This window comes from Vigna angularis, chromosome 2 (genome assembly GCF_016808095.1).
Source record: "Vigna angularis cultivar LongXiaoDou No.4 chromosome 2, ASM1680809v1, whole genome shotgun sequence".
In the NCBI taxonomy this organism is placed as follows: domain Eukaryota; kingdom Viridiplantae; phylum Streptophyta; class Magnoliopsida; order Fabales; family Fabaceae; genus Vigna; species Vigna angularis.
In genome coordinates this window covers 47,729,660-47,836,790 of record NC_068971.1, presented here as the reverse complement: position 1 = coordinate 47,836,790, position 107,131 = coordinate 47,729,660, and the positions used below count along the sequence as shown (strand labels likewise).

Sequence of the window (107,131 nt, the reverse complement as noted above, 5' to 3'; positions counted from 1 at the left end):
TGTTTCAAGGTTTCATTCCTCTTTATTCGCCCATCTAAAAAATTTTAATCATTTGATTTGAGGTGATTCTACTCAAGTAAAAAAATCTAACTTTTCAAAAATCTCAAGCGCCTTTCATGCATTACTTTCTGCCGACAAAAATTCTGCAAGAGTTTGAATTTTGAAATCACAGAAGTTTGGGTCTCTGTTAATTTCATCAAAAGGGAGACCCTTTATTTCTAAGTTCTCAACCATTGTGATCTCCAAAGATCTAATTTCCACCATTTGTCAATTTAAACTTGGAAAACGCCAAAGTTGCTAGATTTGGATGCATCCTTCTCGACACACAACAAGTAGAAACCAGCTCGTGACACGTTTTAACACAATTTAAATTAGTTTTAACAGTTTAAATTAATCGAATTTCAAAATAAACAGACAGTAATGGATTCAGTTCGTGCTTGTTTTTATCATCCCAAGGATTCATCTCGAACCACATTGAAACATAGGTAGCTTGCGTATCTTGTAGCATCTAAAATCTTGAAAGGTTACATTTGAAAATGTGGAGAAACAAAATCAACATGAACTTTTAATCAATTTATGTTAAATGGAGCAATGGTGCATCAACTGAACATTGTTCGACTATGACATTTTACAGCATAATCTACTTCAAAGTGGCCACCTGCATAACTTGGTTTGATTAAAAGGAAGAGTGAAAGAAAAGACAAATGGCTGAAATGTCATCCACGGCAATGCCCCGTCTCTTGCGTTTCCATGCATGTTCCGCACACTCTACCAACTTTTTAGCTGCCTTAGCTTGATCTGCTGTTGAAGATACAATTTCCACTGCTTCTTTGTTAGATATTACATCCCAAACCTGCATCAAGAAACCAATACAACGTGTTAACACTGCTAACAATGCATGTAAACACAAAGACGGTTTCAAGGACAACATTGCCTACCCCATCAGTGGCTAGCACCACAAACTGGTCTCTAACACTTATATTTCTGTGGGTTACCTCAGGCACAGAAATTAGGCCATGCCCTTTAATGCAGTAGTCACCAAAGGCCCTAGACATGGCTAGTCCTGGAGACTCTGCATCAGGCAACCATACCCTATGCACCCCTGGCTCGTCCTCTAGGCAGAACACACGCCCCTGGCACTGAATTATTCTCTCTGCTTCTTCTGCAGTTAAAGGTTATGCATCACCACAATGAGAAGCCAAAACAAAACAGTATCATACACGAATAGATAATTACATAAACAAACTGAACAATACTAACGGGGTAAATTGGGCTTGAAATCAACTGTTAGTTGAACCGCTACCAAACTTCCTTCATCTGATGTTGTAGCCAACACAGCACGAGAGTCACCAACATTTGCTACGACAATGAGTTCACCCTGGTCATCATGGAATAGTTAAGGATTAGTTTCAAAACAACTCCACAAACATTGCTCGGTCTGTTATGTATGCAAATTACTACCATGAAACTCTTTTATTTTATATATGAAAAACAACATAGAGAACATTTAAGGAACCACTAAGTTTTGTCCTTGTTTTTACCTGTCTAACAATTGATAGGGCAGTTGTTCCGCTGTAAAACGAGTCTATCTTGCGCTGCTGCTTCAGTTCTTCGTCAATGGCCGCACATGTCTTCAAGTAAGAGTGCTTCCATACGTTGAATCGGTAAAGTTGCCTTTTTCCTTCCTCTACATCAACACCGGGATCAACTGAAGTTTGGGCTAGCGTCTCCTGCCAGTTGCATAGCAAAGATGGTGGCATTGACTCTCTTACTCTTTTGGCCACAAAGTGACCCCATGGTCCATGCCCATCAAAAATCCCACAGAAGATCGTGTCCTCTTGGCATCCAAATTCCTATAAACAACATCAAAACATCCACTTTCATAAAAAACAAAGGGACCACAATGACGTGAACACATACCATACCACTCACTGAAACATGAGTAAGCGTGAATTGAATTCCGTTAAAGTGGGTTATTTGTATAGTTAGAGAACTAAAATTAATTCCTCCCATAACTATATGACAAAGAAGATAAAGATATTTCAGCACAAATATCTGTATACCTCCCACACTATGCAACAATCTTGGTTCACTCCTTTCTGACCTCTTTTGGAGAATACGGAGGCAAAGTTGTTTGAACCATAGACATGAACTATGCCAGAGCTACACAGCATCATGTCATTCTTCTTAGCCTCCTTTGCCATTGCTTCGGCGGCTTCCCTCCCTTCGCATTTCTCATTCTTTCTTCCTTTCTTCATTGAAAACGACCGTGCCAACCCATTGAACATCGAGGAAAAATGCCCCATCAACTCTACCACTTGATTCCCCACACGACACCTTTTGTGATTTTCCTGTGTATGCCGTGGAATCTGCATTGAAATCAGACAGTGTTAACTAAACGTATATATACAAATACACGTATGTATAGAGAACAAAGAAAATGAGGAGCAGGTGAGAAATTCTACAACAGCCCATTGGAAGGAACCGTTTTGAGTTTTTTTATTAGTATCTTTGCCTTTTCCTACATACTTCGTTCTCAAAATAAAAATGAAACGTGCAACAAGTTGGGGGATGCCGTGACTGAACATAAGGACAATTTCTGACTCAGAAAGCTTAGAATCTAAGAATTTAATATTTATCACAGATTTAAAACCTTAAACTACAGATTATGCAGAAGAAAAAATATTCATTCTCACGTTGAATTCCAGGGCTGAATCTGGAATTATTTCACCGCCTTGCAGAGGCATGAAAATTAAAATCCACTCACACATCAAAGTAAATATTAACAGAGAAAGAGAAAAGAAATGATTTAAGTTAAGGTTCCTTGATACAGCTCCTATTATATTCCCATACATTGGTTTATTAATGATGTAGAAAAGCATAATAGATCAAAATCGAATCGTGTATTGATAAGTGAACTGGGACATAAAGTAAAAGTAAAAATTGGTTTCTTTCTGGCTTGCTTTCTCGCTGTTGGATTCAGCGTCATGTAAAAAGCATACTGCTCTGTTGACATCAGAAGCATATTTAAAAAGAGATTCTGAAGATTAATCAAAGTTAGAGCAATAAAATCTGAACACCTGAAAAAAACAAATTTCCAAAGACGCATGATAAGTCACAGGTCACAACCCATATATACCGGAACATGTTCAAACACCATTTAAGAGAGACCCAAAATCGACTTTAATTCAGCAAAACAAAAATGAAAGAAGGGAAAACACGTTGAGGACTGACTGACTCTGTCGCCACCTCCATTAATTCATCAAAGCAAGGACAGAGACAAAACATGTTAAAGAAACAGAGTAATTTGTTAAGGTTGTGTTGTGGCTGAACTTAAAAACTCCCATTTGGTTGTTTTTAGTTTTGAAAGAAAGAAAAATGAGAAGATGAGGAGGACCTTGAAGTTTGTTGTTGAGGGAACTACAGAGGGTGAATCTGAGGGAGTAACCGGAGAAGGAGATGTTGTGGCCGGAACAGGAAGGAATTCCGACAGGGCAAGGTGGGTGTTGAAGAAAGCAAAGGTGAAGAGTGATCAGAATCCATAATGGACCTTTCTTTTGTTTGGTTCTAGTTCCTTCTTCTCTTCCTTTTTTATCTATGCCACAAGGACACACCAAAACAAACACATTTTTACAAACAAACCATACAATCCAACTGCACATAAATTTAAATTTATGGCTATTATTCCCTTTCTACATCATTCAACATATAATTAAGTTGTAGTATATAAGTTAAATATTCACAAGAAAATATTAAAAGTGAGATAATTATTAACGACATTAGGGGAAAAAAAATATATATTACCTCTGATGTAGCTCTTGTTAATTCAGAGAAGAAATCTTCGACAGTAATCCGTCACCTCTGGCTGCCCCAGCTAGTCATTGTCAAGTTTCTTGGCTCAAAAGCGTTATGCAATGCAGCCTCTTTTATTTTTATTTTTTACCGTAAGTGGTATGTTCTACACTTCTACTCTTCCTCAGTTATACATTAGAAGTTATGAATTTCTATTATTTACCCTAAATATACATTATATGACTATTTCAATAGATTTTTTTTTATATATTATAAAAGTGATTTTTTTTATCCCCCGACATATACTTTTTTTTTATTATATATAGATAGATATATGTATAACATGAATAAAGTCCTGATGTAGTACACATGTGATGATTTTTACTGTATAAGGTACATGTATGTAGGAGATATTGAGTTGTCATTTGTTTTTCCCCACATGTAGGAAGATAAGCATTATGCAATGTTTGAAAGAATATGATTTGGACACCCAAACAGTGGGAATCTTTTTTATTATTTAGAAGAAACTGGACAATTTTTATAACGTTCGTATTATTGAAATATTCTTATACTGTTCTGCAGATTCGGGAATTATTGTGTCTAATGTTTCAAAATCTTTAAAAAAATAAGATTGCGACCCTGATTAAATATATATTCAATCATATAGGATAGTTATTATATTTTGTTTTAATTAGAAAAATAGCTGTTTCTGAAGATATACAAAAGAAGTTGGACTAAGAATAAAACCTTTTATATTTCATTGCAATATTGAGGGATGACAAATGATTCGGTATGTATTATATGATTCGTTTTAACTTCTACAAAAAGTTTTCATATTGTATAAGTTTTGGTATTTAAATTCACAGAAAAAATAATTTATTAGGTATTTTTTAAAAGTTATAATAACTTTTTTAATTTATTTATAAGACGCCTATTTAATATTTTTAATTTTTTATAATTATTAGACATTATTCAATTGATATTTGATACTAATATAATTATAATTTTTTTTTATATTTGATATTAGAAAAAAAATATCTTTTTTACTTTATTCGTTTCCGATAAGATGAGAATGTGAACATAGTTTCATACTCGTTGAATAAAAAATGAGAGTGAAATTTTGTTTATATCTATTAAGGATATAGATAAATTTTTACTTGGAAAGCAAGATTGTCATCTTTAATAATAATTAAGTTTTCTTGCTCCTTTAGTTTAGATATAAAACCTTGAAGAAAAAGGAAACATTAAAGAGTTTTGTAGACTGACTCAGCATCCATGGTTTGCAATGATATTAAAAAGAAATATAACTTTTTAGGTAAACCATGGAAGCTGTATTATAAAGGAAAAAGAGTATGTCAGCCATGGATTAGTGTTTGTTAAAATTTTGTCTCTAAGCACACGTCTCGGTAGGCTTGAATGACTCCTTAAGACCGCCCAAAATCTTAATTTACCATTATCATCTCATTATTTTAATAAATCAGCATTTAAAATCTATAAAATATATAAAAAGTGGTTCTTATTCCCAGTGGAAAAAAATTAAATGGGTTCTGGGGATGACTATTGGAACGCCAATCATAGGATAACATATCATTAGTAGAAAATGAAATAAATTATTTTAAATTACTGATAAAATAATTATTTTATTGAGTTTGAATCATGTTGATGAATGCAAAGACAATAGAAAAATGTTGTGCAATTGGTTTGGGAGGCTATCTAAATTTGGTCAAAAAATGAAAAGATGCATGGAAATACTGGGTAATCGTTACCAGTATATAATTCATTTCCATTCTAATTAGACTATCAATTAAATTAGACTCTTTGAATAGATAATGATTGCTAAAATATTTTTCTATTAAACAGATACAACCAGTAATCATTTTTATAAATATATTTAACGTTTCAAATTTTGTTTTCAAACATGTATTAAATTACCTTGTTTGTGAATTTTGGAACAATGCTCTTCCTTGCGAACAACCGTAGTTGAAAATGAATAAAGAAGCATGTTTCTAGGTTTTCCTCTATCCATAAATTTCTTTATGTACCCACTATATAATATTTGAGTATCTATATAATATTGTGACTAATTATGATTTTGTATATACCTAAAGTGGTATTATAACTTTTAGTGAGTGATGAAAAATGTATAAAATAATATTATATATAATGCAAAATGTGCTAATATTATGTATAGAACTCTATAGAAATCAGATATATATTTATTGTATTATATCATAATATATGATGGTTTAATAATCAACTAACACTTCGTATATAATACAATTTTTATGATTATTATCGTCAAGGATGCCAATAATATTGTAAATAATGGTAATAATGTCAAACTGAATTAATTTTTTTTTATGTAAGTTTAGTTAATAGAATATAATTATTGCATGTATATATTTTTCAACCAATAGTTTAATAAAAATACTAGTTTTATATATATCGTATATATATGTATATAACAACTATAAATTTTTTATCAATACTAAAGAGATTTGACAAAAAAAAAAAGCACAATTCCCAGCCTAGTTGTAGAAAGAATTTATAAACCCTTTATTAAAGAACAAATAGAAAGATGATTGAATTTTGCATCCCTTGCGTTCCAGAGGTAGCTGGCTAGGGATCAAATTGATATTCTTATAGTTTGATTTGATATGTATAATTCACACGTTGATCAAGGAAAGACATCTTCATTTATGTTGGCGTCAGTCTTAGAATCAATAAAGTTTATTATAATAAATTATTTTTATTCAACTTCAATACCACCAAAACTTTAGTTCATATCAGACTAAATATTTTGTATATTACAGATAATCAATATTTATTGCATTGGTATTTTATATTAATTCTATTTGCTTTCATGTTTATGACATGCTATTAATTTCATCCCAGGATTGTACAATCTGATTTGACGGAATGCATATAAAGAAAGATTTCCAAGTCAATAAAATGGAAGGTTATAATATTAGATAGTCGGTCAAAACTATAGACACAGCCTTATTTAAATGAGAAGAAAAAATAAATAAAAGAATACCTGCAAGAATTTTCTCTTTATATTTTTAGTTGACATCTATATATATAAAGTCAAACATCTATTATTTGAACTACCCACCAGCACACCATTGTTAAGAATGAGAAATTTACACAATTACATAAGGTAGATGGGTATGCATTAGGAATATAAAAGACTTTTGCATTGGTAATAATTTTTTATTCATTATTAAAATTGAGTAAATCTTTACTAAGCATTAATTTAAATTCTACTAGAGAAGTTATTGTTATTTATCCGAACTTTTCTTTTCTTTATTTGATAATAATAAAAGCTTCACGTTAACGTTAACCAAAAATAACATTAACTTATAATATATATAATTAAATAATTCTTATTTCATAAATTAGTTTTCAAATTAAAAAGAGTTTAAACGATAAAAAGTATATATTTTCGTAGAATTAAATTAAATTTTTAATAAAATAAAAAACTTAGACTAATAATAAATATAAAGATTAAATATGTTTTTTATCTACAAATTATTATAAAAAAGTATATTTCGTTTCTGAATTAAATTATAAAATATTTAACCTTTGAATCCATGGAAAACATCTTCTACAACAAAAGAAATATAATATTTTTCATCTAAAACATTGAATTTCAGATATTATATAAGATAACTAAAAGATATTTTCTATAACTTTCATCTAATGAAAGTAAACTTTTTATATATATAATAGTTTAAAAATAAAAATTATATTTAATTCCAAATATATTTTGTTAGTGTAAAAAGTTATTCATCTTCATTAAGTCATGTATTTGAAATAAGAGCATGAGAGTCTACTATTTTTGGGTGTTGGCGTGAAACAATGAATTAGATTATGAACTAAAGAAAAAGGAACTGGTGAAAGTGTGTGTGTGAGAGCTCTTTTGAAAAGGCACAGTAAGACAGCAAAAGTTAGTAGTCTTTCCTTAAATATACTAAAAGCTACCCATTGCTTCAGTTGGAAATCCAACTCCATCTTAGCAGTTATATATTAAAGAAAAAAAAAACAATGATAGGTTAAGAGATATTTTTTTAAGATATTTTGATACAATAGATGTGTAATTTTTTATTAGATTCAAAATTAAAGATGACAAAATATTATAGTGTAGATAGATGTCTGCAAATAAAATATGTGATGGATAGTATTTATTATATGTGAATAGTAAATATTTTAATATTTGGTTATAAATAGATTGAGTAATAGGATTATATTACTTGTATCTATAAATATTTTTTATCCATTAAAAATAAAAATTTAATTTATATTTTATTAAATTAAATTAAATTAAAATTAAAATTAATTTATATTTTATTAAATTAAATTAATATTTATATTTAATTTAATTTATATTATATTTGTGACACCCGGGTACTGAGAGGGCAGTGCAAGAGGCACGAAGTGCAAGGAGTACTGACAAGGAACGGCTTCTGGCAGGCTTCCAGTGGAAGGGGCACATGACAAATCGATCATACACCAGAATGAGACAGATCTAGAGACTGTATAGGTATGAGACTATACAGTTGAAGGATAGCTTAAAGGGATTGATTTGGCTATTCATATTACCTAAATGCATTTGCTTAACCCATAAGAACTTAAGGATGGGTGACCTTCTGGAAAACTTTTTCAAAAAGTGTGCGACATAAGTATCTAAGTATGCTTGTACTTGTAGATTTTAAAATATCTACGAATATCTTTTTAAACAATTATTCACACGTAAAGAGATAACAAGTAAATGTCTTTTATAGTAGATGTTATTGTAGATATTATTCATGTCCCACCTACCTATTCAAAATATGTCAATAAATAATAAATAAATAGAAAATTAACATATGTATTGTATCAAAAGTAAAAAAAAATGTTAAAATACCTTTTAAAAAATGGGCAGGAGCAGTGCATCTGCTTGTATATTTGTGGTTTGACAGTCAAAAATGGTTTTGATAGTGTGATTCCCTAGCCTGGATGACTACATCTACTACCACTTTGTCTCTTGAATTCACTTTAACTTTAATGCTGGACAGCACATAACAGTACAACCTTTTTATTTTTCCTAACCTAGTTACTGCTTACTACACATGGCTATTGTGATTCCTGGTGCAGTACAAATCAATGGATGATGCTTCTCACCTTCATTCCATTAGGCTGGTATGGTGTGCTGTAGGTAACAAAAAGACAAACCTAAACTTCCAAACACTATCAGATTAAACCAAAACAATAGGAGCAGGTTGAATTTCTGAAGAACACGACAAGTTCTTTGAGGATTTGGCATGTCAGAATTTTGCAGTAATGTTATGCAATTTGCAGTTAAAAATAAAAATGACCTAACTCAACTATGACTAAAAATTCCACCCAATTCCAATGAACCAAGTCACTTCTTAAAAGGGAAATTGCCATCTTTTAACTCTCAGCTTAATTTTTACAATTCAGTTTAAAAGCATATCTAGATTCTTGACTTAATTATTATGATTTTGTTTTGCTTAATAGGTATATTACTTATCCTAGTTTAATTTAATCCGATGGGTTAGTGTAATAATTGGAATATGCACTTAAACCAGATACCAAGAAAGACGTGTTCAATTAGGTAAAACTAGTATATAAACTGAAAAAAGGAAACTGATGTCATAATTAACTATGTTAAATATTCACTTTTTTATGAAATATTATAATTATTGTAGACATTATTTTAATTTAATTAGTAGTCTTAAATTTAAATTCTAATTAAATATTTTAATATTGATTTTTTTTATGAAATATAAGAACCTTAATATCCATTCAAAAATATCATCATTATGTGTTTTCAGTGAAAATAAAAATATTTTAACCAAGAAAATATGATTACAAGTATTTTTTATCCACCATCTTATCTTCTCTTCCCTTCATTCCTTTTTTACTATTAGGTGAATCTTGATATATAACTAGTTTTCTCCTATTTTATCAATAAATTATTTGTTTATTTTACTCTTGGTTTTAAGTTACAATACACAATTAGCAAAGATACTAATTAAAAAATAAGTAACTATCACTAATTAGACAAAAAAAAACACTTATAATCAGATACTACTCAGGGTTTGAAAAACTTAAAACAAACTTAAATATGATATGTTTAAAATATATCATAAATTTAGAATGCCTAAATCAAACAAAAACTTTTTACTAATAAAATAATTTATTATAAAAATTAAAAGTCACTCATAAATAATTTAATTAATTTTTATTCTCAACCATAATTTTATAATTAATTTAATAAAGAGATATTAGTATTAAAAAAATTTAGAATTTTTTTATAAGACTAGGACTTTATCTTCTTAGACTATTCAAAACATAGACATCATTAAATTATAAATGTTTAAAATATTCCATTTTATATAATTTAACTTTTATTACGATAAATAATATATTGAATTATTTTATTTTTTATATGACAGTAAAGTCACAAAAGATTAAAGATATATAAATATATATATATATATATATATATATATATATATATATATATATATACAAAATTGCAGAAACATCTATATTTATGTTAGGATATAATAAAATGTTTATGATCTGCTCACAGTTTCCTACACTAATTAACTTTTTAACTACTTTGTGACTTCCTTTACGATAAAAAAAAACTATTTTTTTTTATTGAGCATGATTTTTATTTGCAGAATTTTATCCATGATACCTCTTTAGTTTTCTTTCATAATTTATTACTTTGAGAAATGGATCATATTTCTTTAGAAATATATTTTCTTCATCTTTCATCCCAATCTATTTTTGATTTCGTTGTGTAAGAAAATCTTAATATAAAAATAAAACAGAGAAATTTGTCTGCAGGTAGTAAGTTCCACGAAGCATAGCTATGGCCACAACTTTTTTAGTCATAAATTTTGCTTAGGTGTTGAGAACTTCTAACTATAATGTATAGAAACTTAAATTATAGCTTTAAATTGAAAGATAATATAAAAAAAGACTAACACTAATTAACAATAATAGAAATTAAGTTTGGATTAAACTTTCTACTCTTTCTTTTTAGAATAAAACGTTAAATTTCTTAATTGAAAATAGAAGCGAAGAAAAAGGATTTAAATTTAAAAAAATTTCTTTTAACACAAGATGCACAATTTGGGAATACACTTTTAGAAGGATTTTAATCATTAAAAAAATAATTTTTGTATTTATAAAAAAATTGTAATTATTGTTAGATATCGAAATAATAGTACTCTTTAAATTTGAATGGCCAAGTTTGGGCAAGGCACGTGAATTTGAGAGGCCAGGAATCACGTGAGTAATCACTGTACCGATTTTCTTAATGGGTAGGTGTGTGCCCACCTGTGGTATGTGCTTCATACATTAAGGTTGTAATAAAATATTATATATATTTCATATTTCATTATATTTATTTTTTAAGTGTCACTTATATTAGTTACATACTGACTTAACAAATGTGTCATACATGTGTAAAATACAAACCAATTTTAACGTTTACTCTCTTTTTTTTTGTTTAAAAGAGTATCACTCTTAATTTTAATACATGTGTTAGTTATGTATATACTTTGTTTCTACCTTTTGATTTCTTCTTACAGCTATTGAATTATGTCTGTATGAATGAAGTTTCACCAAAATCATCTCTTCTTTTTTTAACTCAATATGAAACCTCAAAAACAAGATAAAGAGGAAATTGTACAAAAAGAAAAAGAAAAGTTAAATAAAAACTTTAAATATGAGATAAGAGTACGATTTTAGCATAAATTTAATAAGAGAAAACTCATTCGCGTGCGCCCATGGACTTTACCTTACGGTGTCTACACGTTTATTCACCATCATATGCCAATTAAGTAACATCACTGTGTAAAAGATGAAACTAAAGTTACTGTTTAATTTCCTTTGTGGCTGCTTTTCCCTAACAAATAATATCCAATTTGTCATAATTTTTTCGGCTCAGTGGATGTGGATGCACAGACCCCACTTTTGCATAATGCCAAAGCCATAATAATAATCCTCCTTTCACATACAATAATTTTCCCCCTATATTAAAAATCATGAGCTTCTCTATAACATTTTTTATAAAACAAGAAAAAAGAAAAATAGCTTTTCTATAAACTAAAAAAAAATAACTCATGCATAAAATGACTAATTAAAAAAAAACTTATAGTAGATTTTTAATTTGTGCATAAATTAATTTTTACTTGAAAAAAAATAATTTACTTTTTACATTACTTAAAAATATTTATAACAAATCATCAAAAGATTAACGCCAAATAATGGATAGACAGGCTCCGCATAGTTTGACAACCATTAACGTTAGTGTTACGCTTAAAGGACAAGTGGAGTATCTATATAAACAAGATTGATCTGCTTTTGAGGACGTACAATTTATGCAGGCGCGTGCTCAACAAAGTTCAAAATCAAATGAACATGGAGTGATATGTGGGCCATAAAAACTCTATCCCATCATTACATGGTAGATATGCATCTTCATCTTCAAATCATTGCGTAATTTGCAAATTCAACACCCACACTACAGATGAATGGTGGATATTAATACGTAAACACTCAATATGTTTAAGTTGTGCCTTTTCATCACATTTTGTAGCACATGGAACATAACCTTCCAACGTCAAACGCAACGACTAAATTTATGTAACGGGGACTACCAACTAGATAATTGGCACTACTATTTTTCCCACACAAATGGAGAATATACGACCATAACATTCAAATGCCAGAGATTTTGGAATAGTGATGCAGCATAAAAAAGAGACATGGGATGCACTAAATATCTCATGTTTCCTTGAATATTCCGCCACCCTTCCCTCTCCCTTGCCTCAATTTCCGATGGCAAAATCAGGGGTGACCAAAAGTTTGTTGCATAGCGTCACATGAAGAACTAATTGTCCCCGTGAAGAAAGCACAGCTAAGCCCAATTAATACTTAACAACTCTCTCATGTCATGCCCCATTTGCAGCCAAAAGAAAGAGAGAATAAAAATAAAACGAAATGTCATCATGAACTTGCTAAGATTCTGTTTACACATGAAGAACATTGTAGAGTGCAGACACTACATCTTTATCTGAAAACACAGAAAAGCATATGCATTCAGTGTCCCTAAGTGAGAACAAACATTGCTATACAACAGTTTCAGAGCAAATTTCCATCTTCTTTTATAGTATGAGAAGAGTGCGTTTTCATATTAGCATGGCATCTTCTGCTCGCAAATAATCCTACATAGTTTCTGGATTGCTTAAATGATTGGCTTGAAACTGTCTTAAGAGCAGCAGGGACTGATGGTAAAGATTGAGATCGATCCCATCAACGTTTCTACCAACACGAGCTTGCAAAACTACCTAACAAAGAAAAAAGTAGCATGCTCAAATCGTCTTAAAGACCCTTGTCCATGTTGTGGGTGAATGTGTATTACAAAGCACATTATGCATGTAAGTGTGTTTGCAAAGTAACGGAGAGGTGAGCCTTTTTTTACCAAATCTTGACTAAGCATACCTCATTATCAGGTTGGATAAGGAGTTCACCAATGAATTGGTAGACAGAGCCAGCTTGAAAGCTAAGGTCCCTCAGATGTTCGGTACTAACTTTTAGAATGTCATCGCCATCAATAATCGTTGCTAGGCACGCCTCTATAGAATATTCACGTAACCTATGGAAGGCTACACATAAGTTATTGACTGACACTCCACTGTCATCACTGTCAAGTGGCAACAACAACCCCCAAAAGATATATAATGGAGCAATTTATTCTGTCAGAATGAAATCATACACCATGTTGTACCAGTAGTGCAATTATAGACATTAAATATCTCTACATGTATGAACTGTTTTCAATTATTAGGAAGTATATTACTAAATTCAGTTTTGAACCCACTTGCTCTCAAAGTGATGAAATTCAAGTCAGTCTTGTGCTGATTGTCACGTCACCGAAAAATCATATCATGCGACCCTTATTGCAAAGCCACAGCTATCTAAGAAGTGAAAATAATTGCATCAACTTAAAATCTACAGGTGCTTTTATTGCAACAGGAACTAGCGGGACCAAAACTGAACTTTGGTGAAACAAGAAAAACCAGAAATGCAATTAAACCTATTTTGTATGTTAGTAGTACTCTCCAATTATGCAGCCACATGAAGATAAAAGAGATTTATAAATGCCACTCACAGACTGATCCATGAATGCAGAGGTGATGCATTCTCACAAAATAGTTATTAGTAACATACAATACTACTATGAATTACAACAATGGTAGAATTTAAAGAAGTGAATCACAACCAGAAAGTGTGTTTACCAATTAATATTCAAAATGTATTTTATTGTAGATTGTAGGAATGTTGAGAATGAGAACAGATGAAAATGAAATCCAGACGAACTACATTCAATTAAAAGTAACTTGCAGGGCAATTTTGTTATCTTCTAATGGATACTGACATATGTTTCTTATATAGAAACTTGTCACACCAATCCAAGTCTACAGTGCATGATTTGGGGAGATGAGTCAAACTATGTCATATGTTTACAGCAGCTTTGAAATCGTTAATATTTGAAATGTATAGATCTAAGACATGAGGTATGGCAATTACTACGGAGCTGGTTAAAATCTTCAGGCAGTTTAGCATTCTCACGTAACTTCCATCCATATGATGGACAGTAAATTTACCATACCCAACCTGCCATCATTCCAGAAATCTCAATATTGCTGTTCCCACTCTAAACCATGGCACCAATTGCTGCTATGCTCACCCTGCTAGTATGCCATTACATTTCTTACAAAAACAGTTTCACTAGTGTCCACATGACATTCACTACTAGAAGTCGTCTAAATGTGCATAACCAGATCTATGGTTTTAAAAAAACAAACATAATGCTGGTTGAATCCCTGAAGTGTTTCCACTCACCATGATTGGCAACAAAATACTAAGACACGAAATTTTAACATTAACTTAAATTATTTGACACTGTCAATTTGTCACCATTACAACAGTGAATCATCTTATTAAAAAAAAGTCACACATACATTGTAATTTGAAAAGTGGAACTCACTTTCCAGTTATTCTGAGAGAGGCTCCTTGCTTAAAAAATGGAGATGACGGGTGCAGGTCTTGTAAGGAAATCAATGTACCAGATTTTATTTCCAAAGACGCCATCAGGCTACCTGATGACCAGTAAAACTTCCACTTTTAAATGCAGTTAGGCAAAAATAACATATGCAGTGATGACATTTTCCAGGCACAAATTCGTGTTAATGTAAGTTCCATATTACAAAAGCTTCTGTAGCACATCATCTACCTTGCGACAAGCTTCTAACTCTAACAGTTCCATTATTCCATATAATATCATCACTACATAATAATCATAAAATATTTTAACGAATTGTTTCTTTAACAAATCATTATTTCAATAAATTCCTATTCAATCCAAGTTCAGCTGTTCATATTACAGTTATTCACAAGCAATTTCTACATGAGCAGGGATAGAAAGCGTTAATTACTAAACAGATTTTATTAGGGATTCTCTTTTATCAAAACCGTAGAACAAATAAAGAAAACATAGATGACTCCAGTCGTTTTATAACATTTCATATTTAAGAAATAATTTAATTAAAATTAACCCAAAAATTTCGATCAAGATTTATCGATACATTGTAAATCAAAATCATTCCTGCAACAGTTAACCATGAAAAAACCACATTCTTACTGCATTGATTATACAGAACTAGCAACTAAAACTAAAGCTCACTCATATTTAATGTTCAGGTTAATCCAAGTATACTAGGTTTTAATATGTATTTCTACCCAAAAATATCATGGTTTTTATATTTTGGTCCCTGTAAAAAATGTATTCAAGTTTGGCCTGAGACAATCACCCTTCCACCTAACACATTTTCCTTATATCTGCCATGCTTCTCGCTCCTATGCAAAACTCTATTTCTCAAGTCTTGAATATTTCCACTTTTCTAATCAAAGAAATCTTCCTTGTACTCTCCATAGTATAATGACCACTTGACCAGCATCAAGAATAAATATAAAATTTCCAACCAGTCAAATCCATCATCTTCTCCTCCCACCATATGACAGCTTACAGAACCAAAAGTGACATCTCTGGCTTGGTAGAACAATCCGTTTTTCCAGTCTCATACAATGCACACTCCAAACGGAAAATTTACACCGATAGAAAAACTGAACTAAATAGATTTTCAACAAGCGCCGTCAATGAAAGTTCAGATCACTACCAATATCAACTAAAACCAAATTTAGCGGCTAAATTCCCAAACTGCTACCAAATTAATTTAGGGAAAATCATTCAACTCCATTCCACTAGACCGAATCTCTTCAAACAAAAATGCTTAAAAGATTGTATAACAGAACAAATTTTCTTAAGTAACATTGCAGTTCAAGGTTAAGCTTCCTTCCTATTCCCTTTAATTTCCTAAACAAAATTAGTCATACCACAGCGTAGTGAAAATTTGTATGTGACAAACAAACATTAACAATAAATAACACTCACAACGATTCGTCAATGGCTAACAGTCTTCAATCGTTTAGCCCAAATAACTTGCGCTTTGAAGAAACCGAACTTCTGAGGAAACAAGAAGAAGAACGAGGTTACGTTAAAACAAAATCAAATCAAAAGCATTAGAGTTTTTGAGAAAGAGAAACGTACAATGGGTTGGGCCATTGCCCCATGACCCAGAAGCGAGAGGGAAATTCATATTCGCACTCCCTATTTAGTATTTGAAGCCCTACCTTTCCTTTTATTGTATTTCTTTTGGTGAAAAATATTACTCACGTAAACAAGTTTCTATTACTACTACCACAGTTTTAAAAAGTTTTAGCTGTTTTTAAAAGTTCGAAAACAATTAAAGTTTTCTTTCTAATATATTTATCAAATCCACTATTGTCTTTTTCTTCTAAAATAATGTATTTGTGGAAAAATAGATTATTTTAAAATTTTAGATATTTTATTATTGTTGTGAAAACAAAACAGAAACAGTATGTTAAAAAGGAATGTAAAAAAATGGATATCGTGTTAAGTTTATAGAGAAAAATAGTAAAAATTGGGATTCAAAGTATAAAATAAAAATAACTCTTTTGTTGTATTATTTTCTAAAATTGATACAATAAAATTAAGTTTTGGTTGAAATAATTTTTCAGAAAAAATATGTGCAATAAAAAATATTTATACTTCTATCGCATTTATTTCACTCTGTTTTATCTCGTTAAAACTTATTTATATTAATAATGTTTAATTTTATTTAATTTTTAAGTAAGTGATAAATTAAGGTATTTTAATTAAGTTTTTGTTATTTTTTTAGTTAGTATTCAAAAGTTTTATATTTTTAATTGATTTTTTGTTGTTTAATTTTTCATTATCTTAGTGACGTGAGTGTTTTGTTTGTCCTCACACTTTACTTATAATTATAATTATAATAAAACGTGACATGAATAATATAAAAAATGATATTGTGATTAATATAAAAAATAAATAATTTTTATTGTTTTATTAAAAACTTATCGGACTGCAGAGACTACTTTTATAATCCAACCATGTTTCGGTGGAAATAATAAAAATCATTAATATTTTTACATTAATCATAATAACATTTTCATATAATCACTAAAACTTATTCAATTAAGTGTTACACCATTAGTCAAAGAAAAAATTCACTTAACAAAAAGAATTAAATAGTACAAACTTACTTAAAAGATACTAAAATTTTGAATTACATTAATTTAAAATAAAATATCAAGTACTTTAGAAAAAAAAATCAACAAAACTATTTTCTATCATTTTCAACTATTGATTAAGTCGTTTTTTTTATAATTCAATTTAATTTGAATTTAGGTATGTCATGATCGAATAAAAAAATGTTATCACGGTAGTTTATCATTATTATTTTTCTTTCTATTAATGTGATTAAGTAAAAAGAGTATATAAAAATATAAAAGAAAACAAGAAAATGATAAAAATGAAACTAAATTAAGATACAAACTAAGTTGAATAAGAATGAAAAAAAAACACTTTGTCAAAAAGATAAATATTACAAATGAATATTAATGTATAATGGAAAAGATTGGAAAGAAAAACCAGATTTGAAAAAAAAAATTGCAAATAAATATAAGCAAAAATAAATTTTGTTTGTTATTAGCTTAACCGATAAACATAAAATGATACCACATCAAAATAAAACTAAAATCAAATAGATGAGATTATATGATATTTAACAAATAATCTCATTTATTAATAAGTGAATTTTAAATTTAACTAACTCTACAAAATCGATAAAATTTATATTAGTTTATATACTCTAAATTAGTATAAATCAATCAACCTCACCAAATATTTTCGCATAAATTCATTATGTTTCATTGCAAATTTCCATACTTATTATGTCTTCAAACAACAGATTCAAACTTGTTATTGTTCGTGTCTTTCTGGTTAAGATTATTTCTAAAATTCATTCCTCCATATCCGTATTGTTGAACAACTAGCACAGACGAACGTGAACCAAAATTGTTTGACACTAAAATGTCTCCTATAACTCCAAGTTCTAAGCACTCACACCACTCCAGCAAATTTGAGAAGACCTTAGAGTTCCTACAATTTCCTTGTCCAACTATGTAAAGATCACAACCAAATTTTTCTATCTCATTTAGGATTGCAGGAATATCTTCACCACTACGAACATCAATCTCTGAGTAGGATATTAAATCGTTATTGTGAACCCCGGTAAGTCTGAATGTGCTTATATACTCATCATCTAACTCTTTTTGCTTCTCTGTATCTATTACTGCAGATAATATCCCTTGTGCTTCATCATGAACCGATGCATCTGCTTCTGCCGCTTCACCCAATAGAAGAATTCGAACCACTGAGAGTTGTGTTCCTGAACATCCTGCCATCCTCCATGCAATGGCCAAAGCTTCACGATCATCAGGGCCCCCAACAAAGACCACACGAACATGAAGATTCCTTTTAGGAACTAACCCAAAATCACGATCAACAAATATTCCCACAGAGCATGGAGCACCTTGCATTACATTTTGGTTTATATCTTTGTATACAACACTTGTTACTTCTAGAGTACCTTCTAAAGTTAATTGTTTATGAAATGGAAGAAGAATTAAGCTTGTGTGTTTCTCATCTGCTGAGTGGTATATGTCCTCATGAATAGTTGTATATGTTGACACCACATTTAAGGTCTCAACTCTAATAGCGTCATATGCCTCTCCAAGGGCATCAAATGCATTGTGAATGCTTTCTAACTCTTCCTGTGACCTAGTTAGGTTTTGTTCTCCAGGTTGGCTGCTAGGCTTCCCTATATGTGCAGCAACTAGGGCAGCAGTTCGTCCAGTAAGTTCAACAAGGTACAAGGCAAAAACATGGATAGGGGAAACTCTCATGGCATTAAAACACTCAACTATGCTAATCATGCTTGTAGCTTGGCGAGTATTGTGAACACATGATATAATTCGAAGTTCTGCATCAACTCTTAGTTTTTGTATGGTCTTTAGCTTGTTTTGTTCAAATCTTTGTCTTGGTTTGTAGACAACATTGATGACGGGAGACACAACTATGGTCATCAGAAGAACAGCAGAAGTTATAACGGCATAAGTAGGTACTGAAAATATCTGCAATAACTCATCACAAGAACTTACATATTAGAATGCAATTGTATATCTAAGAAACTAAAGTAATTTATTACAACATTTTAAATAGATCAATACCATTCTATCCCAAGCAATGTTCAACATTATTAATGCCATGGCACCTTTATTATTCAAAATTAAGCCCAAGGTTAAACCATCTCGAATACGCATACCGAAGAACAAGGTGACAATTAAAGTGCTTAAAATCTTTAGAGCACACAATAAGAGTATAATCACAACTACAAAGGGCCAACTTTGTTGGGAAAAAATTGAGGCCAACATAAGTCTCATTCCAGTTCCAGTAAAGAAGAGGGGAACTAAAAATCCTCCAACAAAATCATCTGAAATTGACATGACCAATTCAGCAAATCTTCCATGAGGTAAAATTAATCCAAAAACAAAAGCTCCAACAATGGCATGTGCACCAAGAAAATCTGAAATACATGAGCAAGCTAAAACCCCCATGATTATAAAAAGCAATTGATTATCATTCCATTCATCTTTGTCTGCCTTACGATCAATAAACCATTGAATGATTGGACGTACCACAAAGATGCACACAACAATGAAGATTATCGTGCATGGCACAGTGTAGATAGCTCCTTTACCATTAGTTGAAAATGGAACAAATAAAGTGAAAAGAATCCAACCATAGGTGTCACCAATCATGGCTGCTGTTAAAGCCGCTTTACCAAGACCAGTATAAAGGAGCTTAAGCTCAGAAAGTGTGTGTGCTACCACAGGAAAACTTGTAACAGTGAGAATTAAAGTCCAAAGTATATAAGTATTATCTGTACTTTCCTCAAGGGGAAACATCATAATATGCCCATAAACTTTTCGAAACAAAGCATATAAGCATGGTGCAATAAGCATGGGAAAGATGATCCCAACAATAGTGATGCTTGCAGGTTTCTTTTTCATGTGTAAAATGGTATTTAAGTTCATCTCCAATCCACTAAGGAATGCATAATAAATGAGACCAATATGGGAAAGAACCTCAACATTGACAATCCCGTTTACTGGAAAAATGAACTCAAAAATGGGCGTGAATCTTCCAAGTAATGGCGGTGTTAGTAGGAAACCAACCTACATAATTATAATTTAGAATGTTCACACATTAGATTATTAGAAAGTCACTTATAAGAAATTTTGAGATAATTTTAATAAACAAAATAACTTTTTATTTACTTACAGATATTTGTGAAATGAGACGAGTTTGATGTAGAGGTTTGTAAATTATGGAAAAAAGACGAGATAACACAGCAACAAAAGCAATTTGAATGGCCAGAATAGGAAGCTCTGTTTGCAAGACTTTATCAGTTTTCCAAAATTGATTACGATTAACTATAAATACGTTGTAACATGCAGGTAGTGTGTCTGTCATTGTTTCTTCGATTTTGTATTTGATACACTTACTCTCAATATTTCTTCTACTATGATATTTTCAATCTTTATATCTTTTTTTCTTTTACTAACAGAACTTAAGGTTAAAACACATTACCGGTATTAACAACAAATTACCGGTATTAACAACAAAATACACATCAACAACATAAATTTCACTTAGACATATCTATTTATGGTGTCACTTATCTTATAATTAGTGTCATCTTTTTGTTAAACACAACAAATAATCAAAGTCTTTTATGATTTTTTGTTGAACATAACAAATAGTCTAAGTCTTTTATAGTTACATAACTGATTATAATTTTATACAACTATTTTATTAATATTTTATAAAATATTTAAATTTTAAATATCTTAATTTAATATTTTTTTTGTTAAAAATTAGTTATCATTGTTTAGAAAAACAGTGTTGTAAATACACACTAATTTTCTATTGATAGCTTATTTGGTTATAAAAGAACATACAAAGAGTTAGTATTTTGTAAGTTGGAAAAAAAAATCGAGTAAATCATTTTTAAAACAAGCATGCAACATCTCGTCCATACAAAGATAATAACATGCAATTTTTATGTTGAAAAATAAAACTAAAATTTACAACTTTGACTTTAATGAATTATTTCAAATAAAATATTACATCAGCCTACTTTCCTGTTTAAAAAATTAGGAAGTACATGTTTGAACCCACTGAATTGAAATAGTCAAAATTAATTCTTTTATCCAAACTTCATTATAATTAAAATTTATAGATTTTTACAAGGTAATCACTTTCTATATTTTACACTGTCAATTTACAACAGCTTCTAAGTTTCAGTTGAATTCTCTTAAAAAAATAAAAAATCTTACAATTCAGTCAATCAAACTTTTAGAAAAGAACTATATATTTTATCTTGTAATTATAATCAATTAAGTGCAGCTTAAAGTTTCTAAATATTGCGTCTTGCACTCACCGCATTTAGATAGATTATAGAATTAATTATAAGTCTGTGTCTTATACACAGGTTCAAATAATACCTACAGAAGTGTAGGTCATCTTCACTCATTTAACTAGTGTTATATTTCTAAAACAACCATAAAAATAAACTAGTGTAAGTTAGCAACAATAAAATATTTCACAATAAATTTAAAACTAGATGTAAATAACCAACTATTTTTGCAAAACTAAACGTATATAATAAATGTTTAGAGTTATTACTGTTAAATAATTTGTAAGATACTTATAATTTTATGATTTTATAATTTAATATTTTTATATTTTTATCACTTTATGATTTTATAATTTTATAATTTTATATTTTTATTATTTTATAATTTTTAATTTTACAATTTTATAGTTTTATAATTTTAAGATCTGGGAATTGAATATTTTGGAACATAATTCTAACATTTTCATGGTAATATGTTCTTTTAAATAAATAAAAAATTGATGAACGAAAAATTTTTATGAAACAGGTTGGGAAAAAAAATTTCAAGGAGAATTGAGTTGGAAAAGATGGAAATCACCATTTTTGAAGTGATAATTGATACTTGCAATGTATATCAGGGGATGGTTTGGACATTGGCTCCTTGTGGGAACTAATTTTTCCATTTTTTATTAAAAAAAATACTTTAATATTAATAAAAAAATGTTTACATAAAGTATGATTTGAGACAGTAACATTTAAGTATTACATTGTCTTCTTTCAAATATACTGATATTTTCCTTTCTCTTGTTAATCATACATTTTCTTTTTCACGCAACTTTTAATATAGAAATAAATTTAGAATCAATTCAAAAATAACAATAGAAGACTCAATTAACTGATTTTCTTTAGAAGATTTGGATTCCAATTCGAACCAATTTTGAGAGGACCAACTTAGAAAAAAAAAACTGCCCGAAAAAGGAAAAACTAGAATTATTAATTATACAGGCATGAAACTCTACGCAGTAGCAGAGAATAATTAATAGTTACTCTCAAAGTCCACAAAAAATATGCTAATGTGACAAGTTTCTGATAGAGAATGGCAAAATTTTCATTCCAAATAACAGTATTTCACAGGAGGATGGGTCGATCATAACCTATTTGTTTTCCTATTTCTGAACTTTACAAATGTTTGAAGTTTGACCAGACAAATTCAGTCTACAATATCCTACCAAAACTTTAAGCTGTCTCATGAATGGCACCATTGAACATCACAGGCGCTTTGGTTCCTACGTATTTCACCAGCTACTCAATTGTTTCTGGATTTTAGAATTGTGAGATGACCTACCACCTTTGTCTTTGTAGGAATTTCTACCTCCAGCAGTCTTATGTCCCTTACGAACTGCTGCCACAGCACGTCGTCTTTGCTTATTCAAGCTCTTAACCAGTTCAGCTTCATTTTCCGTGGCTTCTTCATTGTTCTCCTCCTGTGAATCAAAATTACCACTATTGAGGCTTTCATGCAATGGCCAAATAACATGCTATATATATATAAACTTGAATAATATAAAAAAAAGGAAGCAATACAAGGAAATAATGTTCTACACTACGTCACTAGAAAATTTACGTTAACAAAATGAGCCTATGGTTGAGAAAATACGACATCAAGGTTAGAGAAGAAATGCACTATAACTCTACTCTAGAAGAGGATATGCATAACATTTCTTGTTAACAAGCCAGACATATACAAGCTATTTCCCAAAAAAATCATCATGGATCAGCGTTTAAGACTATAAATTCTTTGAATTGAATATTATGAAGAGCAAAAGGAAACAGTACAAACATAGCATTGAGATAACCACCCAATAAAATAAAGCATTGCTCACATTGTCATTTGCATCTTCCTTTTCAGATCCACTGCTTTCACGTGCTTCACAAGTCTTCTCTATCCACTGACTTTCATATCCCTCATTCTGATTAAAACAAAATAACAATCCTTCAACCAACATTGCAGAATTAGACTTACACAACTAATGAAATAAGCAGAAAAAAATATGGCAGCGTATATAAGCCCGCTAGTCAATTGACAAACTATAAGTAGACCAAATACTGGATATTCGAATTTAGATATCACAGTTCACTTAGATACTATATTTAATGATAAATTTCAGAACAATGAAAATTTTCAAGTTCAACCATCTCTAGTACAGAATGTTTAGCATTGTTCCTAAGTTTTTCAGCATGGATCTGCTAAACAAATACCCATAATCTTCCATCAGCATAAATCATACATGCTCGCTATCTATGCTATAGTTTTAATTAAAATGAGTTATCAGCTGCCTATGCTATATTAAAGTTTATGTTTTGAACAAAATGCTCATTATCAAGAGCACATCTCAGTTCTTAGATTTGCTATGTTGTTCCTTGTAGTGCTTTTGTTATGAAGTCACTTCTTTATTGGGATACAACTTTCTCAACTCCCCAATTCATAGCTCAGTTTCCCACTGTTAATCTCCCCTGCAGGTAAGCCTATTTGTTTTATGTAAGCTTGTGCTAACTACTGTTTTACCTCTCTTTACATGTACATCTTTTATATGTGATTTTATTGAAATAAAATAAATAACAGCACATTTTTACATGGTTTGTATCTGTTTTATGGCATTACCTGTTCCAACAAGTCAGAAGAATTACCATCAACAGTGCCTGCTTCATTCAGGTCTTCTACTAAGTCAACCTCTTCACCGTCTGAATTCGTATCACTCTCTGCCTTTCCTTCAATGAACTGCACATAGAGATTTGAATACGTTTGAGGCGGAACCAAATACAAAAATGAAAGCTTACCAATCTACGCACAATAACTAAAAGCAGACAATTTTATGCTTCACCAGACGCCAAATGGTGGTCCATGCTGGGTGTCAGCGGTAAGCCAAAAGAGGTGGAAAATATAGAAGCAAAGTTATGGTGCCTTTTGAAAAATGATCCCTACATTTTCTTCCCCGTCTCAAAGAACAAGAAAAACACTGTACCCTTTGAATATCTTCTTCATCCTTTCTAGTAAAGCCACTGGCAGCAAGCTCCCTATCTAGAAAACCAGAACTTCTTTCTATCGCAGAAAAACAGGGTTTTCCAGCTCCATCTCTTCCCTCATCAGAACCGTCCATATCATCTAAGCTTTCTTCAAAAGAAAGATTGAACCTGAAACAGACAAGACGGAATGATATGAAGATGATTATTTTACCAGCCAAATACTAGATCCAAAAACCTTTCAACAAGTTCAGAAACCAAAGATCTATCAGCCATGCAGTAAAAACAGGAGATGAAAATGAGATAGGGATAAGATACCAAAAACCAAATGGAAAATGAAGAATATTAAAATTATACTAAAAAATACAGGAAAAAAGAATCACATAAATACATCTCCATAAAAGGATAGTTTATAGTAAAAAGATACAGATTGCATATATGTTATATATAAATGCAAGTCAGACGGAAAAGATTCAAGAGCATAAATTCAAAAAATTTCCCAACATGTACGACCTTAAAGGAAACTCCTTATTTAATGAAAGCACAAGAGAGTGGAAGACAGACTTAAAAGGATAGAAACTAGCCTGGTGTTTGGTAGTGAAGGAAGTAAAAGGAAAGTAAAGTCTAAATTGTTATTCGTAGCAGTCAACTCTTCTCATTTTTCTTTCACTTTCTCTCCAAACAAACAGAGAAAAAGGATACTTGTGTGTTGTTTTCCTCTTTATTTATTTTCTCCCACTTTCATCCCTTCCAAACATAGTGTAAGAATCGTGAGTCCAGGTCCTTTGACCATGTCCGTTATATTTTTCACTAAATGCACTTTCTAACAAGGTATGCTAACTTGTAATAACAGACATACCTAATTACTTGCTACTTTACTGAAATTAACTCTACAGTTCGGGCAAGTTATGTGAGAATATCATTTATATTTTTCCCTAACATCATTTGAATAATAAAGACAACAAAATATTAAAAGTGATATGCAAAAGCATCTCTAAAGTTGACAAATACATGATTTAAAAAAACAACCTACCTTTTCCTGAAAAATTTAAAGATGCATTCAACATCACGGTCAAAGTACCTGAAATAAGGATAAATAATCTATGGTTAAACTAGAAATAAAATATACTCTGCTTTTCCACTAATATGACACACTTGGACATATAACTTCAGCACATTTTTACTATTTGCAAATTTTCAAAATCTTATTTTTACTATGAATATTGATTTTAAAACTTAAGTATGAAACTAATATACTACTTATTTTCACATACTACTTTCGTATGATAACAGAACTTATATAAGGGTATCCCAAAAAAAAATGAGAAAAGTTCTATTAGCATATTATACTTCATAAATTGAAAAGAGATGTCATAATAAATCTAAAAATCGTATTATAAGGCTTAACATGTTGAATTTATACCTCACAAATTTAAAGACACATGACTAAATTATAAAAAGATTCTTTTTCAGGGACGAAGCAGGTTGAACTATGGAAGAATAATTAGTTTCTTGAACACTATATATTAGCCCTTTAAATTCTTAATAAGTTTGATCAGAATGCGAAATGACCTGCAAATTTTGTAAACTACATAAGAAATAACAAAAGAAAACGTAGAAAAATGACAGGGTGGCTAGGAAGTGTGATAACAAGTCAAAAGAAAATCATGACCAAAACTATCACAAAAGGAGACCCTTACATCTGTGCATTACGATGTGACACGGATACCATTTGAGGAAAATCAATCATGGTAATTTTTTCATCATCGTCAATCTACAGTGAATGGAATTCAAAGTGTAAATTAGATTAGAAAACCAACAAAAATTGAGAATCCTCTTTGAGCATTATGCAAACAAGTCAAAGCATACCATGATATTGAATTCATTGAAATCGCAATGGATAAGGCCACGCTCAGCCAACCGAACAACTAAACCAATGATTGTCTCAAAAACTGTCTCTGGATTTTGCAACTGCTTCACCTGAACACTGCATTTGAAAAACCAAATAGACAAATCAAGTAATTGTTTACCAAAATCAGCAAAAAAATGTGAAAGAAAGACGAGAAACAATAAAACCAGCTTAAGAAAAAGAAACACAAGAAAAAAAATTAAAAATAGCAAAAGTAATGAAGGATACCTACAGAGAATAACCTTGGACAAGTGACATGACTACACAATGTCTATTGTGCTCTACAGCATTTGGAACAGGAAAGCCATGGGTTTCCAGAGCCTGCCTCATGCAGACCATGTGTGTCAGTGACTAGAGAATCAAGAAACAATAAAATAATTCAAATATACAGCAACTGTATAGCCGAAAGGGGAGGAAGGTAAAACCTTCATGAAAGCAAATTCTTTAAGGGCAGCAAGGCGAGACAAATAGAGCCAATTATAACTACTTCGATGTCTCAAGTAGTCACGCTTAGATTTAACAGCTCTAAAAGAGACTCTACCAAGTCTATGCAACTTCATGGCTAGAACAGTTCCATCTTCACGGGCAACCTCAAATATATCTAGCAGGGCACAAATGCCAACGTAATTAGGAAAAAAAAATTTATGAAATATGATTGAATGAAGAGCACAATATTAGAAGAGCATTAACTACAATACCAGATTCCTTTCCAACACCAATTTGGCGACCAACAGCAATAAACACTCCTTTGTTCACCATAGTTTTAATGGCAAGAAAATCATAACCAAGATAGGTAAGGCGGAATCCATCATCTAAAATCAAATTAAGCTCACACAAATTAGAAGGTCATCCAAAAGAAAATATGATCATTAGTATTCTTTGTTAATACGAATAATAATAAACAGACTAGAAGGTACCAACATTTAGAAGAGTCATGATGCAGCAACTTGTGCTTGAGCAAATTCTTCAAAACTTTGTACGTGCCTCCATGCCTACAGACATTAACATAAAAATTAGTAACAAGAGTGGAAGAAAAAAACATAGTAAAGCGACTGAAAGCGGAAGAATATTGAGAGGTACTTGAGACGCGCAATTCGATCGATGAGTTCCGTGGGTACGATTTCATGCTGCAGCCGGGGGGTAATTTCGTTAATTTGAACTCAAAAAGTTCAAAACATATGATATTTAAATTGAAATTATAAAAAAAATGGCGTAGGAGAGGAAGAGAGAAAAACGCACATTCCGCATGCCCAATTCAACGGCGGTGAGAACCCTAAAATCATCTTTGTAGAGATATCTCAACACATCCACGTCGAGCTTCATTCTGAATTCAGGTCAGTGTGCGCTTTTGGGGAGAAAATAATGCACCTTGAATGGGATGGTGGCTTGGGTATGTCTGGTCGGAGGAAGTTTTGCTTGTGGAGAAGGTGCTTGCGGCGGTTAGGTTGTGATATTTGAGTGAGTGAGGATTTACCGATCTGGGCTGGGCTTAAGATGCTGCTGGTGAGAACTGGAGATGTGCGTAGTATCCTATAAAAAATTATTTTATTTTTTTATTTAATTAAGTTTTAACTTCAACTTAAATTAGTATATTTTTAATTTAATTTTTATTAAAAAATCGTTTCATTAAATATTTAAAGTACTTTTCATTTTGTTTGAGTGAGCTGTTTTAATTTTGTTGATAGCTGACTTTAACTTCTTTTTACTTATAATTCATTGATTAATTTGTTTTTTTATTTATTTTATTTTACTGGTTAACTCACTTTTAAAATAACGAGTTGATGAATGAATTGAAAAAGTTAAAAAAATAAAAATGAAAAATATATATAATCATATTTCCTTGTTATTGATAAAATCAAATAACATAATATTATAGTAATAAAAATTATTTTAAGAATAATGACTTTTGAAATCAAAAGAACATCTACATCTTATAAGTTCTACGAAGTCAATTTTTAAGAGACTTTTTACTTTTAGTTCAGTATAGTAAGACATCTTCATCAATATTTTATTCAATTATTAATAAAAACTTCTTTTTCAAAATAAAATTATTTTTATTTTTATAATCAGAATATTATATTTGAAGATTTCTAGGTTATTATCATTTAGGCTTATATTTAGTGGTTTTACAATATTAAAACTCTCTTCAAATTTTGATGATAATCTTATATATTAATAATTCATTTATTATAAGATTAGGGACAACAATAAAAGTGATAATATTTATATGAAAAAATTTGCTCATCACTCAGTTTTATCATTCATCATGTATTTATGAAAAAATATTTGTGAGTTTTTTTACATAGACGGACCCTCATAAATTTCTACATACATTTTGATCTTTTATTTTTTATCTTTAAATAAAATATTTAAAAAATACTTTTTAAGAATTTAAAATTGGATAAAAAAAATTTTAAGAATAATTTAAATCAAATATTCAATAAAACATTAATATTCTTAAATTTTATATTAAGACAAAAATTTAAATAAGTTGTGTCAAATATTAAGTTTTATTTTTACAAAATAACATTAATATTATATTTATGAATTTTATATATATATATATATATATATATATATATATATTTAAAAAATAGAGTATTATAATTGATAGGTATTTTTAAATAATGAAATCGATTATTTTAATGTTAAAAATTCAATAATACAAATAAAATTTTATAAACACGTCTTACTATAAAAAAATACGTATAATTTCTTTAAAAACTTTCTTTTAGATTTTATATATCTTAATTTCTAACTCCTTACATGATCAGCTTTTCTTATAGAATAAGTTAGTTTTTACTAATTTTTTTTCTTTGATGTAATGTTTAAGCCATACATGTAGGTATGATGTATGTGTCATCCAACCTCTTTTTCCAATTTCTTGTCAATCAGTGGTCCTAAGAACCTATCATGATCATAATTTTGTGGTCTATAGGTACCGTCAAAAAAATTTGAGTTGAGGCAGGGGTTTTTGGGCTATTAGAGCGGTTTAAGTTTTTCATCATGTAAGGGAAGCTATCATTTAATTTTGTTTTAAGATGTATGAATTTGTGTTTGAGATGTTATGAGAAATCATGTTTGGTTGAATATGTTATAGTTGAGATGATTGTGAGTGATGCTTATATATTGATGTATATTGTGTGTCTGAGAAGTGGTATTGGTTTGAACATTTGATGTTATTGTGTTGGAGTATAATTACCTGCAAAATTGATGTAGGATATAAGTTGGTAAAAAGTAATTGTTCTAGGAGCTATTTTTAGTCTAAATTGGGATTTTGGTATGTAAATTTTTAGAGAAATAATTTTGGAGTGATAACTGATGTTTGAAATATGTTTTTATGGTCATTTTGAACTTGTTTAGGATCTTAGTTAGCAGAAAATATAATGTTGATTTGGGAAGTGATAACTAGGTAGAATTGTAGGTTGAATTTTATGTTGTCTTGGTCTATTTTAAGGGTTTTAACAAGTAAGAATCAAAAGGAGAAGGTCTATGATGAAAATGACTATTTAAGACCTATTTTTGAGTTAATTGAGACTTGTTTAGACTTTTAGTTTGCAAATTGTTGGTTGTAATGTGTAGAATTAGTCATAGGTGTTTTTGAGTGGTTAAGTGATCTAGTGCATCTTATTTCTGATCGAATGAGCAAAATGATTTTCGATTTCATACATAAACATATTTTTGCATCAATTTTAGTGTTAGAAAAGTCAGTTTGACATTTTAATAAATTCAAGGTGCCTCTAAATTTATTTAATATTGTTAAAATTATTTAATTAAAATATTTGTATAACATCTATAAAAAAAGTTAAATTTCGTTTTAATTTAAAAAAACAAAATTACTTTATTATAAAAAAATATTGAACTTGAAACAAAACAAAATCTCAAAATAAAATAAGATTAAAACAATGATATATAAAATTATAGTGACACATGATACAAGTGATATATATATTTTTTTAAAATTTTTAAAAATAATAATTAAATAAATATTAAAAAATAAAATAAAAATCATGAAATAACAAGTGACATTTTTTTTTAGTATTATTGCATGTTTTTTTCAAAATAAAAATTAAATTGAAACACGTAACAATGAAAATTCTCCTGCATAGATAGGATAAATGACGTAATTAAAAAAATCAAATTAAACAAAAGAAAAATAAAAGGACAAAAGTTGTATTTAAGCTTCTTTCATCTTATCTTTGAGTATCCAATCTCCAAACCAAACATTCACAACTCTATTAGTAAGGGAGAGTTTTCTTCTGTTAAGATGGAGATATGCACATAAGCAAGATACTGAAATTACCGCCTGTTCTGGATGAAAAGATAAATTTTGCTCACAGATGAATGCTTTTATGTTTCAGACCAATACAGCATGTCATGATCCACATATTGGTGTCCCACAAATCAGGACATGCAAAAGCATGCGAGAATTGAAGCAAGTGCATGCGTTTTTTGTCAAAACAGCACGAACCCATGACACCACAATAGCAACAGAGATTCTTAGGCTCGGTGCCACGTCTGATTTTCGTGATATTGGGTATGCCCTCTCAGTGTTCGACCAGATGCCTAACAGGAATTGCTTTGCTTGGAACACTGTGATAAGAGCACTTGCTGAAACCCAAGATAGGCTCTTGGACGCCTTCTTTGTTTTCTGCAAAATGGTGACCGAGGCAACGGTGGAGCCTAACCGGTTCACTTTCCCATCTGTTCTGAAGGCGTGCGCAGTCATGGCCAGGTTCGAAGAAGGGAAACAGGTTCATGGGTTAGTTCTTAAGTTTGGATTGGTGAACGATGAATTTGTTGTCACTAATTTGCTAAGGATGTATGTGATGTGTGGGAGTATGGACGATGCTCATGTTTTGTTTTATAGGAATGTTGAGGGTGTTGATGATGTGAGGAGGTTGGTGAGAGAGGAGAGGAGGGGAGAGTTTAATGTGGTTCTATGCAATGTGATGGTTGATGGGTATGTAAGAGTTGGGAACCTTAAGGCTGCTAGGGACTTGTTTGACAGGATGGCTCAAAGGAGTGTGGTTTCTTGGAATGTGATGATTTCTGGGTATGCTCAAAATGGGTTTTATAGAGAGGCCATAGAAGTGTTTCGTAGGATGACGCAGATGAGAGACATGTCGCCGAACCGGGTCACTTTGATCAGTGTGCTGCCTGCGATTTCGCGTCTTGGAGCGCTTGAGTTGGGGAAATGGGTGCATTTATATGCAGAGAAGAGTAAGATCCGGATTGATGATGTGCTTGGTTCGGCTCTGGTTGATATGTACGCCAAGTGTGGGAGCATTGAGAAGGCCATTCTAGTATTTGAGGAGCTACCACAAAACAATGTTATAACATGGAATGTTGTTATTAGTGGTCTTGCCATGCATGGTAAAGCCAATGATGTGTTTAATTATTTGTCGAGGATGGAAAAATGTGGAATATCCCCGAGTGATGTTACGTACATAGCCATCTTAAGTGCTTGTAGCCATGCAGGCTTAGTGGACAAGGGAAGATCATTTTTTAATGACATGGTTAATAGGGTTGGATTAGAGCCTAAAATTGAACACTATGGGTGCATGGTTGATCTTCTGGGTCGTGCTGGTTATCTTGAAGAAGCAGAACAGCTTATATTGAGCATGCCAATGAAGCCAGATGATGTCATATGGAAGGCTTTACTTGGTTCTTGTAAGATGCATAAAAATATCGAAATAGGTACGCGTGTTGCGGAGGTTTTAATGCAATTGGCTCCTCATGACAGTGGGGCATATGTGGCTCTCTCCAACATGTATGCCTCATCAGGGAATTGGGATGGAGTTGCAGAGGTGAGGTTAATGATGAAAGACATGGATATAAGAAAAGACCCTGGATGTAGCTGGATTGAAATTGATGGTGTTACTCATGAGTTCCTTGTTGAGGATGATTCCCATCCTAGAGCCAAAGACATACACTCAATGTTGAAGGAAATTTCAAACAAGTTGAGCTTGGAAGGTCATATGCCAGATACCACACAAGTGTTGCTCAAGATGGATGAGAAAAACAAAGAAATCGTGCTGCACTACCATAGTGAGAAGATTGCTGTTGCTTTTGGCTTAATTAGTACACCCCCGAAGACATCACTTTGTATTGTGAAAAATTTGAGAATTTGTGAAGATTGTCATTCCTCAATGAAATTAATCGCAAAAATGTATGAGCGAAAGATAGTTATTCGAGACAGGAAGCGCTTTCACCATTTTGAACATGGTTCGTGTTCTTGTATGGACTACTGGTAGACTGCTAATCCTTGCTGTGTGTAAGTGTAAATGTCTATTGTATATCCTAACTTAAGTTAACTTCCTTTACGTGTTTGTGAATATAGCTTTTAAATTTAATGAATTTACATCAAAAGTGCTTCAAAACTGAACGTATCTCTCTTTGCTTCAGTCCTAATACACTCGCAAGTGATTGCATTAAATATAAAATAAGACTTAAAAGTTATTTCATTTAATTTACTTTTTCTTTAGTACATGGTTGCAAACTATGGTATAGACTATGAAACGATGACTAGGAGGAGTATAACACAAAATCTAAGATATTATACAACAGTGAGGTTTCACTTCGGTTGAGATCAACCTTTGGTTCTGATAATGGTGATAGATCCTCTACCCTGAGTTTGAATCCTTGTAAGGGCTGCCACTGCTTTACCTGAAATACCAAAGGCACGATTTGAAATGCATGAATGAGTGAGAGAGTCTCCCACAGGGTGTGGAATTGGCTTTGATGGACTCATCAGCATCTGGTGATTTATATCTTTCAGGGTCGTTTCCCCTTCAACTCCTCCTGGCTTCACCAACTCAAATGGATAAGCTATTTTCTTCTGGTGACCCCCTGAATAAGAACGAGGACAAAAGGACACCTTATGAGTGCCATAGTAAAAGGTATGGAGTACTAAATTAAGTAAATCATCTTTTTTCTGTTCAAACAAGAGAAGAGTGAAAGATTATGTATGTTGTTGTTATCTAATCTCAAAGTATTATGTATGATAAGTTTTTAATTTTCCAATTACTATCTTATTTTCTATATTTCTGATCAATTAAGAGTGTAAAATTATCTGCATTGTGTTTTAGAAATTAAACTCAAAAGAGCATGTGGTACTTATGACAGAAGCATCACTTTCATCTGACTCTCTAGATGGATAGCTCCCCTGAGCAGAATCATGCTTCATTGCAGCTCCATGTTTATCATTTTGCAATGATGGTAGCTTCATAGTGCTGACGTTGTTATTGTCTGTACAGAAATAATTTGCATGTCAGTGTGGGTATGTTTCAATTGCTATCACTGCTGCCAAAACTAGAAGCGAAGTTATAGGGAAAAAAAATGAAAGGATATGCTGGTGGTAATTTATTGCAAAATCTAAACTCTTTTTTTATGCACATATAATCTCTAGCCAAGTTGTAGGGTTGTGAAAGAAAAAAAGAACAGAGTAGAGAATAATAGCCATGAAAATTATCACTGGAGTCATTTGCAAAATCTCTCAAGTTTGAAGATGAAAAGAAGGCATACCATGGAGGATTTGAGCTGTTGAAGAGAATGCTGGAAACAAGTCTTTCTGATCAACCAAATATTGGGTTTTCTGTGATCAACAAGTGAACATCTTTCAAACACTTTGACTACAAAAGCTTGGGAGTAACTGTTGAGAAAAAGTAGAGAACACGAAACCAGACATACATAGTTAACCTTTTGATCTTGAGAGTAGGATGGTAAGTTGTGCTGCTTGCACCAAATACCCCAACCTGCAATAACATCTTCAAGGTACCCAGTTGAAGTTTCAGCTGCAAACCAGGACTCTGCTGCAGCAGCAACAACAACATAGGGTCATAATAAGCAAATAAGATCAGAAACAATTAGAACTAGTAGTGGTAGCCAGTAACAGCATTCTTTGTAGTCCAAAAAAGGAAACAGAAAAGGATGGCATAAATACCAAGACTCAGATCTGAGTGAGTGACTCCAATGTCCAATTCCATGGAGGCAAGGCAGTGAGAAGACAAAGTATTGAGGGTGGTAGTACTCAGCATCAAGTTCCTCTTGTATACAACATTCATACAAGTGAACAAAAGGACTACTGTGTTTCACTTTAAATTATTGTCATGGGGCCCTTGTAAACTCTGAAAATACCCACCTACCTAACCATACATTAGTCAATGCAAATCAAAATAATAAATGGGCCACATTAATTTGAGGGTTGATTATGCAATGTGACTGCAAGTTCATCAAATTTTTGGTCTCATTCTATTCAGGAAGCTCCTTTAATCACCAAAACAAAACAAACAAAAAAAAACACTAAAACATGCTTTTGGTCACCTCCAAAATATGCACCTTTCCTGTGGTGGATGCTAGAACAAGACCAACAATAACGTGACATCATAAAGGATTAAAAGGTGATGCATCTAGAAAAAAGATTAAAAGGTCACTTGATCTCAAGGCTTCTTTGAGATCATGCATCTTTAATTCTTTGTCCATGTTCCAATGTTGACTGCAGAAAGGTTAGAAGCGCCTAAAGAGAGACAGGTTGAGTTCTTTTAATTTCAACTCTTTGAAAATGTTTTTCAATATTTAGATATTAGAGCTGTTGGTTTACAAGAGAAAGCAAGTTAAGCAACCCACAGAAAATTAAACTTGAATATATTATGGCTGTACAAAGTTGAACTAACCACTGTACCAAAAAAAGGAAAATAGTTGAACAAGAGTTGGAAAATGGAAACAAAGTGAAGAATAGTAGGCTATTGGCAAAGGAGATTCAAAGCATCACTATCTGCTTTTCTAATTTGCTATATATCTTTTTCTTTGGCATAGTTTTTCAAAGCATGCATCACAATCTTCTTTTCCTTATTCGTTTACTTCTTTTTCTTTAGTGTAGTTTTCTTTTCATCCCTCTTCTCTGTAAGACAAGGAACACAAATGAAGCCACGCCTAATGCTTTGGCTTTTGCAGCTTCTCCTAGTTCAGCCTTATTTCTTTTTCTTTTTCTTTTATCTATTCCTTTTTATAGGCTATATTCTTAGATACTTTCTATTTTTTTTCCTTAAATACTGGTGTTCATCTCTTTACTTTTTTTTTTATTGCATTTATTTTTCTTGAATATTTCATTCATCTCGTTATTTTTCTTGAATAGTTTAAGTTGGTAAGGTAGGTGGTTATATTAGTAACCACTGCAGGAGTAGAGAGAGTGGTTGGTTTTGCAGTGATTTTCATGTGAAGACGTGAGGAAGAGAAAGGGCGAAAATAACAGGAAAGAAAAAGTAGATAAGGAAATAAATATCAATTTGACATTTTGACTTAAAAGACAATGCATAAAGGAAATAAAGAATCTTCCATTTATTATTTTCTTATCCTGAAATGTCCTATGGAAATGAGCACTGCTATTTATATAGATGATTGTGTTACAATAATTTGTGCACAAAGGAAAAAAAAAAACTATACAAGAAGAGAGAGAAAATGATGATTTTAAGACTTTTATTATTACAAGAAGATTTCATATTTTATATTGTTAGCCCTGAAATTGATTTATCTCATCAAAGGACAAAAGAAAAAATATGTCTATCAATAGTTAAATAAGATCGGGAAGCATGCATCTATAATAGATAATAATGGAATGAAAACAAGTTTTATTATCTTAACATCTTCCTAATAAAATATCATCCTCATATCTTATTTTTATATGTAATGTATATAAATTTTTTGTCTTCTTTCCATCAAATCCTTTGTATTTGTACTTGTTTTTTTTATTAATTAATTATTTTTATAAAAAATGTCAAATATTTAAATAAAAATTATAATTATATAAATTTTAAATTAAAGTACGAATAAAAATGAAACAATTATTGTATTATAAGACAATTACAAATAAATAAAATTTCATGAAAATTAAAATGTCTATTTTTTTTTCAAATGTTAATGAAGAAAAATTGATAAAATTTAAAAATATTTTTCAAAACTAAAAGAAAATATATTCAAGTTTTAAAATATTTCAAATGTCTTTTATTATTATTTTTCTTTAAATTGTAATCAAATCTTTTTTTTACATATTAAAAAACATTATACTACTTCAACAAAATCTCACAATAAAAAAATATTAAACTAATAATAATTTGAATTTAGATATAGATTTTTTATTTTTTAATTATGATAAACAAGATTCACGAAAACAAAATTAAAGGATTATATTATAGTAAATGAGATGTCTTTTATAGAATTGTGGTGAACAAATTACACTTATAAGAATGAGTTAGAAAATAAAAATAACAAAATATATAAAAACAATAAAAAAGGGGATTTTACATCATAAAAATATTGAAAAGAAGTAGAATTGATAAAAATATGTGCCTTATATATGATTTGATACATTATTAAACAAAATTACATAAAAACTTTCTAAATCTCTAAACACTCAAGAGATATAATGAATTATTTTAGTGAAACAAAAGTTTTTCAAATAAAACAAAAGTAAGTTATGTGAAGGAGATCAAATTTTTATATTACCTTGAAGAGTTTATGTAATTAAAAACTTTAAATAAGATGATCTAAGAAAATAAAGAAGATAATTTTTTTTTATCTTACAACATAAAGAAGGATATATGCAGTTAAACACTTAAAATTAAGAACCAAACATTTTCATATGAAAAAAGATAAATAATAAACAAAAAAAATTCAAATGTGAGACTTAAAAACAATTTAATTCATTAAAATTGATAATAAACCATTTAAATATAATTTTACAAAGAAAACAAATGTGTAATTAAAACTGTGAGAGGAAAAGTATATTGGAGTTAAATATATAACAAGACAAACAATCAAAGGAAAGGAGAAAAATGTGTAATGAAAGAAAAAAAAACTAAAAATTAAGAAAATATTCTCTTAGTAATATATGTGTATATATATATGGTTCCTAACTTTAGTAATTTAGATAGGAATTGTTACATTTATTATCTTTATTTTATATTTATTTTTAGCTAATTTGTTATTATTTGTATTTTAGGCTTAGTCCATATTTTTTTTATTATAAATAGATGACCTGTGTGTATATTTAACATAAGGGACATTAATCTTATATATAATTTTTCACTATATTCAACATAATATCAGAGTCATAGTTGGAGCCTATTCTAGCGAGATCTATGTATGCATTCTGTTCTATCCGTTGTCGGACCACTATTAATTATACTCTCATGCTCGAGATGTTTATATCTCGACGTGAAAGAGGTGTATTAAAAGTCCCACATCGACTAGAGAAATTATAATATATATATATATATATATATATATATATATATATATATATATATATATATATATATATATATATATATATATATATATATATATAAAAGTAGGGTGCAAACTTCACCTTACAAACTGATTTTGTGGGAATAAGTTAGGTTTAAAATCACTGAGACTTAAAAAACCACGTATTCATCTCCATTCCTATATCTAATTTAAAAAAATCACATATTATTTTATACCAATATCAAGTCAATACAAGATTTTTGTTGTCAAAAACATGGATCAAACCTATTTATCTATTACACAATAAAATATCAACATTTCTCATCATAATAACTTTAAATAACATTGGTTGAGACTAGGGATAATAAAAGTATCTTAAATATGATTTGACCTGATCATTTATTATATTATAGTAAATGAAATGTGTTTGTAAAATTGTGGTATACAAATTACACTTATAAGAATAAATTAAAAATAAAAATAACTACATATATAAAAAATAATAAAAAAAAGATGATTTTACATCATAAAAATATTGAAAAGAAATAAAATTGATAAAGATACGTGCCTTAGATATGATTTGATACATTATTAAACAAAATTGCATAAAAACTTTTCAAATATCTAAACAGTGAAACACCGAGAGATAATAATTATTTTAGTAAAACAAAAATTCTTTAAATAAAACAAAAATAATGATATAAGAAAGTAAAGAAGATTCATTATTTATATTACCTCACAAATGAAGGGTTTATGCAATTAAAAATTTCAAATAAAATAAAAAAAACTTTTTTATATTACCTTATAAATAAAGAGTTTATGCAATTAAACACTTAAAATTAAGAATCAAATATTCTCACATGAAAAGAGATAAGCAATAAACAAAAAAAAAAAATCAAACCTGAGATTTAAAAACTATTTAATTCATTGAAATTTATAATAAACTATTTGAACATAATTTTACAAGGAAAAAATGTGTAACTTGTGAAAGGAAAAATACATTGAAGTTGAATATATAACAATACAAACAATCAAAAGAGAGAGAAAAAAATGTGTAATAAAAAAAACTAAAAATTAAGAAAATATTCTCTTAATAATATATGTATATATATGATTACTTAATCAATTATCAATACTTTAGTAATTTAGATAGAAAAAAAGTGAATATATATATATATATATATATCCTCATACCTAATTAAAAAAATAACATATTATTTATACCTATACCAATATCTATGAATACAAAATTCTTTGTTAAAACATAAATGAATTCAAACGTATTTATTCATTACACAATAAAATATCAACATTTCTCCTCATAACAATTTTGGATTACATTTTCTTTCTTGATAATTTTTTTCTTCTTTTAAAAAAGAACGTTTTTATAGACACAAGATATTATATTATGTTAACGAAACCTAAATTTTCTTAGAACAAATGAAAGACTAACTTTTAATAATTTCTTCATGTACATCTATAGTTTTATCTTGCACCTCCATGTATAATTTGGAATATAAATTTTAAACTTCAGAACATACAATTTGGAATATGAATTTTTTATTTTGTACTTTGAAATATAAAATATGTATAATTTTTGTATCTAAAAAAGCACACTGAAATATAAAAAATATATTTTAAGTTATATAATTCAAAATATATTTATATTTTTAATTATACACTGAAAATAATTTTTTTAGTTTATATATCAGAATATACCATCCAAAATACAAAATATTATATTTTAAATTGTAAATTTTGGATAAAAAAATTTATGAGAATATATGTTGAAATTATGAGAGTACATAAAGAAATGACCCAAATTTTTATAGAAACCAACACAATAAAAAAAAGTGCTCATCAGCTTCATGGGCTCTATATGATGGGTACAAAGGTTGCTAAGGCCCAGTTTTAAGCTGCTTGGTTGAGTTATTTTGTAAAGTGTCTGTCTTTTATGTTTTATTGTGTACTAGGATGAAGAACAGTAGTCTGTGTCTAGAATTAAAAAAAAAATTCAGGAATAACTATTTCTTTATCTTGATAGGTATATAGAATGCTTAGGCATTTCATGAAAAAAAAAATTAAAATATAAAAGATGCACGTACCTTATTATTTTTCCTTTTAATCTAAACTAAAATCATACAGTAAAAATAACAAACTTAATTGTGAACAAATAGAAAAATTGACAAATATACAATTTCAATGACTGATTAAAAAAGGGTGTTTTTTTTACGTATAGACAAAAATGGAGTGAGATTCACGTATATAGAAAAAAATATTTAAATTATGTATTTGGATAAGTTGTGGAGCACATACGACTTCGTATAAGGAAGTTGTTCCCTCCTGTACGATTTGATCTTGATATAATCGTCAAAAGTAAAGTTGTACACTTTCAAAATGTTTTTAGGCTTTGAAATCGATTATCAAGTCTTGTAATCAATTACACAGTGTTAAAATCGTGCATGGGACACGAGTTCACTTGTAATCAATTACACTCCTTCTGTAATCGATTACAGGAAGTGTAAATGACATAAACTCTCTAGTAGTCACTTACCAAGCTGTGTAATAGAAAAATTGATTCTGTCTTGTAATCGATTACCAGAGGATTTAAGTGTTGAAACAATGAGTTTTTTTTTTGTCGCTGACCATGTATATTGTTTATGGTTCTTGATTAATTACATTCAGAAACTTATTCACCATATCTATCTTGTTATTCTTGATTAAATGTATTTAAATATAATAAAATAAATATATTTGATAGTATTAGTTATGTTTCTAATTATAATTGATAATATTAATTATGTTTCTAATTAAATTATATTTGTTTTCTAATTTTGTCAATTAATTAATTGTACAAAATAATTATTAAAATTCTATTATCAAAATTATTCTTGATTATATGTTTTTAAATATTACGAAATAAATATATTTGATAGTATTAATCATGTTTCTAATTATAATTGATAGTATTAATTATATTTTTAATTAAATTATATTTGTTTTCTAATTTTGTCAATTAATTAATTATTCACAATAATTATTAATATTATGTTATTAAAATTATTCTTGATTATATATTTTTAAATATAATGAAATAAATATATTTGATAGTATTGATTGTGTTTCTAATTATAATTGACAGTATTAATTATGTTTCTAATTATAATTAATAGTAATTAATTGATATGGTGAATAAGTTTCTTAATGTAATCTAGAACCATAAACAACATACATGGTCAACACAAAAGAAACTCATTGTTTCAACACTCATACCCTCTGATAATTGATTATAAGAGGCCTCTAGTCAATTACATAAGTCATTTTTGTTATTACACAGCCTTGGTAGATTACAAGAGAATTTATGTCCATTTACACTTCTTGTAATCGATTACAGAAAGAGTGTAATCGATTACAGGTGAACTTGTGCCCCCTACACGACTTTAGCACAGTGTAATCAATTACAAGGCCTGATAATCGATTACCAGAGCCTAAAAATGTTTTTGGAGTGCACGACTAAACTTTGATTATGGTTTATTCCTCTCAACCTTTGGCTTGAATTGTCATTTAGCTTGTGTTAACTTAATTCAATCTTTGGTCGGGACTAGGGATGACAAAAATACCCATGCCCATAGATATCCGCAGGTAAAATCTGCAACAGATAGTTGGTATACACATGTATTTATCATTCGCTGGTAGTGAGTATTTTAATATCCGTTTATAAATGAGTTGGATGTGGTATCATACTACCCTTACCAACGAGTATCCATTATCTGCAAAAAATTAAAATTATATTTTATTAGGTTAAATTTAATTAAAATTAAAATTAAATTTTTTATTAGGTTAAATTTAATTAAAATTAAGTTTATATTTATAATTAATTTAATTTATATTATATTATACACATATATATATATTTTAAATTTTATTTTAAAAATTTATAAAATATCATTTTTTAAATATCCTCAGGTATCCACGGGATACTCACGAGTTTTGAAATACTTGCGACTATTTTTTAAATGGATATTCGACAGGTAACGTGACAAGTACTAAGTGAATTTTTTGTTATGGACCGGGTAGCGAATAAGAACTATTTGTGCTTGACCCGACCCATTATCATATTTAGTCAGGACTAACTCGTCTCAATATTTAGTTGGTTCAAATTGTCTCAAACTTTGGCATCAACTAGTTTGTTTAGACTTTTGACCCAAATCATTACATTTTTTATCTTAACATCAATAAAATTTATATTTTTTTCATAAAAATCTGATTAATTTAATTGTAAGATTTTTTTTAAGAGAATTCAATTTAAGCTTATAAAGTGTTATAAATTGACAATGTCAAATATAGAAAGTGATTAGATTTGTAAAAATCTATAAATTTAATTATAATGAAGTTTGGGTAAACAAATATTTTTGACTCATGAATGTGACCCATTTTAATCCAATGGGTTGGAATATGCACTTTTTATTTTTTCAAAGTACGAAAATATTGTAAGTCTAAAGTAATACTTGACTTGAAATAGTAACATTATTAGTTTCATGTCAATTTTTTTTTACAAAAGTCAAGTTTGTATATTTTAGTTTATTTTTCAACATAAAAAAAATGCATGTTATTGCCTTTGAATGAATGAGAGGTTGCATGTCTGTTTTAAAAATGATTTACTTGAATTTTTCCAGCGTATAAGAAACTAATTCTTACATCTTTTTATATGAGGGAAAATATATAACCACATAAGCTATTAATAGGAAAATAAAATGATGTATGTACAACCCATTTTCTCTAGACAATGATCACAAAACATTAAATAGAGATATTTAAAATTTAAATATTTTATAAAATATTAATAATGTAGTTGTATAAAATAATAACTATAGAAGATTTTGACTATTTATTGTGTTCGACAGAAAATGACACAGATCATAAGACACGTGATACTATAGATAGATATGTATAGATGGAATTTATGTTGTCGATGAGGTATGATGTTGTTATATACCATAAAAGAAAAATATATAAAGGTTGAAAGCATCATAGTTGAAGAAACATTGAGAGTAGTGTATTACATACAAAATCAAAGGAACAATGACGGACACAATACCAGCATGTTACAATGTGTCTATAGTTAATTCTAATCAATTTTGGAAAACTGACAAAGTCCTGAAAACAGAGCTCCCTATTTTGGCCTTTCAAATTGCTTTTGTTGTTGGGTTATCTCGTATCTTTTCCATAATCTACAAACCTTTACATCAAACTCGTCTCATTTCACAAATCGCTGTAAGTAAATATAAAGTCATTTTGTTTATGAAAATTATCTCAAAATTTCTTATACGTGGCTTTCTAACAATGTAATGTGTGGACATTCTAAATTATAATTGTGTAGGTTGGTTTCCTACTAACACCACCATTACTTGGAAGATTCACACCCATTTTTGAGTTCATTTTTCCGGTAAACGGGGTTGTTAATGTCGAGGTCCTTTCACACATTGGTCTTATTTATTATGCATTCCTTAGTGGATTAGAGATGAACTTAACTACCATCCTACACGTGAAAAGGAAAGCTGCAAGCATCGCAATTGCTGGGATCATCTTTCCCATGCTCGTTGCACCATGGTTATATGGTTTGTTTAGAAAAGTTTACGGACATATTATGATGTTTCCCCTTGAGGAAAGTACAAATAAGGCTTATATACTTTGGACTTTAATTCTTACTGTTACAAGTTTTCCTGTGGTAGCACACACACTTTCTGAGCTTAAGCTCCTCTATACTGGTCTTGGAAAAGCGGCCTTAACAGCCTCCATGATTGGTGACACCTATAGTTGGATTCTTTTCACTTTATTTGTTCCATTTTCAATTAATGGAAAAGGAGCTATCTACACTGTGCCATGCACGATAATCTTTGTTGTTGTGTGCATCTTTGTGGTACGTCCAGTCATTCAATGGTTTATTGATCGCAAGGCAGACAAAGATGAATGGAATGATAACCAATTGCTATTTATATTCATGGGTGTTTTAGCTTGTTCATGCATTTCAGATTTTCTCGGTGCACATGCCATTGTTGGGGCTTTTGTTTTTGGACTAAGTTTACCTCATGGGAAATTTGCTGAAATGGTTATGTCAATTTCAGATGATTTTGTTGCCGGCTTTTTAGTACCCCTATTCTTTACTGGGACTGGGATGAAACTTATGCTGATTGCAATTTTCTTCCATGAAAATTGGCCCTTTATAATTATGATTATATTATTGTTATGTGCTCTAAAGATTTTAAGCACTTTATTTGTTACTTTATTCTTCGGTATGCGTATCCGAGATGGTTTGACTTTGGGCTTGATTTTGAACAATAAAGGCGCCATGGCATTAATAATGCTGAACATTGCTTGGGATAGAACGGTATTGATCTATTTAAAAACATTGTATTCAATTACTTTTAGTTTCTTAGATATGAAATTACAGTATAATCCATAAGTTTTTGTGATGTGTTATTGCAGATATTTTCTGTACCTACCTATGCTGTTATAACTTCTGCTGTTCTTCTAATGACCATAATTGTGTCTCCCGTCATCAATGCCATTTTCAAACCAAGAAAGAGATTTGAACAAAACAAGTTAAAGACCATACAAAAACTAAGGATTGATTCAGAGCTTCGACTTATAACATGTATTCATAATACTCGCCAAGCTGCAAACATGATTAGCATAATTGAATGTTTTAATGCCATGAGAGTTTCCCCTGTGCATGTTTTTGCCTTGTACCTTGTTGAACTTACTGGACGTGCTGCTGCCCTAGTTGCTGCACATATAGGGAAGCCTAACAACCAACCTGGAGAACAAAACTTAACCAGGTCTCAAGAAGAGTTAGAAAGCATTCACAATGCATTTGATGCTCTTGGAGAGGCATATGACGCTATTAGAGTTGAGACCTTAAATGTGGTGTCAGCATATGCAACTATTCATGAGGACATATACCACTCAGCAGATGAGAAACGCACAAGCTTAATTCTTCTTCCATTTCACAAACAATTAACTTTAGAAGGTACTTTAGAAGTAACCAATGTTGTATACAAAGATATAAACCAAAATGTAATGCAAGGTGCTCCCTGCTCTGTGGGAATATTTGTTGACCGTGATTTTGGGTTAGTTCCTAAAATGAACCTTCATGTTCGCATGGTCTTTGTTGGTGGTCCTGATGATCGTGAAGCCTTGGCCATTGCATGGAGGATGGTAGGACGTTCAGGAACAGAACTCTCAGTGGTTCGAATACTTCTATTAGGTGAAGCAGCAGAAGTAGATGCCTCTGTTCATGATGAAACACAAGAGATATTATCTGTAGTTATAGACACAGATAAGCAAAAGGAGTTAGATGATGAATATATAAACACATTCAGACTTACAGCAGTTAACAATAATGATTTAATATCTTACTCAGAGATTGATGTTCATAATGGTGAAGATATTCCTGTGGTCCTCAATCAGATAGAAAAATTTGGTTGTGATCTTTACATAGTTGGACAAGGGAATTGTAGGAACTCTAAGGTATTCACAGATTTGCTAGAGTGGTGTGAGTGCTTGGAACTTGGAGTCATAGGAGACATTTTGGTGTCAAATAATTTTGGTTCACGCTCGTCTGTGCTAGTTGTTCAACAATATGGATATGGAGGAATGCTTTTTGGAAATAATCTAAACCATAAGGCCACTAACAAAGGCATGTTTGAATCTGTTGTTTGAAGACAAAATAAGCATGAAGGTTTGCAATGAAGCACAACAAACATAAAAATGTTTGGTCATATTGATTTTTGTATATATTTTAGAGTTTATAAACGAGTGTAAACTTTATCAATAACATAAAATTCATTTATTAACAAATGTGATTATTTGTTCAATATCATATAATTTTTTCTGTATTTAATTTTGGTTTTGTTGTGGTATCATTTTATATTCCTCAATTTAACTAATAATTGAACAAAATTCATTCACCTTATATTTATTTGCAATTATTTTTTAAAATCTTTATTTTCTTTCCAATTTTTCTCATTATACATTAACATTTATTTTCAAATTTTTTCTTCACAAAAATGCTTTTCTTTCTATTCTATAAGTATGAGTATATTTATTCATCCTTTCCAACTTAGTTTGTAACTTAATTTAGTTTTATTATTTTCTTGTTCTCTCTTATATTTTTATATACTTTTCTACCTTACAAAGAAAAATAATAATGATAAATTATTGTGATAATATTTTTTTTTATATTCGATCATGACTTAATTAAATTGAATTATAAAGAAATGACTTAATCAATAGTTGAAAATGATAGAAACTAATTTTGTTGATTTTTTTTGTAAAGTTCTTAACTTGATATTTTCTTTTAAATTAATGTGATTATTTTTTTTAATATTTTTTGAATAAGTTTCTAGTATTTAATTATTTTTGTTATTTGAATTGTTTTAGTTAACTGGTGATGAGATGATTAATTAAGTGAGATTTTGTGATTAATATTAAAAAAATATTGTAATTAATATAAAATAATAAAATATTTTTATCATTTTCATTAAAAATGTGTTGGATTATAAAAATAGTATTTTGACGAAACCGTGCTATATAATACGTTTTCAATAAGAATAATAAAAGTAATTCATGTTTTTTATATTAACTATAATATCATTTTTATATTATTTACATAATCTCACATTTGCGACAGTAGTAAGTAAGTGAGATATCCAAACAAACTAACTTAAACACTAAGTTAATGAAAAAAAATTAACCAACAAAAAAATTAATTAAAAAATATAAAACATTTAAATACTCACTAAGAAAGTAACAAAAAAATTAATTAAAAATGCCTTAGTGTTATCACTTACTTAAAAATTAATTAAACTTAAACATTATTACAATAAATAAGTTTTAACAAATGACATGATAAGATAAAGTAGAGAGAAATAAATACGATATAGAAGTATAAATATGTTTGGTTGCATTTATTTTTTCTGAAAAATTATTTCAATCAAATCTTAATTTTATTGTATCAATTTTAAAAAATCACACAACAAAAAAGTTATTTTTATTATATACTTTGAATCCCAAATTCTACTACTTTTTTCTAAAAACTTAATACAATGTCCATTTTTGTTTCACATTCCTTTTGAACATACTATTTCTGTCACTACAAAAATGTTTAATTTTATCGGAGGTTTTTTTTTACATTTCCGGGGGTTTTAACCTTCCCTAAATACATTTCCCGCGGTTTAAAAAACCCTCGGTAAAACCAGCGTCGGTAATAATTAGCGGCGGTTTTCTAAGAAAACCGCTACTATTTTCGGGGGTTTTTAAAACCGCCGGCAATTACCAGGGGTTTTTTGCAAAACCGCCGGTAATTATCGGGGTTCTCAAAACAACTAATATTTACTGGTATAGAACCGCCGGTACTTCCTATGTTACTTTTTAAAAGCACAAATAATTTTATTTTTTTTATATAATTGAAATGATTTAATTATCATTAAAAAATAATTTAACAATGAAAGATACAAATGAAATAATTTGAAATTAAAATTAAATATTATTATATAAAATAATTAAACACTGTTCAATTCAAACCAATCAATTATTCAATAAGAAATAACATTGTTCAAATAAAAATTAAAAATAAGATATGTTCTTAACAATTATTAATTTCAATACAAAACCTACGCCAAATACACAGAATCCAATATCTACTGCAATTCTCGTTCTAGCCATAAAACAACACATTCAAAATGTTGCTTTATACTTGAACTACACCACCAAAACTGCTCAGCTCCATTTAATTCATTTGCGACAAAAGTTGCACCTCAAATCTTTAAGTATTCAGAACAAAGTAAAAGTGCATACTTTTCTGATACATGCATGGAGCCAATATCTACTTCTTCGTCCTCAAAATCAACCAAAAGTGATAACCATGGAGCTTTTATTAACATGAAAGCAATTTTTCTCCAAGAATTTCAAATGTCTCATCCCTAAGAAAACAAGAAAAATTGTTAAGTAGACAAATCTAAAATATAAGATAACATACACAAGTTATTAACGATTTAACTAGAACTTTTTCCATTGTTAAAAGCAATCAAAGACGTTTTTGTAGCAAAATAGATTTTTAAACTTGTCACAACTGAAACTGTGAAACAGAGTACGTTGCACTGGAATTGTGTACAAAGCCTAGGTAGTGGTTGTTTCTATTGTGTTCAAGTAGAAAAGGGCTAAAATAATAAATTCACAATTAAATAAAAAAGATCATTTCCATCACATTAAACCTCATTTCAGGAGGTAAGAGAACATGCTTAAAATGATTGAATGACATTCAAAGATAAATGAACCAACTAAAATTTACAAAAAATGGTAAACAGAACATTTGAGGCCCTGTTAGCTCACTTGCATATTCAATAAAATAACATAGCAATATCATTAGTAATAAAAAATTATTTTAGGATTACCATCCCGTCCTACTGCTTTAACTCCTCACTTAGTGAAATAGTAAGCTTATGTAAGAAAATAGATTAGAATATATATATATATATATATATATATATATATATATATATATATGATTTTTCTAAGTTAATCCACTTCCATTTTTTTTATTCTGTAAAGGAGATTAAAATGATAAACGAGGAATAAAATAATGGAGAAACTAATTGGTTCCTTGAATCAAACATAATGCAATGAGATAGGAGTCATGATGTTAGATATAATACCAGAATCAAACATGAGAATGAGACCAGTTCCAAAAGAATAATCCCCTGATGCCAATGGGCGATAAGGTTTGTTTATCTGCAATACAACATTTGGCACAGATCATTATTTGTTTATCTGAAATAGAATGATAAAAATAATCTAGTTATTATGCTCACAGTACTAGTAATTTAAGTAAAGTAGAAAATTTATGTTACATAAGCAAAGTAGCTTATGTAACAAAGTAGAAAAGTAAAAAGAAGAATATAATAGTATAACACCCAAAAAAATGGAAGTGGATAAACTAAGAATTGACACATGATGTTTGTCTTTGTCTTCTTGTAATAATATTAAAAAAATGCTTTTTTAAAATATGTACTAGTTACAATCAATAAATAATATGTTTAATTAAATATAAAGTCGACTTAAATACATAACATAAAACACCAATGACTACTCCCTTTAGATTAACTTTCATACCAGGATACTTTAGTCCTTTCATCTCTTTCAATTATTAGTTTTAGAGACCAATCTCTGTCATCAATCAATGATTTCTTCAATGTCTAAAGTGGTATGCCATTTACTTTTTCATGTTAAATTATTCCATGGTAATAATCTTATGCACTATTGAATCTTCTGCTACTTCTTATCAACCACAGAACCAAACAACCCCTACAAAAATAACACGAATGCTTTTACTTATTCATAATTATTATAAAATAAGTTACTTTAATGACATTTTCAACGAAATTCACCAATCAACCTTTAAAACCAGTAGAGAAATTTTCAAATGTAATCAGATGAGGGAATGGATAAGAACAAATGAAATGTAAGGTTTACCTCATATGAAGGAAACATATTAGTCTCTATGTCACGTTCAAAACCTGTAGACAAATTTTCAAATTGCTTTTGTGGTTCAGCAGCATCTACTTCTCCATGAAACAAGTCCAGCTCCAACTTTATTAGTTCACGAAGCTGACTCAGAATTTCTTTTCCATGAATCAAGCCATTGAATGAGAAGGGTTTGCTCACATTCAAATCTCTTTGGTCAAATAAAATATAGCACTGAAGTTAAAGACTAATCAACGAATGTTCCTCTCATATATATATATATATATATATATATATATATATATATATATATATGCAAGAAAATTCAAATCGTCAAGATCATCAATGGAAACTTTACATAAGGACCATACATACCAGTGACGTTGACAGAGTGAATGAAGACCAAGCTCTTCGGTTGTTTCTGCAGCATTCATTGTATTAGGAAGATCTTGCTTGTTGGCAAAGACAACCACAACAACATCTCTAAGTTCATATTAAAACAAATCAACATTAACATTCAAAACCTACCCCAATAAATTTCCAGTATACTGTACTTCTACGACATTTAATCCTAAAATTCATTACTTACATTATATTTATCTATTTGTACTAAATCAGAAAAGCCCCAAATCAGACCACGAGCTAGATTCGTGCAACCATCAACACCTCACTGTCTGCATCTTCTTCACGAGCCAGCTACCTGCATTCACGAGCCAGCTACCTGCATTCACGAACAAAAGAAACCCCAAATCAAATTGAAATCGCACCAGCAGTGAACCAGCACCGCAAAACTCTTGCAAATCACATTTTTCTTGCGCATAAACTTGCAAAATTAGAATCCAATTCGTAAACAGACAAAAGCAAAACCTCCATCACTAACCTTCATCACATCGAAATCGTACTACAGTCATGGCCTCACGCCGCTAGAGAAGCAAAACGCGACATGGAGAGGTGAAAAAGGAAAAGTGAGGAAGGAAAGAGAAATTGAGAGGCGCGACGTGGAGAAAGAGAAGAAAAAGTGCGGCGTGGAGAAGGAAAAAAGGAGAAGAGAAGACGCGAAGATTAAAAATGAAATGTGAGGCGCGAAGACGATGAAAAGTGAAAATTAGGGTTTGGTTATTGGGTTCTATTAAAGAATCACCAAAAATATGTTTTAAAAAATTTTTAAAAGCAATTTAACTGTTGTTTTGTTTAATAATCTGTAAAAAAAAAAGTTAAGTTTTTGTGATTTTTAAATAAAACAGCCATAAATTATTAGGGGTTTTAACCCCCAGAAAAAAACCCTTACTAAATTATGTTATTTTTGTAGTGTGTTGTGTTTTCAGAACAGTAATAAAATATCTTAATTTTAAAATAATTGATTTTTCCATAAATACATTATTCTAGAAGAAAAAGACAATAATAGATTTGATAAATATATTAGAAAGAAAAAGTTAATTATTTTTTAACTTTTAAAAATAGCTAATTTTTTTTGAAACCGTGTTCGTAGTTATAGAAACTTGTTTATGCCAGTAATATTTTCACCAAAAGAAATACAATAAAAGCGAAATGTGGGGGTTCAAATAATAAATAGGAAGTGCGAATATGAATTTTCCTCTCGCTTCTGGGTCATGGGGCCATCGTTGAGTGTTATAGAAAACTTGTTACTCGGCCTTTCCATGAAAGCTTTAATGGTGACAATTTTGATTCAGAGGAGAAAAACAATGAAGAAATGAAGCTGAACTCTTGAGAGCTTGTTTCACATGAAAGGTATTTTATGGGACCTTTTAAAAGTCGTTTTGTATTGAAATTAGTATCTAATACTATGTCATTTGCACATATCTTAATTTTTTTTATGAAGAGTAAGTAATTCTACTTTTAAAATTCATTATTTTTACACGATGTAGAGCATTTATAACTTAGTTTTATAAGAGTGATAATTACAAGAAAATTTTAAATAGATACAAAATTATACTAGCCAACTATTGTTATTTTTTAATAAGTAATAAATGTTATTAGAATATAATGACATGAGAAGATTACTAAATTATGATAATATTTAAAAATGTCATTATATATTAAATTTTTAAATAGGTTTTTAAACTATATCTAACTTATAAATATCAAATACGTTATATGAAATAAAAAAAATAGACACAAAAAGACAGAAAACACACTTAAAATATACCTTAGTTCGTTGAGTTTCAAATTAGCCACTTGACAGTTCACACATACCATTGAGGATGATTTCAAAGGTGAAATATACTGTTAGAAATAATGGGATGATAAATAATTTAATTAAATGTTACTAAGTTGAAAGATTGCTTCATAATAACTACTTATAAATTTATCATTATTCCTTAAGATATAGATTCAGATGCAAAATGATAATTGTATTCTATTGATTTCCAAAAAGTACAAGGCATTGGAATGTGAAAATATTGGTACATTGACATTGGTATATGGAAATACCAATCAAGATCAAGACACAACAACAAAAGTACATGATTGATCTTTATTTTATGAGAAAGAAAACATCATCAAAACATCTCCAGAAGCCTAATGAAGGAGCTAGGTTGTGGGGGCATGGTATGGTACAAAACTCTAAGTTTCCTACGGATAGTGTACAACATGCATGACATTCAAAGATGAATACATTTTACATGCTCTTTCCCACAAAGCTTCTACTTGATGGGTTTGAGAGCTTGGTGACCATAGTGGTGCAAGCTGTAAATTTCATTGCCAACGCTGCAGCTCCAGCACTTGCTGCTCATCATGTGGAGGCACGATTCTCTTGGAACACTCCTGCTGCTTGATCTGCATGTCCAATTTTATATCCATCTCTTCAAATTTTCCATTACTATTAAGCTCTTAATCCTTCTTTTAATCTTTATGCATATAGTGTAAATGATTTTAAGCCATCACTCTTTATTTTTCATTTTATCATCCTAGAAAATTTGATGGTTGCACTTTACCTTTGTGGGAAGAATGGTTTATCAAAATAAGGCATCAATTGAGCTCTTGGAACCATTTCCTTCCTTAGCAAACGAACCTCTTCCTCTTCAATCAACTGCTCCATATTAACTGAATTAATTTCATATATGAACTTTTCTCAAATGTTACTCTCGTTCTTATAAATAAACTCAAGTAGCTTATTTATGTGCCTACCTTTTGCAGCCTCTCCTCTTGTTTCTTTTGCAGCTCCATGATATAGAATTTTGTTGTCACCTGTGCATGATTGCAAAACCATATTCATCAATAATCACATAAAGCTAATTCCTAACTTCAGCACTGATTGTTCACATTATCTTACAGCATAATTGAACATTGCACGCTTGACAGCTCTTTCTTGAGTGTGGAGTTTGAATTCCTGTGGCTTAGTATTTTCTTTGGGTGGAGACCTTGGTGGAGACTTTGGTGGAGCCTAGACAGACAAAAATTGCTCACCAAATTTGGAAGAAGAAATTTACATACATACATATATATATATATATATATATATATATATATATATATATATAAACTCATATATATTACATACCAATGTGCTTTCTTTGGGTGGAGACCTTCTTGAAGCCTAGACATCACAGAGAAAAATGGCTCACCAAATTAGAACTAAGAACTTGACATATATATACTGCAGAAATTTACGTGCTACCACGTGTGTGTGTATATATATATATCATACCATGTTACTTTCTTTGGGTGGTGACCTTCTTGAAGCCTACACAGAGAGAAAAATAGCTCACCAAATTTGATATTAGAAATTTGCACATATATATACTGCAGAAACTTACGTACTAAATCGTGCATATATACCATGTTAGTTACTTTAGTCTTGTCATAGAACTTGTCTTTGAGCACATTGAAACATCCCATTATGTCTATTTAGGTGGCCATCATGATTCATGTATAATAAGGTAGAGGGGTTTTTAAACAACCAATCATTCATAGAATAACGAAGAAGAAAGTAAAAAGGATAATAATTATAACATTAGTAGACAAAACTCGCGTGATCATTCTGGGGCCACTGTGGGGGTGACGCACTTGTTCCGAGTTATGGAATTGCGTGGTTCATGAATTAATCATCTCAGTGAGAAAAGGAAAAAAAGTGGTCCAATATGTCTAAACACATACATAGTCCATGTGTGCAAATGCTTATGAACTACCTTTAAACTGAGAAATACCATTAAACTTCATTTTCATGACCATGCGAAAAAGGGATACTTTCTTTATATTTTGAGATCGATGTAAAGAAAAACATAATTGAAAAGTATGAAATGGAAAAAAAAAATATTATGAATTTGAAAAATAAGAGAAAACTCGTTTAGTTACATGGTGCATATTATATTTCTTCGAGTCAGACTCCACAATGTATCCATGTAAAGCAAAAAAAAAAAGTAATCAGTATTATCATCTTTTAGGTGGATAATTAGCTGGTAAATGATGGTTTCTTGTTTTTTTCTTTTTGTCGGGAAAATCTCTCATTGGTTTATAGCTATAATATTTTTTCAAAATTTCGGGAGATAATGTGATTTAATTAATCAAGAATTCAATAATTGTTAACAAGTATAAAGTTGTATGGATAAACTTGTTGGGTGGATGGGGTAGTTGAGACAAGTTTAATGATAATATTGAAAAGGTGAAATAGGATATTCACTTTTTTAAACAGAATATTAGTATCTTGTGAGAAAAGTTATCATATGCATGCATGTCTAAACTGCATTTTATGTAAATTATGATTTGGTATATGAGTGACTGTTAAGAGCAATGACAATTACACAAAACGTAGTATCACTGTTATCTAAGTATTCAAGAGATGTTGCTTAAATGAAATTTCTCTTATCTCTTTTCTTTTTCATTGTCACTCAAAGGTGATGTAGTTGTTTCATAATACTTTCAACCTTAAGGTGAACTGAAACAAAACAACTAAACAAGTACAGAAAAAACTATCTTCAATGATTTCTCTAAGTCCTGCAAAATGAAGAAATCTAAACATTAAACCCAAAACATCCGTTACATGCATGGATCTTTTAAGGGGCTAAACTAAATGTGAATGAAATAAGGAGGGCCCTTTTACGGTTTATATATATAAGGTGGAGTTTGAACCGTTAGGTTGTTTTGTGTTGTTTTTCTGCTATGCCTTCAAAATACATTAATATATTTTTAATGTTTAGCATAGGTTAGCACTATAAAAAATCCAGCAGAGAATCTGAACTCATGTATGTGAGGGAAAAGCTAGGCATAATCTCACCATTCCTCTAGAATTAGTACTGCTCCATTGAGCTGCAGACTGAGAAGTGTTCTTCACAAACTTTTGCATGGAAAATTAAGGAAAATGGAAAAAACAATAGTGAAACAGTTAGGACATGTTATTGAGGGAAAGAACAAAACAACAAATGAAACTAAGCTTCCCAACCTTCAAAGCAGATTTAGTGCTTGCTTTCTCCATGATTAACTTAGTGGGATGAGTGTGTAGCCGTTTATGAACTCAGAGGATTATATAAAGAGTGAAAAAGAAGAAGTTTGGAGGTTGGTAACTGTCTGAAAATTTTATTTTCTGTTGCTACATCACCAACATGCTCTAGGATTTGCATGTTTTCTTGTACCAAACTTTCTGATTAAACCTCCCTCTCAGCCATATATTTGTCAAAACTTGCCATGTTCCTTCAAATTTCCACTTGGCTTAAGTGAGGGATAATCCCTGCTTCACATTAATCAATCTTAATTAAGTTTTACAAGTATGTTTTGATCATGTTGAGAGCTCTGAGCTGTCTGCTAGTTAATTGGAAAAATACGTCCTCAATATTATAGTTGTTAATGTCACTTTAGTCATGTAATGTTGTATACTAAAAAAAGCATAGTTTAGGATCTGCATGTTTAAGTACTGCGTATCAAGTTGGCAAAACCATAATCAATTGTAATGTAAGGAAAGAAAAAAATAACTATTAACTTCTGCTCATGAAAAATATGTCATTGCTATCTAATTTTCTTGACAGTATATATAAAAAAAATGGGAGCTCAGCACCAAAAAAATAAAAATAAGGAGGAAAATACAAATGCATTTTATTTTCGCTTTTTTACAATAACATACAGGGTTTATATCTGTTATTTTTTTGGTACAAGACTGCATAAAGACAATTTTTTAACAGTTAATGCAAGTATATATATATATATATATATATATATATATATATATATATATATATATATATATATAGAGAGAGAGAGAGAGAGAGAGAGAGAGAGAGAGAGAGAGAGAGAGAGAGAGAGAGAGAGAGAGAGAGAGAGAGAGAGAGAGAGAGAGAGAGAGAGAGAGAGAGAGAGAGAGAGAGAGAGAGAGAGAGAGTTTAAACTCGAGATACTTATTAAACAAGAATAATTTCATCAGTTTGTTACTTGTGATAAACTTATTGAGTTATAGATGGTATGAACTTCTTTTAGAATAAAAGAAAAATAACCTGATTTTCTATCCTGGTATTTTGAACTATATTCACATCTTAATTTTAAAGCACAACGTAAGCATCAAAACTTGTTTGACATATATAGATAAAGAGAAATATATTTAGATTTGTAAATTTAGTTTAACCTAATTTAAGCATTGTAAATAAATGTAAAATGTGCAATTGAATTTAGACTTAAAAATGTGTGTAACATGTTTTATATATTTAGAGTTGTATACAAGACATTTAAAGTAAGAAAATAGATGTGATTGAGTGATGATAAAAAGGTTTGTTAATAGCCCCTTTTCAAATGTTTCTTGTTGAAGCCGTAAGGTCAAACCAACCTAAGACACACACCCTTCTATCTAAGACCTTCACATTACTTCTCTTTCACTTAATCCTTCATGCTATCATCATCTCAATCTTAATTAGTCTATTACATACCTTAATCCATTCTTTCTTCATCAGTTATGTGAATAGTTTGTGGATTAACAGTGTAAAGAAATTTTAGTTGGTTAATAAATTTGTTAACTTTTAGAGTAATTCTTTTTAAAAGTATTGATGGTGTATAGAAAGAACTTAAGCTTTTGTTAACTTTATGATTTGAAAATATAAACTTGATATTTGTTTTGTGATTAAGATGATTAAAATAGTAGTTACCATTTCAAGAAGTTTAATGCGTTATGCTGTTTAAAGAACGTTTCATAATTATAGAAACGTTAGTGCTGCTGAAGGAGAAAACGACAAAAATAGGCAATTATTTATATGTTGAAATTATTAATGTTAAATTCTGCTGTTGTGATATTGTCGATGGTTAATTAACGTTCGGACAACTTGAGTTACACTCTATATATTCTTAATCAATTAGTTAATCCTCGTGTCACTCAGATTCAATGAACAAATGTCAATTCATGAATTTAGAGAAAATAGATATAATAGTCAATTCATGTGCATTATTATTCTCTCTTAACTTGTATAAATAAATCTTTGATTGGGTAGACATCATCATGGATCAATATTGTACAATTGCATTCGCAGTCTTTTCAATTCCTGTTATGCTTTTCAATGCTTTGTCGTTAATCTAAGTTTTGCATTTCTATTTCGTCTGCTTTTGAAAACTTGTTCGAAGTACGTGACCACACACAAATATGTCATATTTTTCATTAAAGATGTCAGTTTAAAGAAATACAATTCTTTTATGACAATTTATGATATAACAATGTAAACTATATTATAATGAAATTTTATTATATATTATCTATGTACTCTTATACTTATAATTATAAGTAAAAGAAGGTGCTCAAATATATTATATGTCCTTGAAAACTGTAGAGACTAATACGAAGTAACTTATAGATGATTTTTTTTACAGGATATAGTCAATTTTTGACAAACATAGAATATATATTACTGGGAGCTAAGAAAACGGCTAAATTCCTATTTGCATCTACTGTCAAAACGATCAAATATTTGTATTAAAGTCATAAGTGTTTATTTAGTTGAGAATGAAACCTATTATATCATTATCGTTTCAATTTTTATGTTTGATGTTAGTTATTAAAGTAAGAAAGTAGGTAGGAAATCTAACGTCTACTAAAATAAAATAAAATTAAAGTGGGATAAATCTCATTTAAAAAAATTAGTTTTATAAAATTAAATTAGACTTAAAATTTAATCTATCATATTAATAAAATCATTTACAAAATTTTTTAAACTTTATTCTCAAATTCACTCACATTCACCTTTAAATCTCTTAAAAAAATAATATAAATTTTACTCTCTAATTCATCTAAATCTATTCATTTATTTTTTTTCTCACATTAATCTTTACAAGTGAACCCATCCTTAGGGTGTGTTTTTTTTTAGAAGAAGGATATGAGAAGGAGTGAAGAGATGAATTTGAGTGAATATAGAGATAATAAGAAATTTGAAGATGAAAGTGAATAAATTTGGAGATAAAATTTGTAAAAGTTTATAAATGATGTAATAAATATAATTTAATAAAAACAAAATTTTTAATAAATTAAAATATAAAATTACTATTTTGTCTTTATAGTAAAACGTAATATATATATATATATATATATATATATATATATATATATATATATATATATATATATATATATATTAATATTATAATCGATTCCAAAAAAACAAGAAAATAATTCCATCTATGTATTAATGGAATCAATTCCATGTAGCAAAACCGATTCTTCAATGTACTGGTTTCCATGATCAGTTCAAGAACTTACATATCACACTTTCTTCTTCCTTGTAAGTGATAAAAGATCAAGGATAATATTATAAAAAGTCACTTTTTACTTAGAAATCTTCTCTACCCAAACAAGATGACGTGAGAGAATATAATATCGCAAATCGGTTCTCTATCGTTCTCACATATTTAAACATAATCACCACAATCATTCACAAATCTAGAACTGTCAAAACTGGTAATCCGGTTCGACCTAGTCCGGCTCACCACGAATTGGTCATTCAGTGAGTCAATCCAACCCAACTCATTTATTAGAAAGTTGAAAAAATTTAAATTCGGTCCGACCCACCATGGGTTGCTGGATTAAACAAGTTGGCTCACTAACTTACTTAATTATAAATTTTTTTTAAAATAAAAAAAAATGTATAGTTTTTTTTAATTCAAATCTAAATAAATTTTCCTCTAAAATGATGTCAAACTCCAAACACAATTCAAAACAAAAAAAAATATACAATCCAAGCATAATCCAAAAACAAGCATAATCCAAAAAAATTGCACTTGTCCATTTATAATATTAGAGTCTTGAATAAATAAATCTATAATATTTTTCTCTCTTGAAACATCTTTTTTTATCCATCTATAATATATTAAAAAAATGTTAACTAATAGTATTGAAACACAAAATAATAAATAATTAAATCAAGTGAGCCAACCTGGACCCGTGGTGAGCCAGGTTCTAAGTGAGGTAGTTTGAAAACTAACCCGCATAAAAAAAATTATATTTTTTTTCAAACCCAACCCGACTCAAACCTGTGGTGGGACGGGTTAGCTCGCGGGTTACAACTCATTTTGACAACACTACACAAATCCATCTCCAAAAATAATTTCTAATAATAAATCATTGTAAACAAACACAATATTACAAATATTTTAATTGGCTAATAATATAAAAATATTTATATTAAACTTATCATAACAAGTTTGGAAATTTTCACAGTAACGATCTTAAAAATCATATGAATGATTATTTTAAACTAGTTAATAATGTAGAACATTTTCCACAATCAATACATATCCATTTAACATTTTAAAGAAGTAGAGAAATTATAAATCTAGATCAATACCACTATATATTACATTTACAGGACTCCAAACGCATAATATACATACACATTATTATTATCTAAATGTAGTTTATTTCATACTGAAAAACACATAAAATTTCAAAACTTAGACTACTTAATAAAAAAAAACACAAACTACTACCTCTCATGTAAAACAATGTACACATATTTTATGACAGAATTGTTGAAATTAATTAATAAATTAATTCAATTATGTTACTTATTAAAAAATAATAATAAATATAAATATGATTTAATAAAATTTTAGAAATGTGTATAGAAAATTATAATAAAATAGATATTCTCCGTAACCAATTTAGTAGACGTTTATTACTAAAATTAATAAAATTAATAAAAGAAATTTAAGATATAAGGTTTTTTCACAATTGGCCATCATAAAAGATAAGAGAATAAAAAAAACAAAACGATAAATCTGGGAAAACGGGATTGACGAAAAAAAATATATTAAAGATTGGATCTCAGACATTTTAAGATCTAAAATGTAGTTTTCTGGAATAAAATAATTTATGATTTAATATAAAAGGTTATTATATTATCAGTATTGCTGTGTGTATATAGTGGATCGATATTTGGTTCTTTAGATTTGAAGTTGAAGTGTTATCCGATGGAGAGAGTTGGAGGAAGAGGTTTTGATTTGCACGTGAGGATGAAAGCTGAGAGAGCAATGGAAGAATAAAAGGTTGTTGAGAGAAAGTTTTCAGATGTTTCTTCTTGAAGTCGTCAACGGGGCCAAAGGAAGAATAGAGTTTGGTTTTGTGAAGGTGAAGGGTAAGCAGAATGTCATCCAATTCGTTAGGTTTATGAATGGAAAATCAACCTACTACAAGCCACTACCCCATAACATGCTTCCACTTCAAGCTTCCCATCATAATGTCATCTCACTTTTAACAAATTAATGCACTCTTTCTTTTCAATTCACACTAGAAAAGACATTAATGTTAACTCAACATGACCACAAAGTCTCAACTACCCTTCACACTCCACTGCCACATCAAGGACTATTTCCACTATACATATAAGCCCACGCTAACTACTTCTAATTTCATAAATGATATTGATTCGGATATATATATCCCAGAGCTCATCCTTCGCACTTTCTTATTTATTAATTTTTTTTATATTATTTTGAGTTTATGTTACAATGGTTTTTTTAGTCTTTTTTTTTTCTTTATTTTTCAAGTTGTGAATATATGTGAAAGTTGATTAAACGAATTTGATTGATTATCACATTAAAGTATTAATTTCACAATAAATATAATTAATTATCTCTTTACCTTATCTCTATATAGATTTTGAAGTGAACTTTTAATTAAAATTGATCAAATTACGATCCAAAAGTCCATAAATGTGTTTTATCTGTTTTTACTTGTTAAACATGTTGAATTTATGATAATAATTTTAATATGTAATTACCAATCGATTAACTGTAAAAATGTTGACCGAACGATCAACTTTGATAACATCTTTTGGATTTTGAAAAATTTGTTGTGAAAACGTTTGATGAGTGGTCATACAATAAACATAAATGTTATTAGTATGTAATGTAACGTAGGTAGATTTAGGTTTTGAGGAATTTTAAATTTAACTTAATTTTAAATAAAATAACGTAGAAGGTAAAAAAGTATATGTTTACTAAGTATGGGTCTAGTTTAATGTGAGAGTAATCTCATAATGCATATATATTGAGTGCGTGAATACAGAACGTATGAAATGTGGTTGGTTGATAAGTGAGTTAATACTGCAATATGGCCAATAGTTTGTTGGTCTTTCACATCTGGAATGATATATATACTGAAGAATAGTTAATGGTTGAACTGAAAGCATGCAAAGATGATTAAGAATCGTTCAAATTGTATTTGAAAATTTTGTTTTATTCTTTTTTTTTTAATTATTTTTCAGAAACATGACACGAGTGCTTTATTCTCACACGCAGACGCAGTTGTCCTCTTTTGGTGGAGTGAGGCATGCATAGCTGTAAAGTTCATCACCTTCTCTTCTTTTATTGAAAGGGTTGGAAAAGGTGTGTTAGGGAAAAACAAAGGAATGAGAGAAAGGAGCGAAGCTAGCGTCCGGTAGTTATCAATAGTTAGTCTACTCAATAAAAATGCCATACATCTTTTTCAAGTTTGTTAAAATTATGACATTCATTTAATATAATGAAATGTATTATATGTATTTATTTTTAATATAATATATACACATATTAGAATATTTGGAACTATATTTATTACTGTGTCTTCGACTTATAAAAGATCAATAACATAATAAATAACAATTATATAAAAAACAAAAATTAAGTATAATAATATCTACTTGAAATTAAATATTTGTGAGCATTTTAATAGCAATCCGTAACGGATAACATGAGTGGCCGACGATTTTTTTTTAAAGATATATTTTAACATTATATTAGAAAACAAATTTAAACTTAAATTATTAGTGGAAAATAATTTATTGCGATGACTTATTATGCTAATTATAATTTACTTTTCATAATAAGTAATACAGTGTCAAAATTATAAATATGATAAGATTTTTATGCCAATTATTGTTGTAGAAGCTGACGATAATAGAATAAAGATCACGAACAAAAGACTTCCTAAGGCGTGTAGATCAAACTGTCCTTAAGGACTTATCCGCGATGTATTGCGTAAGTCTTTCCAGTGTACAACAGAAACTTCTCAGAATTTCTGAGGATCTCAGAACGAGTAAGAATCTCTTAAAAAGAGAACAAAATTAAACCCAGAATAATTTGGAGAGATAAAAAAAAGAAGAGAAAGAATAATAAGAGATTGAGAGAAAGAGAAGTGTGTAAGTCTGTGTTTGGAATGGATGAAAGTGCTTTATTTATAGAGTTCATGGATCAGGTCCACTATCCAAAACATCTAAAATATCTTCTATTAAAATAATGATTTTTAATAAAATAAAGAACGTTGAAGCAAAATTATAACCTTGCAGCGTGTCATGCGAGAAGTTAATATTGGAAGCAAGAAGCTTTCGGTCCAAGCTCAGATTCTTCCAAATTTGATGGAAGCACGAGACTTGAAGCTGCATCATTACACCAAGTCTTGCGGAACATGCACAGTCAAAAACCAACACTAAATATTTTGCAATATCAGTGTAATGGTATAGTTTTTATAACAATTATTACTATAATCGGTTGACACAATAGCAATTACGTAATAAAAGACTTTGATTATCATTAGAAGGCGCGGTGAAAATTTCATAATTAAATATAAAAATTTTTCATACCAATTGTACTTAGGATGACAATTTTATCCTACGGATATCTGCGGGTAAAATCCACGGGGGTAGTTACTATTCGCGGGTAATGGGTAGCGAGTATTTTAATACCCGCTTCTAAACGGGTCGGGTACATAACCCACTCCGCGGGTACCCGTTACCCGCAAAAAATTAAAAAAAAAATCATTTATATACTTTTTAATTAAACTTAATTAAAAATAAAATAAAATTATATTTTATTAAGTTAAATTTAATTAAAATTAAATTTTAATTTATATTTAACTTAGTTCATATTATATTATATATATTTTTTGTAATTTTATTTTAAAAATGTATTAAATATTTTTTTTTTGCGAAATCCGTGGGTATCCGCAAGTATTTTTTAAATGGGTACCTGCGCGGGTAACAAGTACAGTTTTATCCGGCGAGTCGGGTTGTGGGTAGGCACTACCCGTGCCCGACCCGACCCGTTTTCATCCCTATAGTTATACCTCATAAGTGGCATAAAAAGTGAATGAGTGACAATTTTGTGATAAAGTAAAATATTTTCTATGTTTGTTTGTGATTATAATCCACATAATATCTTAAATTTTCTTCTTTCACTTTCCTCCATTTGTTCTACTGCAATTCTTCTCTCCTTTGGTCGCATTGTCGCTCTCCTAGTCAAAGTCTTTTTGTTGAACTGTTGAAGTCTCCCTCACATCGCTCCTCCTCTCACAGCTTCTCATTGTCACAACTTTCGTTCTACTCAGTGTTGCATCTGCCATCTATTAATGTTTATTAGCTTTTTTATTGGTGTTTGTTGTGTTTATTATGTCGACATCAGAGTCCCAAGCCTCTTTGGAGAAAAAGTGCGTGATGAGATTGAAAGTGAAAAAAATGTATAATGAGAACACAAATCTCATGCATGTAAACAAAGAGGCAGAGGAAATAGAGCAAGGAATGAATGATAGCGACAATGAACATAAGGCTAGGGTGTCTCCTACGATGGAATTAGACTTTCATGGAGAATTTGAAATAAAATTAGAAGAATTTCTATACATGTGTTAACGTAATTGATATAGAAAGTGAAAACTTTTTATACCAACTGTATTTATGTCAGTTTCAAAATCGATATAAACTATTTTTTTAACTGGTATAAGAAATCTATCATACATTAGTAAATCATTTTCATAAAACTATTTAATGTGAATATTTTAGTCACTTGTATATTATAAATTAGTTTTATCTTTAACAAACTCAATATATTTATTATTTTATGATATGTTTAGAAAATGTTATTTTGTAATATTTCAGTGTGTTTTCTTTTAGGAAAAATGTTCATAATTTTAAGGGTACAGTTGTTAAAGTAGTTAAAATTCATAAATTTCTTTGAAAAACAACCCTTTTTGTGAATTTGATAATTTTTAGTTCGTTACTATTTTTTGATTTTTTCTTTAACTTCATATATACTCTTTTTTGGTTAAGAAACTAACTTTTATTATATTAAAAAATAATCCTAAAATTACTTTTCAATAAATTTATCAAAAATAATCAAATAAAACAAATGTCCTAATTAAATTATTGGTTGACATTAACTTCCAGTTTTTACTAAAGAATAAAATCAAACGTTGAAAAAAAAAGGAAGTTGTTTGTTATATTAATTTGTCCTTAAAGAAAGGAAAGAAAGCAAAAAAAATGAAACACTGAATTGTTATAAGTAATTGGAGAGCCTACATGTCATAATGAAGTTCTCCAAACCATAACACGTTTCATTTCATGTATGACTTACTATACAAATTAATTTCAACGCACATGTTTTTATATTCAATCACACATAATTATTTCTATTCCTTTGTAAAACAAAGTTATGTTGTAAGAGATTAAGCATAATGTACTCAGATTCATATGATCGACATGTTATAATTATAATGTAATAAGACGAAAACTAAATCTTATGTTATGAAGGTTCCTTTTATATTCCGTTGGAATTAAATAAATATAAAAAATATATAATAACGTGCACATTCTCCTTAAGCTATTAAGTTAATCTAAACAGGAAAGTTTTTATATTATGTTAAGTTTTATTATAATTAATTAAATATGTAACCTTAATTAATCACTGTAACTGAGTTTTTAAGACTAAGAAAAAAAAACTAGACTTCGTACATACTTTAGCGTTCTAAAAAAACACATACTCTGTTCTCAAACAGATTGATTTTAATGATATGATAAGTTCAGAATTTTATTTTATTTTTCTTTCCACTCAAATAATGAAAGTAAATCAATAGTTTGTAAAGTATATTTGATGGACAAGATAAAATATTGAGAATCTTATCTCTCAAACTAATTTGATAAACTTTAATAGGTTTTGAGATAGATAACATGGTGGTGGGGTATGGGTGGGTGACTGCATCTCCAAAAGGTCATTTATATCTTTTTCTAATGATGAAATTTTGATACTAAATTCAGTAGGAATCTTGAGAATCCATCCCCACAAGATTTGACTTTTATTTTTCAACCCCACATTTTAAAACAAATTACGTATAAAAAATATTTTTGTTAAATAATACGTAAAAAATGATTAAAAGTTATAAAACAAATTAAAAAAAACAAGAAAACTAGCTTGAATTAATTTTTATTAAAATATAGAAAATTAACTATTTGGTTATTTTTGCATTGGTTCCCTTTGGGAAAAGGAGAATAAGAGACAATTTCTTGGGACTACTCTTCACCTTCTTCTTTATTAAAAAGATGTTTCAGACTGTGAAATCCAAATACAAAATAAAAAATGCACTTTAAATTATATAATTCAAAACACAATATTTTTGTATTTTGGAATGTATGATCTGGAATACAACTTTTGCATTTTCGATTATAAATTTCGAAACGTATCTCAATTGTGCGTTTCAGAACTTAAAATGAAAAGAGGATAAAATTGAAATTTTCGTATAAGAGTGCAAGAAGAAATTATGAAGGCGAGGAAGAAGATGCCGAAAGGAAAACCGAGCCCAATGGGATTTCTTTTTTCCATCAAATAACAGGATGGAGTATTTTTTTTTTTGTCAGTGTTCCAAATTTCAACCATTAAGGATGAACTAAATGATATATTTTCACGGATTAAAATAGAACTTACAAAAATGCAACAGAGTTAAAAAGTGGAGCTTAAAAACAATTATTCAGATAAGTATTTAAATTAACTTAACGTTTTATTAAAATAAATTACAACAAAGAGCGCATTAGAACTAGTAAAGATATTAAAACGGGGAAGAGCATATTAAAATACTGCACTTAAATTTTATCCTAATACAAATAGAAAGAAAAAAGGGATTTTTCTTGCTGCAGAACATTTACCAAAATTTTACCGCTGTTTCTAACTGTATATTTAATCGTAACATTGATTTAAATAAATAAAAAAGAAAAAGTAAATACCATCTTCGTTATAAAATAGTAGACTAATAAAATGTTTATATTATGTGTTATGGTCAAAGCAGTTTTTTATTTTTCATTTGTAAACCTAGACTACATGTAATATTAATAACATAATAAAGCAAAATTATCCGTGCTCGTAAACAATTGTTATACTTATATCTATAGTTTAATTACATGGTTTGTTGAATTGAAAATTGATTAATTGAAATGATTTATAATTATAATGTATGGCTATTCAGTCAGCTACCGTTCAGATAATCAATTATAATCTAGGTAGTTAACTAACAAGTCTGGTCAATCACTAAACAACTAGGCTAGTCATGAATAAACTCGAATAGTTAACCTACAACTTGGAAAGCTAATCGACGAACTCAGTCAAACACCAAAAAGACCGATTGATCATACACTAGTTTAAAGAGACATCCCACAACCTAAAGCACAAGCCACCAAGTCCGGCCTTTCACCAATCAGGCTGACCAACCATACTAACCCAGATACCAATCATCAGGGTGAACAGAACACTAAGTCTAATCGGCCACCAAATAGGTCAGTTGACCATGAATTAGCTCAGATGAGTCAAAATTGGCTCAGATAACAAATCGAGCTTGGCTGATCACTAAACAAATTGTTCAACCTTGAGTTGAATAGATTGAGATGAATAATCTCAAATAGATTAACCTTAAAATTAATTAAATTAAGAATAAAATATAATTAGTCACAATTAGATGTAATTAAGTCAACTTTAATCAAAAATTTATCACAAAATCTATAAATAAAGATTTGAAGTAAGATAAATTACTTGTATTAATTATTGCATTAATTGTTATTTATCAAACGTTCTCTAACTTTGTTATTCAAATAACTTTTGCAAGTACCATCAAATTAATTTGACCACACAAAAGGCCATTTATTGGACAACATTTGGACTTCAAACAACACAATACAATCATGAATGTTGACCTTGACCCCACATTCTAAATAATAATATTTTCTTTACTATTTAACTTACACTTGAACTAAAGTTTATTTTAAAAAATTGGGGAGTCTTATTATTTAACTAGTCATACTAACGATTTTGTGGTTTTAAATAAGTATTAACTAATAGTTAAGAGATTTGTTTCTAGCACTCTTCAAGAAAATAATTATTTTAGAACATTTTCGAAAAGAAACAAACTCTATAAAGTATCATCTATAAATAATTGGGTTTTATAAAAGTATAAAATAAATGCCTCATTAGACTTACACCAAAACTCAAACCTTCCTAGTTTCCATTGACCATACACGTTATTCTAACATACCTTTTTTGCCAACATGAATTTCAATAACTTTTAAAGCAAAATAATTAATCTAAATGGCTAACTTCAGGAGGTACTCCAAATGCTGTTTTAACTTAGAAGCACCAGAAAATCAGCATAATTCACTGATGTCATGGCATGGCATTGTACCTTGAACCTTCAAAACTTGATCACAAGGTTATCATAAGTAACGAAAACTCAAGCTTCATCAATGTGCTCTGCCTCTTTGTACTTTGAATTGGAAGGAGATTTTATTTGAATTTCACGTGAACATTCATGTTGGTCTTATTCCTCAGGAACCTTGAAGAAGGTATATGATAACATGATGTTATTGATACCATTCATTTTAGGATCCGTCTCAAATTCCGGGTCAATATAAAAAAATACCTACATTGTCCAAGCAGCATAGAATTTAGATGTAAGTGCATTATGCACAAAGTGGAGTTCAATTCGAAAACACTTACAGGCATGTCAATCTGCTCTCCGGGAAGAAGTCGCTGCTCTTCAAAGCAGAAGCATTGTATTTTATTGAAGTACACTGCAGCCTGGATAAGAAAATTTATAATCGGAAATTTTTTCAAAATACTATTTTGGAGAACTAGGAAGGAGAGAAAAGGGAAGAAACAAAAACAACATTCTTCAATAAGTAAAGCATGAAAGAGATTTAAAAAATAAAGACTTGCAACAGGAAGACTTCAAAAACGATATTAAGTTCTTAGCCATATGCCAAGGTTTTAATCATAGTGATATTCATATCATAAACTTCCAAAATTCTAAAGTATCAAAGTTCACGGACATCGTTTGTTATGAATAGAACAGAGTATTCATTAGTAGTTAGTGTAGGGAGGGACAACACACACATACGCATAGATATCTTCACAGTGATTAGATATTGTCCGCTTTGGGCCAAGCCCTCACGGATTTGCTTTTGGTACCACTCCAAAAAGCCTCTTATCAATAGAGGTATGTTATGTGTATATAAACTCATGTTCATTTCTTATTTTATCCGATGTGGGACTTTGTTTCTAAAGTATCAAAGTTCACGGACATCGTTTGTTATGAATAGAACAGAGTATTCATCAGTAGTTAGTACCTTCATTGGAGTCACATTATACGTAGAAACACCTGTTATTGGAGTAGAACTTTTGTTTTCCGCGGTATAAAATGCGAGGGCACTTTCACCGGGCTTGACCCTAACCTGGTACAATAAATGAACAATGCCACATTTTAGTTCTTATTTTTTCATTCTCCAATTCCCCGAGTGTTCCAGGGGATGTGTACTACAACATTCAACTTTTTTAATGACATGAAACACTATCGAGCAGTCAAACGCAGCAAATGTGAAAGTGTTTAAGTAAGCATACAACTAGATTTAGATTTAAAAATACCACTTCTACCCCACATATTTAAACTATGATAACCTGGCTTTTCAAACAAAAGCTCAGACTTTAACTTGACTTCGTTATTAGTAGTTCTTTGAGTTGCCATTCTTAAATTAGATGACTAATATAAATAAAACTAACAGCTCCAGGAAATAAATTGACCACAATCACAAACAATACTTTCACATGTAAGTAAATAAATCCTGTGTGATGGAAAGCAATATTTTTTTTAAGGTACAAGAGGGTAAGTTATATTGACCTCTCTCTGTGTGGGAATAAACTTCCATTGCATCCCATCAGCAACATCAGCATTGAACTGCACCACTATTTCCCTGAACAAAAAAGAAAATTATCAGTTATGACTGCAAAAAAGCTAGCTTCCAAAATGAGGATTATTGAATAATTCCTCATAAGCATAGCTCTTATTGAACCATTACATACAATTTCCCATGACATATCAAAAGAGCACTAGAGGTACTACTGTTGATGGTACACAGAATAGGCAAGTTCTATGGAGAAATCTTCAGGTACAACAGCTGAATAAATATATTTTTATCTTAACCTTCCTTTGCTTAGTCTTTTGTCTAAGTACTATCTCATACATATTCCCAGTATAAATGAAGGAACACAAAGCAGCTCCAATAATTTGAACCACCATATTAGGAACAGTGAAATGATGATTTTTTTTTTTCTTTCAAAACTGCTGGGGAATTCAACAGCTATTTCTAATAACCATGAACCTGAAGAAAACACTAATCCTATGATGAGTGATGGTAAAAAGGTAACATCCAATAAGAAAAAAAATTAAAACCTTGTGGAGACTGTATTATTGCTATCATGTCGAGCAATCTTTTCTTCAACCGTCTGTAAAAATGTGAAATTTCATAATTATCAGTTAAAATAAGAAAAAAATACCAAGTTTTGATGAATATTCAAAGCCATTGAAAACCAACACAGACACACCTCACGCCGGGTGACAGTTCCCCCGTAGCCAGTGGCTTGGCAGAATCTCCTGTAAAGGGGAACTGCAGCATACGTGCAGCCAACCATAGCAAAAACTAAGCCCGTCAAGTATAAAAGCATTTTTTGTGATTTCTGCTCTTTGGATGCATGAGATGAGAAGTGTCGCAAACCAGGAATGGAACATGACTTTCCAACATTCTGTGAAGCAAGAGCTGAAGAACGGTAACTCAGATGGTACAATTCTTGGTTAAACTTTGATACCGGAATATTACAAGAGAAATTGTGTTGGAAGCTGGTTTTAGGATTAATGAACCTGTAACTTGTTCTTTTAGAAAGGATAGATAGGCATCTGTATAAAAAACAAAATCATCTACAAATAAGTGATTAAAGTATAAACTAATTTCTTTCTGGAAGTCAGATTTTAGAGAGGCAAAAACTAATTGGAGAGAACAATTGGTTTGAGAAGGATGCTTAAGTAGTAAAATATAACTTATTTCATTCTATGACAAACATGTTTCAAATAATCCCCATTACCATTAGAAAATTAATCAATAACCTGAGATAAAAATAACAAAACCATAGGAATTGGTGCAACATAGTATAACCTGGATTCAAGAGAGTTGGTTTGCAGTGCCCTAAGATATGGCAAGGGATGAGTTCTCCTACTTAGCCTTGAACATATCATGTTTAGCAAGACTTACGTCCCTACAATAACAGGACACTAAGTGCTAACTGCAAGAAAAGAAAATAAGTATAAACTTAAGTGAATCATCTATAGAAATGTTTGAGTGTTGGAAAATTGATCACGGATAAAAACAACTTTTTAATACCGAGTTATATGTATGGTTTGATCAAGGACCAAAATACATGAACGAACCTTTTTCAACATTAGCAATTAGGAAAAAGAATCAAAATGTCAATACATTCTCACAAACAGTGGTATAAGAGAATTTGTTTTCCTAAAAATTCAGTTCTATGACAAAATTTTCTATATGCTTGTCAATAAGAAAAATATTTTTGTTTGCAATCAGATTGCATGAAAATTTCCATCCATACATTATGTAGAGCTATTAACAAAAACTACAATGTCAACAACAAACTCACAAGTTAATAAAAAATTGAAATTTAATAACAAAAACAAGCCACAATAACAGTACACTAAAATCTGGCACGGCAAAAGGACAGACAGCTCCTGTGAAGGAAATGATCACCAAATCAAGTCAAAAAGTGTCACTAAATTTCCCCCAAACCATTTTACTTGACTAAGTTTATACTCTTGTCTTAATGATAATAAACAATAAAAGAATAAAACTACACAAAACGGACCAAGCATGATCCAAATAACATTAACATGGACCCAAGGAAGAGGAGGAAAATCCTCCTTTTCTTTGAATCAGGTTTCTTTCGACTACTCTCCCTAATTCCAAGCAAAAACATGAAATTCCCAACATAAACTAACAGAGCACGATGCTTTCAACACACACGTAAGTTGTGATTCAATAGGTAAAGAAGCACGTAGCTCAAACAAGCATAAGCAGCCACAGAGAACAATAACGAAGCTAGAATATTAAAAGAAAACAGAAGTTAGAAAGGGGTTAAGTATTCCAAAGTGAAGGGTCCAGCCATTAAAAAAACATTAGTTCAGTGAGACATTCCATCGAACAAAATTAGTGCACCACAATACTTGCTCCGCTGGGAAGCATAACCCCGCAAACGCAAAATCAAAATCAGACCCAAAACATAAGTGAACCCAATCCACATATTTCATCAGCCAAATCAAGAATCGAGACAAAACATAAATTTTTTAGAAATGTAGTAAAATTGTGAAAGTGCGAGGATGAGAGCAGAAGTGTTACACCGAAATTGATGAGGTTGTTGAGAGGGGAGGACCAAAGCTGAAGCCTTTGAGGATAACAACAATCAGAATCACCGTGCCTGCTGGGAATTCCAAGCTATGGATTGAATAGACCTTCTTTTCCCCTTCACTCTATTGGGTTGGGAAATTTTGAAAACTTTACATTAGCGTGGTTTTGGATTATATATAAAATAACGATAATAACTTTTTACAAAGATAAATTTCTATTATATATATATATATATATATATATATATATATATATATATATATATATATATATATATATATATATATATATATATATATATATATATATATATATATATATATATATATATATATATATATATATATATATATATATATATATATATATATATATATATATATATATATATATATATATGCAACGTGGAATTAGTTACTTCACATATATAATATTGTGGAGATAGTTTTGTTCAATCACCATATTTTCCTTATTACGAGATTACAAGTTTCAACACGATTTTGTGTCTTGGAAAAGAGTTAAGATAGGATAATTAATTTAAATATTACAATCTTTAAATATCACAATACTTTTAAATATGATAATTAATTTTAATAGTACAATCTCCACATACTTAACATCAAAACAACAATAATATTTTAATTATGTTAGATAATAAATATCACGTTATTTTACTTAGTCTCTAATTTTTAAAAACTATAATTTGATTTTATGAAAGGAATCTAACATAACTCCTTTGTATTAAAAGAAGGGAGATCTGATAATAAAAAAATGTCGTTTCATAAGTAATTATTTTAATATTAAAAGATATTTTACATAATATTTTTTAAGAAATCTATAATACTTTGGTATAGTCTAATTCTCACCTTATTGCAACCTTCACCTTTTTTTTTCTTTCTGCTCTACAAATTTCTCCCTTTACGTTCATAAATTTTCCCCTGCATCAATATATGTAAAAAAAAATGTTATCTCTTTTAATTGTGTAATTTAAAAGTTAATAAAAAAAATGGATAGTGTAATTTAAAATTGTTTTTTTTAATTCTATTCTAGAATTTGAAAGCCAAAAATAATTTTAAATTTAGAAGAAAAAAAATGACTTCCAAAAGTTCAAGAGGGTTAAAAAAATTGGATTACATAATTTGTAAGTGATTTTTTTGCTTTTAGATTATACAATTTGAAATTATTTTTTCAAAAAAAATAAATGGTTTTAAATTACATAGTATAAAAGTCATTTTTTATTTCTAAAAATAATTTTAAAATTGTACAATTTAAAAACAGAAAAGTAGAATTTTTTTTTACAAGGGGTACAGAGAGAAATTTATGGAGGTGTGGGAAGAAACTGCCTAACTCTCTTTTTTGTCCACTTTCTACTTCTCACTGAATAAAGATCCAACATTAAAAGTTCATGGGCCCTGCTATTGCCACTGGAAAGTTACTGTTTAAACACTAAGCTATTCTTTTTGGTAATTAGTTAAAAAAGTATCCTATGGAAATGTTTCCATTGATTAAATTTAACACAACAGAAACAAATTTTTGTTTCCATAAATTTATTTTCAATAGAAAAATCTTATTTCCATTACAAATTTAAAAATTAACAAAGTAGAAACAAGTACCTATAATATTAAAATTTTCAAAAACAATTAACACAATGGAATGGAAATAACCATTATTTTGTTGTATGTTTTGAATTCAAATAAAAAATGTACCATTTAAGGTATTTTTCTTATTAATTGGGTTTGACTTTCACTCAACCAAAAAACCTCACGTGCAGCTCTTTTTTCAGATTTCTGAAGTGTTTTTTCATCAGAAAGTGGAAAAAGGAGGTGTAGGAAGAGTTTAATGGGGTATGCAAGAAATACCCTTTATTTCTTGGACTCATAGGCCTATGAAGAAATCATATACGTAGCCATAAATTGTATCCAGTTATCAATTCTTTCTGGGCCAGGTAACTAGAAGCTAGAATGCAAAGGTTGTTTGAAGGGTATAAAATACCAAAATCGAAATTAGTGTTCCTACAAGTGTCCCTGAATTCTAAAAGGACACATTCTTAATTTCTTCGAAGTTCAAAGCTGTTTGATTTACCATACTCAGTACTGTGTTGCTGTAGAACACAAAGGTTAGAACGGAAAAACATGTTTCATGTACGGACATTATTTTCTTTCGATCAGTGAGTTTTATTCACGGTAATATGGTCAAGTTTTTTTTCATCTGTAGTAATATATATATAGTTTATTTTGATTTGGTTATTGGTGCACCTCATTAGTAGTTGAATAATTGAAGAGATGATTATGAAAGTGAGACACGTTGGAAAGGAAATGAATTAAAAGTGGTAGATTCCTAGAAAAACAAAAAATGCAATTATGGTGAGAAGGACTGATCAGGGTGGTTTCTTATGACCAAAACCTGACCTAGTAATAGGGTTTCTATTGAGGACCATTTCTTGTGGTATACCCTATAGTTCCTACACCCTATAAAACAAATATGTAACAGAGTTGGGTCAATTGCTTTATGCCTTATTCCATTCTCTCTGATCTGTGTCCATGCATTGTAGTCCCTCACTTTACCTAACATGGTAGTATTGTTCATTGTTCATCTTTAATTTCCCAACAACTTGAAGGTCATGACACTGTCCATAGGCATTTTATTAGATATATACCCCTAATTGGTATATTCTATTACCAAGGACAAATCTCACTCTATTTAAGATCAACCTGCAATATAGATAGAACTTACTATGCATAACTGTGGCTGCCTCAACAAACCTTCTACGAGAAATATTCCAAGTCCGTTAATTTTGTTGGATCACAGTCCAACAAAAATATTGGACCACCCCATCTTGGTCCCCATCAACATATCTTTAAAGTTTGTTAATTTAAATTCTTCTGAAATGTAAACCAGTATGCCATAAAGGACCACATCAAAGGGTGCATCATGGAATGTACTTAAATCTGGAGACTTAGTTAAAATAATTTCCAAGTATCAGAAAGAAGTGAAGTGCAATGCATTAAAGAAAAAGGACAAAGAGTTGGAAGAGGAAGCTATGAAATCCAAGTTCCAAGTTCCAAGTTCCAAGAGAAGAGCTACTACTATGGTGTCAACCTTAATGACAGATCAAAACTAGTAACCTTTTGTTTCATGTTGTAAGCAGTCCCATCCACCCCTAGGACAAATCCCAGATGACACATAACTGAACTCAACTTACATTTTTCCCATTCCTCTTCCCAACATATACAAACCACAGTTTTTTACTGTAAGTACAAACTATATCCAAGCATAACTTTATACATATATAGCTTCAAAAACTACCTCTAAATGCATGGATGCTGATTAAATAAGTGCAAAATGTTCCCCTAAGGTGGTTAAACATTGCATAACTTCGTTTTATTTTTCTGGGCATGCTGTGCTAATCCTGTTTCTGTTAACCACACAATTTTAAACTAATGTAAGACACTGAGTTAGCATGACAAAATCTGTCACAGACACCACTTTTCTTGCACATCTTTTTTCACTCTTGAAACATTAGTAAACTGTTATATAAATTTTGAAATTATAGAAATTTTGATGATGAAACTTTTGAAAGTTTCCCAGAAATTAACTGATGAGTAATGTTAATCTTTCTTGCAGTAAAACGATGTGTAAATGATGGTTTAAGAAAGTGTCTCATATCAGACTCGGATTGCAAATTATCAGTTCCAAATGTGGAAAGAAAAGAATAGGAAATGCGACTTTCTTGGCACCTCGTGAATGTGACCTCAGGTATAGAACAAAAGAGATGAACTAAAAAACAGTGGACATCCCTAAAAGAAATTCAAACGAGTAATGAAATTTACAATCTATACAAAACTTTTAAAAACTATGGCTATATATCTTTCTTTTCTGGAGGGTGTTTGTTTTTTCTTTTGTTCCATGAACGTTTTTGTGTTGACTCTTGAAGACAGGAACGTAGAAGGGAAAGGTGGGATTCATGTTCCTTGAAAGTAACGGGCAAATAAATACACTTGTTTGTCAGATACCTTTTACTTAATGCAAGTCTGATTTGTTTTTACGTTTGAATCTTGAAAAGCGAAAGAAATATATTATTAGTATAAAATAAAAGAGAAAAGGAAAAGGTATGAGAGTTGGGAGTTGTGCATCCAATGTTTGTTTGAATGATTTTAACCAAGTCTAAGAAATTTTTACAGTAATATGATTTGTTAATAAAGTGGTAAAAGTAAAGAATTTATAGAAAAAAGAAAATGTAAATAGAAAGCAGAGAGCATGGTGTCCTTTAGTGGCAAATATGGAAGAAAGAAGGGTAGTGCATTTAAAGGAGCCAACTACACGATGCATGGCCTGCAATGTTGATCATAGAGTCATGATAACCTCATAATTAATTGCTCCCTTCTCTGATCACTTTTCTTGATATGTCAGAGTTGAAAAAGTGAAAGGTAAAATGGAAGAGCTTTGTTTGGATTAAAAAAAAAGGAACTTTTTCCACCCCACTATTGTCTCTCTCTTTCTATCTCTATCTCACTGTCAATTGCACACTTTTTCAATCTTCATCAATCATAAAGCAATCGATTACAAAATCATTTCCTCACCTCTCACATCACCACTTCCATTTCTCTTCTGCCAAACAACCACTGTATGCTTCGGGCCCTTTGCATTTATTATTCTCTTTTCGAGGAATGGGCCAAATACCCATATCAATTATCTCTCTTTATACTTTCTTTTTTAAAAATACAATAAATATTACAATACTTTTTTAACTCTTTTTTGTTCATTTTCTTTAAAAAATACAGTTTTTTCACTTATATAAACTACTAATACACAAGTAAAACAATAAACAAAATGAAAAATGTCTTTTTCCGAAACACAAGAAATTGATAAAAAAAGACAATTTATTAAACCTAATTTAGCATGTCCCATTGCATATATCACGAGGAGGATAGTTCCAAAAGCTTCTACGAGTGTTCTATTCTAACCCCTTTCTTAGCAAATCAACCCTCTCAGGTGCTGCCTTCCCAGAAAGTGTCTCCATTTTAACATTGCTACTTCTTTCTAGGTTTCTCTATCACTATGGTTTTGATATATTATCACACTAAAATAAGGGTTTTTTCCAAATTGCACCAATCAATTTGAGTTAAACATGTTATTGTACATTATACGCATTTTTAATTTGAGTTTTTACTTTCTATATGCTCTTAATTTTGGTTGCATGCAACCAAATCAGCAGTGCTTGAAAGTAAAAGAAAAATTACGGTGACTGTATTTGAAATTAATTTGCTTGAATAATATTTATTTTGTGTAAAAACAGAAAACAATTACAGCATAAAAAAAAAACCTTTTGCATTGACTGGTATACTAAACATTCGTCTGACCCTCAAATTTAGCATCACTATCGTGCACCGCCATTATCGCCTCTACTATTCAACGCTTTCACCTTCTCTCTCTCTGAACGCATTAACTTGTCAACGTCGAAGTACTGAACTTTGTTCCATGTGTCAATTCTAATAATGTATCATCACAACACAAGGGTTTTAGCCAAGAAATCGGTTCCCAGAAGGAAAAAAAAAAAGGGTATTTAAAAATGGTGTCTATTTTGTGAGATATGTATGAGAAGAGGTACAATTGTACGAGAGGGAAGTGGTGGATGAAATGAAATAGTGTGATTGATGGGAAGGTGGGTGGTTGAGTTGGGTATGTAGGTGGTGGACATTGTACGATACATTCTTTGGATGCTGCTCTTTCACCTTCAATTTATTCGCTTGTCATAAGGGATGAAAATTTGGACCCTAGTTCCTCTCTTCAACTCCATTCTCACATCTCTTTCTCCATGCCTTCAAACACTTTTTTCTTCTCTAAATTATCACACATAAATAGCCAAAAAAATCATTCTATATATCGAGCTAATTAGATTTGATCCTATGGGGTGAGAATTTGTTTAATCATGTTAGATATGTATAGAAGAAACGTTGAAGGGCCTTGGCGTTGAATAGCTGTTGAGAGAATAGGATGAAGAAGTGGTATGTGTTATACAGTAAATTGATGGATGAAAGGAAAGAAGAGTGGTTGATTTTGATCTGAAAGTGTAACAGTTGGACATTGACATTGGTGTTTTGTCCTAATTATGAAGCGGATGCAAGTAAAACCCAGAGAATATTGGGAATAGGCAAATCCATGCCGAAATTGGCACGTGAAATGAATTAAAATGTCACAGGTTTTACAGACATCCCTGCCCCCTTTCCTGCTTTTAATTTTCTAATATATTCATTCTTTGAAATGTGTCCAAAATGAGAGTTAAATTCCCCATTGGTCCAATCAACCAATGAACTTGCTTCCTAGCTACCTCGCTGCACCATCAGTACGAATGGGAGAGAATTAATGCATAGTCCAATCAATGCATTAAAAAATTCATCTTACTTTCTTTTCAATGCCAAAACAACTCCCTCAATTATTCACCTCTCTATGCTCCTCCTCAATCATACCCTACCCTATATATACTATAATACAACTTATCCCTAATGCATATTCACCAACAATATTAATCAACATATTTATTAATTAAATAGAACACAACACTTCCAATCGAATTTAGTATGAATTGAAAAGTGCCTCTCTGGACCAGTACAACATTCTCTCATTGCATGTGAAAGATTAGAATATTCCTTGTATTGTATTTTAGTAAATATGATTAAGTTGTAATACATAGATGTGACTTTGTGATGAAATTGATTTAGCTAAAAGGGGTCTGAAATTTTGGATTAAGCTGTGACAGTTGATATATATGCGTAAATTGTTATGGTGATTTTAAAAAGTGTAAGAATATATTTGAGGAGAGAGGATACTCGACTTTCATGTTTGAAGATTATTTATTAAAAGCTGTGGTAACTGTAGATGGCATCGAGTCGTGCAAATTGTACGTTAGACAATTTCAAGTCAACATCATTTTTGTCCTTTCGTTTTATTGCATGCCAGTATATTGTCCTAGATAGCATGGTACATTTTGAAAATGACCGGATTCACAGGAACCACTTTTCATAATGTTTTTTATAATCATAGATTTCAAACACAACCATCCACACTAATCAAACAAACATATTTCCTAACATCTTTTTCTTCTTCATTATAACACTAACAACACATACTACTATCTTAAATTGAATTAATTTTTTTTCTTAATTAGAGTGAGAGTAGTTTAATTTTCTAAGTACTGCGAGATAATTAATTAATTGCCGAGATGCTCTATTAAAGATTAGGAGGCATTATCGTTGTTGGAATCATAAACACAGGTCAATCTTAATATGTTACACATTTCTAAAATCTGTCACGTGACTTAGTCAATGGATTTCATCTGGTTTATCTACTTCAACCATCACCACTCTCAATTAAGAAAACTTAAAATATACCCTTCAGCTTCAAGACTCGAAATTTTTATGTCTGTTTTTTGTTATTTGTAAGATTTTGCTTTTTTAATAGTTATAAGATTAAATATATTGATAATCATATTTTATTTATAAATTTTACAAAATAAAATATTTAACAGTGGTATCACCAGTAAAGGAGAGATATCTCTTAATGTTATGATCTTATAAACACATTTGAAGAGATTATTAATTATTTACTCCCTCTATCCAAATTTCATATGATGCCGTCTTTCATATTAATTAGATTTTATTTTATTTACAGGAGTAGTCTCGAATATAAACATATAAAAATATTGTGTTGGTATGAGTTACGACTAAATTTCAACTACCATTATTTTATTTAACTAAACAATTTTAATTGAGTCTTTGTTTTAATGACTTTTTTTTATCTTTTATATCAAGCTTTATTAAAGAAAGATACTTTATATATATATATATATATATATATATATATATATATATATATATATATATATATATATATGAGTTTGCTAACTTACAGAGTTCTTTTTTCAGTTGGTACATTTTATCAATGTGTACTAGGTTTTAATAGACAAAAATACGTCATATATTATGGATTCTAAGCTTTAAGGTCAAGGGTATTTGAATAATTTTTATTCTCAAAACTAAAAAAAAACAAGAAATTCTCAAACCCTTACTCACTTTCCTCATTCCTCTTAACCTTTTTTCTTTCATCTCTCTCAGTCTAACATTTTCTCCGTCATCCCTATTGTAACCCCAAGTGAAAAAATCAGAAACACTCGCTGTTAAACAATTTGCCTTTGTAAAGAGTTTAGTCATTGGCATATTTGCCTTCAAGTAATTATAAAATGAAAACTCATTACAAAATCGTTTTTTGTAAGAATTTGTTTAACAACGAGTGTTTCTGATTTTTTTCCAGGCCAAATACCAATTCCTTTATGTCATTATGTTTGTGAAAATTAGATAAAATTAGACAAGAAAAAAATTATTAAATGAAAACTCATTATAAAATCATTTTTTTGTAAGAATTTGTTTGACATAGAGTGTTTCTAATTTTTTCAGTTAGGACTACTATAGAGATGACAGACAAAATGTTGGAGAGGGATGAAAGAAAAAAGATTGAGAGGAATGAGGGAGGTGAGCAAGGGTTTAGAGGTTTCTTGTTTTCTTTTAGTTTTGAGAATGAAAATTATTGAAGTACGACTTTAAAAATGGGAATCCATAATATATTAGCTATTTTTGTCTACTAAAATCCGGTATACATTCTTAAAATGTACCAACTAAAAAAAGAGCGTAAGTAAGTCAGCAAACCCCATATATATATATATATATAATTGAAACAATTATAGTATTACATAAATTTCTTAATTAGCGTGAGTTGGGTGAAGTTACTTCTCTATCCCTTATTAAAAGTAGAAAAAGAAATCGTAATATTATTCTGTTAACAAAATTGAGTGTGAGTTGGTTGATAATTATATGATGGTTTTTAAAAGTGTTATATTTATATATTTTTTATGTTAAAAAACTTATAATATGTAGTCATTAGAAAAAGAGAATAAAACTAAATGAAAAGAGTAATTAAAATTATTATATTGATTAAAAATTTGCATTTTTTTTCGTTTAGTAAAATTGTTTTAAAAAATATTATAATATGATATGACGGTGGCAGCATATTGAATATAGTTTTCTTTCTAACTAGTTCTAAACTCTACGACCGGGTATAAATTGGTGTTTGTTTGTATTTTTATTAAAAGAGATTTAGAGATTTAAAAGAATAATAAATATTTTAAGTTGAGTATATTATAAGAAAATTTTTGTATCTTTATTAAAAGAGATTTAGAAATTAAAAAGAATAATAAATATTTTAAGTTGAGTATATTATAAGAAAATATCTATATGATAATCTAACAAAAAATAATTAGATAGTATAGTTTCTAATTTTTAAATCAATTATAATATTATAATTTTTATTTTGTAATTGGTATCTGTTACGAAAGATAGTTGTCTAGTTTCTAGAGATTTAGCTTATTTCTCTCCTAATGTTATGTAACGGTCAGTGTATTCACTTGTATATATTTTGCCTCTCGATCAATGAAATATATGCTCTTGAGGTTTACTTTCAGTATCTAAATTGTTCACTGTAATGATTAATTATTTTTTGTCACTAAAATTGGTTACCGTGTAAAGATTTTCTTGTAGCGGTAGAATCAACGTGAAAAATAATGTATAGATTTAAAAATTCAATATGAATGTAAAAATATAAATAGTACAGAGGATAAAATATGTGTAGAATATATAATAGACTTTGAAAATGTATAAACAACGTACAAAAATATGTATAGTAGACCCGTTAAAAATATAGATTAGTTTATGAACGAATGTAATATGTATTATTAGACTCTTATAATAACTGCATTGACAAATTTGTGTTAGACTATGGTAAGTATTTGAACACATTCGTTTAATGTATATTGCTAAACTCATTTAAAAGTAAAATAATTTTTTTAAATTTTATTTGATTAAATAAGTAAATAATTAGAAATTATAAAATGGTGATATTAAAAGTGAAAAACATAGTAAAAAAAAGAATTAATATTTTAAATATAAGTTATTTTTATTTAATATTTTTTGTTATACTTGTGTAGTTTCTCATGTTAGACTTGCTTAATCAATATATTTATAATATATATTTATAAACTCATCTAATGAAAATATAAATGAATTGTTAATTTTTATTTTTTATTCAGTCTTTTTAAAAGTTTTCTAACAATTTGAAGTTGGAAATGGTAAAAAATAAATTCAATGAATATAAAAAAATATATAAAATTTTGAGTTGGTTAAAATTGCTTTAATTTTTAAAAGTGTTTTTTACTAGAACAAAATTGAGTGTAAGTTTCTTGATAATTATGTGACGGTGTTTTAAATGTGTTATATTTTTATATTTTTTATGTTAAAAAACTTATAATGTGTAGTCATTAGAAAAAAAAACTATATGAAAAGAGTAATGAATATTATTATATTGATTAAAAATCTATATTTGGTGTTTTTTTTCTTATAGTAAAACTGTTTTAAAAAATAGTATTTTTATTATTATTCTTATGTTAAAACAACTTTAATTTAATATATTTAGTCGTTAATTAGGAAAGAAAGAAAAAAGCAAAGGGAAAGAACTATTAAAATTGAAAAACCAATCTTCATTTGAAGTTGTATTCTTACACAGTATATTGAATATGTTTTTCTTTCTAATAACTGGGTTCAGAGAGAGAACTCGAGGACTGATTAAAACCATTAGCATATAAATTTTTCCAGTTCAAAAAAGTATTTTCTTTTTTTAAAAAAAAAAGTTAAGAGCCAGAAATGATAAAAACAAATAGGTAGGTTGTCGACGTTGAATATGAAAAGAAGGTGCACAGAAAATGAAAAGATTAAAAATGCAAAAAAGTGGTTGGTGGAGGTTCACTTTACCATTTAAACTTTGAGAAGAGTAATTTTGGTATTGTTGGCTAAAAGTGTGCCCATATATACATGGCGTAGTGGAATATCTTTTCAAAGGAGGTGGGGGAGTCCTAGCTTAGCTACTCAGTTTACACACAAATAAAAGTAACTCTAACTTTATCACTTGACTTCTCACTCAGGCAATCTACACATTTACACATAATGCTTTATCACATGCACAACAACAAAAGACAGATTCAAAATATATATTATATAATATTCCCCCATGCAAACATAAAAAAAATTGCATTAGGTTAATTAGCTTTAGTGGTGTGAGCATTGCTAAAAATGAGAGGATTTTTAGGAGGCAAGAAAAAGAAGAAGGAGGTTCCTACGGTGAGCACTTTGGTTTTGGGAATTACGAAAGTGTTTTTTTCTTTCTCATTTCTCTCTCTAATGGAGCAAGAAAGAATGGGGAAGCGCACAAGTTTTTCTAAAGTTGTATTAGGATACGTGACAGAGTGGGACCAAAGGGAAAAGCAAGTGTAGTAGAGATGGGGAGTTCGGACAGCTGTTTCAGACCGTATCAATATACATGTGTTTCTGTTTCGACTTTCGATCCTCAGCAGATGTTCATGTTCGTGTTCTTCTTCATGTTTAGAACACAACACCAGCGCAGTATGTGAGTGTGCATGGAGAAAAGCACAACACAATTGGATTGGATTGGAAGGGTCAAAAGGTAGGGTCCGTCCGGCAACATCATCGGAGGCTTTCATTCCCCAATATATTCTTACTTTCTCTCTCTCTCTCTCTCTCTCTCTCTCTCTCTCTCTCTCTCTCTCTCTCTCTCTCTCTCTCTCGTAAATATCTCACACACACAAACATCAACATGCATGCATAAAATAAAATATACATTATTAACCTATTTCTATGATTAATTACATAAATTGAAAAATAAAAAAGTTGGTATCCCCCAGCTTCTTAATATAAGGAATTTTTAGTTTGAGTTCAAGATGGCTTGCCTTAACAGGATGTATATGATCTCATGGTAACAACATCATATTTAAAGGTGAAGTCAAACACTATGTGCAAATGGATCTTGTAAAATTTAAGTCTTCGTTTCGGTTAACGGTAAAAAGGAAAGCTTTTTCTTTTTCAATGATCTTCAAATCTTATGATATATTTAATAACAATGATTTAATTTCTTATCTGTATTGGGGTTTGGGTAAACTTTATATATGGATATCCGAAGGGAAATTCGTAATAAATATCATGTGAACATTTTTAATGGATTATCTTTTTGTTGATTGAGCAGATGATATCACCGTATATAATCTCACGGATATCGTTATCCATTAATTATTGTTGATGAATTTTATTTAAATATTTAAAAGAAATAAATGATAAAAAATAAATAATAAATAAAATAAATGTACATTCCATACAATTAAAATTAATTATTGTTTAAATGTCACGAAAAAAAAATACATGTAAACATTACTTATTTGGGTCTAGTTGAATTGATGAGAATAGAATGATTGAACGGAGAGAATCCTAATTGTCTCTCGATGATCTAACATTAAATATTTGGAGAGTATGACATTAATTAATAATGAGTTAAATTGTGTACTAAATATTATGTTAATGATTATTAATAAAGATTCTTAACGTGTTACTGTTTCTCCCACACACGAGCTCCGGGAATCTAGCTTCTGATAAATCTAAAAATGAATTAATTTTGAATGAATAAAAAAGAATAGTATTTTGTCCTTGGAAGCAACACTGAAGTATCTTTCTTTCGTTCTCACACACACAAACACATTCTCCTTCTAAGAAAATCATATCCGAAGAAATACAAGTGTGTTTTTGTTCTTTCTTTTGACTCTTATGCCATCATGACAGCAATTATTGGTTTAAAGTTGTAAATCCTTTGAGTAAGGGACAACGTGGCAGGTGGATGTTGTTTCTTCTTCATCATCATCATCTTTATATCTTTCTTTCTATTGCACACTCTCACAGTGACTCAGCCAGCAACATTCATGTTCTCTTTCTGCTTTGCTTTTGTTCTCTTTGGTACCCTTTATTTCCTTTTACATAATGTTTCCACCAGCACTTTTCTTGAGCAGTTATTTTTCATTTGTGGCTTCGTATAATTTCATGGTAAAAGAACTCCTCCTTTCTTCAATTTGGACTATTGTGTTTGTCACAAACTTCTTTTCTTTCTTTCACCTCACTGCTTCATATGAGGGGACCAATATTAAAAATTCGGTTTCTTTCATTTTTCTTTCGTACATCTTCTTCAGAATGTGTGTCTCCGTCATTTTCTCTATGTAATGTCACTCATACACAAAGTCAATCCTTTTATACAATCAATATCTATGCTTACTTTCAATCAACACTTGCTTTCCACTAATTCCTACCTTCTTCTTCCATAATTCAACAAAATATTTTATTTAAATACCTAAGTCAAGAATGTTAAAGATTCAGACATAGACAAGAACATTCTGCAATTATGTTATTATCAATTTCAAACACATTAGTAGTTTTATAGAATTATTAAAGTTATATACCATGAATTTGAAAGACAAGAAATTGTTATACGGGAGGAGAGTAATTGAAAAAGAAGGAAATGGTAATTGAATTTTGGGGAAAAAAGAAAGGTGAAAATAAAAGAGACCCATTTTGGTATTAGAAATGTAGATTCCAAGCTTGTCAATGGTGGCTTCTGGTATTATCCTGACCATTCCTGTCTATGCTTGGTCTTTCTGGGGTCCATTATTGTCATTTCAGTGAATTATGCTTTCTGGGTGTCTCAGTTCTTTAAAACCACATCTCTTTTTGCTTTTTATATCTATGGTTGTTGATGCTCTGAAACCGTTTCAATAATACAAAATCCTCTCTCTCCAATCCTTCAATTCATTTTTTTATACATATATGCACATACATCCTCAATTCATCTTTAAGATGGTTGGAAATGGAACTTGGAAAATGAAAGATACCGAAAACACACAGGGACATATCTGAAATTGCTCCTTTAGCTTAAATCTTTCAAAGTAAACATGTAAGTAAGTACGGGAACATAAGTGCCCATTGTACAATGTTTAAGTTAATGCTATCATAACTTTTATCTCTTATAATTCACAAAAAATGAAGTCTTTTCTTCTAATATTTAGTTATTTTATTGCAAATTCTAACTCAATTTTAAAGTGATAGTTACACTTGTTTATATATTATGAATTTTTTTAATTGATATAAGAACTTTTAATAAATTATTTACATCGAGATATATATAAATATTGAATGCAAGACTACATATTTATAGTAGTTTGATAATGATGATGTAATATGTTTAACAAAGAAGAATTTTCGTCATAGAAAAATTTTAAATCTAATTTAATCTTATAAAAAATTGATATTTGCATCTATTTGTATACTAAAAATTTATCATATAACAAAGTTAATATGAATTTTCTAATAATTTTGACATTAGTCTTCATTATTAAAGTTCACAACATTATTATTAGAACTGTCATTGAAGAGGTCCATTTCATGATTTATTAATACTAAATTTTACTATCTTGCCTTTCATGATCTTTGACCTGCTTTATTCCTAAAGTAGAAAAAAATTGAAATATTTTAACAATTTGATTGTTGTTTTCTAATTTGACTCTTATCAATTTGAAAGTCACATTTATGGTATTAAAATCAATTCCTTTAATTGTGTCACAATTTTGAGAGTATAGAATGACTATGTCATACTTTAGAATTTGAGGAGAAAGAAATCTCCATCTGCGGCAACCATTATATAACCTTGCATATGTATTAAAAAGACAGATATCACACACGTTATGATACGTGAATTCATATTGTTTATTTCAGAGACAAAACACAATAATCAATAAGTGAATACACAGAAAACATTACGATAACAAAAACAAATTTTGTAAATATATCTAAAACACGCATATTTGTGAGAATAAACACGATAAAAAAGTAATAATAAGCAAGAATCTGACCATTACGATAAATAATTAAGAAAAATAAATAAGAATCATTAGAGTGTATATATATATATATATATATATATATATATATATATATATATATATATAATTCATAGTTTAAATTAATTACAATAAGTAATAGTTCTGAATCTGTTAGAAAAACATATTACATATATAATCTTATGAGTGTTTTTCTAATCTATCTAGCTCTTTAATTGGTAGAATGAAAAGAAATAAAGAATGAAAATAGAAAGTAAGAAAATGAACATTATATATATATATATATATATATATATATATATATATATATATATATATATATATATATATATATATATATATATATATATATATATATATATATATATATATAAAATATGGTTGGAAGTTGAGATAACAAACGGTATGGGAAGTCATCTTAAAGCAGCAGCTTGTTCCCACTTGTGGTTTGAATATATGGTGGGCCACAGAAGAGATGTTGAGAAGGAACCAAGTTTTGAAAATTGAAACTGAATTTTGTAAGTATAAAAGTGTATGTGAGATGAAATTGGAATGAGAAAACTCCAAATAAAGAAATGTAGATAAAATAAATTATGGATGGAAATAGAAAATTGTTAGTAAAATGTAGTGATCGAAAATGGTGATAAAATAATTATGAAATTGTTGTAGTGAGTGGATGAATGGATGATATGAAGGGGAAGATATGTGAATGATGGTTCAGCATCAGTAGGGTTTGGGTTTGTTTTGAGCCATATGATTGTAATTAGATACATCATGAATTGAGACTTTTCACAGAAGCTGATTGGGTCATGGGACCCTTTACAGTATAATTCCCCTTAAGAGAAGGAAATATCTTCGGCCTAACATCCAAACTTTAGAATAGACAACTCCTTCTAATATTATCATCACCATTACATATACTCAATGTCCTCACTATCAAATTATATAACTTTTTCCGCTCATACACCTAATCAATTATCAAATTTCTTCAACTTTTTATTTTGAATAATTATTTCACACACAATACAAAAATAAAATGATTATAAAAAAAAACCTTTTATATATTTTAAAAAAAAATAAAAAGTGAAAAAAGTAGTATCAAATATATATAAAAATTTTATGTCCCTTTTCTCTTTTATTTTATTAGTTCTCTAGATCTTCATACAAGACATCCAACTACTTTAAGCCTCAATCATTCTATAAATATACAAACTCAAATCTCCAAATTAAGTTTCACACGTTAACATTTTCTTTAAAATGAGTTATTAATTAAACTGTGTGACAATTTACTGACATTTATAACATGCTATGTACAAAAATACATGCGCAATGTTACTTCGTTTTTATTATGATCACAGTTAAAATTCAGTTCTTATGATCATGTTTATTGTCTTACGGATTACTTTTACATTCAATATTTTTTTTTCAATACATGTTTATATTTACATAACATATTTATTTTTTATGTTTTTTATTTACATTTTAGGTATTATTTAAGAGATTTTAATATAACATCCAAGAAATTTGAGATAGCTTGGGGACAGATAAATGGTAGTGAGAAAATTTAAAACTTCAAACTTATAAAAGCAAGTGAAAAATGAGTAGCAAATGAGAATCAGTTTGGACCATAAGAAGAATTAATTCTTTAATATATAATTATTGATTATATTTAATGTAATTATAGTTTTCCAAAGTTTTATGTTAAATTTAAGTATAAGTTACGTTATTTTATGAATTTTTTTTTATTTTTTTAAAAGTATATATTAATAGTTTTTTTCAAACTTTTTGATCCAGTGTAGATTATCAAATATGTCACGTCTTACTTTTAATTATTCATAGAGTGTCGGTACAATTTAACAGTCCATGGTAGTAGAACTTTTCACTTTTCATTTTTATTTTATTTTTAAATTTGAATTAGATGTTTTGACGACCTTATAGTTTACGGGGGCAAAAACATGTCGGTCGAAGGATCATGTTTTATATATATATATATATATATATATATATATATATATATATATATATATATATATATATATATATATATATATATATATATATATATATATATATATATATATATATATATATATATATATATATATATATATATATATATATATATATATATATAATTATTTTAGAATTTAAAATATATCACAATTTTATATTTTATTTTCAAAAATATAATTTCATAAAAACTCAATATTAACATATTTTATATTTTATTGAAATTTTAAAACTTACTAATAAATTTGACACTATCATAAATAATAAACTATTTTCATAATTTAAAGATGGGTTAAATATGTTTTTAATGCATAAACTATTAAGCGATTTTGAGTTTCGTCTTTCTTTGAAATGTTTGTTCATTTTAGTTCTTTTAGTTTTGAACTTTTATCTTTAATCCTTAAAACTGAACGGTGTTAAGTTTTTTTATGTGGCAAACGACAAATCACTTGTGATGTCACCTTTCCTCGTTACTATGTGCCACATTTTAGGGTTTACTGAGTTAGGAAAATTTTGGATTGTTCCTCTGTTCTTTCTTGCAGGTCTTGGATTTATGTGGTTGAGTTTGGGGTTCGAATGCAGTTTTGTTGTTTGATTATCGAGTTTTTGTTTCTGTGAAATTGGGAAATTTTTGAATTGAGATTGGGGTAACCATTGTTTGTGTTCATAGCCACCGCAAGGACCACCGCAATGACCACCTTGCTTAAACTCCTTGCTTTGTTTCGAGTAAAATTACTTTTCCCCAATTGAAAAAAGAGAGTTAAGAACCTAATCTGATTTCAGAAACCAAAACGTGGCAATTACTTAATCTGATTTCTAAAAAGAAAAGCAACATAACATACAATAACTAGGGAAGGTGGCATCACACGTGGCTCGCCGTTTGCCACATCAAAGAAAACTTAACGTCATCCAATTTTAAGGAGTAAACATAAGAGTTTCAAAACTAAAATGACTAAAATGAACAAATCTTTCGAAGAGGTACTAAACTCAAAATCGCTTGATAATTTAGGGACTAAAAATATATTTAACCCTTTAAAGATTGTTAAACAAGTTTAAATTGGAGACTATTTTCATAATTTAAAGATTGTTAAACAAGTTTAAATTGGAGTTGTGCGTGAGAACAGATAAAGATATTTGATAATATTTGGAATCACGTAAACATCTTACATCATAGCATTGTTTAACACTTTTACTTTTTGATATATAATCATTATTAATATTATCTTTATGGTTTGTTTTATTGTGGTGAGTATTAAGTCTTTCACTACAAAGAAATTAAAATAAATGAAATTTTATACTTTCAATTTGTTAAGGTTTCGCATAAATGAGTTTCACCAACAATTTTACCATAACAATTTTGATTTCAAGTTTGTTTATTATGTTATTTTTTGTGTATAGAGATACATATATATTAATATATTACATTTAAAATAGAGTATTATAGTTGGTAGATACTTTAAAATAATAAGATTAAATGTTTTAAAGTTGAAATAATTCAATAAAATAAATAGAATTTTTTAAAGTCTCATTACTTAAAAGACTAATAATTTCTCTACAACTATTTCTGTTAACTTGGTCTCGCTTTTCTTTAAAGATTCTAACTCTTTAAACATCTGTTTGACCATAAGGAAGCTCCTAGAATACTATGAGAGAGTAATATTCACATCCATCTGAAAAACTTTTAAAATATAACAAGTAAGTTTCGAATATTTTTTCTCTTTCGTTTCTAACTTGAAATTCCATTAAGCTATTCTTGGTGGCATGTGTCCTTTTATTTCTCTTCCTATTTATGTATAATAGTATTTATATTATATTTTAGGAATGTTACATTCAAATAATTATAGTTTCATATATTAATTGAATAATTGTGTTTTGATTATGTCCAAATTTTGTTGTTTATTGATTAATATGGTAAAAAGATGGGTTAATTAATTTTGGTAGCTACGTTTAGTTTAACAATTAGTTTTGAAATGATTAATAAATATATTATATAATTATATAATTATAAAATTATAAAATCATACAAATTATAAAATTATAAATATATGAATTTATAAAACTACAAAATTAAAAAAATATATATAACATTAAAAAATTACAATATTACAAGATTATATTGTTATAAAATTATACTTTCATAAAATTATAATATTATAAAATTATAAGATTATAAAATTATAAAACTAAAAAATTATAAAATTATAAAATTACAATACATAAAATTTTAAAATAATAAAATTACAACAACTCAATGACATTATAGATCGTTTTTAAGTTTGTGACAAATAAGTTAACAGAGACTTAATTGAAAATTTTTAAATTATTAAATACTCATTAAACTAGAAAAAATTATGAGAGACTTAAAACATAATTATACCTAATATTTTTGTAATATTTAACTAAACATTAAATTACTTATTAATCGTGTTTTCCTTGTGAATGATTTTGATGATCTCCTAATTGTACTAGATAATAACAATTTATATAATAACGTAAAACATGATTTTGATATCTTAGTAAAATAATTCAAGTTATTTTAGGTCCTTCATTAATAAAATACTGTTTTATATTAAGTATAAAACATCATGTTATTTGATATAAATATAAGTATGCAAGAGGAAAAAGAAAATAATAGTGATTCCATCGAGTTAACTAAAAAGTTAAACCACGTTTATTCAATTAAAAATTATAAAAATTAATTTTGAGGAATTAGTTGACTATAATGATTTAATAAAAAAATTTATTATAAATATTAAAATTTATTTTCAATTTATTAAAATTTAAACTCAATTTAGTTTTCTTAACATATAATAAACAATATAATCAAATTGTTTTCTACATTCTAATACTATAATTCTAAATCGAATGTGTGTGTATTTTTTTATGATATTTAAAAAAAACAAAATTATTATAATTGTTACTATAAAATTTAATGAAATAATTTTTATAATTTATTACAAATATTTTTTGTTTATTTGTTATTTTTATAATTAAAAAAAGTTAAGTTTAAAAAAATGATTAAACTAAAAAAAATAGTTAAATTAAAAAAAAAAGTTTAACTTAAAAGGTAAAATTAATAAAATAGTTATTTTAATTTTTAAAAAAAATTATTTAAAAGTTAAAATTAGAAAACAAGTATGGGTAATAGAAAGAGGGATTCCCTTCATATAGGTATAAATGTACTGAGATGTTTTTAATTAATAATTTGATTAATGGATTAAAATTTTAAAAATTAACACTTTTTAATTTTTTTTATATATTTTTTGTTTTTATATAACCATAATTTTTATTTTGAGAGTTTTCTGGATAATTTGATTATTGAAATTAATTATACTGTAACAGTTGATGAAAATAAAAATAATAATTTTAATTAGATGACAATTTGAAAAAAAAAATTAATTTGGTTTATAGTTTTTTTCTTTTATAGATAGAGAATCGAGGATATCCAATAATATTTTTAAAATAGTCAAACACTATATCCAATTTATTTTTCTGTAACAGTTAAAAGCAAATTACTCAATGAAATGATTGGTTTGAAAAGAAAATGAAAAATAAAATATATGTTTTCTGAAATTAAAATTAGTAATCCTTTTCTATATTTACACACAGAGGCATGCATGTGCTTGAGTGAAATATTTTACAATTAAAATTTGACAAGAACATGTGTACATTTTTTTTATATGTGAACTTTTCAACAATCTATCATTTATTTTATAATAGTTGATTGAATTAAATAATAATTAAAAAAATTAAAATGTAATTAAAAAAGATAAAAAAAATACTTCTTCTTTGATTTACAATGTAAACAGATAAACACATTTTCTCCTTAAAATGAAGAGTATAAAGGAATAAAATAGTAGCTAGTAAAATAAAATAGTCTTAATTTTTTTTTAATATAATAAAGAAGTGTTTATATTGACTATAAACAAATATGATACAAACATTCAAACATTACAAACAAGGTGAATATCTCAATTTCTCTCTAGTGTATATTAGTACACAAGTAGTCAACCCAATAAACATTTTTATTAAAGCAGATACATTTATTTTTAGTCTAGATTAGTAGTTCATTTTTTTTTCTTGAAAATTCAATTTTTTTTCGTACTCTCTTTGAATGTTTTGTTAAAAGAGAATATTGTTGGCAGGGTTTGATATTATAGAATGAAAAAAAGTTTAGGAGAATATCTAGAAGTGAGTAAAAGAAGTTTTGTTAGTGAGTGAGGAAAATTCATTTTAAACTCTATTGGATATTTAAAGTAAATTTTTAGAACAAAATTTGGTTATTTTGCATTGTATTTGTTATCATTGTAATTATTGATACAAGGATAAGAAGATGTTTTGTTTTAATTTTGAGTTTATGTTATACACCTTATGATAAATTAGATTGACCGATTTTATCGCTCTTAATTAAATTCTAAAATCCTCTTTTTCTGTTTTATGTTTATATTAAAATCAAATTATAACAAAAAGCCTAAGTTATTTATGATTTTTTCCTTCCTCAAAATATATTAAATATATTATTATCCGCAATGAACTTCTAATTCAAATAACTGTCTCTACATAAATTTAAAATAAAAAATACTTTCACGATAAACATAGATTTAAATATGTATTAAGTTATCATAAATTGTTAATTAATTTTGCATACTATATTATTTCATAAAAATATAGACTAGCTAATATATTTCATTACTTTTTTTTCTATCTAAAAAGAAAAACTCTTATTTACAATATCAGAAAATAGATAATTTTACATAATTTAAAATTACTCTATAACAAAATTATAAGTATTTAAAAAATATTGTTATTTTTAATAAAATACAATGTTAAAATAACGTATTTAATAAAAATTTAAAATAATTTTTTTTTGCTATATGTTGAAGAGATATTACTAAAGGCAATAATAAAAATTTAATTATCTCAATTTAAAGGATTTGTTTTGGTTTGATTGTGATTTTATTTTTATTTTATTATTAATTTTAATCATGACTTATGATACGAACTACATAAAATAAGGAAAATAATTATGTTTATTTTTTTGTAATATTTTTTTTTGTAAATGCTTAAAATGGAGAGGAAGTGGTATTTATATGAAGTAAAAATGCAGGGAAATTTAATTTTACAATCATGTGATTGAGACCATAGATTAGCTTTGGGTGGGACCTCTGTTAATTTATGTGGGACCGGTTAATCAAAGGGTGTGTGATTGATGAAGGAACCAACCAACATGATTGCAATGGTATAGGGTCTGCACCGAATATACTACGTTTGATGGTACAGCCTATTCCATATTCTCCACCATACATTCTTGTCAATCTGACAACTAATAAATGACATGCATGTGATCAAAATATGATCAATGAATCAACGCCGATCTTCTAAAAGCTACAATTAACTTCACAACCATTTTTTTTTTCTTTTTCTCTATTTCTCTCACTAACTTAATATTTTCCTAACCATTTTGCTTTATACTTTTGATACATTTATCAAGTATTGTTAATCAAATGGTCAAATGAGTGCATGAAATAAAAAGGCCAATATATTAACTAGTTCTTATGTTTTTTTATCGTGCTAATTACAAGTTTAAACTTAACATGCTAATGATTTGTTCATCAACAAAAGAAAAGTGAGATTTATCTAAATTTCATCTTATTCAAGTCGATGTTTAATATGAAATTTCAGGTAGGGACACTTCAAATATCTGCTAATGAGAATCCTTTGATTGTGACTTCAATTCAAATGGTGGAGTAATAACTTATAAAGGATGAAAGTGAAATTCTAAAAATCGCAACTGACTATGATAATCGAATTAATAAAACAACATAATGTGTGATAATGGATAATGATAGACATTGAATTTGAAGTACCTTTAGAAGCAATGAGATAAATGTAATGATGGATAATGATGTTTTCCCATGTCAACAAACATTTTATGCTTTATAGTAACTAAAGATTTGTGTAAACAATATATCAATTCTTCCTCTCCTTTCTCTTTGAAGTGGGATGATTACGGAAGTAAAGAGAGTATATCACCTAAAGATCGAGGTTTATCCAGAAGATATCTTATTTAAGTCAATGTTTACTAGGCCATACACTTTCCATCTTTAGCATCATTACAAGCTTAATCTTAAGTGGCTAGTGGTATTTATATCGCAAAGAGAGCGAGGTGTAGCCAGAAGACATTATATTCAAGTCGATGTATACTAGGCCTTACATTTTCCATCATTTACATTATTACAAGCTTGAGCCTAATAAGTTAATGGTTTGTATATCCCCAAGGGGCAAGGGTTAGCCAGATGTCATCTCATTCAAGCTGATTTTTACCATACCTTAAGATTTTCATCATTGTCATCATTTCAAGCTTGAGCCTAAGGAGCTAGTGGTATGTATCACCAGGGGATGAGGTTTGCATGAAGGGCTTGTACCTCACTTATCGATCTTGTATCTCACCTTTATGGTGTTATGGGCATTATAGGCAGGCTGGTGATGACGGTCAAAGGCCGATGCGACTTTCTATTATCAAATATTTTGCATTATCCTACTTCTCCCCACATACCACCACTTACTATACCTACGTCACAAGATGTGGAGGAGTTATAACCAATATTTTATCATGGGTCACATAGTTAACTCCGAAAACATGTGAATGAAATAAATGTTTTATAAACAACATAATCTAAAAGCATGTAAACAACATAATCTAAAAGGAGTAAAAAGTAAATTCCTTTAGTATAGGCTTCTATTTCAGTTTAGGTAGGAACATAGTTTTTATAAAAGCATGTAATTATCACATAAGAATAGAGTCCTTGAAAGATATTATGTTTATGCTAGTATATGTTCCTAAATTCCTTTATTCAACAAACTTTTATTTAATCTTATTGGTAAATGAAATCCTTAGTATATCTTTGGCTGGTTTGTTGGTAAGTTGTAGGGAAATATAGGTAGGAAAATTAATAAATTTGAGAATTGTAAAAGTATAATGAGAATTGTAAGAAAATTTTATGTGAAGACTCTTCAAATATATGTTAATGATAACCCTTGGGAAATTATGTTAATTTCACTCAATGTCTTTTATAACGAAATAAATAAATTATTTTTAAAACTACCTTCAATATATTTATTAGAATGATATATAAAAATGATAATATTAAATTAAATTAATTGAAATTAGCTTTTGGATTTGAATTTATGATTAAATATGTTTTTTTTGTCCTTCAACTTGAAATTGGTCCTTGTATTAAACTTTGATTTTGTTTGTTTCCTTGACATTAGAAATTATAGGATATAGTCCCTGCCATTCAACAATGTTAAATTTTCTTTGACATGTCAATTACGCTCTATTGTGACCTTTGTATTATATACACATCATTACCTCAAACTTATTTCCCCCTTCAAATCCCTTATCTTCTTCCTCTTATGTGGGACTCCTTTCTCCCTTCGTGACCATTGAAGCTTCTGTAGTGCCTATTCCTCCCTTCACTTCTTTTGTAGACCACATGCTTGTCAAATTTGTCAATAAGGATTCCCATTTGGAAATTCCATAGTTGCATCTCGCCACTGTGAAAACTCGAAAGGATCCAGAGTCTCTTATTATGGAAACTAAGTCCCTTCACACTATAACTTTTGGTCAGAAACTTGGCAAGCATCTTCCCTCGATCACAAACACTATTTCTACATGATCAAATCAAATTGATAAAAACTTAGAGTTTTCAATGGCTCGATAAGAATCTCAAATGTAACATCTCAACTTTTCACTTCCTAAAATCTATAACCTAACAATAAGTAAAATAAAACCTTACTCTTGTTTTATTGAAAATATCAATAAAAAAAATCATTGTTTTTACAACCATAAACTTTTTTGAAAAGGAAAAAATATAAGAGTAAACGTCTATCCCAAACATCTTCTGATATTTATCAATCTTTCCCTAATGTTATGCATCTTAGTCAATACATTCATGATCATTTGCTCCTATATAAAAAAAGTCATTGCAAGTGAAAACTACATCCACCAATACAAGGGTAAACTAACAAAACAACATAAAACCTCAAGTTTGAAAATAACATTATGAAGTATTTAAAATCCAAAAATGTCTAACAAACAATAACTCTTTCAAAGATACCAAGTTAGACTGTGGGAAAGAGGTGAGTCATAAATTGACAAACTTAAAATCCTTATCTTTATAAGATCACTTTCACAAGTCTTAATAGTCATTAGAAAATTTAGATAACTGAAAACAATCTATCAGTAATTTGTAAAACACATCACAACCTTAAATCATGGAGTTCTCAGTCTATAGACATTAGTCATCTGACTTTGACTTCCAAAACCGAAATATCAAACACTCATCGACAAAATTCCTGCTTAGAGACATCAATCTTTTGTCTTTGACACTTTATAAACCTTTCACTAACAACCACAATTTAACACTAGTAATCATATTTACTCACATAATGAAAAAAGCAACAAACAAATTCAATAAGCAACAAACTTAGCTTCCCTCACAATCCAAGATATTCACACTCTATATGTCCATGAAACTCAAAATCATGAAAAAGTTTCATCAAAACATCTTCTTTCTCAAAAACACCTTTGAAACTTTATACCCAAATCTATTATCAAATTCTTTAAATCTCAACATATTTTAAATATTTTTTTTAAACCTAGATAAACAGAATGAAAATTGAATCTAATTGTTCGTAATTACAATTACTCGGTTGATTGGTAAAGCAACTCAAAAGTAAAACGAATTTACCTCAAATTTAATATTTTTTAATTATAGTTAAGTCTATAATATAAATAAAATAAATTGTTGAGTTTAATAACTAATGGAATATATATTTTTTCTTTTCAAAATTTATATACCTTTTAATCAGATAACACATAGAATGTTTTTTTTTTCTTTTATAATAAGACAATACCAAATATAACACGAATCTACATAAATTTATTATTTATTTCTGCATGATGCATGTTTATATTTGATTTTGAATAAGATATGTAAAGCTTGCACTTAGATCTTTAGTTAGATTTGATATGTTGCATCATAATCTTCATAGGAATATTAAGTCAGTTGTTGATAACTCCTTAAACGGTATAATCGAAGTGATCGATTTGTGTCTCATTAAGATAGTTTCATCTTGAATGTTTGTTTGTAGTAAGTTTCTTTTGAACATCGTTGTGTAGTGATACTACCTTCAAAGAAGGATGTAGATCTTATTTTCTATAAAATTTGATGACAACATTACTATAAAGTATATATTTAATGAGTTATTTCAGTATGATAAAGAAAATAATAGAATACAATTAGAAGTCTATTAAAATTTTTAATAACAAATATGTTTATTTAACTATTTTTTATATTAATATTTTTTATTTTTATATAAATATAGTATATAAATCTATAATAAATACATTTATTTAAAAATATTTATTATGAATATTTAAAAATTTTAAATTAATAAAAATTAAAAAATAAAAATTAACTGAACTAAAACACACGACATTATTATTTTTTATTTATATTTTATATTAAGTTAAAATTAAACCTAACTTCATCTTATTTTTAATTTTGACGATATAATGAATTTTAATAAAGAAAAAATAATATCGCGATAAGCTCTGCTTCTACATGTATCCATGTTCAATTATTATCCTGTTTGATTTGCAAGCTAATCACAAAATATTTGTAGCTATTAACTTATTACTTATTATGTACAGGATTTGTATTTTTGGAAAGTTATGTGAAATCATTAGATAAACAAAATGGAATTATTTTAACATAAACACGTCTAGTAATGAAATAAACAATGAGTTTCTTATACCTAAGAAATATGCAAGATGTGTCTTACTATTATTCTTACTATTATTCTTGTTGGATAGTGTAATGTATGTAAGTTATTTATGTTATATTTGTTAAAAGAATTATTTAAAAAACGTTAAAAAAGCCTAGTATCGAAATATGAAAAGTATATATATATTACAAAAGAAATATATAATTTCATTATTAAAATAGGACATGTGTTGTAATAATACAAAATGAAAACAAATATAAAAATGAAAACGAGATAAACATGAAAACAAATATAAAAATGTGCTGTATGTACCTTATTTATGTTATATTTGTAAAAAAGATTATTTAAAAAAATTACATTCAGAAAACCTAATATCAAAATATGAAAATTATATATTACAAAAAAGATATATAATTTTACTTTTAAAATAGGACATTGGTTGTAATAATAAAAAATGAAAACAAATAAAAATGAAAAAGAGATAAACAGATATAATTATGAACCTCTATTAAATTTAAAAAGTTAAATATTATTCATTTTCCTTTTCTTTTCTCTGATCCTATCCTTTCCTTATTTCACGTATTGTATTATCTTTAATGTTAGTTGCCTCGTTGTATCTTTTCAAACTATAAGTTTAACTCTTATTTAGTTGACATGTCAATTAATTAGTAGGTTTAATAATTCCTAATGTGACCATTTAGTCTAGGTCTATATATTTTAAAAATTTAAACAATTAGACTTTTACCGTTAGTTTTATAGTAACATCATATTAAAGAGAGTGTTACATGTTACTGTGTTTTTTTTTTTTCTTATTTATTTTTACTTTTTTAAATAAATAAAATTGTCATGTATCAAACTGACATTGTATAAGGTGGAACTGATAGTGTCACGTCACACTAATAGTGTCACGTGTCATTCCATTTGTCTTAATTTCATTCCTATATTTTTATTTTGTCTTAATTTAATCTCTGTATTTTTATTTTGTCTCTATTTAGTCCTATTTTTTTTTTTAAAATTAAACCATTTTGTTCCTCTCCAAATTCAAACAAAATTTAATTTGTATATAAATCTTTACAATTTTTTTTATACAAATTGATATATTTTTATTAAGAAAATAAAAAAATTACAACCTAACATGTAACACATTTTTATTTATTTAGTACTAACGAAACATTAAAACTTGAAATATATTATGACTAAAAATTCACTTAACATAAAAAGATTTAAAAACATGAATTTGAAAAGGTACATACCGTTATTTCATTTAGTTAAATCTTTTAAAATTATTCCTATGTCAATTTTCTCCAAACTCTTTCAAGCAAAAAAAAATGATATTTATTTAATCTTTTAATAATTTAATTTTTAAGACAAAACTATATTTCATATAACAATGTAAAAACATAACCAGTCAAATAATACTTATAGAATAATATTTAAATTTCCTAATTAAAATCTAATTAAAACAATACTTAATAAAGTAAACTACTTCACATTTAAGGCCATTTTATCATAAGACACAATAATATCAGTCGTTTCATTAGTTATTTCTTTTCAAATTCCAAAATAATTAGGATTTTCACAGATTTTTTGTTTCAATTTTTTATTATAAAAAAGTGAAATTTCACGTCATTAATTTGTTCATTGTTTTTTTTAATTCTGATAAGTATATTTAGAAAACATAACTAACATTTGTAAAATTAACTAAATATAAATAAACTTAATTATGTTATAAATACTTAATAAAAATATCAAATTTAATAAAAAAAATACTTGTATATATTTATATACAAATTAAATTTTGTTTGAATTTTGAAGAGGAACAAAATTGTTAATTTTTAAAAAAATTAAAACTAAATTAAGACAAAAAAAATTATAGGAAAAAATTGAAACAAGGTAAAAAGTTGAAGGAATCAAATTGAGACAAATTGTTTTCAAAAAATGAAAATAAAAATAATTTAAAAATATTTACAAAATTCAAAAAAATCACAAGCTGACATGTGACACCACTTTAACAGTGTTAGTACGAAACTAACAACAAAAATCCAATTGGTTAAATTTTTTAAAAATAATGACTCAATTAAGACAAAAAAAAAGTAAAACATCTATTTGAAAATAGTCACCAAAAATAATAGAAACTATCTAAATGATTAAACCTAATTAGTACTGTATAGTATATACACGACCGATGGATTCAATTTATCGAGTTTATCGGTTTAAAACATTTAAACTTACTTGTAATAATTACTGGAAGTCATTATGATAATTTCACTTAAGAGGTGATTAAATCACTATTACGTCGATGATAAATAAAACTTTATTAATTTATGTAAATAGAGAATTAATATAAGATAGTTATTACCATTGATTATGAGATTTAATACCGAAATGATTGAAGTATTTATGACTTAAACATCAAAATACTTTTGCACATAACATTATGGGTGTGTTCTTTTGGGTGTATTTAGGAGACATGATTTGGGGGAGATGATTTGAATGGATTTGAGTGGATTTGAAGGTAATTTTGTAGTTGTTTTTTTGAGTGGATTTGTGGGTAATTGAGAGTGGATTTGAAAGTAAAATTTGTGAGAATTAGTGTTGGATTTGATTGATGTGATAGATTTTAAAAATTAGTATAATTGGTATGAAATAAAGATGACCAAAATGTCCCTATTTATAAAATAAATATAAAATATTATTTATTAATGTTATATTTAATTGTAAAAATATTTATAAAGAGAAAAAAATGATATATAATTTATAAAATTTATATTTAAATATTATTAAAATTATAATTTAGTAAAATGAATTAATTTTAAAATGTAGTATTTTCTTGTAACCGGTTACAATTTGAGTCTAAAAAGGTACTGAGGATTATAAAACCAATGATACAAGGAAGAAGAATAATTCGAACTTGCAGTCCTCTCTCTTGTAGGCTTCTGCAATGTTATTATGTATGCTTTCTTTTCTTTTTCATTTTCAAAAATAAAAAATCAATCTTTAACTTCTACAAGAAAACAGTTTCCATACCCATGTCAGAAGAGTTTAACAAGATATTAAATTTAAAGATGCAAGTATATTAATATTAGAAAAACACAATTATAAGAAAGATTTTTGAAACACACAAAAATGTAACCGGTTACAGTTTGCCGTAACCGATTACAAAACCATTTGAAAACTCTTCATATTGACGTAACCGATTACGTCTCTGGTGTAACCGATTATGAACCCTCCATTTAAACACTGTTCATCATCTTCTTCGCCTCTGACGCACGCGGTTTCATCTTCTTCTTCAAGCCTTTGATTCTTCTTGCCATCAACACGCACAACGTCATTCTTCCTCCCAGTCTACAAACCTGCAAATGCGAACCACCATATACATGACAATAGGTTCTACTTACCTCACTACTTCCTCTTCCTCGTCTCAGCAAAACAGCAAGGCACTCTCCATAGCTCTCAACAACGTACACGTATGGAATTTAGGTAATACGGTAAGGGCACACAGGACTTTTCCTAAACAATCCACGCAAATCTCTTCGAAGTTGAGAGTGACCAAAATCGAGTATATCCCGCAAATCCATCGTCGACGATTCATCCTTTTCCTCGCAAACGAATAACATGGAGTTTGTAAATCATCGTCCGCAAATTCGCATAAACAGTAAAATCTGTTCTTGCGAACACAGCCTATAAGATTTTCCAATCAAAAGAAAAAATGAAAAAGGTTGGAAATGGAACTACTTTAAATTATTAATACTCAACTGGTTAAAAAAATACCTTAAATTATTTACAGCATAATTTGTGGAGCCAATAAGTTGAAACAACTGTCTTATATATATTCAATCAACTATACACACATTTAACAGCCAAAAAAACAAATCATACATAATTAATTTATGAGAAGATATGAGTTAACAGTCATTTCTATGACAAAACTTTAACATTACATCTTCTTATAGAAAAGAAAAGAAAGTATTTTTCAATTGGAGGTGCACTCAAATATGAATTTTAGAAAGTGTTCATACAAATATTAAATAGATGTTTTTTTTACACTTTAACGAATTTAAAGATGAGTTTTACATATATAGTATTTATCCAGATATCAAATAAATGCTTATTTTTTCTTTTATATATTTTAAAGTTAGAGACTAAAGAATAAATTTAAACGAACAAGCATGAGGTCCTATAATCATTTTAATAAACATACTTTATTGCTTAATTATTTTTTAAGTTTGTGACAAATTTAGAAAATTTTAATTTAGTATATTTTCGATTAAATTTCTGCTGTTAACATTCTCTGTTAAGATAGTGATGTAGCGGTTCAGTGATTAACGTGGTTATTATGTTATATGTCAACTTGCTGGGTTGTCGTCACGTGTAATTTATTATAATCTTATAAAAAATTATAAGATTTTAAGATTACAAAATTTAAAATTTTAAAATAATAAAATAATAAAATTAGATGTGGTGACAGAAATGTGATAGGGCAAAATAATAACAACGTCGCTTATTTAACAATCATATCACCAAGTAAAAAAAATTTAATTTATTGAGTAGTAAAAAAAATTTATAAAATTTTTCAAGTTTATTAAGAACTTAAAATACAATTAAGTCAATTTTTTTTTAATTTTTATTATGTGAATAAATATAAATATAAATAAAGAATAATTCGGTCCTTAAATTATTTACTAGAAATATATGATAAAATGATAATCAAGCTGTTATTGATAACTGAATTATATATTTAACTAAATAATAATATTATTAAGCCATTTTTATTGATAATTTATTTATGAATATTCTTTAAAGTAGTATGGGAGTTTTCAAAAGCAGATAAATAATCACATTCAAAAAATCCAAAATCTATTATTTGTTCTCGATGTAAATTACTAAGGATATATAACTAATTACAAACTATCTTCATACTAGATTATTAATAATATTATTAGGTGAATATCAAATTTTTCTATACACATTGAAGTTTTACCTAACTTTAGGAATTAAACAAAATGGCAACTTATTTATATATTCTTCCTCAAATTTTTGAAAAGTCTTTCTTGAACAAAATTTTGAACATAGACAGATTTAATATTTCAAACACAATAATGTTAATCATCCATATCCATGTACATCTTTTCTTACTTAATAGGCTCAATTAGGAAATTAGAAGATTCTTTTTATACATAATTTTTTTTGACAATGTTACTATAAGGTTTGATCCGCCCGGCATGACAGTGTGGAAGTCGAATGGATCGAATGGTCGGGTGATGTAAAATGACTTCATAACCTTTCGGTGACGACAACAATTAGACAGAGTTAAAGTGCAACCAATACGGTAATGACTATTGATTAGTGATTAAGATCGGTATCAATGACCATTAAGAAGTAAATTAATTTGTCATATTCTAATAAACTCTATAAATAGAGATTTAATTTTGAGTTAATGTTTACTCTTTCATAATCGCATTACTTTAAACTTCCAAAAAAAAATTCTACAGGTCATTCTTCTCAAACCGATCGATCATCAAGTACACGGAGGAGAGCATACGTTCGTCAAAGCAGAAGAGCTGAGCAGAAGTCATCTCGTTCCAATCTAGCATAAACAAACATCTTTTATAAATTCATGATAAATCAATATATAAATAACATGTTTTTAAATTCTCAAATTTGTCGTGTGAATTGTACGTGATTTTTCATATGCATTTTGTTTACAGAACAAATTATTTATATTGATTAAATTCACACAACAAATTTGTTTTTCTTTGTTATTAAAAAATATATCATAAAATAATATAAAAATATATGAATATCATAAGTATTAAATAGTATGGGTCAAATTTATCCTTTACTAAAAAGATTTACTCGTATATGTCGACTCCCTCATGAAAGTCATATTGGCATATGATTAATTGACCGAAGAAGGACCTAACTGCCGACTTCTGATATATAAAAATATACATATATATTGTATATTTCTGGGCACTATTTACATCTAATGATTATACGAGTTGATAAGTCATAGGGCCCTTCTTCGGAGTATGGCAAATATTGATGAATGTTAAAGGCATACTGTTATTGACTATTAGGTGAGAAATAATTTATGTTCCTGAAGTAACATGTCAAAGCTCAATGAGAACAAAAGTATAATAATATAGAATTTTGAGGCAAAATTTTCGATGTGTAGTTTTCCAAGAGTTTGACCCACTCTATGCACAAGAAAAAGGTATGTGTCGTCGTCAAATAATTTTACATTACGACTTTCATTTTTTAACTACCACTGCTAACATATCAAATTACGCGTCATGATTATGACATTACACTTGTTCGTGACAAAATGGTGAGGATCCCAACCCAAGATATTATTTTCAAGACTGAGATAGCTGAGTTAAAAAAAAAACCCTATTAAAATTGATGTTTATATTATATCTAAATGATTACGATGTTTACTAATTACCTCTCATTAGTGTATGTATGTATGTATCTGAATTAGTGTATATACATACGTAGACGGTATTGGACTGAGTTCCCCCGTGTCTGATGAAGACAAAAGTGTCTGTAAAAAACCTGGTTACTAATTAATATTTGCCATTATACGACGAACAATTTGAATGAAATGTTTAACAACTTTACTGTGCATGTCGGTTAAAGACCGTTTCTAAAGACATCGTGTCAACAATTTGGCAGAAGGGTTAGAAGAAAAGTGGTTTAATGCAAATTAAAAGGTGTATTTTTAAATTTTAGTTCAATAAATTGTTGTAATTTTATATTCCAACATGGTCTAAAAAGAAAATGTGATTACTGTAGTAGTTTTTGGTGGCGCAGTGAATGAATAAAAAAAAGGTTTGATTAAAAAGATGAGACCCCAGCCCCAAGCTAGGGTGTCAGACATTAAATTTTGGGGTTAGTTCCCGATAGTAAGAGTTAAGGATCCCATATTTTGTGTAATAAATTATGGTAATCGTTGATTTAACCTAGGGTTTTGGAAACCTGACACCCCCTCTACTTGGTCAATGCTAGAACCTTTTTCAATCATTTCAAGAGAAAAATCGAAACCTAATTACTTTTTTTTTACTGTAGTTCACTTAACATATAAGGTATGTTGACATTTTTCAAATATAAAAAAATGGAAAAACTAACATGTCACGAATTTGAATTTGCTAAATAAATTGCCGTGTGTGGACAGTGTGAATAAAAAAAATTGTGGAAGCAAAATTCACTGGCAGCATTGAAAGAAGAGATGAGAGTGAAAATATGTGATAAATAAAAATAACATAAAACAGGGTGCGATTATTTACTGGTTACTCTATCTTTATCTTTACTTTCGTTTTTTATTTATTTATATATACCTTTGTGTATTAATACTTTTTTATTTTAATTTCATTAGTTTTATTTGTTGTTTTACTAAACAAACAAAAAAAATACACAACTTTAAACGTTCTTCAAAAAATATTATTCATGACAAAATTAATTAAGAAATGCATACTTACAGTAAATTGGTCATTAAAAAGTTAGAACATATATATATATTATATGGAATGTTTAAAGTTTTGGAGTGTATTTAGAAACCAATTGGATTAATTCAACTAAACTAGGTTAAATGGTAATCCATGCTCGCCTTGTTTCTATATTTATGTCTTGAAAATTGTAGGATTTTATGAAGAAAAATGGTTTTCTAAACACACTTTAAGTATGTGAAAATAATTAAAAAGAAAAAATTAAATATATTATGCTTTTATCATATCTAATATTAGGAGTCAAAATTAAATACAATTAAATTCTTTTTTCTCTTTCTATCATTTGATACATCTTTTAAAAACACTTATAATAAACAAAGTTTCAAAAAGATAAATGATAATTTATATTAATAATATCACTACGAACTTAAAATCATAATAAAATTTTCAAACAAATAATCGTCTCTTTAGACCTTTTACTTTTTTTTGAATAAATTTACAAGAACCGTATATATATGTAATATAAATTTCCATGTGGAGTCATTAATTAATTCGGTTTTTTGATGTGCACATGCATAAATAGAGAAGCAAGAAGAAGCTCCTTTGTTTGAAGTCCTTTCTCACTCACACTTTGGTCAATGATTTTTTTATTTTTTATATATTTGCATTAATTCTTAGGTGCTTGTACACGGAACATTATATAAATCGATTACGACCAGGGAATTTGAAAATGTAAACAACATATATAAAAGCATTGTCCTATAACTGACTTTTCCTATTTAAGCAAGAAAATGAGACACAATTTCATTAATTTAATATTAAATAGACATATATTTTCTACATTTAATTATTGCAGAAAGGTAGAGATATTTTATATATTAAACATTTAGGAGAGGGGGTAGAATGTGTGACACATGATACTCTTTTATTTCTAGAATGCTTTATATATACATGACTTAAAAAAAATGTTTCATATATAATCACCATAATTTTATGTACAGTGAATTTCTGGGTTTTTGACGAATAAAGTTACCGTCATTGCACCCTTCTCCCTTCTGTATGTTTAATTTGTAATAATACAAATTAATATATATTTTTTATTAACAAAAAATATGTAATAATATTTAAAACTTGTTTTGAGGTGTCCACTGGAAGATAGATCTAATGAAATGGCATTCAGTACGTCGTACGGTGGATTGCAATTTAATGGATACAAGGTACAAGATACTCATATTGTGACATAAGGTTTTAGATTTTCCAAATATTATTATTATTATTGCTATTATTATTATTATTATTATTATTCCTGAACAGTAAATATTTATCATCTACCCCAGAGAGAAATAAATTTAGGTGTAATACATACATAATATAATGCAAAAACTAAAAATAATTTCATGACTCAAGTTGAATTCTCACATTGGAGTAAAAATAATAATAAATGCCCTTAAATCTTATGTGTTAAACAAGGAATTTTCTGTTAATTTATTGCATCATAAATGTTCTAAGAAAATAGAGCAAGGAAAAATAAAAGGCCTAAATATGGTATTTCTAGTATTATACATATCTTTAGTCTAGAGTTTACCAATAAGAGGTGATTTAACTCATAATATCGACTACAATATGGA

General features: G+C 28.7%; 9 protein-coding genes and 1 long non-coding RNA gene across 23 annotated transcripts; 2 read left to right on the top strand and 8 right to left on the bottom strand.

Annotated features, from left to right (window-relative positions):
• Window positions 1–543: 543 nt before the first annotated feature.
• On the bottom strand, window positions 544–3,867 carry LOC108327803 (probable protein phosphatase 2C 73). Of its 3 annotated transcripts, none has more exons than XM_017561516.2 (6): window positions 3,805–3,867; window positions 2,064–2,369; window positions 1,542–1,853; window positions 1,261–1,378; window positions 939–1,162; window positions 544–853 (listed from the first exon to the last, which is right to left on the bottom strand). In XM_017561516.2, exons 2-6 carry the CDS (start codon window positions 2,304–2,306, stop codon window positions 677–679), a joined length of 1,074 nt encoding a protein of 357 aa, XP_017417005.1. In that variant the 5' UTR covers window positions 2,307–2,369; window positions 3,805–3,867; the 3' UTR covers window positions 544–676. The 3 variants fall into 3 exon arrangements, with proteins under 3 accessions (XP_017417005.1, XP_017417003.1, XP_017417001.2); XM_017561514.2 differs by lacking the exon at window positions 3,805–3,867 and adding an exon at window positions 3,398–3,610; XM_017561512.2 differs by lacking the exon at window positions 3,805–3,867 and adding an exon at window positions 2,697–2,803.
• Window positions 3,868–12,290: 8,423 nt separating this feature from the next.
• LOC108326900 (CST complex subunit TEN1) lies at window positions 12,291–16,446 on the bottom strand. 4 transcript variants are annotated; one of them, XM_017560503.2, is made up of 4 exons: window positions 16,334–16,446; window positions 14,870–14,981; window positions 13,321–13,522; window positions 12,291–13,162 (listed from the first exon to the last, which is right to left on the bottom strand). In XM_017560503.2, the coding sequence occupies exons 2-4, from the start codon at window positions 14,971–14,973 to the stop codon at window positions 13,088–13,090; spliced, it is 381 nt and encodes a 126-aa protein (XP_017415992.1). In that variant the 5' UTR covers window positions 14,974–14,981; window positions 16,334–16,446; the 3' UTR covers window positions 12,291–13,087. The 4 variants fall into 4 exon arrangements, with proteins under 4 accessions (XP_017415992.1, XP_052729629.1, XP_017415989.1 ...); XM_052873669.1 differs by having other exon boundaries at window positions 12,291–12,892; XM_017560500.2 differs by having other exon boundaries at window positions 12,432–13,166.
• Window positions 16,447–18,222: 1,776 nt separating this feature from the next.
• Window positions 18,223–20,860, bottom strand: LOC108327609 (cation/H(+) antiporter 15-like). Its single transcript, XM_017561296.2, has 3 exons — window positions 20,669–20,860; window positions 19,555–20,562; window positions 18,223–19,458 (listed from the first exon to the last, which is right to left on the bottom strand). The coding sequence occupies exons 1-3, from the start codon at window positions 20,858–20,860 to the stop codon at window positions 18,223–18,225; spliced, it is 2,436 nt and encodes an 811-aa protein (XP_017416785.2).
• Window positions 20,861–22,868: 2,008 nt separating this feature from the next.
• LOC108326924 (serine/threonine-protein kinase rio2) lies at window positions 22,869–28,226 on the bottom strand. The gene is made up of 13 exons (XM_017560537.2): window positions 27,955–28,226; window positions 27,796–27,842; window positions 27,637–27,707; window positions 27,414–27,527; window positions 27,141–27,316; window positions 26,948–27,036; window positions 26,676–26,793; window positions 26,507–26,580; window positions 25,840–25,887; window positions 24,809–24,977; window positions 24,448–24,564; window positions 23,669–23,755; window positions 22,869–23,269 (listed from the first exon to the last, which is right to left on the bottom strand). Exons 1-13 carry the CDS (start codon window positions 28,036–28,038, stop codon window positions 23,081–23,083), a joined length of 1,383 nt encoding a protein of 460 aa, XP_017416026.1. The 5' UTR covers window positions 28,039–28,226; the 3' UTR covers window positions 22,869–23,080.
• A 2,705-nt stretch (window positions 28,227–30,931) lies between these two features.
• LOC108328213 (pentatricopeptide repeat-containing protein At5g48910) lies at window positions 30,932–34,791 on the top strand. 2 transcript variants are annotated; one of them, XM_052873666.1, is made up of 2 exons: window positions 30,932–32,968; window positions 33,497–34,791. In XM_052873666.1, the coding sequence occupies exons 1-2, from the start codon at window positions 31,056–31,058 to the stop codon at window positions 33,543–33,545; spliced, it is 1,962 nt and encodes a 653-aa protein (XP_052729626.1). In that variant the 5' UTR covers window positions 30,932–31,055; the 3' UTR covers window positions 33,546–34,791. The 2 variants fall into 2 exon arrangements, with proteins under 2 accessions (XP_052729626.1, XP_017417531.1); XM_017562042.2 differs by having other exon boundaries at window positions 30,932–32,992.
• Window positions 33,155–35,741, bottom strand: LOC108328323 (uncharacterized). Of its 7 annotated transcripts, none has more exons than XM_017562180.2 (5): window positions 34,661–35,741; window positions 34,408–34,526; window positions 34,243–34,312; window positions 33,835–33,966; window positions 33,155–33,567 (listed from the first exon to the last, which is right to left on the bottom strand). In XM_017562180.2, exons 1-5 carry the CDS (start codon window positions 34,779–34,781, stop codon window positions 33,308–33,310), a joined length of 702 nt encoding a protein of 233 aa, XP_017417669.1. In that variant the 5' UTR covers window positions 34,782–35,741; the 3' UTR covers window positions 33,155–33,307. The 7 variants fall into 7 exon arrangements, with proteins under 7 accessions (XP_017417669.1, XP_052729627.1, XP_017417670.1 ...); XM_052873667.1 differs by having other exon boundaries at window positions 34,417–34,526; XM_017562181.2 differs by having other exon boundaries at window positions 34,417–34,529; window positions 34,661–35,740.
• Window positions 35,742–43,044: 7,303 nt separating this feature from the next.
• Window positions 43,045–45,684, top strand: LOC108327608 (cation/H(+) antiporter 15). The gene is made up of 3 exons (XM_017561295.2): window positions 43,045–43,236; window positions 43,343–44,350; window positions 44,449–45,684. Exons 1-3 carry the CDS (start codon window positions 43,045–43,047, stop codon window positions 45,682–45,684), a joined length of 2,436 nt encoding a protein of 811 aa, XP_017416784.2.
• Window positions 45,685–47,489: 1,805 nt separating this feature from the next.
• Window positions 47,490–50,607, bottom strand: LOC128195587 (uncharacterized). Its single transcript, XR_008247249.1, has 6 exons — window positions 50,366–50,607; window positions 50,075–50,206; window positions 49,861–49,968; window positions 49,495–49,696; window positions 48,678–48,753; window positions 47,490–47,945 (listed from the first exon to the last, which is right to left on the bottom strand). It is a non-coding gene; the product is annotated as an uncharacterized LOC128195587 (long non-coding RNA).
• A 1,229-nt stretch (window positions 50,608–51,836) lies between these two features.
• LOC108328442 (microtubule-destabilizing protein 60) lies at window positions 51,837–55,008 on the bottom strand. The gene is made up of 8 exons (XM_017562312.2): window positions 54,884–55,008; window positions 54,719–54,778; window positions 53,153–53,188; window positions 53,006–53,041; window positions 52,778–52,888; window positions 52,633–52,692; window positions 52,440–52,534; window positions 51,837–52,281 (listed from the first exon to the last, which is right to left on the bottom strand). The coding sequence occupies exons 1-8, from the start codon at window positions 54,914–54,916 to the stop codon at window positions 52,149–52,151; spliced, it is 564 nt and encodes a 187-aa protein (XP_017417801.1). The 5' UTR covers window positions 54,917–55,008; the 3' UTR covers window positions 51,837–52,148.
• A 12,068-nt stretch (window positions 55,009–67,076) lies between these two features.
• LOC108327043 (cytochrome c oxidase assembly protein COX11, mitochondrial) lies at window positions 67,077–71,580 on the bottom strand. Of its 2 annotated transcripts, none has more exons than XM_017560719.2 (8): window positions 71,418–71,580; window positions 70,167–70,293; window positions 69,562–69,910; window positions 69,410–69,462; window positions 68,858–68,930; window positions 68,310–68,414; window positions 67,681–67,761; window positions 67,077–67,603 (listed from the first exon to the last, which is right to left on the bottom strand). In XM_017560719.2, exons 2-8 carry the CDS (start codon window positions 70,244–70,246, stop codon window positions 67,502–67,504), a joined length of 843 nt encoding a protein of 280 aa, XP_017416208.1. In that variant the 5' UTR covers window positions 70,247–70,293; window positions 71,418–71,580; the 3' UTR covers window positions 67,077–67,501. The 2 variants fall into 2 exon arrangements, with proteins under 2 accessions (XP_017416208.1, XP_017416209.1); XM_017560720.2 differs by having other exon boundaries at window positions 69,562–69,874.
• Between the last annotated feature and the right edge of the window lie 35,551 nt (window positions 71,581–107,131).

What these genes read in the sequence shown, in the direction of transcription:
- LOC108327043 (XM_017560719.2), bottom strand. Translation starts at nt 70,246, where the DNA reads ATGATATGTTCAAGGCTAAGTAGGAGAACTCATCCCTTGCCATATCTT. An exon ending in GAACTGTCACCCGGCGTGAG is followed by an intron (nt 69,463 to 69,561) that starts GTGTGTCTGTGT and finishes ACATTTTTACAG; the next exon opens with ACGGTTGAAGAAAAGATTGC. An exon ending in AATAATACAGTCTCCACAAG is followed by an intron (nt 68,931 to 69,409) that starts GTTTTAATTTTT and finishes TTTTTTGTTCAG; the next exon opens with GGAAATAGTGGTGCAGTTCA.
- LOC108326900 (XM_017560500.2), bottom strand. Translation starts at nt 14,973, where the DNA reads ATGGCGTCTTTGGAAATAAAATCTGGTACATTGATTTCCTTACAAGAC. An exon ending in TCTCTCAGAATAACTGGAAA is followed by an intron (nt 13,523 to 14,869) that starts GTGAGTTCCACT and finishes GCCACTTGACAG; the next exon opens with TGATGACAGTGGAGTGTCAG. An exon ending in TTATCCAACCTGATAATGAG is followed by an intron (nt 13,167 to 13,320) that starts GTATGCTTAGTC and finishes TTTCTTTGTTAG; the next exon opens with GTAGTTTTGCAAGCTCGTGT.
- LOC108328213 (XM_052873666.1), top strand. Translation starts at nt 31,056, where the DNA reads ATGAATGCTTTTATGTTTCAGACCAATACAGCATGTCATGATCCACAT. An exon ending in TGTTCTTGTATGGACTACTG is followed by an intron (nt 32,969 to 33,496) that starts GTAGACTGCTAA and finishes TATATCTTTCAG; the next exon opens with GGTCGTTTCCCCTTCAACTC.
- LOC108328442 (XM_017562312.2), bottom strand. Translation starts at nt 54,916, where the DNA reads ATGGAGAAAGCAAGCACTAAATCTGCTTTGAAG. An exon ending in CACCCAAAGAAAGTAACATG is followed by an intron (nt 53,042 to 53,152) that starts GTATGATATATA and finishes TGTGATGTCTAG; the next exon opens with GCTTCAAGAAGGTCTCCACC. An exon ending in CACCCAAAGAAAGCACATTG is followed by an intron (nt 52,889 to 53,005) that starts GTATGTAATATA and finishes TTGTCTGTCTAG; the next exon opens with GCTCCACCAAAGTCTCCACC.
- LOC108326924 (XM_017560537.2), bottom strand. Translation starts at nt 28,038, where the DNA reads ATGAAGCTCGACGTGGATGTGTTGAGATATCTCTACAAAGATGATTTT. An exon ending in AAGAATTTGCTTTCATGAAG is followed by an intron (nt 27,037 to 27,140) that starts GTTTTACCTTCC and finishes TGCATGAGGCAG; the next exon opens with GCTCTGGAAACCCATGGCTT. An exon ending in TCACATCGTAATGCACAGAT is followed by an intron (nt 25,888 to 26,506) that starts GTAAGGGTCTCC and finishes TCCTTATTTCAG; the next exon opens with GTACTTTGACCGTGATGTTG.
- LOC108327609 (XM_017561296.2), bottom strand. Translation starts at nt 20,860, where the DNA reads ATGACAGACACACTACCTGCATGTTACAACGTATTTATAGTTAATCGT. An exon ending in GTCTCATTTCACAAATATCT is followed by an intron (nt 20,563 to 20,668) that starts GTAAGTAAATAA and finishes ATAATTATGTAG; the next exon opens with GTTGGTTTCCTACTAACACC. An exon ending in ACATTGCTTGGGATAGAATG is followed by an intron (nt 19,459 to 19,554) that starts GTATTGATCTAT and finishes GAGTTATTGCAG; the next exon opens with ATATTTTCAGTACCTACTTA.
- LOC108327608 (XM_017561295.2), top strand. Translation starts at nt 43,045, where the DNA reads ATGACGGACACAATACCAGCATGTTACAATGTGTCTATAGTTAATTCT. An exon ending in GTCTCATTTCACAAATCGCT is followed by an intron (nt 43,237 to 43,342) that starts GTAAGTAAATAT and finishes ATAATTGTGTAG; the next exon opens with GTTGGTTTCCTACTAACACC. An exon ending in ACATTGCTTGGGATAGAACG is followed by an intron (nt 44,351 to 44,448) that starts GTATTGATCTAT and finishes GTGTTATTGCAG; the next exon opens with ATATTTTCTGTACCTACCTA.
- LOC108328323 (XM_017562179.2), bottom strand. Translation starts at nt 34,781, where the DNA reads ATGAATGTTGTATACAAGAGGAACTTGATGCTGAGTACTACCACCCTC. An exon ending in TCACTCAGATCTGAGTCTTG is followed by an intron (nt 34,530 to 34,660) that starts GTATTTATGCCA and finishes TTGCTGCTGCAG; the next exon opens with CAGAGTCCTGGTTTGCAGCT. An exon ending in AACAGCTCAAATCCTCCATG is followed by an intron (nt 33,967 to 34,242) that starts GTATGCCTTCTT and finishes ATTTCTGTACAG; the next exon opens with ACAATAACAACGTCAGCACT.
- LOC108327803 (XM_017561512.2), bottom strand. Translation starts at nt 2,771, where the DNA reads ATGTGTGAGTGGATTTTAATTTTCATGCCTCTGCAAGGCGGTGAAATA. An exon ending in ATTGTTGCATAGTGTGGGAG is followed by an intron (nt 1,854 to 2,063) that starts GTATACAGATAT and finishes TGTTGTTTATAG; the next exon opens with GAATTTGGATGCCAAGAGGA. An exon ending in CCCTATCAATTGTTAGACAG is followed by an intron (nt 1,379 to 1,541) that starts GTAAAAACAAGG and finishes CATGATGACCAG; the next exon opens with GGTGAACTCATTGTCGTAGC.